Below are 134,782 nucleotides of genomic sequence, written 5' to 3' on the forward strand. Positions count from 1 at the left end.
GTTGGGAGCTCGCGAGATAACTTAAGATAGAAACCCAGCTCACTCCTCGACTGTGCCTACCGTCATTCATATTGTTCTGCTTTTGCTGAGCCAGCAGGCAAACACAAAAGACCTACTGTGCAATAGAAATTCCCATAGTGGTACAGTTTGGAGTTTATCCAAAATGTTCTGGAAAACCGTAACTGACACTGTGCTAAGGAAAACTGTGGCCTTACAATATGAGGAAAGAAAATTAAAATATAAAAAAGCAGCTAACAAGCTAACAGAAGCAATTAAGCAGATGCCAAAATAAATAGCAGAGCCGTCTTCAAAAAGTGAGCCATTTTATTTTATACATCCATACATCCATTCTCTGATCCACTTATCCTCATGAGGGTCGCGGGCATGCTGGAGCCTAGCCCAGTCATCTTCCAGCAGTCGGCAAGGTACACCCTGAACTGGTTGCCAGTCAATCGCAAAGCACACACAGACAACTTCATTTTAGTTTTAATGTATAGGGGATCACTTCTCTTTATACTTGCATGACAGTTAAGAATGTCAACCTGTTACTTCGCCTGTACTGGCAACAGTTTGATCATTATGTACATTCAATGACTTTATCTATCACCAAAATGTATTGCCCGTTAATCTACTGGTCTATGGTCTGGGTAGCTAGCTGTTGGCTAAATAGCCCGTTAGCAAGCTAACATCCATCCATTTTCAACACCATTTTTCCAGTTGAGCAGGGGTGTCAAACTCATTTTGAGGTGGGGCCCGAATACAATTTTAATCTGATATCAATTGCACAGAACTAACAATAAAATCACTTGATTCTTTGTAACCTAAGAACTAAAAATAAAAACCTCTCACAGCCTAGCTAACTAGCAAAATGAGCTTTCAATTGAAAAAAAATAAACAATTTCTCAGAGGGTGATGAATGACCTTTGGTATGGGATTAAACACAACTGACAGGCTAATAAAGCATTGTTAGCCACATGATTTTTTTTGGGGTTCTGAATTGTTTCTCACCTACAGTGGAAAAGAGAATGGAAGGAAGCTGTCAGGACATGAGAAAGTGCTGGACACTTGATATACTCGCACTAGTTGGAGTTAAGCCTTAAGTGGACTCAACATTAATGGAACAGAACAGGCACCTTGCTTTAAAAGCTTTCAAATCAATGAACATTTGCACATACTGAGCCACTTTCATCACGCTTCCTGGAAGCAACGACAGACACTCTTTATGTCATTTTATTCCAGTTTCATTCCCCATTTATGTACATCCAATGACGACAACTGATGATTTTTTTTCTACACTTACACTAAAGTCCAGCTGTCAGTGTACCCTTCAGACTCGCTACATTTAAATAAGATACACGTCTATTTACACATGTATAGATTAGATCCTGTTTCCAGTGAGTTAATAATAATAATAATAAAAACACATTGAATATTAGCTGCGATTTTTGTCACTCACCAAGGCTCTGATGGTGTCAGCTTCAAAAGGAACATTCATTATGATTTTTGCGTATACACAGTTGCTCCGCAACACAACTCGAAATTAATTACATTGAATGCTTGTGTTAATATGAAAAACAACGCACTTTCTGTACAAATGCAGGAAGAAGGACGTTAGTTGTCTAATGGAGTCAATGAAGCTCATCCGGGCATTTTTCTTGTGTGGAAATGTCAACACAAGAGAAATGTCTAGACAAGAGAGGCAGAATGTCAAGCGCTCATCACACAGACATAATGAGCACGCACGCACACAGGTACATTCAAAAGTACCGGTATTCATAGTCTGGGCAAATTTGAAGTTGAATGGATCTCTTAACTCATTCAGTACCAGCCAATTCTGGACCAAGTCTGAAAAGACGTTTAAAAACGTCTTTGGGAGTGAATGAGTTAATTGTGGAAATGATACAACAACAACAAAAAAAGCGGCAAAGCACCAAGGAGTTGTGTTTTATATTCCAATATTCAACATTTTATGTGGGGCTTTTTTTGCTATTTGAAAATGTGTCATATATCAATGTTTGTGAGGACAGTTTTGCACAATTTGAAAGGATCCTGGCAACGTTTAGCATAATCTCAAACGTGTGAAAATAAGTCATGTTTCATTGTGCAAACTATACATTTAAAAACAGTGTATTCAGCAAAAGTGTGATAGTAAGGGTTATTTTTGTCCAAAAAATGCACACTTACGTTCTGGTGTCATCGCCATATAGTAATAATGCACTTGAACTCCAGAGGGGACATTTATGATATTTTTGGCCATATTTTTACACTGTCAGTTTACGACACAGAGACATTTCCTTGCTACTTAATAAGGCAGAGATGACACACACACACACGCACACACACACACTAAAAGAAGGAGTCATGCTGCTCACTTACATTACAAGGCAGAGAGAGCATAACATGACACGTGGTTGGTCGTTTTTTTTTCTCTCCCAAAATGGGACAATTGGGAAGCCTCCTGCCATCCTTTGGTTTGTTTTTAAAACGGCATCGTGAAGTCAACCTCCGCCATAAATGTGTTTTAATTTGCTCGTGCACAGTTAAGGCCTGCTGCCTGCTCATTTCACTTGGAGGGCGATGAGGAGGAGGAAGAGAGTGGTGCACAACCTTCATCCTGTGTGACGGCGCGGCAAGAGAAAGTGCTTTTATCGTGAGATGTCATTCACTACAATCATTTCGGTTGTGTTCTCGTCACAAACACCAGGCAGTTCAAAAACACCACTGAATGTCATCACGGTCACTGAGAGGGGACGCCGGGACTTTGAATTTGCGCAGTTGCTGACCTCCCCCGTAGTAACATTTCAGTCCACAATGAAGTGTACAAAGGTGACCGGGAAGGCTCCTCGTCTCATCGGATCTCCTTCAATGTGGCCCAGCTGGAAAAGAGGCCACAAGGCGAACATAAGCACAAAACACAAACTCCACATGAGGGCAACCATTTTATGTTTAGACCAAATTTCAAATAGAATTACTGTACTACAGCACACACCTATTGGAGCTAAATAGTTCATTTCTTCTGCATATGGCTACATGTTGTTGTCAATATTCATTATTAGATGCAGTAGAACCTCCAAAGTTTGGAACTCAAACTAATTTCAGAAGAATAAAATACGGGGGAAAAAAACCCCACAAGAAATAATTTAGTGTCTTGATCGAAAGAAATACCATGGCCAGTGAGATTGCTTTTAAAATGTGACTTGTGTGGTGAACACGCAGCTATCCTGTATGGAGTGTGCATGTTTTCCCAATGCATGAGTGGATTTTCCTGCAGGACTACACCTTCCCTCTGCCCCCACGCTTCCCAAATGAACGTTAATGCGGCTGAATGGTTGTTTGTTTATGTGCCCTGCTGGCGTACCAGTGCGTATCCCGCTTCCTGCTGGAAGTCGGCTGGAATAGACAAACAAGAAGTAAGCGCGATGGAAAATGGTATGCTCGTGTGAATATATTTAATTCAGCAATAACTAAAAGACTCCAGTATCCTCATTACATGTCTGACAAGCATCTGAAACATAAGTAGTCTGACTTTATTTTCGTTGTACTATACAGGAGTTTATTTCTTGTTGTTGCACTTGTGTGACAGATGAGAATTACGCAAAACGTGTGTAAATAAGGGTTCGATGATAAATTTAGTTGGACCCTGAAATTGATTATTGTCATTTGAGCAGTACCTCGTCTCACACGTTAGGTGTTTTTCAAAATGTGAGCCAAGGTTTTGTCAAGTGAAACCTTAAACAAAGGTGTATTTAAATCAACCACTGCCGCTTGCCTTGGAAAAGTCTGTTAGCTTAACACTAACAATGCAAAATGTTATTGGGTGAACAAAGAGCATCTGTTGCAGTGTTATAGGTATGGGATATTTGAACACACATGGTGCAGCAACTCATGTACAGACTATACAATACAATAGTAACTTGTGAAACTCTGTGTTTGTGTCTGTACTGTATGTCTGGTCACAGCAGAAGTAGCACTGTGTGGCGTTGCACCATACTAACAGAATTTTCTTTCATTTCATTGAGTAAGTATGATTTCAGAGTTAAAAATGTGGTCACAGATGCTCTCATACATCTCGTACTTGTACGTCATAACAACTCTGTATTTCCGATGGGAAAAACAGTTTCAACTGTACGAGTAGCATACTGAAACTGATTAAGTTCCACTTTTGAGGTTTCACCGGACTTGAACATTTGTTGTCATGTTATCAAAAATATTTGCAACTTTCTCTATACATAATTTAAAACTGTTTCTCTCGCTCGGCCCATGGCTTCCCTTCAGTAACTTTAATGGAAATTGGACACAAAAGGATTCAGCTTCTAAAGCGCACGTGCGCGCGAGCACACACACACAAACACACACACACTGCTACGCACTACACAAAAAGGGCTTGCTGGAAGGGTTTTTGGTGAAATGATAGGCATCATTTTAATTGTAATGTTTAATTAAGGTACAGTGTGTACAATTTAGTGCCATCTAGTGTTAAACCAATAGAATGTAATGCCATTAAGCTCAAAGTGTGTGCATTTTGAAGCAAGCACAGTACGGCGAGACCACAACTGTGTAAGACTTCCACCAAATTCTTCAGCAGAGGTGCAAGCAAAATGTCATCATAAAAAACTTCTAGTATTCCCTCAAGTGACAGAGTCAGTGCATTGCATTTGTTACATATGCTGTAGTCATCATGTTGAGGAACTACGTTCGCCAAGTTTGTCTCCTTCGGGTATCCGTAGCAGAAAGATGCAGATGAAACATGGCGGCCTCCCCTAGGGGAGGCACGGCCTATGTATAGTAATATAAATCGAGATTATTTCACCTGCAATTTTTTGCACATTATTGAAATAGTGAGTTTTTGAAATCATGAACATGGAAAAATAAACACATTTTTACACACTGTCCCTTTAATGACCGTATTTTTCGGACTATCAATTGCACTTATGTTCATAGTTTGGCAGGTCCTGTGATTTATACTCAGGTGCGCCTTGTATATATATTCCAAAACTATTTGCCAACTGCCAAACAAAAGAAGAAGAATAGGTAGTCTTAATGGCAACTAAGGTGTGGCATAACACTAGTTTACAGTGTAGCTTCCGCCACAACATAAGCGTACGACAGTATTTACAGCACTAAAAGGCGCAATGATTGACCAGGATGCATTTTTTGGACTCGTGCTACTTATACTCCAAAAGGACTTAAGTCTGAAAAATACGGTATGCGTATCATATTCGTTGATGACAAGGAGATTCATTACTTCACAGGACACAAGACGGCTATTTGACTAAGATGCGAACAACAAGATTGTCCGATCATTACCTTGACAATGAAGGCAACATTGAAAAGCTCCATTTAGTCATTTCTACACCTGAAAATGACAAAGCTAGAACATTTTTGTGCACTGGCAAAGAAAATACAGAAGCACGAACAACACTAAATGCTCGGAGAGGATGTTGGAGACCTTAAGGGGGGGGGGACAGTGAGGACGGCCAAATTCAAAGGCTGCAGCTGGCGGTTCACTTTCGCACAAGGGGCTCCACTGAGGAAGCGAGAGTGGGGTAATGTGGGGGTGAGGAGGGGGATTCTGTGCGCGCTTGTGTGAGACACGGTTCAAGATGAGCTCAGAGCTTTTTGCGAACGCTACCATGGTTACCGTGGAACTGAGACCAGGGATCGTTTTGAGGGTGCATGACAATTACCGTATTTTCACAAATTGCGGCCTCGATTCTAATAGATGAATTAGTAATGAATGAATTAGTCACTGGTTGCATTAGTCACTTGAATAAATGAATACCTCAATCAAATAGACGCCTCCTCATTTCCCATTAGGAAAATGGAATATAGATGGTAAGTATTGATAAATGCTATTGTTCACAGACAGACAATTTAATTGCTGAGCCCATTTGAACGCTGTTGCCAACCCAACCAATAGCACCCACAAAAAAAATCTGTTTCTCGAATTAATAAACGTTTGAAGACAGTGCACATTATTTTTCAAAGTATCTAATGTGGAGATGCTATCTTTAACACTGATTATATTCTTGTACCGGTAAATTGACAGATGGTCAGTCAGCAAGGTTGTGTGCATCCAGGTTTACGTTCTGCACAGTTAATTGCATTTATTTATTATTTTTTTAAATTCCAAAAATACGGTTACCTCACACCTAACGGACATTCCAAGAATAATAATTTTAAAAAGAAGCATTCACAATACAATGAAAAACAAATGGAAATGCTGGACATGCACGCATTACGACAAGAGTTTTGATCATTTACACACAAAGATGTCATCTTCAAAAACTCACTTGGTCACAGTGACCTATTTCCAAAAATGTGTCTACAGTATTCAGGCTAGATTTGCACTACATGCTTCATAAGACATATTTGCAATTTTTTTGGACACAATTGGGATATGCATTGTTGTGTGTTGCTGGTACTGAAAGATACAAACATCCATATACACACACATATACACATTGGGATACTGACCCACCACTCCTGGTCCTCCTCCCCATCCACCACAATGACCTCGCCCTCCGAGAAGGTTAGTTCATCTGGGTTGTCTGCCGTACAGTTGTACATGGCCTTCACTCGCTTCGGCCTGTGCTTCTGATAATGCAGTAGAACATAGTGGGACAATTCGACAAACTAGTTAACAAGACAAGGACAAAAAAAAAAAGGATTAACTCACAGTGTAGGCCTTCCGAGAGTGGTGGGCTGCAGGCAGAGCGTGACCTATGGAGCTCTGGGGGCATCCTGGCACTTCCTTAGCTGGACCGGGAAGAGGAAATTATATCGCAAATACAACAAGGGTTGCACGCTTCCACAGCACAAACCATCAAGTCACCGGATGGAGAAACAACTGACGTGTAGCCTTTTAAATGACCGCCTGCCCACGCAGGCTTCCTTTTTTTGTGTGCGTTTGTTTTAATCAGTTTACTCACTTGGGCGCTCAATAGATGCTGTCCGATTTAGTGGTGTTCGGTTGAAACTTTTATCATTCCTGCAAAACAGAAGGAAAACAAGTGATTCACTGACGGAATTCAGAACAGGATGTGGAATGGCTACTCGGCCAAAGGTCATCTTATACTCGACTATGGACAGACACTTCATTAGATACACCTGCAATACGAGAGCTGCCAATCCACACAACTAACTCACTAACCAATCATGTAACATTCATAGGAATCCCACCGTTCTTAATTCTGTTAACTACCGTGACTAGCAGAATCAACAAACCCAAAAAATATTTACAACAACACACATGCAGTTAAATTATCTAAACAAGTACTGTACTGACCTAACACAACCAACTAACTGCAACATTTTAGGCCAATGTTATTTTTACACAATCCTACCTACCATAATTTACCGAACTACTGTAACTACCGTACTGCAATAACTGACAATAGTTTCTTGATTTTATTTTTGGCATAAACTTGTAAACTTCCCATACTATTTGTAAATATCCAATCAATCAGATTTGTGAAAAAAACTACCAAACCTACTTTAACCTAACACAAAAGTGAATGCATACACAGTATGAATGTTTATCTGAAACTCACCCTGCCGGTGACTTTTGATGACTGCTTCTCGATCCAGCAGGTCCTTGGCCCGACTTGGATTGTGAACTAAGAGAGTCGATCTTTCCTGCAGGAGAAGGACCCAAACCTGTGGCATATTGTGATACCGCCTTTATTTCGCATATCCTTTCATCCTCCATTCAATTATATTTACTTTATACATATATACGTATAATATAACTTGCATCATGCTTACCGGCTGTAGAGGTAAGCCGAATGGGCGGAGCAGGGGGGTGCATGTTGGGGGGATCCGAAGATGATCTTTGCCGACCAACCAGTTCTAAGGAAGCGGGCTTCCAGCCGCTGGACGACGAGGGCTGACTCGTCCCGCCGAGGCCTACCAACTGGACTGTGAATGAGGAAGAAGAGGAGGCTCGTCAAAAGAAGGAAGGGAAAATCTGATTACCCGTGAGTGAAATTTAGAGGCACATTAATAGGGGGAGAGGGAAGGTGAGTAATGGTGCGGCTGGGAGACGAGGTGCTCCTTGGCGGAGCTCCAAACGACCACTAACGTTATTAAAGAGGATCTGTGATGGGCATGTCACAGTGCGGTTGGCCAGTGGAGCTACAGTATGGTTTTTTTTTTAGTAGCACGTATGCAATCAGAGAGCTTTTTCTTTCAGAAATTTAATTGGTTTGCTGCAGAAGTTATAGAGCTTCCAAATGCAGACATGATGTCAGTTGTTTTTAACACAGGCAAAAAGCATTACAGTGAACCCATTTTAGCACAAGAGCATTTGCAATACGGAAAGAGCAAAGTATTTTTTTTCTGGCTTTATTCTTCCCACACACTTGAAATACATTTAAATTTATATGTACGTTTTTTTTAACATGTGTAGAGGAACATGAAAAATTGTAGCTTAAGCTTGTGAGAAAATACCGTATGTAAGGTTTTAGTGGCGGGCCTGGTGGTGGCATGACATCAGCAAGTCTGCATGTGAGTGTCTGCGTGAGAGCTGCGGCTAACAGCAACTACTTCCTGTGTGTGCTTATTGTATTCACTCTCTTCACTTAGCATGCAATAAATGGCTGAAGGGTGTTTATTCATAAAATATAGCGAGGAACATTGTACCCAGGTTCCTCGGCGGAAGTGGTGGGGCAGAGGTGGTGGCGGGCAGTCCATGCTGCGGAGGGTTGTTGTTGACGATGGTGCCGTAGGTCTCGTTGTTGACCAAATTTGGCAGATAGGAGCGCTGCTTGTCCTTGGTTTCGCGGCCATGCAAGTGGGAGTTGGTGCTCGGTGTGTAACAGCTGACCGGACGCTCTTCTCTGCGGTGGGGGCTGGGCTGTAGCACACAGAGGAAGATGGAAGTCTCAATTCAGTGCTAAACAGGCATGTTCGCCGTGTCGTACTGAAAGGAGAAAGTCCTCCAAACCCACTGGAAATACTCTCACCTTCTCATCGAGATCCTCATCACTCTCATCCAGATCTTCATGCTGCAGGCACCATTCATACTCCACATGGACGTGCGCGTTGAATTTCCCTGCCAACGCTTGGTTCAACTGAGCACACACATGTCAAAACTGAGCATGCATGTTGCAAGTGACCAGTGAGCACCTGCGGTCAAAAGCAGTAAACTCACCAGCTCTTCACACTGGAGGTGTTTGAGCCTACGAGCGATGTCCAGCGGCGTCTCCCCGGCCTCGTTAGCTGAAAGGGAAGACCGAAGAAATGCAGGATCAGTAATGGAGCAAACATTTGACCTGCTTTCCTTCCCCTCACTGACACAAAACGTTTCCCACACTGAGCCCTCTGCCTCTCTGTGGACATTATCAGTGTGTTTTGTTGACGACAAGTCACAGCAGAGGAATGATTAGTGTTGTGAGAAAGAGTCGTTATGGAGCCGAACCTCTTGGGAACTAAACCTTACAGATGTGTGTTTGCGTGAGAAAAGATCAACATGTGTAACCATGATGTCCGAATACAGCCTTTTTGTAAATAAAAACCAAAAGAAGAAGACCTCCTTGCTTACCAATGTCTATGGAGGCTTTCCCCCGTAACAGTAGCTTCAGACACTCACTGTTGTCAGTCAGACAGCAGTAGTGCAGCGCCGTGCTGCCTTTAGCCGTCTGCTTATCCAAATTTAAACTGCAAACAGACAGATATAGCAAAGAGATTAATAAAAGCAGTTGTTCTGATGAAGTAAAATACAACTTTTTGTATCCATAATCAGGTTTAGAGGCATCCGCCCTCCGGCTAATGTCAACATTCGACAGGCAGCACCTTTTAAATGTCACTCGGATAAATGGACCATTGTAACATATCACCGTTTAATAGGCTCGCCAAATGAGCCGTCTGCTCAGTGATTTTCACCGGTGTAGTTTTTGTTCACCTGTTCTGGGTGAGGAAGTCGATGATGTGAAGAGAGGTCCTGTCCACCAGCCTGACAGCCAGATGGAGGGCGGTCTCTCCTTGCTCCTAAGGGACACAATAGATTAGCATTATTTGACCTTTCTGTTTGGACAACGCAACGGAGCGAGACATAAATCAACAGCCAAAAGAGATCATGTTTCAAAATCATTCGGAAAGGATGAAGGAATGCCGTAACATTCCATAAATGTACACTGTTTCCCTGCTATAGCGCAGTGCACTGTGGCCCTGCTGCAACCAAAATTGTATTCCCTGCAATAAACGCAGGTTTACTGTCTTATATTTGAGAAGGCAGAATTTTTGACACAGCTAGCCTATACCTGAGATGTTGTGCCAATGAGTGCAAATGGGTGTACTGACATGTCCGTTGGCTAGCGGTATGGGTTCCATCAGGTCCACTCCCTCAGCGTAGACCTGAATGAGGGAGATAATGTCACGAGCTTTGACGGCGTCGCACAGCGTGTGGAGCCGCGAAGCCGAGTCGGGACATTTCTTCCTGGCGAAGCGCTTCTCGGTGTACTTGGCGATGATGAAGTCTTTCCTCGCCTGCCTGATAGGAGATGCCGAGTGTCAGCTCATCAGCGGTGTCATTCACGCATGTAACGATGGCGGCGACGAGGAGGGAGGAGAGCACTTACATGTCACTGGCGGGATTGGGTTTCACTGCTTTTTCAGCACTTAAACCTGCCTCCATGATTTCATTGAAGCCTGCATTCCCCACATTCTTGGCCAGCTGTGGAACGCGCAAGTGGAGCAGTTAGGCACCGCATTGAGCAGCGCAGCATTGATCAACATTTAAATCAGGGAGTGGCAGACAGCCTCAACAGTATCCTGCGTTTTACAACATGGGGTCATTTTATCTGGCGCACAGCCACAGGCGGTGAGTCCAAGTCAAACAATTTGTAAACCCTCCAAAACATGCAAGCTATTCAAAGTATGACGACCTCTTCGACAGCTTTCATGCTGCCCCGATTTTCCAGAATTATGTATGCGAAAGCTGGAGAAGCACAGGGAGATGAGAAATACAGACAGTAGCCTACCAAGAGCTCAGAGGTGCTAAGTACATCCAGAGTGAGTGACTGGATCCTGGAGTAATGGACTCCCAGCTCCCGGTGGATGCCGGAACATTCAATACACGTGAGGATGCCCAAGTTGGTGGAGAGCCACGTCGGGTCTGGAAAAAGAACAAGGAAATTGCATATTGGACTGCAGATATTGCATTTTCTCAAAAAGTGTCTGTACTGTCGATAACATGGCAGTAGTTCAAAGAGACACCTCCATTTCACCATCAGGATAAAGAGTGGTAAGATAATTAATTAATCAATGAACGTATATGGAAATTAATTGTACAAATATTTCATATCACTATTCAGAATAAATGAGTCCATTATTTCACAGGTTAACTAAATGAAAATTAATTTAAAAATGAATGAATGCATTTGAACTAATTAAGCTGAAAAACTATACATGCAACAAATATAATAGAGCTTTTGATAATGTAAAGAGACCATATGTAGTCCTCAAGGCATATTTTGCTCACACCTGTTTCAATATTATTTTTTAAAATGGACAATATATGTATAAATCGAGGCCTCCCACCATCAACCGTATGTGGAATAATCCTCTTTCACCTGCGTGCCCAGTATTTTAGCACATCAGAGGCGTAATAGTAGGATTTATTCATCCAATGGTGATGTCAGTGCTAGAACAACAATTGCTTTCGACACAAAGAGGCGTGGAAAGTGTGTCGCGAGTGTGAAACGGTGACATGTCCTTGAAAAAGTTTAACAGCTGCCAAACGTCTTTTTAGTCCAAACTGGATTCATATGACTGCTGAAGGACAGACACATGGTCAAATTTACTGTGGGGATTTAAATATAAATCCCTTCAAAATGATAAACCATATTATATGCTGTGTGGCGGCACAGAGCACAACTGGTTAGCAGGCCGGCCTCACAGTGCAGAAATCTAGGTGTCGATTCCAGTTCCAGCCTTCCTGTGTGGAGTTTGCATGTTCTCCCCGTGTCTGCATGGGTTTTCTCCGAGTACTTTGCTTTTCTCCCACATTGCAAAAACATGCATAGCAGGCTAACGGAACACTCTAAATTGTCCCTAGTTGCGAGTGTGAGCGCGAATGGTTGTCCGTCTATGTGTGCCCTGCGATTGGCTGGTAACCAGTCCAGCGTGTACCTCGCTTACTGCCCGAAAACAGCCGAGCTAGGCTCCCGCACGCCCGCGACCCTCATGAGGGTAAACGGATTAGAAAATGCATGGATTTTTTTTTTTTCCTGTCAATCATATCCCATTGTCATCACTTACTGGGCGCTCCACAATCGCAGCACACGTCATTTCCCGTCATCCTCTTCACTTCCGCCAGGATGGCCTTGGTCAATTCCTGCACGATGTTGTTCTCGCCAACATGCTGGTCACCTTTGAAGGCCTGGTTCAGCGCCTCCTCCTTGCTGTTCTGGAGCACTGAGATCCAACTGCAGTGAGGAGCAGGAGAGAAGACACACACGGGAAGGGATGAGGAGGAAGAGAAAGTAGGTGAGAATGAACAAAGGGTGATGGGAAAGTGGGGTAAATAGTCTCGGTGTGAACTGGAAAATTGTTTCAAGTGGGTACAAGGGGAACTTGAGTGAAGGCTCTCTTTAGGAAAAAGACTGAATGGGCTCTTACATTTGGCAGTCCTGGTCATCTTCGGCCTGAAAATGATACGTTCTGTCATCTGAAAGAAAATAAAATGAAGCAGAGCATTCTTCATTGAGTTGCTTTGGCAACATTTTAAAATGGAAATCAAAATTTGTTAAGACCTTGGATGATGTTGTCTTTCGGAAAGCTTTAAGGATCGATTTATGTTACTGTACATTGCATAGGCTTGATTATAATGCCAAAGACATTTTGAACTCTTAATAGATTTTTACACCAAAAAGACTTATTAGTAGAGACATTTTTCACCAACAACAAAACGAATCCTGATAACATTATAACTTCAGTCCGGAATTATTGCAGAATTGGATGATTTTCGGGATGAGCACCGAATTACAGCCGCTTCTTAATAAATTAGAATATTGTGAACAAATTGTTTATTTCAGTAGTTCAATTCAAAATTTGAAACTCAAAGATTCTCCCCACAAGAAATCAAATCGTTCATGATTTTGTCATTTTGATGAATACAGCCTACAGCTAGCAAAAACCAACACATTTCAGCATCTGAAAGAATTCCATTCATCCATCAAATTAAAAAGAAGGGCTGGTCTTACGAGATATGAGGTCAAAGCTCTTCTTCTCGTCAGGATTGTGCTTCACCTGACAGGTGAGCAGATTGAGTTTGGCCGGCGGTCTGTTCGCCTGCAGGACGGACAATAGAAGGTGATGTGGAGTTGACAACATTGGATATATTTGCAGGCAATGTGGACTAAATCAATCCATTTCAGTTGAAAACAAACTCCATCATCAGCGACTCATAACGCATTAATGTTGTTTGTTTATACAGTGGTGGTTTTCTTACAGTGCTGTGCGGGATGGTGAGGTATCCGTTCTTTGCTGTGCATTTCCTCTTCTGCCATACTTTCCTCAAACTGCAGCACAGGTTCATCAGCAGAGGCATAGATAAGATACATTCCATTGGATAGTTTGTACAAATGCATGTTAGGCATTTTTATACCAAGACAAACTACACCGCATTTGGTTATATTAATATTTCTTTAAAAGTGTCATAAAAAACGGCGGATGAATCAAGTATCTATCTAGAGTGGACAAAAAAAAACGACTACTTTTTTTTTTGTTTTAAAAACCCACCCATCACTTCTCTTGTAAAGATAGCCGCTGCGCTCGGTGCCGTGCTCTTTGTTGCCTTGCGGCTGATGTAAACTGTAGGTGGTGCTCTGCCGCACCTGGGATTCCTGGAAAAACACACACCAAGGAAATACTGTAGCGGGAACTTTTTATCCATCAATAATCAATATCAACATTGACAGGTGGTGATATCACTGTAGAAAGGCCCTACTCAAAAATAAAGCAAGCAGTACTGTCTGGTAGCTGGAAACTTCTCCAGGCCAGTGATGACACTAATACCATTGTATCGATAATCATATCTTAACAGCAGATGTGCACATAGCCAACAGGATCACATTTCTCCCCTCGCCCCCAAAAAATGCGCACAACCCTCCACCCAATAAAAAAAAAAAGTTTATTTCAACAAATCAAGCAATGCGACAAACAAGCAAAACACTGATAATAACAACATGAAAATAGACATAATTGTGTTTGGTTTTGATACACTTACTCTTCTAGACTTGTTTCACGAATTGTGGAGGCGGTAAGAAAGAGGAGAAAACTTCAGATAAGATCAAGATGCAATTTTTCACATTTCAACAGTTCTTTGCGCATAAGGATTAACCCAATGAGGACTTGTGTGTACTTAGAGTGGAACTTCAAAAGTGGAAGACCCCAGAGATTGCACAATTTTGAATTCGCCTATAAGGAACAATGTGACAACAAATTCACAGTAAACTTCAGAAAAAAATGAAGAGTTCCGAAAGTAATCACTTTTAGGGTATATTTTGAATAACAAAATACAGTCGAGTGTGTCTGTTACCTCCTTCTGCTCCACTTGTAGCGCCGTCTTAAGAACATCTCTTAACTGAGTCAGCTGCTTGCGCTCCTCATCTTGCACTTGTTTTATCTGGTGATGACATACAAAAATGTTGCATAGAGCAACAGACTGGAGGTTCAAGAAGTGCAAAGAAAATAATCCTCACTGTGTGTAGATCGGTGGCCAGTTTTTCAATGGAAGGCTTCAGGTTGTCTACAGCTTTGAGACCATCCTGAAAAAAACTGAACAAAAACATAACAGAATAACAAATTAAAATTGAAAAAACAGATGTTGCTACTGAAATGAAATAAAAACGAAAATGTTTTTTGAAAAACAAACTGAAACTACATGTTATGCTCACAAAACTAATGAAAATGTCCTGTAATTATAGCAAAATAGTCCTTCATCTTAATCTTCGTCTTTGTTTAATTAATTTATTCGATGAGGCTTTGGAGTTGATTTTAAATGTATTTATTCCAATACCACAGAACAGTCAACGGGGAGTTGTGGCCACCAACAGACGATTTCGCTCCGAGGCGACGAGCATTGCATGATTCCAAATAGAGCGGATGTCGTACTTGCACTGTGCATGGAAGTACTTGATGAGGTTCTGCAACAGGTCCACTCCCTTCTTGATTTTGATCTCGTTGACTTTGAGCAGATACTGCAAAAAATGGCAAAATGGATTTGCTTGGACAAAGGTTCAGCCAGAGGGAACATTTTTGTTCTAAATACATTTTCACTCCCTTTTCATCTTGTTCACTTCAAAGTCAAAGTGGTATCTTTCAAGTTCGTGAAAGTAAATCTTAAATCAAAACGGCTTAGACTTTACAATCACAAAGCATGTGTAGTGTGCATCCGAAATCCAAATGACACACCTTTTGGATTTAAATATTTGTCCAACAATGGCATTTGCACTCTTTCTGGTTAAAGTGTTATTTTTCTAAACAGCTATTACTTATGGTTGGCGCTTTCGTGGCCATTTTTTTTAAAAGTGGTAAAATAGGGGAACCATAAATTAAAATAGACCTGAAGTGGCATAATGCAAAATGACAGCAATTTGAAACACAATCATGCATCTGATACAAGTACCGGTACTAGCTTTTGCGCATTTAATTTATTTATTGCGTCAAGTGGTCTACATTTCATTAATTATGATGATGGCGACATTACTTCTCCACTATTTCCATCATTTTCTATCATAAGATTTTTTTCCCCAAATCCAACAAATGTGAGGTCGAGCACCATCCCAGAAAGAATTGCGTTCAACCTCAGAGGTTTCAAAGTACCGCCAATCAAGTGGAATTTGGCAAGCGGCGACAATTAAACAAAACTAACCTCACACATTTGCAGCTGAAAGAATCTCCTCTCCTTCTCCATCTCCTCTGCAATTTCCGCCCCGCTAATCTCGCTCCTGATCATGCCGTGCTGTCTCGCATGCTCCTTCTTCTCCTTCTCTATCTTGGTGCTGGCAAAGAGAAAGATTGCAGGGGTGAATTTGATTCGCCTCAACTCCGCCGGTGAACGCAAATAGACGGTCAACAATGGTCTTTGTGAGAAATCACTCCCTTTACTTTATTTTTATTAGTTTTAAAAGCAAACAAACAAATAAGTGGATTTATTTTGAGAGAGTATGTGGCCAATTTCTGGATGTGATTTTAAACAAAGACCAACCATGGTGCATACTCCTGCAGGCAATGAGAGAAACACACACAACGGAGGGTTGGCTCCATTTGCATGCAACATGTGGTCGATATTCTTTGGCGCATTTAACAAAAAGAATGCAGTTCTTGGATTATTCATTTTAGAAATATTGCAGCGTGTTCGATGAGTGCTCACGTAGAGATTATATGAAGTCATTCGTTTTCAGCATCTGTCTGCCCATTAAGTCCAAAAAAGATGGAAAGAGGCCATTGTGCGAACAAGCCGCTTTGTTTTTAAAGAACATTGCATCTCGTGTAAAGTGTGCATGTGACAGCGGCCCATTTTGAACAGCCTGTAAAACTCAGCAAGTGTGTGTCTTTTTTAGCTTTTCACCATTCTGTATGAATAGCGTCGACATAAAAAGGAGGGTCCAAGTCACCCTGCAATTTTCCGCTTGGTCATTACAATAAACTTTAACTGGCGATGGTAGGCTACATTAAAATAGCGTGTTGTGTGTAGCGTTAGCGTGATTGTGCTACAATCGTAGACATTCTGCTGTAGTCTGTTAATTATGCTTTTTATTGGCGACACTGTCATTTAACTTTGTTTTTAAGTGTAAAATTATCCCAAACTTTGGACATTCTCACTCTCTGACACTACCTACTGCCACTTCTCATCACCAACGCTCAACTTAATTTTGATTTTTCTTCGACTTTGACAATGCACTTATTGGAATTATTCAATTACCGGTAATTGTTTCTGCCTGAAAGCAGGGACAATTGTGTACATTTAATAATCTAATGAGGAGATTATATATCCATTTTGAGTTTCACAGTCATAACAGGCCGATACAATCTGGCCCACACTGAAAATGGCTTTGACACCTTTGCGTTTCGAGATTCAATTCAATGCTGAACTTGACATGCGGTTGGCGTGAGCTTGCCAAACTATGGCAGGGCATCACCGCGTTTTATAGTCATCATGGCTATCGCTAATTTTTGCCATGCTGTTTGGGCACAAGCCAGGACAACTGTTGTTCAGTGATGACGGAGCAGAGAATCCATTCACTTTCAGTGTTGTCAGTTCAGGAAGCGTTTTCCATTCATATCTGTATCAATTGAAAAACTATTTTCCTACATGAGAATGCCTTCTGCGTTCAGATTTTAGTCAGGAAATACAAAAAGTGAATCTCAACCCCTGAACAAACAGTATTAAAAGTGGCATGATGCTCCAGACTGGAAATTCAAAAGCGCTAGATCACGAGTGCTTTTGTTGGATGTATCCCTTCAGGCACACAAGCTGACCTGACTGATGTTGGATGAACGCCATGCAGCACCGGGCTGAATGCTTGATGTTGTTACCAAGATTGAACTTTCTAATTAAAAAGGTTTGGAGAGAGGATGTATTACCCTTTCAGTAAGGAATGCCCTTTGCAGCTTGTAAGATATATATAAAAAGCACCGTTTTTGTAGTTATTTTGCATGCACAACCACAAGGATGTGGGCTTCTCAGTGAGGAGGAAGTTATGACGACCGAGGTTATTTACAATGTTGTGGAAGTGAGAGAAAAATCACAGGGGATGTTAAAGCAAGGGAGAGTGGTTAGTCAAGACAACAAAGGCACATTTCAAAATGAACAATTCAAATTGGCTGGAATCAGCCACCTTACACTTTAGTTTCGTAGTCCTTCCAGGCTTTGTCAAAAGGTTTTTTCAGATCCTGTGCAGGGAAAAAAAAAGAAAAGGGGGGTACATGACATTTGTGGAGACTGAAAATGTGTATAATAAAACTGTACGGTAGTCACAGATAACAGTACATGTGCATCCCAGAGCAGAATGTTGAGGTGGATGGTCAACCAACAAATAAGGAAAAATCCAGAATGAAGAGTTTTAGTGCTGTATTTCTCCCACAAAAATAGCAGGTATGAACTTTTGCTGCATTTAAAAAGTAATAGTGATAATTAATCAAGGGGTATCTCATCACTGATCTGCAAATAAAGTTGCTTACCGTAGTTATTTTTTTTAATGGTTTAAAGACAAAGCAACCATGGTTGTACAGCGAGACAAAAACAGGAATGCAAGTATCCACTGAGCGGAATGCAACACGCTGAGAGCTTCCATCGTGACTAATGAGCAAAGTCAATGTGTATGTGACGATGAGAATCAACAGAACCAAATCACCTTCCACTTAGATGCAGCCCACAGCTGTCTCAGCAGGGCACTGGGAGGCCATGTGATTGTTTGAAGGACATTTAATTCCACGGGTCACGCCTACGAGAGGCAATGCTGAGTTTTTTCATTATCAAGGGCGAGCTTTAACCAACCGCTCGAAGAAAACCTTTGATTAAACAGCACCCCTGCTGTTGTGGTGCTAATTAAACACAGGCTAAGTCCGTGGTAAGTAGACAGCTTTGAGTGTCGCCCAATTCCACAGTAAACAGATTCAGTCAGAACTATGAGACTACCAAAGGGTTATTATATCCATACAAAACTGATTTTAGATTTTTTTTTCTGTAAAAAGAATGAAGCAAGCAACATGGGCTTAGAAAGTGGAATGTCATAGTTTCAGTTCCACAGGGGATGGCGATTCCACTATCGATGATTCCTTAAACTGCAGAGGAGTGGCATGCTCAACTTCTCAAACCCCGGGATCAGGTTTGGTCCACTGAACCAAATCCAAGAGCACTCTGCCACTCACCGAACCGTTCAAGGGTAGATGGCATGAGAGTGAGGAGTAGATAACAAAGAAAAGTCTGGAAAGCAAAGGTTAGAGCCCAAAGGAAGCTGCGAAAACAACCTGGAAAAGGGTAGACGGAAGGAAATGTCAGAGGCTGAGAAACGAGAAAAACAGTAATGGCTCAAAATACCACACGTGGGCATGGCTAGACAGGGAATGGCGGAATAGGCCAAGAGGCAGGGCATAATACTCCCTCTGGGAGAAGCAGATTTTAATACACTTGCTCCCATTCTGGCTGGGAGTCAGTAAAGAAGCTAGAACATCATGTCATGCCCTTAAAAATTGCTTCCATTAGCAAATCTGCCACCACCTACCAGCAATACTGGCTGCTCTTGCGCTTTCCTCAGTCACGTTACCACTTCCGTGCAGCTGACCGCACTAGTGAAGACAAGGTTTTGTACTACGGAAAGAGTTCATCTATATACAGGTACTTCAATTTACTCAAAATAGATCAAACAGGAGCACAGAGGGCAGCTGATGATCATGTTCATTGAAAAATAATAATAAAAAATCCCGGAATTGCAATTTAAGGATGATGCTAAGCGTAGTGGTTCACATATCTGACTTCCATACAGCTGCCGTGGGATCGATTCCCATTGAATTCCCTGTTCACAAGTACCCTGTGATCATTTGACAAAAAGCCAAGGGTGTAGTCTGTCTTTCATCAAAAGTCAGCTGTCTGAGTCGAGCCTCTGCCAAGACCCTGACCAAGATAAACTACCGGTACACATAAAATGGTCAGATCATTAGTATGGATTCGCACAAAATTAGAATGGCTTCACCCACACATTTTTTTTAGCGATGCTAGTCACGGCAATGAAACAAGCTCTATCGGCGAAGGTTTACGGTTATTGTATAGATTTACATCTACGAATTCATGAAACCAGCGTTACTGGTTAAATATGCTGTAAATGGTTAGAATACATACAGCTAGAGACAATCGGCAAACGTCGTTTATTTTGGCCAATGTTTTGGCCGGCCGATCAATTGGTCGGGCTCTAGTTTTTACAGTGACAATGAATAACGGTAACAATCCAACCACTGGTTATTATGGTTTAACCCACAGTATTTACTGTAATCTAAGACTACAGTACAGTTTTATGAAACACTTTTTGCAGACTCTGTGAACAGGCGACTGTTTTAATCTAAAAATCTCAAGCGGTAAGCGGGAGTGGGTGGTTCACGAGCCACTGAACCACAATGGCACAGGGCTCAGCTGGACTCTTGTGGCTCCATTCAGAACCACTAACGCCCTCTCATCTCGCGCCTTACTTGTCCAAACACGGCTGATTCGACAGTGCCCTTCTAACCACGGGATGGCTGATGCTGCCGAGAGGGTCGGCTACAAGAATGACATCACGCTGCTGTCCACGATGAAAATCCCCCGTTAGCACAACCGACTTTTAGACTCAGCACTTTCCATTTTCCATTGCCTGGGAGTGTATTATGTCTGTTTATCTTTAAGGGGTACAACAGCAGGTCCTGCAGGAACCCATCCACGGTCATTTTGTGGAAGCTGGACTCCAACTAATCCAAACAAAGTCCAGATTGTCTTGGGTGGTGAAATGAAAAGAGATGACATGGAGCATTTTTTTTCTTTGCAGGGCACAACCTAGAAAGGTTGCTAGATTAGACACGATCACGCCATTATTATTAGCATTACTGAAGACTGCAGTGGGGGAGTATTGACATGTTTGTGGAAAGCATTAACCACCAGGAAATTAATGCTGCATTCCACAAAAGTGGGAAGTCCAAAAATTTTCTGATTTGGTCTACAAAAATGGGTTGGCGTTCCGATTTGGAAGTTAATGTACTGTACTGAGGAGCAGAAATCTGACAATTCACAACAATATAGGTGTCCAAAGACATAACATAAAAGACTATATAAACTTTAAAAATGAAAGAAAAATATCAGCATTTCTCCACACATGACTGCACTTTTTTCTCCACTTAACATTTGTGAGTGGCATTCATTACACATAGTTCTTGACTTCTTTTCCTTTTCACAGACATCTCCAGTCTCTTTTTATGACGATCAAGTTGATTTGTTACTTTGTCTTTTTCTCCCCATGGCTTCAACAGCTTGTCAAGCGAGTCTGGACATGATCCTGTTTCCCCCATTTGCTGACAGGTCGGACTCGTGGGAAAGCCACGCAGAGCGATAATGGAGAAGGAGGAAGAAGACGTTGGAGGTGAGAAGAGGAGTGGGAACACTGCTGAATATTGCCTTCAGCAACTGGTTGCTGAGGAGAGTTCAACTCACATTACAGTAGTCGTGACATTAATGTTACCTGTATGTGATGAGGATACAAAAAGTTCAACCGCTCATTAACTCCATTGCATTTGTGTAATGAGAATAGTTCACATTTCTAATCAACTATGAGTGGTCAAGCATTAGGAAGGAGCGCATAGAGAGACTGTGGAATTTCGCAAAAAGGGGGAAGAGCAAAAAGGTGCAGAGAGTTGCGAGAACAATAACAGGAAGCCATGTCAGACTGTTGGAGAAAACATTGATGCGGAGACAAAATTAAACAAGGAGAGACAAAGAGTTCCGAGATAGAGAGACAGACCATGGGGACATGGTTCTACAGCCTCTGTAAAGAATGCAGCCCATGACAGAAGGGCCACAGGTTAAAATACACTAAACGATAAAGAGTTCTCCATGATCACAACCTCTTTTGTGGTTGAAATGCCTTTGAGCAAAGCACCCAACTTCAGTTTTGATGAAGATTCAGCAAAAACCTCCAAGCTTGTCATCCATCCCGTTCGTAAAAGTTTGCTTGTCAAGTGACACCAAAACAGCGCTGACTTACCCCTTTGACTCCTTTCAGGTCTCCTTTCAGTAGGCTGTCCAGAGGAAAGGTGATGATGTTGTTCATGTTCTGGAACTGGACAAGAGAGACACACCCAGAAGCTGCTGAGGTCAAATGCTTTGAGTGTTTTTGTAACCAAATTATTAGGAACACCTCTTAATATGTTTCAACACAGTTTTCAGAATCTTAAGGACAACTTTTGCAATGTTAATAAATACAAATGACTTGACTTTAATTTCATACCCTCGGATGTAGTGTCAGAGCCGTTATAAGGCGGCACGTCATCGATGCATAATTGTATTCCAAAATGTCGGGTCATGGGTATATATTTTAACACTCCTCGCATTCTGCTGTGTTGAAAGCAAAAGTATTTTATACATCAAACCCGATGCAAGACCTGATGTTGTCACACATCTGATTGTGGGAAGCTGTGCCGCTGTGTGAAAGCGCACACGCGTGTAGTAATACTATATGTTCAGAAATTAAGTTCCACTGTTTAAAAGCTTCTCTAAAAGGCTGGCTCCAATTGCAAGCTTTCACATCCAGATCCGAGTTTGACAGCATCTCATATTACTTTAATTCAAGGCATCATTGTGACTAAATGCCGTCATATCGTTGTCACCGTAATGGCATCAAGCGAGTAATTATAGAGGGTTGTACTGGATACACAAGCTGCTGTTGGAGGAGCAGGATCAGACTTGATTATATCAACCTGAAATAAGAAGTGGCAGCGGCTCATTGGCCACCGCCGTGGAAAACCGGGGCTTCACACACGCACACGCACACACACACACACACACACACACACACACGCACACACACACACACTGAAGTGCAATGTTTGTGTTGGCCTCTTGGGGATTGAGGCAATTAAAATGGAAATCCTCTCCCCAGTGGATTTTACCACCTGTGTCCACTTGTCCTCCTCCTCATTGGCTAGACTCACTAGGTTTTTGAAGAGTGCAGTGAGCTCCTTGGTGAAGACGGAGAACTTGAGAAACGCCGATCCCAAATCAGGATCGTCTCTGTACACACAATTTTCTCCAAACTTCTCCAACGCCTGAGTGTACTGCTCCTCATTCTCAACGTGAGCTGGACACAAAAACACAAACACACACATACAGATCCTGGTCAGTTTATGACAGGTCAGGGGTGATAAATAAAACAGTGTTTCCCACTATTGAGTCAATCAAATCTTATGGCAGACCACTAAACAAAAATGTTACAAAATATAGAGATAGATACTGAAATGTCACCTTAATTCACTCACACGTTTACCTAGTGTGAAAAAGGTATACTGTATTTAAAAAAGGGTGTGCGGTCATGTGGCCGCCTGCCTGGCTCTGTTTGGTCAAATGTAGTCAAACTTTACTAATGATGACATTTCATTGGTGACCGGCACCTGAGCAGGAAGGTTCAAAGAGCCCTCACCACTCCTCCCCAAAAAATCTAGCGCGCAACGCAAAAATGAATAAATGGATTCAAATGAAAGTAGTGAATGGAATGCAGATCAATGTAATGGAATAAGAGGATCGTTTCTCCTTAGCATATATACTCAAGTAAAAGTCAAAAGTCTGTTGCAGCCAAACTATTCTGGCGAGTACAATTTAACCCAAAACATTTATTGAGTAAATGTAACACAGTAAATGTAGCGCATTACGACTACCTACTTCTATTCATTTGGGACATTTTCAATGTTGCAACTAAGGGAGGGTGTAACACTACAATTTTTGACAGCCAAAGAAGTATCATTTTTTGTTGTTTTGTAACAGAAAATTAAAAAAGCAACACCATAAATTGGATGTAAAACAAAAACATAAAGATGCACAAACTAGTCAGGAGAACCATCCATTGTGTCTAAAGAGCACCCTATCCACATGCCACCTTGGATGAGAGAGGAACAGCTAATATAATCAGGACAGCAGTGGAGCTGGGGGGGGGGAGGCTAGGGGGGCTGTTGCTATGACAACCATCACTAAGCAATATGACGTGTGTGGGGGGGGGGGTATTGGTAGGTTAGCGCTTTAAACTAACAAAGAGGAGGAGCATGTAAAAATGCAGAGGTGAGCACTAAAACACACCTGCAGCAGCGCTGCCATGACTCACACAAAAACAGACGCACACACAGTGTTGATCAGAAGCAGACAGAATCCGTGTTCAGCCATCTGTCAGGTTTATGGATGAGGCTCGATAACATCATGTCTGTGACTCGGCAGATATGCATGGTCTTATTTAGCTGAAAGCCTCTGAGTCACTGAGTGAAAAAACTCATCATACAAATCTAATTTAAGACGCAAGGTCAAGTCATGGCAAGGCTTTCACCAAATATTTTTCCATATGGGCAGCGTACAAAGATTCTTGGGGGTTCACTTCCTTTTATGTTTTCACCAATGGCAACTACATTCGAGGCACAAGGAAGAAGTGACCCAGAAAATCAATTTTCTATTATAAAATAATTACTTTTTTAAATATGGTTGAGCAATTAATAGAAATGAATGGTGGTTTCAATTTTGGCGACCCACAATCAGAAAGACAGTATAAGGAGAAAAGAAAAGTTCCTGCATTGTAAAAGCATCCTTGATGCCCGTGTTTTGCGTTTTTCTGTCCTTGCTGAGCATGTGTAAAGATGTTTATTGCCCCTTGCACACACAAAGTTGAAGTAAAAATAAAAAATAAATAAGATTAAACACACAAGAACAAATAAACATATTGTATATTCATATACAACACATCCCAAGCTTTTTGCTGACAGTCAATGGAAAAACTCATTAACAGGCTAGCAAAAATTAGCATTGGATGTTACTATTTACCTTGAAAATACAAATATTCACACTGTATTAACACAACCAGACGGGCACTATAAAAGCTACTCAAGAGGCTTTCATTCTTCCTGTATTGTGAAATTAAGACCCTTACCTAGAATAAGATCAATCTGGATTCTCTTCCACTTAAAATTAAAGTGTTTATCTCGATGCATGCAATAATTTCCTTCTTTTGTGTCTGTCTGACTTCCTTTTTCTGTTGGCATCCAGGAATATACTGCTGGTTTTCATCAGACACGACGAACAAGCTGACCGGGCCCCGCAGCAAACTCGTATTCTTTTGCTCACCTTCCACAAGGCTCCCCAAGTAATCCTTCTCCCTCACTGTCTCATAATAAGTTGTGGCTCCTTGTCACCATGTTCACCATGCAGAAAAACTCAAGGTCATGTTCTCCTCCAATTTTTCTGCTCATCACCATCATCGCTACTCACACACAAGCTCACAAGGGGTTCAGGACAAGGTCATTCTGGGGGAAGGGGGTGTGGGCACTCGCAATATCGAGGCTGTCAGAGAAGCGCTATCCCCAGCATCCCCTACGGGGAACATGGGGAAATTTTCATTGTGTAAAATCATGGAGGAAAAAGAGTAGCTTTATGCAGACACTGAAATCTCATATGATGGATTTTTCTGTTGTTTTGCTGCCTTACATACAGCTAATATACTACAGTATTTGTCAAATGAATATCAATTATTATCAGGGTGCTTGTGGAAGGGCTTAATTTCATCTGCTTTGCTTCTGCCCTTTCATTTTTAAACTATACATTTTTTGTATATGTATCATGTATTTTTTCGAATTCCGAATTGTGCGACCACAGCAGCATTTTACTTGGTAGGGAACACAGACATAAGCAGCTTGCAGTCTCTGAAAAAAAGACGCAAATACTGTACATATACATATACTATAGTAAACAAACCATTTTTGACACCTGATGTTTCATAACCATCTGAACTCAAATGCAAATTAAGATATAACACCATGAACTGGTTGGCAGCCAGTGTCAGCGTGTGTATACACAAAGAACCATTCAAACTCATATTCACGCAGCGCCTCCAGTTAACTGATGGAAGAATGTTTTGAGAATGTGGGAGGAAACCGGAGTACCCAGGGAAAAATTCATGAGCAAAGTCAACTGTGAGGCAGATGTGCATCCCACTACGACATCAACGTGAGCTGTTATAGTTTAGTTTAGTTGCTGTTGTAGGAATGGTTGGTAAGGCACAATACAGCCATAACCTTTAGAATGTTGGGTGTAGTGCAATGGCACAAATGTTATTATGGTATGTTCTAACGCTATAATAGGCTGATCGTGTTTTCATAAATACTCTTCTGCATATTTATATTTGACTTAGACAACTGAGGAGACCAAAAGAAAATCGCCACACAGGGTTTCATGAAGCCAACCTGTTTGTATTATAAGCATACGAGACTCCGGGGAGATTTTTCTAAAACCAAATGCTCATGCAAGGCTCGATTGCTTAAATTGTACCAACAGCCCGGTAGCTAATAGAGTGTTTTTACTGTAAACGTCAGAATGGATTTCCCGTTTTGTTGTCACAGCTCACGATCCTGTTTGCAGTGAAAGCAAGCAACTCTGACCTGCTCCTTAAACAGGGTACACATAAAATGATTGTTAACATCGTATAATGTTAACAACCATTTTTTTTAATGTGGGAGACCCCACACATAACGAGGAAATAAAACACAATGCCATAAGACATTATGGCATTATCAAGTATCAGTATTTGGTTCTTGGACGAGTACCGTAATCTGAGACAAAATAAAGTGTTGGTGCATCCCGACCTAAAATCCATTGTTTCACTTCTAACAAGTAACTAATTCCATCTGTGAAAATGAAAAATCACTCTAAACACAGCACACATCACAGGATGCTCGCTTAGATGGCTTTAGAGACACCTGTCAATCAGGCCTCAGCTGACTGATTCAAAGGGAGGAATAATGCTCAAATTATGGCTGAATATCAATATACTGTATGTGTACACCGCTTTACTCAACTCCAACTGCCCTACTAATTACGCATATTCAAACAGGAGTGTCTGCAGGAAAAATCAGCGAAGCGATAAGTGTTCACGCAGACGGCCACAGAGACGCAATTCCGGCGATGCGTGTGAATGACTGAGTGACGTGACGTGAAAAAACAAGCGTGTGTCCGCGCCCCAGTGGCCATCTCCCAGCTGTTCCTTTGAGAGTCTGAATCAGGCAGCTGTCGCAGAGACCACAACACTGCTCGCAGTGTTCACCCGAAGACTTGCTCACCACATTGTTCAAAATGCTCTCACCCTGGCTCCCTTTCTTTCTCGCCATCAGCGGGCAGCTCTGTCAGGTCAAACAAAAGACGCTGGAAAACACTCAGCACTGGGACGGCCAATCAGCATCCTAACACGCACACACACACACGGACACACACAGATTCTGCATGCTTCCACAGTCTGAACTCAAATATGTACGTGTTCTGCCTACAGAAGCAACCCCTGTATAGAACCTCTGTGGGGAGAAAAAAAGGCACTCACTCTGGGACTGAACAGCCTGGAAAAAATGGATGACATCATGCGGTTTTAAAACTGCTTTGACCCCATATGATATGTAAATAATGTAAAATAATATTATGAATATTAATTAATGATGACTTAATCAACTCCTGTTTTCATGCCGGTGTTGTATTGAGCGAGCTGTAAGAGCCACAACTAAGGTCTTCATGGAGAGAGGTCAGTTCCACTGCAGGATGGTCCACAAACTATTTTCTAGTCACATCTACTGATTGCAGTCAAGAAGCGCACTTCACTTTGCTTCGAAACACAGTGAGTCAACAATCAATTCCACATGAGAAACTGAAGCCTGAACCATGAAGTAATCCCTTAATTGATAAACGTACCTATCCCGAACTCTGAGATAATAAAGTGTAGAGCGACACAGAGTTTTCCATTTGACTTGTAAAAAACATCCTAACCTACAAGAACATACTGCTCCCTTCCAAAATATGTAACAAGTGTGACAAATGATGAGCTTTTTCACCACTGCAGGCTGAGCAGCAGAATGTGGGGCTGTGTCCCAATGCAAGTTGACTGTAACAACCCCCCCCCCCCCAAAAAAATGATTCTTACATCTGAACCATTATTTTTTTCATCCATGTCTTGAGTGAACCATCAACAAATGGTACCCCATGATCCATGTGTTTGTTTAGCTTTGTGTCTGGTTTCATGTTTTGTTTTCTTTTCTTGTGGTTCATGTCTTGTCCTGTCTCATTTGGTTATAGTGTGCAACTCCCTGCTTTTGTTTAGCCTTTCCCGGATCATCGTTGCTGGTGTGTACCCTTGTCCGGTTTGTTTTGTGTATTGGTGAGTGTTCTATGTCCCAATGTTTTAATTGTTACTTTGAGTTTTGAGTTTTATTCGGACTTTGTGGAGTTTGTATTTCGATCATTCCCCAGTGCGATTGCTATTCTTTTTCTTAATAAATATTGCTCGGTCCATACTGCACTCATGCCTTGCTTCCCTGAATTTGGGTCCTCAGCGCTGCCTCCATCCTGGTAACACAGAAGCTGGTTCTGTTATTTTTGTGCAATCCTGCTCATGAACAGTGACCCCAAAATAACCTCTTGCCTTGCATTTTTGATGAAAGTTAAAAAAAAAAAGTAGCAAAACTCACCCAAACCAGATGTGTAGATGGCCTTGACAGATTTTTTCATCTTGTATAGAACACTGCGGTCCACATCTAAGGCCTGAAACGGACACAAATGAACACAAGAAAATGTGAGACATTCAAGTGAAAAAGATTCCGGGAAATTACAGTGATTCATGTCATCATTAATTCCCCAACTGAAGCTAATAAATGATAGCGCATTGCATTTCAGAGGAGCTGCGCATGTGTTGCTTCTTGGTACTTCACACTCTGCATGCATGTGGAGGACACAGTCGGTGTGCTGTGTACACCGACTGCAAAGTAATGCATTATTCAAGGCGGCGCTAAAAATAGACAGTACTGTATTGTATTTTATGGGATGTGTGTGTGTGTTTGTTAATGTGTGAGCAGCTACGATGACAGCAGTCAGCCATTTTAACACTCAGTACACTAGAGACAAAGATGAGGAAGTCCAGTTCATGTCACTCAATGAGCTAACCAAAGTAGGAGCAACTGTAATGTCCTCCACTTCAAACACAATATTACTGCTTCATTCTGACACTGACGAGAAAAGACAGCGCAATGACACTGAACTCTTCTTAAACCTCTCATTATGAAATTTATATCGTACAAGTCTACATCATGTGATGATGATTACATATTCCGCAAATGTAGCTGAGACAATACGCCACTGTACCTGTGACAAGTGAGCGAGTCTCTCAGGAAAAGGAGGGATTTTTGGGGTGGGGGGCAGGTGTGGGGGGGGGGGGGGGGGCTTTTGTACATTATTACGGGTGCCTGCTCTAGCGGGCATAAACTGGCTCCATATACTGGATATACTGGATATACTGTATACACACACACACACACACACACACACATATTTCAAGTGATGAATTACGAACACAGAAAGATCATGCATGGCCTTGTTTGAGTCATTTGTTAACTTTGTGAGGTAGCACATCATCAAGCCGCCAACTTAAATACAGAAGGACCGCAACTTCACGATTTAAATAGACTTTACAATGCATGATGATAGGATTTCAAATAAATGGCCTCCCTGTGTGAAGTTTGCATGTTTTCCTCATGTTTTCCTTTTATTCGACACATTCCAAAAAAAATGCTCGTTAGGCCAGGCTTGATATTGCCCATCGATGTAACCGCGCGAGAAAATGGTGGTTTGTCCATGGTGGGGTTCGACCTTGGTGCTAAAAATAGTAACATATCCCACAATGATGCAAATCGCTCTTCACACTGCTAACTGACGGCGATGTTTGTGGTTCGCAACTATACAATAGCCACAGCTTAGCTCCCGGTGATCGATCACTTTTCTTTTGGGTGGGCATAAAATCGTTGGTTTTCGGGAGTCTCCAGAAACCTTACCCGGCACACATACAATGCATGACGAAATGACACTTTGTTCGTGGGTGTCGCCTTTCAATATGTCCTCCAGTAACGCATTGTGGGAGATGCGGAAAAGTCCAAACCACTCAAATGGTGCCTGGTGATTGGTTAGCGACTAGTTTAATGTACCCCACCTCTCACGCAAAGAGAGCTGGGAAATGCTCCACCTTACCGTAATCTTAATTAGAACAAGCAAAAGAGAAAATGGGTGGAAAAAAATCCAACTATTAATTATACATACACACACTTTTTTTTTCAAAAGAACAACTGCATATAAAAGGCATGGTTTGTCTCCTTCGGCGCCTGTTAAATGACTCATTTGTGTCATGTGTCATTATCCAATTAGTTGCGTCTGCCCCAGAGAAAGACAGGGAAATTCACAGCTCAGACTTAACACAAGCCAGCGTACAAAAAAAAGGTGGTTATCACAACAGAGGCAAAGGACAGGCAGTCGGTTCTCGAGATTGGCATTGGTCTCCAGACCACTTTTTAAGGGTCTCGGTCTAGTCTCGTCTTCAGGGCTGTGCACCTAATTTGCCTGGCGAAACGATAAAATGTCAAAGTTAAACACCCACGTTCAAGACAATTATTTTTAAAGTACCTTGCTGAAAAGAAATATCAAGGTGCTTTTCATTTCAGAATTATTTTTGACTTTTTTTTAATGTTTATTTATAAAACAGCATTTAGCATGGCTTGTAGGCACAATTCTGTTTTAATAAGTATGATTGAATAATTTGTAGAAGTGAAACAACAAAATTTCCTGAGTTTTAATTGGACTATTTCAAAAAACAAAATAGCAGAATTAGTTTAGTTGCAAATATGACAAAAAACACTAGTAATTTGTTTTTTGTGTGTGTGATTTTCTTTGATGGATTATATACAGTATACACATGTGTATAATACTGTATATATAATATATATATATATATATATATATACATACATACAGTAAAGAGAGCGAGAGCGAGAGCGAGAGCGAGAGAGAGTGAGAGAGAGTCTTGGTTTTGATCATGCCTTGGTCTCGGTTGGTGTGGTCTTGACTCCAACGCTATTGTATACATTTTTCCTCGAGTAAATATACATAGTGTAATCTCTACAGTTGAACACACGACGTAGAACATGAATTTCAACCAAAAATGTTCTGGAGTGGGACGGATTTTGTTTCTTCTTTATTTTTGTGTACCAGAAGGATAACTTGACAGAGAAGTGTTATGATAACCACAGAACCAAGAAATGAATTTACTCGACACAGGAAAAAAGTACTTGTATGACTGCTAGGAACATTAAAGAGTTACCTAAAGCATTGATGAACAGTAGCGTTTGGGCTAAAACAAGAGATCAACTGAAAAACTTTTGTTGTGCCTTTGATGCAACACAACTGTAGAGGCTCTTTGCAGATTCCGTAAGCAGGCACAAACCACAAGACTTCTTGCAAGTATCATCATTGGCAAAGAAACCCATTCATCCAGAAAAAAACCCATTTAACCGTAAGAGCGGCCATTGGAGACCACTTACCTCCTAACATCAAATGTCACGTAACAGCTAAGGAAGTTCTATCCATCAGTTGGCTGATGGGCCTGCTTAACCTCTGCTTGACCGCAACAATATGCCTGTAATCGCCCTGCGAATCCATTTGACCAGTCCACGCTGTAACGCACGGCCACTCACAGAATCAGCCAGGAGATGGCAAAGCCTCTCAATGTAAAAGAGGCAAATCGCTTTCTCGTGTTTGGCACTCAGACAAGAGACAAGACCCTCTTGTTTGGAGTGCAGGCCCCACTCTAAAATTAGCTGGTTTCAACCTAGAAACTATTAGCAGGGGGATTCCACTGCCTTGGAGGCTTCCGAAAAGTGGAGGATCCGGATATCTTCCTACAGTCGAAGCGACTCGACAAAAGACACTCACTGTGGAGTCAGCATTTTCCTCGACAGCAGCTCCAAATCTGTTTGACTCAAGAAAATAATACATGACATCATCATGACTACCAACGTGATTACAATCAGGCACCATCTATTTCACGACATCTACAGGCACTATCAAAGCATGGCGTGAGTGGGCCATGGGGGGGGGGGGGGCCGTTGCCATGGAGATCCATTTATTTTTGGTACAATGTTTCCTGAGATTAAGAGTATAAAGTATGTTAAGTGACTGGGTTACTGGATGGATGTGCGTAAAAGTCAGGTCAGGCGTGGTAAGTTACTTGACCATGTAATTCAGCAAAAGCATATTCATGCCTCGTTCTAGTCAAAAGTGTCAATCTTAATGTGACCGAACGGAATTATATAGCAGGCTGCAACTAATCCAAATTACCAGAACAAACTGAAATTGATTGTAGACCTCTGCCAAGGTTTAATTTTCCAAATAATGATGACTTATTCATCAGCCGATAATGTTGCGCTTCAGTCCTGGAGATGTTGGACAACACGACTACCCTCAATCGGGCCCAGTGCAAGATGTCTGGAAGTGAAAAATATGAAAATGCATTCCCCAATCTATATCTTTCACCAAATCTGAATGGATTCGTTCTTGGCCCCTTATGTCAATTATCAACTTTTTGTGAAATTTGGTTGCACAGGTTTGGTATAACTTTGCAATGTGATTGAGGTGGCCATGACTTTTTTCTTATTGTTATTAAATTCATTCATTCGTCTTCCGGGCCGCTTGATCCTCACTAGGGTCGCGGGGGGTGCTGGAGCCTATCCCAGCTGTCTTCGGGCAGTAGGCGGGGGACACCCTGAATCGGTTGCCAGCCAATCGCAGGGCACAAAGAAACGAACAACCATTCGCACTCACACTCACACCTAGGGACAATTTAGAGTGTTCAATCAGCCTGCCACGCATGTTTTTGGAATGTGAGAGGAAACCGGAGCACCCGGAGAAAACCCACGCAGGCCTGGGGAGAACATGCAAACTCCACACAGGGAGGCCGGAGCTGGAATCGAACCCGGTACCTCTGCACTGTGAAGCCGACGTGCTAACCACTGGACTACGGGGCTGCCCTGTTATTAAATTGTCCAAACAAATTTGAAGTCTATCACACATATGTGTAAAATATTTTTGTTAATTTAATGCCCCCCCCCCCATTTTTCTTTTACAATGAAGTATCACTGACAATAGTAGCTCCAATCCAGCTGTGCTGTTTAACTGTTGCCTTCCTCGCCTTTGAAGACATTCCTGGACGATTGCATGATGGAATGACTGACAGACATTGTTTGTACCTGCGATGACAACATGTCTGCAACGCAAGATGGTATACCACTTTCTTCAAAGACCCATTCGGAATTCTGCATGCACATAAACAGAGAAACGAAAATGCAAACAGTTCAAAGGAACCTTCCTTAGTCTGATTTAACTTGGCAACTCTTGTCCTGACCTTATTTAACCCATTATGCCTGGCAGTCATGTGAGTAAACATTTTGCCGCAAGAAGTAGATGAGATCAGGCAATTAGAAGGCAGCAGTCTGGCATTTCATTATCCCATTTAATTGGTGGATGTGCGTATTGGTGAAGTCATTTTATAACGTTTAAGTCAATGAATTGCAAGATGTTTAGGGAATAAAAAAAACAACAAAAACTGCTCAAAATGTGCCAAACTCGGTCAAACTATATGCACATATTGAATGGGGAGCATCCTGAAGGACACACGAAGATGCAGTACACTGCAGGGCTGTTCTCCACCCGAGTTCTCCTAGTCAGTCAAAACAGATTTCCACAACTCCACATGTTGGCACTGAGTGTAAACACAGCAGTGTTCGTCCTGCAGAAAAGCTGTGACTCATTCTAAACATATGTCAAGTATACAGTTCCACCTCGCAGGCCCGGAATAATCCCGCGGGCAGAAAGCGGAATAGATGACACTACGCTACAGTCAGGCTGTTACAAACATGTTCTGTTCCCGGGTAAATCATTGGAAAGTCTGATGAAGGCAGCAAGAGGAAGAGACCTGACTTGATTTTCAGTGCATGTGATACAACTCAAATGTGGGGGGGGAGAGGGAGGGGGGTGATCCACAAAACATTTTTTTCTATAAGAGGAGCGAGCGAGAAAATTTATATTTGGGGTAATTTTGGAAACCTGAAATTGTTCAAAAGGAATCGCCTCAGTAGTCTGATCAAAACTGCTGGAAATATATCAGAAAGTCAGCCGCTCATGTCATTTAATAACGGACAGGTCCTGAGGATTTATAACATCATTTCTAATTGTCCTAATCATCCGCTCCAAAATGAGCGTGAAACCAGAGTACCCAGAGAAATTCCACTCAGGCACGGGGAGAACATGCAAATTCCACACAGGAAGGCCGCAGCCGGAATTGAATCCTGCACCTCTCCACTGTGAGGCCGACGCGCTAACCAGTCGACCACTCAGTGCTAGGTTTTGCACGGCGAAATGTTTCACTTACGGTTTTGTCAATGTCAACTGTCAAGGTCTTTCTGAACAACTCCAAAGTTGTTTAAATGTCCCATCTTGCTTCTGGTCGTACTTTACTGTTCCTCAACAATCTCTATCAAGAGAGTAACAGCTCCTTGCCTACCGCAAGCTGCCAAAAGTAACGCCGGGATGTCAACATCAGCTGCAGTGCAAAGAAAAAAAAACTCTCATGTTGACTGCTGACTTCGCATTTTACAAGGTTAGAGGACCTTGAGCCGGGTGGGTCATTTGTTCGTTTGGTTTTCCCAGGCGACTGAAGCGTTTCTACCCTACCTTTTCCATCATTCGGGGCATGAGTGAGTTATGATCACAAGAGCATACTTCAATCCCATCCGTTAGATGATGAAACACGAAGATGGTGAAGATCCAATGGCAACTTGTACTCTTGGAGTATTTTAAAAGGGTGGTGAAGCAGCAGGAGACTCATGAAAGTATGTTTGGCGGGACCAAATGCGATGCTTTTTTGAAAGGGGAAAACAGCTGAAGTCACCTTGGAGATTCACGTTGGCTCTTTCACATGAACATATGCATTAACACCACAGTGTCAAAGCAGCATCGGGAGCTGTTCCTGCACTCTTAAATGGAGCGTGACAGCGTTCGGGAGAGTTGCAAGGGAAATGGCGCATGCATATCTGCTGGGATATCAAGCAATTTTACAGTTAAAAGAAAAGGGAAGAGGCCGGAGTACACCGATCTTGCAACTTCTTTGCGGGATGGATTCACTGTCTCTCCAAAAAGCAATCATCTTATGACAGCTGGATGAAACTTTGTATCATTTTGTTTGTTATAATTCCATGAACCGAATTTAATTCAGACTACTCAAAGAGCCTCCCTCGAATTACGGTAAAACTTCTCCCTCGAGAGAAGAATTCTGGCTCAGATCTTGGAGTGAAAGTGCCACCAAGACATCACGTCTTATAAGGAGTCACCCTCCCATTCGCTCAAGTAAACAGCCCGAAGAGTGGCCGGGACTCGAAATCAATGGTGGAGTTCATTAATGATGAAGTGCAGCCCATCAGAGGACAATAGACGGCAACAGAGGTTGTCTCGAGGAATCTGGGAGAGGACAGACTGATGGATGAGGAGCATGTCATGTGCTTTGACCCCCCCCCCCCTCCACACACACACACACACACACACTCACACTCATACCACCACCAAGTCTCATTCAAATTGAGCGTTTGAACTTTTCTCATAAACCACTGGTTAAGATTGTGGCTTTGCACTGATTAGGTCCAGATGGTAACCTTTGCCCTTGAAAGAGGCCAGAGAGAAAGCTTCTGCAAAATGAAGGCCTTGATAGAGTTCGTCTCTCCATGATAATGGAAACTCGACAGTAAAAGTTGGGATGTTGCAGGTTAACGCCAGGGACCTGAAGCAATGTTTTTATTGAACAATAAAATATGACAATATTGTTTTTCTTTTTTATATCATCAACATTTTCTTAGATTAACATTGTGTGAAACAGAAAACTGTATTTGCTTGTCTAGAAGCAAAGCTGAATTGATGTAAGAAAAAAAAATGTTCATCTACTTTGATGTCATTTTGAGAACATTTATCACACAGACTTCAGAAGTCATAATCAACGCTCAGGACTCGAGTGTGAAACATTATTGATATTAAAGATATTTAGATTAATATACAATTTCTATTTTAAATGTCTTTACTTCGACATTGATTTATTTGGCTGATTATTTTGCTGTGCAAAGTTGGATACACTCGGCTTGAAGGCGGTTCTAGCCAGACGTCTGTGGACTCAATCACCCGAGCACTTCATTCCGGTGTGAAACGCGTAGGCCATGTCAATCTTCGGTTAGTTTAGAAATTAGCAAGACTTGTAGCTTTTTTGGGGTTCAGAGCGGACCTGGTTTGAGCAGAGAAGAGGATTGGCTCCTCCTTCTGTTCCAACAGAAAAAAAAAATTATAGAACATGGCCCGTCAATCCGGTGGTCATGCTGCTCAATGCTATCTTGAGTGACAGTTCAACAGCTGTGAATTACGCTCACGAAATACGGCAACTTCCTCCCCCCTCATTCTCCATGCCTGCTCTTTTTTGACTCGGTGCTCACAAAATCGCAATGATATTGTCCTACATTCTTTTTTATTTCTTTCTGCTGTGTGTCCGCGCTTGTGCTGCTTCATGTGGCGTAGTAAGAACACAACGATACACGTTTTTCAACTGTTTTAACAACAGTCTCCAAATTAGCCAAATCAAAATTCTTTGTGACGAACCAGCTTCTTATTCATAAAAGGACAAAGACAGTTAACAGGTGAGAACCGTTTAACTCTTACCAATGATGTTGTATAAATCAATTTTTTGTCAGCATATACATCAACACAGTGCTGGATATAGACGTGTGTGGCTGAAGCCAGACACAAACACTGTGCTAATCCTGCCAGAATCCCATTGCAATTATAGGAAGCATTAAGCTTCTTAGGAGATGTACTCAAGACTGGCCATATCTGCTCACTTGGGACCGACTGACCGTTTAGGCAAGTGTGTGAGTGCCTGTCCATCCATCTATGTGTCTCTAAGGCTATTAGATGTGGATTTCCCTGCGCATTGATAATCCACGGGTCCCAATCCTTGTTAAAACTTTCCTCTGAGCCACCTGTTCTAAGGCGGCAGCTGCTGCTCCCAGCGTGGCCACTACCGTTCCCGCCAAACATTGGAGGATGGGAGCAACTGAGCTGTAAAAAAAAAAAAAAAAAAAGCCCAGAAACAACACAAGACGACAGACCAACACATGGTCAAGATGTACGAGAGAACACTCGCCACCTCGTGTCACCACATTGGCCATAAAATTGATCACGTTAAATGATACGTTTAAGCACCCGCTAGGGGTGAACAAGAATAACAGTCATTCAGCGCAGAGAGTTATTAAGTGTGGCCAGCAGGCACGAATCAAGCTAGGAAATCCAGTGGTAGCCTGATTGTGGCTTCATTGTGGCTGCAAAATTATAATAGGCTCAACATGCTCACACAAGGACCTCATAAACTGCTCTAAGAACTCGCTTGAGTTCATAGAAAGCTACTTGCTTTTTTAACGAGCCTCATTACGTTGCTATGCCCAACCATCTGGAATCTGAAAGGCTGGTATGGCATTCACAGCCCAGTGCCATCAGTTGCCTAATTGATGCTGGGAATACCATCACTATTCCCAGAGGTATTCCACAGTAATCCGGCTACAAAATCAACAGTGAGGCATCTTGTTTGACCATTGCATAGCCGGCATAGCGCTGTCAAGCACCTTTGCTGGGGGAAATAATAGCCAGCTGGAGGACTGATGACACTCGCCTTTAGAAGTCCAGTCGACACCACCGGCAGCCACGACCCATGATGAATCACTTAACTATAAATAAATTTACCGAGGCAGTTATGGCCAAGAAATATGAACACCAAGCAGGGAAGTAGAATGGTTGAAAGATATGATTCAATTTCGCCAAAGAGAAACAATTACTGCAGTCTTTACAATTTGATTTGGGCTCGGGAAACTATTCGCTGAATTAGTCATTTGAAGGATCAGGTGGAAGATATCAGATCAGAAGATATCAGCTCGCTATCAATAGGAAACTCGGTAGCGAACCTTTCAACAGAGATGAAAAAACATGAAGCAAGTCAAGTGTCTCAAGCAATGCACTTGTCAGGCAACTATAATTTCCAGAACAGAAATTTACAGTTTGCAGCTGTGTGGAGATGGCGGCGCGATCAAAGGCTTATCATATGGACTGTCTTGAACGAATTAGTGAGGACTGTTTCACAACAAAAAGCCTGAATACTGAGCTCTCCTTTGCAAGTCTTTAGAGGTGTTCACACGGCAACTTTTACTCCGGTGTAGCACAGGCGCTGCCGTCCGTAGAGCGTTCACACGTACAAAGTTATACCGGTGTAGCCCGTGAAAACAGCTTAAACCGGAACAAATTAACCCTGCTCAGGGGGTAGTTGGAAATTTTGCTCCGGAGTAAATGTTTGAGGGGCAGTACCGATATAAAATGGGACGTGTGAACACTACAGAGGTAGACTCGGTACTCGTAAGAAGAGTTGATTACATACGGGTATTGCATAACTTGCATCCTGGGTATTTTGCACTTCTTTCCTTTCTCTCTCTCATCCTTTTACGGTGCCTATTAGACCACAGTGTTGATTTGCCTGGAGAAGTATAAACCATGGTTTTTTGATATGTCACAAACAGAGCGGGGAAAAGGAAGTACACTTTCTACATGCGCATGTTTTATTTTGTATTGCACGGCCGCAGAAACTGCCGTGTGAACGCAAGTGGGGCTGCACCAGGGTTAACACGCTTCTCTTTAGTAAGCAGCTTTCTACGTGTGAACGCTCCACAAAATTGACACCATCGCATCACCATTGCAAACGTGTGCCGTGTTTACACCCCTTTTGACTCATGTCAGATCAATTTCATATGTGCAAAGTCACAGGTAAAAGGGTTGCTGTCGCCAGCAGACACTTGAGGTCTCGGACATTTTACAGGGACACGTCAATTTGCCTTCGCGTCATACTGGCGTCCTTAAAAGTTAATACATGATAGAGCATTACATCTAAACTTTCAATCAAAATTAAAAATCTGTGTGGCATGCATGGCCCCAGCCAGGATTTCCGATGGCCTAACCCAGAATCCTGAGTGCAGTCGTGAGTGGCCTCTGCCAGAAAACAAAGAAATGTCTGCCATCGGCCTGAGGTAAAAGTGGCTGCTCTTGGGGAGGCAGATGTGTCAGGGACAGGACAAGTCTTTTGTGCATCACTTTGGGTGTTGCTCTGCCTGACAACATTCCGGAACTGGGGCAAGCCTCAGACAGATATTCCCCAAGCGAAGGTGGAAGCATTTTATCCAAGATCAATACTCCACAAGGAGGTCAACTCAAACCCTGGGGGTATTCTCAACTCCTCCTTCGAATGGAGGTTGTGCAGTCAAATCAGTTGACGTAAAAAAGCAGAGAACGCAAAAAGGCTTTGTATTTAAATGTTCGACAGCTACTGACAGAAACCGAAAATTTTTTTTGAAATGCCACTCCCACCTCGGGGCTGTTTATGCAAGACCGTTTCATAAATGAAAACAGAAAAGCTCCAATTTGGCCAACCATTTTCCAAAATGTTTAACTGTGAATATGAGTGAGTGAATGTAAAGGAGGGGGGGGGGAGGAATTAACGGCTTTGATTAAGTCAAATCTTGGTTTCATGATATTCATTGGTTTCATGATATAAACTTCCACTGGTATTACTGTGTCAGGTTATTGATTTCTTAGGTCAACCAACCACTTTAGAGGACGGTGTCAGCATGACAAAATGCATGCATGACGAGCATAGGTCTACATCATGCTAATACAGGTATAGAAAAAGCAGGCTATAGTATTTTTTTTTTTGCATGACATCATAAAATATGAAGGGACTTTGTTTCCAAATTATAATAACGTCGCACTGACACACAATCCATTCAATCTACATAACAGGATGAAACAATCACCACCGCTGCCATTTTCAGGTATTCGTCAACAATGGCTTTCATTTGTAGTTCCGCGGACAACCTCTCGTTCTTCTGACAAAATATTCCCACGTTCAAATTGATTGGGCTTCGAACAGGCCTGAGTGGAGACGGAAAAGTCAGACTTTACAGAAGCGCAAAAGGGGGTCGTGATACAAAGCCCAACATCCTCTTACTGGATTAACAGGTTTTTACCACTGTGGTTTTACAAGCACACACACACACACACACACAAGCTCTATGAAATTGCACCTAATAACCACTTGTTTAAGATCTTGAGCCTAATTTCTCATGTTGGATGCAAATTGAGGGTAAAATTAAATACTGTGAGGGGGGGAAAAAAACCTCGGAGGTTGCTTTAAATCGAGCGACCCAGTGAGTATTAAATATGAGGCATTTTATCCAACCTTGAATTTTGTATTGGACAATACATACTTTCCCAACATTACTTTGTGAATGTAATGCGTTATAATGTTAATGGTTTTGTTCCGACCGAGCAAGAAATATACTTTAACCAAGAGCAACGACCAGCACGTCAACCAATGTAAATAATGTATGTGAACAAACATAGGCAACACATACTTTGTGTCTGATTCCTTTTGTGTCAACAACTTCAGTCGTGTTACTAGATATCTATTTAGTTGAATGAATTCTAGTTTTCTGACACATTTAGGAGAGAAAAAAAAAGCATCCCAGAGATAAGACCCTGCCCTGATTGCTCCACAACTTCTATCTCCCGTGCCCATTCAAAGCAAACCGGATGTTGAACGCCATCTGGTACAACAGACTTATGCATTAATCACATAACACAACCCAATTAATCCCCTTCGTTAACAAATTGCACAGAAGAAAAACCTTTGTGGAAACCAAACAGACGCAGTGTCATCACTTAAAGGATTTGACTTCCTTGGAAATAAATCCAGAAGGTTGAAAGGAATTTGAGAGTATAGTATTATCATCTTCTATAGATTACTTCTTCAATATAAAATTAGGCGCTAAGACAGAAGACGCAATCTTTTCAAATGACGTGGCTCCTCACAACGTGATAGAACACCACTACGAGCCCATCCTCAACCGTCAGGGTAAAAAGTTGAATATACATGTTAAAGGGCTTTATTCTCACCTGCTAGACGACACAAGATATAGAGACTGCATCAAATGAGTGAAAAATACAACCAATGCAATGGTAGTCATCCAGTTACTTCGGATTCTATATCGATTCATTCTTTTTTTTATAGTGCTTGTATATAAACATAGAGACAAAATGGAAGAAGAACCCCCTCCCCACCATCACCACCCAAAAAATATATAATTGGAAAAAAATTCCGACTGTATATGGCGAGAAACCTTTGATTATCAATGATGGCAGCACAGAACGTCCCTGGAGTGAACGAGTATGCGTTGGCTGTAACGTTCCATTTTTCGGCTACAATCAATGACATCATTGCTCAATCAGCAAATCATGACATAACAGCCGATCAGCGATTTTGCATACAATGCTAAATAGCTGACGATGAGATCCGCGCGCAAATACTTCACAGAACTGTGAAAGGTTTACAAACATATACAGTACAAGGGGTGGAACTAACCACTTGTTTTAATCAATTAATATGTCAATTATTTCGTCAATTGAATCGATGAATCAGATTTAATTTGTAAATTTCCATCACCTTAATATATTCAAAAACAGGGCATCATTTCCAATTTTACAGAAAATGCAGAAAACATTTCTGATTAGCTTGGTGGTTTGGTCCACAACATTATATATTGGGTGTAAAAAGTTAATGTACCCATTTTCAATTTTTTTTTTTTTTTTACGGAAACCTAGCATACCACAATGAATGCAAGCATTCCCCAAACACTTGTGCTATTTCTTCACCACCACAGGCAGAAGCGACCGGTTACAATCAGGCCTTGTGTCGGCTGAGCCCGAGCACCGCTAGGTCAACGTCAAACAACAACAGTTGAGCAGAGTCAACAGCGACACTTTGAATCAAAGCTGCCCAATTCTATTCAAACTGGTTCAAAGACCATCAGTAATGTCTGCCCGACTTCACAAACTCAAATGACACATTTTCCTTCAAGTGAAATAGAAATAACCCCGAAAGCAGATTAATTATAAACCAACAACGGTGATGATGTTCACGGTGCACGCTCCAGCCTGAGCAGGTGTCTGCCGGTGTAAAAATACAAACGGAGGCGTGGAAGCTCAGACAGTTTAAGGTGAAGCTGTTGACACTGAGCCCAGATGCGGATTAGCCTCGGGTAAAAAAGAAAGAAGTAAAAATGTTGTCTCACGGGAATGTTTATACAGTCTGAAGGTGGGAAGCCCAGAGAATCGCGGAACTACTGAAGTCATTTCCAAATGTGACCAACAATTTCGAGGAAAGTTGCTCATAAATTCAAATCGCCTTCCAGCATGATGTCACACCTTCAGCAATCTCAGTTAGGAGAGTATTAAAGGATTAACCATGCCTTTTTTTGTCTTTTTTTGTGTGGCTTATTTGCCACACTTACTCCAAAGTGAGCAGAATCACAACAAAGAGTGTTTTGGAGAAGAAAATAATATGACAAAGTACTTCATTTGGTTTTGCTTTCTTTTTTTTTGGAGATGGTCTTTTGCTATTTCTTCCACTTTTATGACAGTTAAGAATGCTGAACTGTTAACAACGGCAATACTCCAGTGTCAACATATGTCATCGATTTTTGATTGTTTTTACATTTTACTAAGAGTTACCATTGTAACTTTTTTGCACCATTGTCACTTTTTTTCAGACCAAATATCAGCACTTACATTTGAGTACTCGTCAGTACATTTTGCTATTTTGATGAAAATGGCTTTTAATAAGACATTCTCAGTCATCATGGTACAAATTTAAAAAATAATGATAATTTGGATACCAAACCCTTCTGGATTAAAGATGAAACATACACAACAAATACAAGTGCAATTGCCTCCCATCGGTGTTCTTTATCAGAGGTTTGTCTGCGGTTTGCTTGTTTTACAGGTAAAACATTTGCAGAGAGGAAGAGACCAACTGGCCCACGTCACCTGACGTCTTACAGAGGCGAGGCAGAGACACACTAACACACATATACATACAGTACACACACCACCAGCTGCCAACCAACTCATGTGGGAAATTCTATTTTTACCACCGGGGTTGGGCGAGGCTCGAAGCCGTGGAGCACACAAAGTCGGGAAACTCTAACAAGGGAGAGGGACGCCGACAGGGAACGAAACGGAAGCCCCCACCTCCAGAAAACCTGCATGGAACCAAATAATACTGTCGTGCTAAAAGTGCTTCTCTGTGTACACACAGAGAGAATGTAATGCAACCGTAAAAAAACGGAACAGCAGCATCATATTTGCACAGTGAGGAATCTTGTTAAGTCAGTATAGAAACGTTTCCACTCAGTGTGTGTAAGCAAATCATCGAGTTATTTGAATGTTGCGTACACTCACTCATGAGGTACACTTGCCCTACCTAATGGGATCCAACACAAGAAATCTGCGTTTACGAGGATAGTCATGTGAACTTTTGATTGATACACATTCATTTGTACAACATAAGATAGGATGTCATTAATTCCATTCTCATGGATTAAACGTGGGTTGCGAAAAAAAAAGTGCATTTTAGGTTCAAATCAAGACTCCAAATTGTCCAGAGCTGTAATTGTGAGTGTGAATGGTTGTTTGTCAACATGTGCCCCGTGACTAGCTGGCAACCAGTTTAGGGTGACCCTGCCACTCACCCAAAGTCAGGGATAGGTTTGTGGAGGACTTGTTGGTCACCCTTGGAAACATGCTTTTTCAGCCAGACTAGAATAAACTGTAATAGCATATTCACTGCAGTAGATGGCAGTGGCACTCTTATTGTCAGAGTGTGTGCAGGTAGTATAAACAATGTTATTACATATTTATATTTCTTTTGGATTCATAACAATTTCATCTACAAATGATTTTTATAGTTACAGCGGAGAATTGGGTGGGTGTGAAATATGATCTTCTTCCTGCGGGTTGTAACAAAAAATAATTGACAAGCACTGCTCTACAGTTAGCCAAAGTGCTACTCTTTGAAAATGAGTGGTCTAAAAGTACCGAAACAAACTTCTCGAATGTGTTGTTGGCATGCAATATGGCAATGCATGGCATTGTGGGAAAACTAACAGCATTCACATGAGCAATGAGTATTTTAAAGTAAGCCCGAGTCAGGTTATGTGTTACGATTCCACTTAATTGGTCCCAAAACTATTTATGAAAAACATTCTTTGGCCAACTATCGTTGCCGACAATGTATATTGTGTGGTAGGATAATTACTTTATCTTCCACTAGAGGGCAGAAGGTACAAAATTAACCTGTGTATCAACTTTAGTTTGGTGATGCGTCGAGAGATTTTTTTTTCCCAATTTATTAGATGTAACCCGACTGAATAAAGGTTGGGAAACACCACTGGATGAAGATGGTGTGTTTGCGTTCCCAATCGGTGCACTCACCTCCTCCAGTGCAGCTACGGTGTTCCTGCAGTGGGGCATCCTGGTGGTAAAGTTGGAAGCGGTGGGTGACTTGTAGTCCTCATTGGTCTCCACCACAAACTCAGATACAGTGATTTGGTCAGGCATAATTAATACTCCCAATACCTTTCCCCCTTTTTCTGCCGGATAAACAGGAGAAGACGCGCTCTTTTTCAACTATGCCTCCTTCTCGTTTCTGGTATTTAAAAAAAAAGTTTATAGAAGCGGTAATAGAGTCCTTGGCGAATTCGGCTGGCAGTGAACCATGTCTGGGTATATCTTGGACAACGCTCGGTCACTAACACGGTGCTCCACGGGTAGATTTCTTAACCTCTGGCTGCCTTTCAGTTGAAATACCGCCACTCCATTCGGGTTAAATGGTTGACCCTCGATTCGATGTAGGCACTGAAGTTCCCTCCGTGAAGTCTATTGTCCTCCCTTGTCTCCAAACGTGGGACCTTAGAGGGTAAGAGGAACTCACGACAGTGAGCCTCCGGAAACAACAAGAAATCGCGTTCATTCGGAGCGCAAGACATCCACAAAGGTAGAGGAGGGGGTTCAATGGACCGACAGCAGCCAATAGGAAACAGGAACTAGCAAGCGGGAGCCAATCAAAATTGGCATGGGCGCGACTTTATGCTACCTTCAAATACCAATTTAAATGATAGTTAATATGCCAACTATGTGGACATCTCCGGAAGACGATCAAAGGGAAATTCCGCTGATCAATATCTATGTTTTTATTCTTGTGTGCTCATTCCCTTATAACGTTGTTTATGTTAATGTTTTACAATCCCAAACGTTCTATTTATGGTATTGGTTACGCCGTTTTGTTGTTGTAGTACATGAATGCCTCATTTTAGTGACATTTTGGTTTAAAATAAAAATACATTGATCGAATGGCTGAAAGCATTCATTAATTATCTTCTCTCCATCTTTTACTCTTTTACCTCATTATGTCAGAATACTGTCGCTAGACTCGAAAAATTCTTCCTAAAACTCCTAAATGTTTTATTAGATATACTGTATAGATCATTTTATCATTCGCACTGGGGATTTTTTTAACACTTTGGTTTATGGCTTGCTGCTATGATCAAATTTCCCTGACAATGTGGAACATATGTTTTAAAAATCCTAATTAAACATATAGCATTCAGTACTTCATTTCTCTCGTGAGGGGAATTAAGTTAATGTACACTTCCTGTATGTGCTGCCCTATGTATTGATTAGTGCCTGAACGTCTCACCAGAGACAAAAACAACGATGTTCATTCATTGTGATGCACACTTCTGAGAACAACGAAGAACAGGATAAACAGGATCTACTACCCTGATGCTGTAATTATTACTCATTGTGTGCTGTTATTTATTTTTTCCCCCTTGAACAAACTATGGTTACAGAAGAGCATTGCACACTGCTTGTAACTATTTACCAGACCTATTTTCTTCGCTCTGTGTACTATGCATTTTCCTTGGGTTTGGGATTAAAAAAAGATGTTTCCAACCCAAGGCAGGGCAACACATATAAATAGTGTCAGAGCAGCCTAACCGGACTTCAAATCACAAAGTGGGCAGTGTTCACACATTTTTGCAGTTCTGCAGCATATCCTGGCAAGCTACTAAATTAAGCGCTCTAGATTTGGACTAACACGAAGGCCTCAACTGCCTTGTGAAATTAAAATGCACATACACACACCCTGACAAACATCTGCGATCCAGATTCACAGTAGCTCGGTTAGAGGCCAGCAGAACGTCCAGCTTTCCATTTGTATAGGCTTCCGCGTCAAATGGCCTAAATTCGGTCATGCTTTCTTTGTCTTTTTTGTTTTGTGTGGAATACCACCCTAGATGGATTCCCATGATTAGGACGACTGATAGCAAATAGGAAAAGTGTAATCATCATAGGACAGCAAATTTAACATCTCGCAACATAGGAAAGAAAGGTTCTGGTTGCTCAGTACAGTGTATGAGACAGACTACCATACACGATTTTTACAGGTCAAAGTTTATGTCAACAAAATGAAATTGTAAAAATATAAGCAAGCTTCTCTGATCATTTTCATGCCAGTCATAAACCATTGCTCGTTATTTCCAAGGGATATTTATAAAACATCAAAGTGAAAACTCAACCAGTAATATTGAATTACTTGAAGGACTCTACTTCACATTTCTCTCAGTGAGACTACATTGAAACGTTTCCCCAATCATCACTTGCATGATGTAAATGCATTTACTTCTTCCATTTGTGGGGATGGGAATGTGTCATGGAGGAGCTAGCTTGCAAACCATAACATACATTCTACATCAAGCAAAGTCCAGTTTAAACTTGACACAATTATTGGCACCAGGTACATACAGATTGTTTAAAATAAACACACAACGCGCATGACATTCTTGGCTTGCAACACACCCACCTCGTCATGAGGTTCCTATGGGTGCAACAGAGTCTCATGCTATAGGAGTCTGAGCAAAAATTGTCAATATGTACTTATAGGTCATGGCGTTGGTACTTTAAAGTACCAACGTTGGGAACTCATTCATTCATTCATCTTCCGAGCCGCTTGATCCCCACTAGGGTCGCGGGGGATGCTGGAGCCTATCCCAGCTGTCTTCGGGCAGTAGGCGGGGGACACCCTGAATCGGTTGCCAGCCAATCGCAGGGCACACAGAAACGAACAACCATTCGCACTCACACTCACACCTAGGGACAATTTAGAGTGTTCAATCAGCCTGCCACGCATGTTTTTTGGAATGTGGGAGAAAACCCACGCAGGCCAGGGGAGAACATGCAAACTCCACACAGGGAGGCCGGAGCTGGAATCGAACCCGGTACCTCTGCACTGCGAAGCCGACGTGCTAACCTGGACTACCGGGCCGCCACGTTGGGAACTATTCCTCCATAGTATAAAGGTATACATTAGTTCCCAGTGAACAACTGACAGGGGGTTTTAATATCCTGATTATCTCATCTTAGGATAACTAAACTTACACCATGTTATTTTTGTAGTTTGTGTACTTACATTCTGACATTATTATTTTTAGTTTTTTCTAAGTACAGGTACATGCAAAATTGTCCTGTAGTCTAAGAAAAGTACTACACATCAAGCGCCCCCTCTGGTGGACATTTGAGGGCAAAACAGAAGCGCACTCAAAATTATGAAGTTTCACTCATTTAATGTCACAAACATTTTCAAACAACAAATGGGTGAAAGTGACAATGGCGGAGAGATAAAAATAAAAGAGGACATAGCGCAATTTCTTTTCTGATATTATTGGTCACAAATACAAAACGTGTGCTATTAATAAATTCAAGTCTCACATATTAAGGACCAGCGGCCACATTTCAAAGAATCGTACCGTATGAATGCCTTACTACATAAACATGATCTACCGCTTTGTGGCATATGTTGTACCAAACAACTAAACACTTGAAATACTTTGAAATAAATACAACCACTTCATTTTTTTGCCCAGCAGATTTCAATTTGAACTAAAATCCAAATCAGATTTGCTTGTGTGGTGGTCAGTGGATAGATATTAATATGCTATTAAGGTAGTATCTACTGAAAACAAACAAACAAAACTTTGATTAACGAAAAAGAGTTGCATTCGTCAGTCATGGTTGTTTCCCTTTACTAGTTTTACTTTTTGCCCGCCATCCTCACGACTTGTCTGATGCAAGTGCACAGTCAAAGGAAGCTGAGAGCACCTTGCAGATGGACTGAGCCTGCTCCTGTTTACATTAGAAAAGGAAAACAGCCAATCAAGTTTTGCCTTTTTTTATTGCACGTATACATTCATTTGCTGGCACTCACAGAGCTGCTGCACTGGTACACCCAAATGCTGCACCCCTCCTGTTCAGGGTCGGTGGTTTTGAGGGCCAGGAGGTTCTTCCCAGTGCCGAGCCCATCGTCGTAGCACAACATGCGCATGATCAGGTAAAGAGGGTGGCGGTGCAACACATCCTGGAGGAATAGCATATCAAAATAATCATTGGAGGAATAGTATATCAAAATAATTATCCTCATAATAATAATGATGATTTTTATTATTCGCTGCCCTCATCAAGTCTTTATTGCCACAAAAGAAATGTTTTTTTAGGTATAATGGGTGTAAAAATGAATCACTGAACAACAAATGGATTGAGAAGTGTAGTGATTTGCTGCCTTCTGGTGGTATCAAGAAGAAGTTACTCACCTTTTTGTCTGTCAATTTCTGCTAGATTATCACTATTCATGGTAGGGTTTGATCACTTAAACTGTAATGACAGCCGATAGAATTGAGTATATTGTATCTTCACAAAATCAATGCTCCGTTTTTACTGGCTGATTCATTTCGTTTTTTAAAAAGAAGTGAAGCACAAGAAAATAAAATTAAAAGACTGACGGATATTACTACTTGTCACTGGCAGACGAGTCTCAACAAGAACACCAACAGATGTGATTTTGGGGTATACATTACATTTAGCTGCTTTATCACAGATGTGGATTTATTGTTCCTATTTAATCAAACTGTAGTGAGCAGCCAGGAAGGATAATTTTTTACACCGTCCTCCGTCAGTGGTGAGATTAAGTCAAATTAAAAAGACAAATAAACTACTGGCTAAAACTTGAATTTCTAACACACAATATCGATGAATCGATGACTCCCTTCGCTTTGTTATAGAAACAAGAAGGACTCACATACTGGTCGAGCGAGGCCACTTTCACTCCGTGTTTCGACACAACCATGATCATTTCTTCATCTCGTGGCACAAACGGCAGCTTTCCATCTTGCTAATAAATAAATAAATAAATAAATAGGTAAGTAAGATTAAAAAATATGTACAAATAAAGTAGAATAAACATGTTAGGTACAAATATGCAGTATTTAGGCAATGACAGAATTTTTTATCACGTTGCCCTTATACACCACCACAATGGAATTGAAATAAAACAAGATATGAATGAAGGGTAGACTTTAGCTTCCAGAGGCAATTACAGTTCGGACTGTAAACCTGGCATTTGAACAAGGGTGTGGAAAGATTTCATATCCACTGCACATGAAGGGGGGCAAAATATTTGCCACAATACTACTTAGAATCAAATAAAACTTGACCAGTCATGTTTTTATAAAGGCCGGTTTGATTTCATACAACTCTTGTAATGTACAATATTGGATTAACTTTTTTTTTTTTTTTTACCTGAGCGGCATCAATGTAGTTGATGAGGTCAAGAGGTTCCTGGAGCTTCTTGCTCATGTCAAACTGCAATCCCTCAATGGCTCCCACATATTTTACCCGGAACTCTGCACATGTTTCAGATGTGTTGTTTCCTAGGGAGGTCATACATGTTGGCATCAATAAAATAATAACTGATTTAATAAAAGATCGGGATGATGTAATCCCACTTACCCGAGCTCTTGGTGGAGTCTGTGTCGAGGCTGGCGACTGTACTGGACCTGGATAGTCCCCCCAAACTGGAGTCTACAGACTATGGAAGAGACAGAGTTCAACCCCACAACATTAGGTACATTTGCATGGTACAATGAGATTCAGAGGAAGAGATGTTCTAAAAATAGTCTTCTTACATGTTGCACATCTCTTGTGCAACATGTAATAGGACTGCGTTGGGGTAGTTAATATTTGTCTGGTGGGTGGACACTCATGTAAAGTGTGTCCGGTTACCGTACCTTACTTTTGGTGCTAAAATCACTGCTCTGAGAGCTACTGCTGCTGTGGCGTTTTTTCACCTTGCGGAACATCTTTCACTTTTGCATCCTGGACCACCGCATCCCAGCCCACCTCCAACCTAAGCACCACCAAACATTTATTATGGAAGACAACAGAATACTTCCTATTTTGTTTCACAATGTGTGTTTTATTCAGTATCTTGTTTTCTTTATGGAGTGCCTCATTTTTACACTTTGTGTGCCAAAATAAATAAACGCAACTTACTATTGAGTTTAACGGTGGAACAATTTACAAAACTGTCAATTAATTAATAAAACATTGAACTAGAATCTGAAATAATTGGATTGAATTTAATGAATTTCTCGATTGCTTTCGGTGGTTGTTTTTTTAGTTACATTTAATTATCTTTTTTCATACACTTTTATTTCATGACAATCTGGCACATTGAAAAGAGCCATAAAATGAAATGTGAGAGGAATATATCTGTCAAAGTGACCCATCAAGAAGTGGTGGGCCTGGAAGTGTAATTTAAAACAATAAAATGTGTTTACAAATGACAAGATACAAATAAATAAACATTTGGAATATTAACTCATAATATTTTCATTAATTTGAATTTGCTTTGATTCTAATTAAGATTTCAGTTTGCACTTCAGGATGGATAATTACTCTTATACAAATAGTGAAAGTTTCAGTTTTAAATGGGTTTCAGTTCCTACTCCTTTTCAGATATAAAGTACACAGCGTTTCGGTGAAATATACTCTATATTGTTATGCGTTTGTTTTTGCACTACATGTTTGAATAAAGGTTTAATTAATCAATCAGTCAATCAACCAAATCAGAAAAAACTAAAACACATAAATAGGCTCATTTATTTCCGATTATTATCATCATAATTTGATTAGCCTATTGAAATGCAATTCAAATTATGATGATTTAAAGGGTAACTAAAGTCACAAACGTGTGTTCCAATAGGTTTTATGGGCCCCCGCGAATCGAAACAAAGTATTCTGATTCTTAATGTGTTGGGGAATAAGAATTAAGCAGGGGACTGTTCCTGCAGACCCAAAGTTGCCTCGTCCCTAGGTGGCCATAAAATATTTAAGAGAGTCACATATCTGTTACACCCTTGCAGTTAGCTGCAGTTTAACATATATTCACAAATTACACGTGATAGCGTGGATAAAGCTGTTATAACCAGCGTCTAAAATTAACGCAACAACCGAGTAAAACCATTGAGTACTATACTCGCCACCCACGCTCAACGTCGCTTTCGTTTCAACACTCAAGTTGACTAACTTTCACTGCGCTGAAAGATCGCCGTTATTAAAACCAATCCAGCACATGCATACCTGACAACAGTGTTGGCGCGTTAGAGTACCATTTACATAATTTGGTTAATCTGCCTGCCTGCAACAGGGCGTTTGTCGGCTCTTATTCACTCTCAGTTTAGCTTCTCTAGTAGTTTCACAGCCTCCGCCCAACGCTTCTTAAAGGAGACTTACCCAACTTTAGTCGATGACGGCGCTAAAAGTAGACTGCTGCCGCAGGTGCTGAACATCAAAGCAACGAAATTGCACGTGTCTTTACTTCTAATATATTCTTAAGTATGCGTTTGTCATTTTCCCTAAAATATTATCATTATTCTGACACGGAACTTATGTCCCGGAACGTTCGTTGTCTGCCCTCAGTCTTGCCGGTGGTGTTTTGATGCATTACCGGAAGTGTCCTGTGTGGCGAGGGAACGCCTCCTCATTCATTTTCAAAACATTGCGCTATGATTTGATTTTTACATTTGTCATTGCGCTTTGTGCTTTTCCATAGCTATGGCATCAAAACGCAAAGTGGAGATGATCGTCCCGGCGGAGGAGAGTGACCAACTTCATATTCGTCCGCTGTACGCTGATACATTCATTGATTATGTATTTAAAATGATTATATCTCAAATTATGTAAAAAAAATGTTGGCTACCGTCATTTTTATCGTTTTCTTTCCCAGTGGTGCTGGGCAGGAGGTCGGAAGGTCCTGTATTATCCTGGAGTTCAAAGGAAGAAAAATCATGGTGACTAATGATTGATTACTAATCAATGATTATGGCCTTAGCTATATATTTTTAGACAGCTAAATGGAGAGACCAAAAGAAATGTGTTTGGAGACTACCATTTGTTTTAATTTGTGTTTTCAACAGCTGGACTGTGGCATCCACCCTGGTTTAGAAGGAATGGATGCCCTCCCTTATATAGACTTGATCGACCCAGCGGAGATTGACCTGCTGCTCATCAGCCAGTAATTTTTCTTTTGTCGTTGTTTTGGTCGCAATTGAAAATAGTCCGCACGTGTATTGTGTATTGTGGGGCATGCTTTCGTTTAAATATACCAAGGATCTTGTCTTGCAGAAATCAGGCCGTGTTTGGCTCCTTCCTTCCTTCACCCCATCCTTCTTTCCTTGCTTTTCTTCCTTTCTTTTCCTCCTTCACTGTCTTCGTCCCTTCCTTCTCTCAACTTTCATCCTTCTTTCCTTGACTCCCACTCACTTGGTATTTTGTTAACATTACATTCTTTCATCTTTTCATCCGTCACCTTTCTTTCTGGATTACTTTAGATACAAAAACATATGCAAAAAAAAAATCCCAAGTGAATGCAACATAGAAAGGCTGTACTCAGCGGACATCACTTTGCAACCTTCTCTAAATCTTGACAGTGTTAATGAGTACAAGCTAAAAGTCTCAGCTAAAAAATTTTTTTAACAAATGCACAGTAAAGCAACATTGACCGAGCAATTATTTGGTCGTTTCATGTCATGCTTGATATTTAGGCAGGCACACTAGCGACCCAACTATGTACAAGCAATTTAAAAAAATAAATGTTGTGTGTTAAATGTCCCCCGTGAAGCATACATTGTGTGACTACATAATCAATTTGTTTTGATTCCAGTTTCCACCTGGATCACTGTGGGGCTCTGCCTTGGTTCCTCCAGAAGACCAGCTTCAAAGGCAGAACCTTCATGACTCACGCCACCAAGGCCATCTACCGCTGGCTTCTGTCGGACTACGTCAAAGTCAGGTAAGATACGAAACTCTTTATTGCCTTTGAATTAGAATACATTACTGTATGTTGTACTTTTTTCCCCCGTTGCAGCAACATTTCTGCAGATGATATGCTATACACCGAAACGGACCTGGAGGAGAGTATGGATAAGATTGAGACCATTAACTTCCATGAGGTCAAAGAGGTGGCGGGGATCAAGTTCTGGTGTTACCATGCCGGCCATGTGCTGGGAGCTGCCATGTTTATGATTGAAATAGCTGGAGTCAAGGTAACAGCTTTTATTTGAGTACAAAATACTTACTCGTATAGTCAGTGGAACCTCCAGAATCAAACAAAGAAAAGGACAATTGTGTTTGAAATAGCATTTTACTGAGCTTGAGTCTCACCAGATTTGTGCATGATGATGATTTGAATCCAAGTTTTGTGTGACTCTTCAGGTATTTTCTGAGGAAATATTTTATCACTTCTGTGGCATGTCTTTCTGGAAGTTTCTCTGTGCTACTTACCTACAGTGGTGGATACATTTACTGTACTACATTTAATTGACTCATTCAGTACCAGCTAATTCTACACCCAGTCTGAAAAGACGTTTAAAAACGTCTTTGGGAGTGAATGATTTTGAAGTAACTTTTTGCATTGATTTTAATTTTCACAATATTCTTAATGAAACACAACGTTTACTTTCACTTAAGTTTTTTCTTCTTAAAGAAATGCTACTTATACTCTATTATATTGAGCAAACAAAAAAATTCAAAACAATTTTTTGTGGTTGTATTTTTCTTAATGTGTTATTTTATGAACATTTCATCTATTATTGTTTCAGTTACATTCCCAACTTTATATGTTTGTTTATTTGACATTTGTCATTCTCTGATGCAAAAAGCAAAATAAATTAGAAGTTATACACCACTAACTCAGTATTATTTTTTTCACCAATTTCTTACTTTTAAGTCATTATTTGGAAGACTTCTTTTTACTGCAATCATATGTTAAAGTAACAGTACTTTTACTTACTTGTATACAGTTTTTGGCAACTCTATCCACCTCTGACTGCTGGTATTATTATTCATGGTTAACGTGATATGTTTATTTGGTTCCTTCCAAAGCTCCTCTACACGGGAGACTTCTCACGACAGGAAGACAGACACCTCATGGCGGCTGAGATCCCTAGCGTCAAACCGGATATTTTAATCATTGTACGCCCCAGCAAAATTCAACATTTCTCACAAAAAGTGTGCGTGCATTTTTCCTTGTATCTTGAGGTGATCAAAAATGTCGTTCATCGTTCTTGTGCAGGAGTCCACCTACGGCACGCACATCCATGAGAAGCGCGAAGAGCGCGAGGCTCGCTTTTGTAACACGGTCCACGATATCGTCAACAGAGAGGGCCGCTGTTTGATCCCCGTTTTCGCTTTGGGGCGAGCCCAGGAACTCCTGCTCATTCTGGGTGAGACACTCATTTTACGAGGACTTATCATAAATAGTCTCAACACATTCACCACTGAGAAAAAAAAAAATGAAATCAGTGTGAATATTGTGTAACAACATCTTAGGGCGTCGGGATGCCGTTGTGTGTGGGTGTTGGGGGCTCGAGCTTTTAGTCATGTAAACTGTATTGATACAACTTAAATTGAATAGATTTACATTTATTAGTGTGCATTGCCCAAATAATATACTGGAATAGTGAAGCCTCCAACGTCAGGCAAAACTTGCCATGTGAGAAAACATACTTGTAATATTTGTTGTTTTATTTGACAGTGGTGAACTTCTCATGACTGTACTTGAATGAGAGTTAGGAATGTTTTTTAAAAATGTCTGCAGTATCAATTGTCTTGTCATGTCTTGTTTCCTGTTGAATGCCTTTCTCCAGACGAGTACTGGCAGAACCATCCGGAGCTCCACGACATCCCTATCTACTACGCCTCGTCCTTGGCCAAGAAGTGCATGGCCGTGTACCAGACCTACGTCAACGCCATGAATGACAAAATTCGCAAGGCTATCAACATTAACAACCCCTTTGTCTTCAAGCACATCAGCAACCTCAAGGTAGAGGACAAAACTTGTCAGTGATGTACTGTGAATATATTCAAATGCCAGTTTTTTCTGGGATAACAATGTGAGACCATCTTTTTGTGTGTGTGTGTGACTTAGAACCTGCACAAAAAATGTTCTTGAGGGGATAAATAAGTGGAAAGTAACCTACTTGCATACATATGCACACCCTCAAACTAAAACTGTGTTTCGGCACCTTTATATTTTATTACAACACTCTTCTTGGGTTGGAATTGATCAGAGTGGCACATTTTCAGGTGGTACTATTTCCGTACTTTTCTTTGCAAAAATGCACAGAATCTGAAAAACAGCCCCAAAGCAAGATGTTGCCACAACATGCTTCACAGTCGGGATGGTGTTCTTCCATGTTTTTGCGCTAAAACATGGAATTATTGCCAAAAAATGCAACGTTGGTTTCACAGACACATTTTAGACACGTGTTTAAAGATTTCAATTGTGGGATGAATAAATAATTTTTTCACAGAGGAAAAAATGAAAAACTTACTCCAGTGTCTTTAATCCCAGAGCATGGACCACTTTGATGACATCGGCCCCAGTGTGGTGATGGCGTCCCCTGGCATGATGCAGAGCGGCCTTTCCAGAGAGCTTTTTGAAAGCTGGTGCACGGACAAGCGAAATGGAGTCATCATCGCTGGATATTGTGTGGAGGGAACACTGGCCAAGGTCAGCTGGCACCATTTTTCCCATATGAGCACCTGCAATTGCATCTCATTAAATTAGAACTCACGTGCAGATTCACTGAAGAGAAGAAAAATAGTTGGAAGAAGGCCTGTCCGTTGCTAAGTGTAAGTTAAATCATTAATTAATGATTCATGGTACCGGTAATTAAAAGAACCCCGTTACCTGATCAAGTGCCTGACATCATGCAGAGAGCTGTTTGTTATATTTTGGTTACATAATTTAGGAAACCCTTCTAATTTACCCATCTGGTATTTCCAACTATAGTACTGTTGTCCAAATTATCAACGCCACCAGAGAGATGGTGATAGAATGAGGTATATTACGAGCATATGAATGTGAATGCAATTTACAGTGGTGTCTGCATTTGCTGCGCAGCACATCATGTCCGAGCCGGAGGAGATCACCACTATGTCGGGACAAAAGCTGCAGCTGAAGATGTCGGTGGACTACATCTCCTTTTCGGCCCACACAGACTACCAGCAAACCAGCGAGTTCATCCGCGCTCTCAAACCCCCACACGTGGTAGGGGGAGCCAAAACGCATCACTCATACCTTTTGACTTTGCAAAAATATAAGGTAGTCTATCTACACAAAAGGGGCAAAATATGAGAAACAAAGCACATTATTTGATGTAGCTACAGCAGGGATATCGCAATGTATTAGAATATCACAATAGAGATTAAATAACACATGGGAAAATACTACACTCAGATCTTGGTCCACGGCGAGCAGAACGAGATGGCGCGCCTGAAGGCGGCGCTTATCCGAGAGTACGAGGACAACGACCAGGTTCACATCGAAGTCCACAACCCTCGCAACACAGAGTCGGTCACCCTCAACTTCAGGGGAGAGAAACTGGCCAAGGTTCTTAAACGTTGTTATGCCGTTACGTTATTAGGCTACAGATTGATTGTTTGATGAACTCTCATAGCCCTGACGTGACTGCGCTGCTGCGTTCAGGTGATGGGCTCTCTGGCGGATCAGAAGTGCGTTCAAGGTCAGAGGGTGTCCGGCATCCTGGTTAAGAAGAACTTTAACTACCACATCCTCAACCCCTCCGACCTTTCCCGTGAGTCAAGTCTTCAACAATCCACCCGTCATCCCTCCACGAAACATGTCAACATGCTACGTTATTTTATTTTTTTTGCAGTGTATACGGAGCTGTCCATGAGCACAGTGAAGCAGACGCAGGCCATCCCCTTCACAGGACCCTACTCACTGCTCGTCTGCCACCTTAGGAACCTCACGGGTGAGACATTGTGTATACAAAGCATGTTTAACCCTCGAATTTCAACACCCGATACGTTCTGACATGTTTTCCCCCTATACATATTTTACAAATGTGTCAAAATAGACCAAGAAATTGCACGTATGCAAGTATTCACCTCCTTTGCTCGACATGTTGCCGTTGCACCTTTAGCAGCAATTGCAGCATTAAAACTTAAGTTTCTTCGGGCAGTTGGCCCATTTCATAACAAATTGTGGGAAAGGGGGAAGTGCAAAAATTTGTTTCCGGATGCAGCGTATATACCACGTGGTGCAGAGCATTGAGCTTTCTCTCTGTCAGGTGATGTGGAAGAGCTCGACGGTACCGAAAAGAAAACGCTGAGGATCTTCCAAAGTATCACTCTGATCCACGAAGTCGGCATGGTTCTGCTGGAGGTGAGTGCTGGGATGCACGAACGCCAACTCCCATCGTCCAACTTCTTTGTGTTTTGCTTTCAGTGGATCGCTAATCCTCTCAACGACATGTACGCCGACGCCATCACCACTGTGGTGCTGGAGGTCCAGTCAAACCCAAAGGCTCAGAAAGGTGGGCTGTAATTGGTGGTGACAGTACTTGTGATCTCAGCACTTCAGTTTGTGCAGGTGTATGTCGTGGGTGGAACTTTGCCTACGTTGAGTGGACACTGGACGTGTTTTTGTTGTTGTCTCAATCAAAGACACAGTTTGATTGTGTGTTCAGTCATGGAAACCCAGAGTTCCATTTTGGACATGGACATCTTTCAAAGTCGACTAGAAATCATGTTACAGTGAGTAGCACGATTCCATCATATTAGCAGTTCTTGTCATTATCAGAATTGTTCAGCATCATTTTGTTTCAGGGACATGTTTGGACAGGACCACGTGGACGTCAACGATCATCAAAACATTTCGGTGACCGTCGACGGGAAGACAGTGAACATTTTCTTGGAAACACGGGTGAGACTTATATTGTGCAACATTACCCTCTGGACCTTTTCACCCTCAACAGGCGCTTGTCATAGCACCCACTTAACACTTTTCTCCTGCCCCAACCAGTCAGTGAGCTATGAGGATGAGGACACAGAGGATGATTCCTTGAGGGAACTGGTGGAGCAAGCCGTGCAGCGCCTCTATGACGCCCTCAACCCCATCACGTCACTCATGCCATCACTTAAGTGTTAAGTGATGTCATTTTTGAAGTGACACACTGAAATTGTAAGGTCTGGATAACACTGACTTGCGTCCTTGAGCTACTAGTTCACTGTCAGTATTTTTAGCATGTGCTATGTTATGTTTTCCCTGTAAGCAGTTCTATTTTATGTTCAGGTAGTTTTAAAAAATGCACTGACTTGAGACTTTTGGTGTTTTAGTGTTTGTGAATTTGTAATTGCACTAAATGTTCAGTATTTAAATTATAAACTGGCATTGGATATCAGACTTTCACGAGGTAATAGTTCATCGTCAGTACTTGTAACACGGGCTATGTTGTTTTACCTGCAAGCATTGCATTTATTTAATGTTGTTAGTCAAAATGCACTGACTCAAGACTTTTTGTGTTTTAACATTTGTGAATTTCTAATTGCACTAAATGTTGAGTATTTAAAAACAAACTGGCGTCAAAGGTCATCCTTTCTCATTGAATTTATTTTCCTTCACACCATAAGAACGCTTCGCGAATATACAATTTCAAGATAACTTAGCATGACACAGTGAACACAAAAAACATTTACTGTGCATTATCCAGATATGGATTTATTATTACTTCAATAAATGGATGACAAAGACATTTTTCTCTGTAATAAAAGGCACAATTCCAGAACTTTGCACTTCCCAACAAGAATGTTCATCAAAGTACCGGTATTATAAATAGGAACGTTTTAATAAATACAAGACATGTCTTTGTCATTCTGATCCATGAATTTGTTAAACTTCAAACATGTTTTTTTTTTCCAAATCAGGCTCTATACATACGGGCACATGCACAACCTTGGTGGCTGTAATAGAATAAAGATTTAACTGCACTTCATGTATGCCCTTAAGTAAGCATTGACTCCTGAAATACAATCGAAATTAAACATTTTTAATTTCATGTAGATAAACTATGAATAAGAATAAGCACCATCAATCACAATACAGTACTGTCAAAAAGTAACCACGGACTTCTTGCTCAGACGAGCAGTCATTTTGACATAGTAAAAATAACCCAAAGGATCAATCCAGTTATTCGCAGATGGCCACGTCACAGAAATAGAAACATGTCCAGGCAGGATGCTGATCCTCCTCGATGACGTCAAGCTTCTTCCATCCTATTCTTCGTTAGTCAGGGCAAAACTTATTACAGCCAGGTCTGCAAAACGCTTCTGTCGCAATATACACACATTAACACATTTTAGACAAGCAACACTTGTGAGGAGATATTGGTTCCGAACCGCCCCAGATTTGCGTTGCAATAAAAATTCTCTTTCCTCTCAAATTTAAGCATTAATTATCCATGTATTAATGTCCGAAGGACTATACTGTATTATCAAATTTCGAAAGTTTACGGTTCATAATATGATATAGAAAAATATGAGGTTAGACCTTGTGGGCATGAAAAATGAACATGTCAAGGTATAAATTGTTCCAGTCGGCCGCCTCAGCTCGCCGCTCCCCTCGTGGTGGCCAACAACGCCGCAGCCGTAAAGAGCAGGATGAGGACGCCCACCTCTATGGACCTGTCCTTGTTCCTCTCGCCCAAGGACTCCTGGCGTTTTCTCAGCATCTCATCCTTGCGTTGCCGGATGTCTCTGTCCCTCTGGAGCTGGTCGCCGTAATGCGAGCGAAGGAACTTGTCGAAGTCGAATATGCTCCCTCGAGGGTCCACCGCCGCGCTCCTCTTTCCCGCAGCCGCGCTCCCTTCTGCGGCGGATTTGGTGGCGGAAGGTCCGGCCCGGGCTCTGTTGGTCAAGTCGAGCTGGCTCAGGAGGCCGCGGTCGTACTTTCTCCGCAAACCCTTGTGGCCCAGCACCGCGTAGGCCTCGTTGATGTCCGAGAAGCGGACGGTGGCATCGTCGTTGCTGGCGTTCTTGTCCGGGTGGTAGAGGAAGCACAGCTTGTAGTAGGCGGTTTTGATCTGAGCTTGGGTAGCCTTTGGAGACACGCCGAGGATGTCGTAGTAACCCGTTTTGCTTCGGTAAAGAGGCTCATCTCGGTCGCCATTGACGTAAGTCCTGATAAAAGTTAAATGACTCCAAGAAGAGCCCGGACAAGTGGTGAAGAAAATCCCCAAAGCATTTCCGTGTCCCCGCCACACAGAAGCATGTGTGTGACTGATACTTTTATTATCCTTCATCCCTAAGCAATAATCAACAAAGCGTCCGTTAACATCACACGTTGTCCGATGAGTTAAGTGTCGGTTCTTTATGTCTCGATCACGGCTAAAATCCACAAATAAAACGCCACTGGATAACGTGGATGAATACATCGTACCTTCTTCGTGCTTCCTAACAGGTTTCAGTGCTGAGTAGTTGCATATTTTCTGCGATATGTTGAAAGTCCTTCTACCAAAACGAAGCATAACCTCCACCATGTTTGTGGAGTTCAACACGGAAGTGTTTTTTGTTGTGTTTTTTTTTTTGCTATTTGTGCAGCGCCCCCTATTGCTACGGATGGCAAAATTTAAGATAAAAACGGCACACTATTTTCGTTTATCCCCCAATATTTGTTCGTATTTACAAAAGAATTCTTAAAGATTAAATGAAAATGCATGTTCTTAAATGTGAAATACAACTGAACTGTACTTTATAAATGCACTGTACTAGATTAAATAAAAAAATTAAGGCACTGTATATTATGCACAGTTTGAATATTTAATTCAGTAATTATTTAACACGGCATCAGGGGACATTCTAAGTTTGGTACTCGTACTATTAATGGTACAGTAGTACGAGTACCAAACTTAGAAAATTACTGCTCTTTGAATAAATTTGTAAATCGTGTAGTGCTGTGTAAAATTCTACACATTTTCGTTGTTTTGACACGTTCATGTAGAAAAGATATTGAGTTGCGCATGCGCCCTACAACTCGAGCGTCAAGTGTGTGTGATTGGTTTATGACAATAAAACGCCATGTCCAGATTGAAAACTTTAATTTGGCCTCAAGTTATTCTTTTCGGGGATTCCATCACCCAGGTCAGCTGACTTTATGAATGGAGCTTCAGTTGTTGATTTTCGTTCGCTGCTATGCTACATGTTGTTAGCTGACTTTGTTTACTTCTTTCAGAATTCCTTTCAAGTGAACGGATGGGGTTCCGGCATCGCCGATAAATTAGCAAGGTCTGTTGCCCTCCACGTTTCTGTACTATCATAGTCGATGTACATTTAGGAGACTAATCGATGGAAATGTGTGTCCAAACAAGACCTGTCGGAATTGTTGTATTATCGTCAAATGTTTCAAGCTATGTGTTGTTATATTATTATTATTTTATGTCACGTTGTGTAAAGCGCTTTGTTACAGCTCCAGTTGTTGTGAAAACGCTATATAAATAAAGATATGTTGTGCGACCAGGAAGTGTGACGTAGTTAACAGAGGGCTGTCGGGCTACAACTCCAGATGGGGAAGGATTGTTCTTCCCCGAATAGTGCATCAGGACGAGTTGGCCAACATCTCAGCAGTTACTGTCTTCTTTGGAGCCAACGACTGCGCCCTGCAAGGTATACAACTTCTCATTCTGGTTCCTCGTTTACGACGGCACCGACATGCGACGTTGCGATCTAGTTTCCTCAGCGGGGGAGGTATACGCGCCACGACACACTGCAATAAAAGTTTATATTTTCAATGGATTTCACATTTTGTTCTGATAACGATAAGCTGTCCAATGTAATAAGCGCTGTCCCTGAAACGGTTAAATTGAACCTCCTGTGGTGGATGTGCCATTGTAGGACTCACACATTGATATTATTCCCATCTGCATGTAGATAAGAACCCTCAGCAACATGTCCCTCTTCATGAGTACTCAGAGAACCTGAAAGCAATGAGCAGCCACCTGGCAAAGGCCGGGGTCCCTGCAGGCAAGGTCATCTTCATAACCCCTCCTCCTATCCATGAGGCAGCCTGGGAGAAAGAGTGCAAGCTGAAAGGTAGTTTCACATGTACATTGGTGTCTCCACTGAAGCTCATAGAGTGTCTTTTTGCGCCCCAGGCTGTCCTCTCAATCGACTGAACTCTGTGGCGGGTCAGTACGCTCAGGCGTGTGTTCAGGCGGCTACTCAGTGCGGCGTTGACGTCTTGGACTTGTGGACGCTCATGCAGAATGACGGACAGGTTTGGTGTTATTTTAAAAAAATCCCAGCCACAATCACATGTTGAGTAAGTGAATGCATCCAACTAACATATTTGGATCTAATCTCCATAGGACTTCACAGTTTACCTTTCGGATGGTCTCCACCTGTCTGAAAAAGGCAACCAGTTTGTGATGCAGCACCTTTGGAAGCTGCTGGAGAGCAGAGTGGCTCATCTGCCCTTCATCCTGCCCTACTGGGGGGATGTGGACGCCGGGGTCCCTGAGAACAGCCTGCTGTGCGACCAATGAAGAAGATGGACAAGACGACATGAGGACTCTCATTTGGAAGAGCTTGAACAACATTACATTTTCTGTATGTAATCAAATCATTTATTGGGATGTGTGTAAGTAATGCAAGCAATGGACATGAATAAAAGCATTTCAGTGAGTAACAATTTCACATCCTTTCATTTCATGTCAGCCACATTGCGGTTTGGGCTTAAACTTAAATAGCAGGCAACAGTGGCAAGACACTGTGACCAGTTTGACACGAGCACAGAAAAGAAACGGTAACACAACTTAAAAGCACCTCACAGCTTTGCAACAGGATTTCCATTTTCCTGCTTCGCTTTTCATGAGATGGAATAACAGTCCAAGAAAGGCACAACAGTATTTTGCAGTCAGGGGTCACACAAAGCAGACTTAAAAAGGAGCCGGTCATGACACAACGCATATGGATGCAGTAATCTTCTGCATGAACACGGTTAACTATTCACAAATGGTTCTCACCTACTTCAGGTTCTCTCCGTATTGTGTACTCTTTATATAGTGACACACGATGGCACAATAGAAGTGTAATAATAGGTGCCAAGGAAGTACTGTCCCTTAAATTGACACATCTTTGCTGTTTAAAAGTTTTTTTATGACTACTAAAAAGTTAGGATTTGGAATTCATGCTTTTAACCATTAACATATGCAATCCTATACAACGTTGAAAGGGGGGGCTTAAATTACTGGCTGTTTTTCACTCCGCAGCAGGACTTGGTCCCTGTCCCCTACAAATAGCGGGGAATTACAGTAAGATGATCATTCAGTGGTTTTGCACACCAAAACGGAGCGGAAATTGTTTCAAAGTGCAACACGGCAACTTGTGGTGAGCAAATACTGTCTAAAATGTTTGAGGTACAATGACAGGAAATGACACTTCAATGGCAGGTGGTTCATCTTGATTGGAGTATAGAAAGTTCCTTGTGAATGTATTTGATATCATTGATAGGTAGCTTTAAGGTCAATGTGCTAATGTGTTAGTTACACACCAACTGGAATCAACACTCTGTCTCTTTGGCGTCAAAGCACTCCTGCCTTTTGAGGCGCCGCCTCTCCCCAGCTGATGGGCTGTGATCGCTCAGATCCTCGTAGGAGGATTTCGTAGCCGACAAGGAGGCTCCTGCGGTTGGGAACTCGTCGGGCCGGACCGCCTCCTCTCCCGGGTGAGAGTCGCTGCTGTTGTCCTCCTGGATGGTGGCCATCCGCAGCCCCCCGCTGCAGTCGACTTCCGGCGTTGGCACATAGCTCAGACCGGTGGTCAAGTTTGAAACGGTGCTGGCCGCCACCTGGCGGGGCTGCGCTAAGGGCGCGGTCGGGCCGGCGGAGGGGGAAGAGGGAGGCGGAGGAGGCTTGACGATGCGCATGAGCGCCGTCTCCAGGTTGCTCAAGATTTCTTGCTGGAAGGAGACGAAAAGGCGTTGAGTCACATGCAGGTGTCAACTGCGGGGGACCTGAGGTGGGATCCATACCGTTTTTGCTCAAATTTGTGTGACATTTTAACTTTATTTCCACCAAGCATTACAGTTTGTCTCAGACCTGGAAGCCCTTTTCTTGGTTAGGACACTCACTGAAAATGAATATAATCAGATTGATTTCTGCATATTCTTACGTAGGTCTAAATCTCTCATAAGAGAACGGCCTACTGCATCGCCTTCATTTTGTAGTGTTTCTTGTGGCTACATTGTGCCCTACAATGTGTGTGGATCTTAATTTAGTTGTGTCCAAAAAGATTGCAGCCTTATGTGGGGTGCAGAGCAAGTAATCTGATGGCGGATGTTTTCAAAGGGCCAGAGTGATGGCCCCTCAATAACGTCAACATTTCTCCATCTTCTGATCGGTTGGTCAGAGCAAACTTATGACCTAAAACTCATCTACTTGAGAACCCCCCAAAATGTGCTACATCCATTCAGACCTGATGGACAGAGCGATTTTCTGCATGAAAATGAGTGCTCAGAACATTTTAAGAAGACCTGTACTATCTCATTATTTTTGGTATTGAGTGACCTGAAACATGTAGTCATAACACAACTTGAAGTAAATCTGTTAAAAATTGGATGTGAGTAATACTAATATAGCTTCCTAGCATTGTGATGTTCGGGTAAACCTGTGCCATCATAAGTAAACCTGCAAAATACAAAATGTCTCATTTATTAAGAATGCCCCATTATGAACAGATGGTGTCAGTCCTTTGATGGCCGGTCAGAGGTTTTTGAGTCACAAGTGCACCATGGAAAATAGAACTGAGCTGTACTGCTTGGTGGAAACGCAACTTCTGATGCACATTTTTTTATTTGACAGCCAGGAGGCTCATATCCATCTCAGGTAAAAACCACAATTTATTTTCCTGTTTAAAAGTGTGTCTCACAGCAACACTGTAGCCCCCTTTACAAGCCTGGGCAAAGCCGGCAGTTCCCTGCTTTTTCCATAAAAACACAATGTGGGAGGAACTGGAGCCGGCAATTTTCCACCTTCAGAAGTTGTACAGAGCCAAAATAGCGCCTACTCGTGCTAAGCCTGGTCTGGAATGAATGGATGGACTATCATAAGGCCCCTTGCAGCTGAAGCCCGAGGGGAGCCATCTTACATTGCCACTGGTCTTGACAAATTGTTATTTATGGATTTATTTAGCTAAAAACACTGTGATAAGGGTGTGTTTTATGCTAGGAAACCCTACATGGAGTATCATAGCCTCTCAATGAATGTATTTCACTGTTTGCATGGACCATTTCGAGTATATCATCACAGTTTCGTGAATGGTAACTTCCAAGTTAGCTGGAGTGGGCAAGTGGCTTCATTTCTCCCAATAGCGAGTATGCAGCTTTGTTACTCCATTCATATATCAATCCGAGTTGTTAGGGCGCTTCACAATGCCAGGAGGCAGTGGATAGTTCAAAGCGGAGGTCAACCCCCCCAAAAAAAATGGCCAGCCCCACTTTGCTGGGTTCGTGTGAAAGAGTACATCTAAATCAATTGTAATTTAATTTCAAAACTATTATTACATTTTCAAAATTTGTTTTCATAAAAACAAACAACATTTCATTGGAACTGTTCAAAACTCTGCCATCCGGTGCAGTCGTTTTTTTGAACACTAAATTGTCTGAGGCTTGTGGGTGTCATTGCTCGTCTCTGGGGGTTCTGTTCTTGGCTGGTGACCAGTCTTTGGTGTATATTCCCTCTTGCCCAAAATCAACTCACAGTCTGTCAAACCACATTTTAAAATTCAATTTATCAGTAGACCAAACGTCTTGTGTTAAAAAGACAAATTTTGATTAATGTCCACAGTTGCGGCTCTGATGCAGTATTATTGCTGGATCTGTGTAAAAGAGGCTCAAGTGTCCTGTGAGGAATGTTACCAATCTAACACCCCTCGCCCTCCCCAAACAACAAACTAATGGCCATTGTGCAAAAAGAAACGAAAAACAAGAAGGGGTAAAAGACTCATGCTCATCGCAGATGCAAACTGAAAATGTGGACACACACTGCATCTGATTTTACAGACAACAACAGGTCTCTGTTTGAGTACTCCCGAGCCACAATCTTGCATTCTTGAGGTAATTTCTGATCGAATGGCGTACGGGATGTCCTAGCGGCGACTTTGTGGGCGATCAGCGATTACGTCAAGGAGTAAAGGAGTGCGAGTATCCCAAACGCGGGCCCACAGACCATGCATCATTATCATTATCACCATCATGGACTCGATGGCAATGCAATACCAAGCCATGGCACACACACTCACCTATGGCTGGAGCTCTACTACAAACCTCCAGCGTCTGCTGCAGTTCCAATAAGAAAAGGCCATGAGTGACAGAAAGGTCATTGAAAGACCGCACGGAGTGACAGACCCACCGCTAACTTCCAACCTTTGAACACAATTGTGAATGTGCCTCGGGACTCAAGACAAACGTTAAGGTGAAAGCCTTTCCAGTTATCGTCCAGGTTACTGCATCCTACCATCAAATGCGAAAGAAACGTTTGCAAAATCTAATGCAAGAGCTGTATCAAAAGACATTTGGGGTTGACTGACAACCGTTATAAGAACTGAGTGCTTTTTAAGTTCCTGAGGTAGGTTTAAAAGCTGAAGGAAAATAATAAGTGGGAAATAGAAATATAAGGCAGCCCGTGGATTAGTAGGATGTTTGGTTTATATGGGCATTTTGATTTTGACTGCTGGTTTTATTTGACCAAATAACTAAATTACCGGTAATCTTTCTACATAATGAAAGTACTTGAGAATCCACATATGGATCAGGATATCATCATGTCATATTGTATGACACACCCTTCTCACATAACAAACATCAATAAAACATGGGCAGTACAGGGGCAGTTGCTGTTATTATTATCGTTCCTCTTTAACCGTTCGACAAATTTTGATACAGCTCTCATATTGAATGTCCGGGGAATCTATTGAAAAGTTCGGTATGTGTTTCTTACGGTTCAACTGATAGAACTGACCGGAACCAAAGGAAAAACGTCTCCCATGCTCACCACAGATTTCTTCAAAAGGCACTTTCAAAATGCACACGGGGAACTTGTAAGCGATCATGCACTTACGTTCAGAGGGCAGTACAGCGACATAGTGTTCTCCTCATACTGCTGGTCGAGTTTCTTGTCCTGTAAGAGAACAGCAACATGACAATAAGGTTAAATATTTTTACAATTCAAAGCCACTTGGCAGAATGAAAGTTAAGTTCTTACCACGCAGTGTACGAGAATACTAAGAGGGATCCAGAAGATGAGCGAGAACACAATAACAGAGCCCACAATGTTATCTGCCAGAAACTTCCCTGAGTGGGAGACAAATAAATTAACTATGCAAAATTTTGGCGGTTCCATGTGGGTTGTGTGACATCAAGCACGTACCAAAAGTGTTGATGTCCAGTTTGTCAATGAAGTCCCAGAGACGCTCGATTACATCCTGCACCTGCTTCATGCACTTCCCCTGCAGAAACATCAGCATCACCTTAAAATCCAATCAGAAGGTGACAATGTCTCGTCTGGAGCTCACATTTCCACACTCACGTTCTCGTCACAGAAGCCCACAGTGCAAGGTTTCCCTTTACGTAGAAAAAGGAAACTGCCGTCCAATAGGAGGAAGGGGGCGCAGGTACCACCTTTTGTCCGGCAGCACATTTTGCAGGAATCCTCTGTTGCTGTATATTGGAGAGCGAAAAAAACTCAGCACTTTTTTTTTCTTGTGTAAAAAAAAGAAAACACAAGACAGCAGGTTTGTTGCTTATGCGGCATTGGATACCATTGCAGGCACAGGACTGAAGGTTCTGCACAGCCTCACAGAACGGGTTGCACTCTCCATTGCGGCACCGGCCGTTGTCCACGCAAAGCGAGTTGTCAATGGCATTTTCAGGGGGAGGACACTCACTGCTGTTGCCTGGAAGTAAAACACAGCTAGCTGTATGACGACTTTGAAATGTTTTGCTCCCTTGAAGGTCAAAAACTAGAGCTGTCAGTTTAGCGCGTTTTTATTGGCATCAATTTAAATGAATTTTAACGGGATTAAATTTTTTCTCGCGAGATTAACGCGGCACACGTCACAAGCGGATGTTACGTTGCTCTATAAATACACCAGAAACAAAACAACAAGCGCGCTGAAGAGGTCCACGCCCATGTCTGTTTTGCCAGCCACGGCAGCGCGAGACACCGAAAAGGGATACTTAGAGTTTATGAATGAAAAGTTTACTTTTAAATAGTTGCCATATTGCTTCACTGACAAGACCAAAGTTATCTGTTCTTCTCTCTCTCTCTCTGTATCATACAGGTATACGATGTATGCCACTGACGCGATTGTTACTTGTTCGCAACCATTTTGTGTGGAAGGTCGCAGTGGTCTGTGTCCATATAAATAGAGCGGGTGGAGCTTCTCTGTGTTCGTCTGACAGCGTCAGTGCGCTACGGTGGTAGCGACCTAGCGAAAGTAAAACGTCTCCCGTGTTGTCATCGAACCAAGTGTAGTCATTCGAAATGAGGTCTACACAAAACCGTAGAGAGACTTCCGCGCAAGAAGGACCAACACAATCAACACAGCCTGACTGTGTTAGGAGGAGTGAACCCCACCCCCCTTCCAGAATGGTTTGCCCCTGCAGCACGGGGAAGTGCGTGTGCTTGTTTGTACGGCCGGCAGTTTCGAATACAGCGGCACATAATGAACACTGGTGTCCGGTGTCTCGTTATTCTTCAACAAACATACAGAAACAGACTGCTGTGTTGAAAGCAAACTTGAGAAAAACGAAGTATGCAACCATGGTTTAAATCCACTATAGGCTGAGTACTAGTGTACCTTAGATGTGCACTTTATAATGTTATATTGCTCTGTTTTGATTTCATTAAAAAAGCTGTTAGAGCAGCTGTTGTGTGACAAAATATTTTTTTCACCGTTATTGATGGACAGTAATATTGTGTGAGAGATTATGTGTGAATAACTGCACCAAGTGAAAAATTGTTCACGTAAAGTTGAAAATCGAAATTGTTATTTCAGTAAATATTTGCATTTGGCACATAAAAAGCTGATTCATGATTCCATGTTGATGAGAGCATTAAAATGGGGACAAAATAGGACAAAAAATGTAAAAGGAAATTCATAAACGATAAAAATGTGTGAGTAATCACGATTAATTTTTTAGTTCATTTGAGTTAATTATGACAGTTGCATTTTTAATTAGATTAAATATTTTAATCGTTTGACAGCTCTATCAAAAACCTTAAGGTTTGGAACACTTGGCATTTGGCCACCATTTTTGTGTACCGGTAATCATTGGAGGAGATGATTGCTAGTAGTCATGCCTATGACTGAGCAGTGTTGGTTTGGTTAAGGCATTAACCAAACTAGCTTCCATATGATTGGCACTTGTGGAGTGTTGTGTTTTATTGCTTCATCTTAATAATTGAATGTATGTTACATTGATCTGCGATTGGCTGGCAATCGGTTCAGGGTGTTCCTCGCCTACTGCCTGAAGACAGCTGGGACGGCTCCAGAACCCCCGCGACCCTCGTGAGGATTAAGCGGTTCGGAAAATGAATGAATGAATGTTACATTGATAATTAGAGAAATATTGTGTGTCCTTTTCATTCAGCAGATAAGAGAGTGTTGAATGATATTTTACTGTTTTGAAAAATATAGTATAGTCTTTTTAATCTCTCAAAGTGAAATTCAACTCACTTTGCTGGATATTTTCTGTTGTTCACCACAAATGACAATGGAGATGACAGACTGAGCGGGTTGCACTCAAACAGGCATCCCTCCAATAACTACTTTTCATTTTATATTTGCATGTAGTGGGACTAGAACAGCAATCTTCCGGTTCCAGGAGACCAACTTCAAGCCCAACCGCCAACCCTTAATTCGTGAATGTTTAGACTGGTTCATTTCTGCTTGCTGATATGATTATTTATAAGGTTCCTTTCGACGTTTCATAATTCAGTTGGGAATTTGGAACAAATGATTGCTAATTGAACAGGTATCAAGAGTGACTCAATGCTGATGACGTATGTAAACAAATACGCATGCAAATGACCAGCTATATGAGTCTGGAACAAGAAAATACTGTGTCCAGTTAACTTATCGAACGATAAATTGCTATAATCATGATCATGATAGGCATACTTAGAAGTACCACTGAGCGCCTTTTTAATGGATTCATGTCAGATTCAGTTGATTGTCTGCTTGACCAGCAGGGGGCGCATAACTACCTGTGCAGGAGGCAATGCCCTTACACGTGGCACTGATTGGCTCTTGACACCTTTTTCCTGCCTGCTCAAACTTGCAGTTTCTGCAACACGGGCTGTTTCTGTCACTGTAAGAAAAAAATTCAGTGCGTGTGTTCAGAATATCCACAAAAATCCACTGTCAAATATTTAGAGTGCGAGTGGGGTGAACAGGTTTAAAAGGAATAAAGTGTCTTATTGTTTAGACTAGTATAATGTCAGATTTCATACCTGCACTGGGAACCTAATTTGAATTTGCAGCTAGACGAGCAGCAAGCGTCGTCGTTGAGGTGCAGCAAGCCGGGGTCGCACTCCTCCCCTTCCTCCACTCGGGAGTTCCCACACACGTTGCTGTTCCTTTCCTTGAAGCACATGGGAGCTTTGTAACGCAGTGACTTTCCTATGGAGATCTTGCTGCATTTGGAGAAACGCTGGAAGAGGAGACATTGAAGGTGTTAAATCTGTCTGCAAGTGGCGCAGCCATAGCAGTCCAATTAGAATAACTTTTTAGATATAACTTATAAAATCACAAGCACAAAAATGTGCATTTTGTTTTGTTGAGACTGTTTTCGTGCATTCTCAATAAATATTGAGAATAATTTTTGTAAAGACAAAGTGGAGGCCAGTTTGCTGTTAATAAATACTGGTTAAGTGAAAGGGTTCATTTCAAACCGGCTTTCACACATTGCCCTCAAGTTTTGCCACTCTGGTCAGGCGTCATCTAAGCTGAGATTTTACACCTGCTAAAGAATATTAGCCTGAGGTGTCTAGCAATACATGAAGAAGAAAAGAAGCAGCGGTATGATGTAGGTACCTTGTTGTTGACATGGTCTCCGCTCACAGCAATTGGGTACATGACAAACTTCCCCCCTTGGTCATCACTGGGAGCACAATATGGAATGTTGTCCGGATCGTGCTCGGCTCCAAAGTTATGGCCCAGCTCATGAGTGGTCACCAAATCTGCCTCCTGATGGAACAAGCATGTCCTTGTATGTTGAACAAATTCACAAGCATTTAAAACAAAGCTGAGAGCTGAACGTTTACTTCCAGAAGCTTCTTGACATTGCAAAACCACTTTCCCTGGTATGTTACATACAGCAATATACTGACTGTGTTTCTGGGATAGGAATTAAGCAGCAATATCCCCCTATTTTTATCCATCCCAGGGGGCGGCCATTTTGCCATAGACTAAAAATGACATCACAGGTGCTCAGGCAACGACCAATCATGGCTAAGCTTGCAAACGTTATTATCGGGTGACCTTCACCTTTGTCAGGATTGTTTTGCCATAATTCTTGGTGCTGGTCAAGCCGGTGTTGAGGTAACTGGGCTTCTTGGCAGACAGAGACGGATAATAAGCTAGAAAAGCAAACAAATAAATAAATAATAACAAAGAGTTTTGTATTTATCCTACTTCCACATATCCAGTACATAAAGCATATCTACACCCTTCATATTAAATAGAAACAGGCTACAGGCAGCACCAGAAGAATGCCATGTTAACCTATGTTTATAAGGCAGGCTTTTTTAAAACCGGGCCATTGACCTTACCTTTGGGGCAGAGGCCGCCCATGGCCTGAGGTTTGGAGGGGGCCACATAGGCGAGGCCCAGGGTGCCTTCGTCAAAATCCTGGTAGGTGAACAGGTGGGCCAGGCACACAGAAGATGCGTTGTCAGCTATGTCTGAGCTGAATTGCTGGAGACAATTTGAGAATGACTTAATTATTTGAGGTACTGTGGCTGAGGTTGTATTGTTTTATTTTTTCATTGCTTTCTCCCCACCGACCTCCAGGAGTTTCTTGACATCCCAAACCACCTTCCCTCGCACAGGGCTGTTCTCCATGTTGTAGTGGACCCAGCCAGTGCTAGCACGACCAGGAGGAGGTTTAGTGGGCTCTTTGTGGATGATCATCTTAGAATAGACCCAAACACACAAAAAATAAATAAAATAAAATAAAACGACATCCCACCAGCCTGGCGGGTCTATGCAAAATCCACAGAGAAAGGCAGTAGATCAGATTTGAACCCCCAACCTCAAAAACTGTAAGTCAATCGACTTGACTGACAGGAAAGTCAAAACATCACATACATTTTATGTCCTTCAAACCATAAAAAAAAAACCTTGGTGGAATGGCGGCCATAGGTTCTTCACATTAGGGTGAACGAGAAATTATTTGGTGTGGGTGAATGAATGCATATCTTTTGAGTGAGAAAAGACTGGTCACAGTACAATAAACAGTGTGCCCATTCATTCGCAACACCAGTGGAACAAACTTAATGAGCCGCACACAAAAGCTTTCAGTTCCTCTTAGAATGTATGTCTCAACGAGGAGGACTGGTCTCAACGAGGAGACCAGTCAGTCTTCCTGCAGTGACACAGCAAAAAGTGAAGTCTCTTTGGTGACACCGTAGTGTACTACACAAACCTGATGTATTTGCACCCCGTAGCCTTTGAAGTCTTCGTTCCATGTCGTATTTCGATAAATGTCATCGACTCGATCGATCAGCTCAATCTGCAGCAAGAAAAACATAACAAGGAAATATTACAACACACAAACTCTACATTTTATTAGTCAAACAAAGCTTTTGGTTTTCAGTTCCTGACCAGGTAATTGAGTGTGACGCTTTCTTGTCTGCGGCCCATGTGTTTAAAGAAGCGGTAGTCGGCGACCAGCAACAGAGGGCAGGTGTTCTTCTTGGGGTCGTGGACTTGGCGCTTTTCTCTCTGATGAATATCTGCAAAGTGAAAGGTGCAGCTTTAAAACAAACAGAAAGAGCAACCGACGTGTTCACTGCCATATTCAAGTCAAGTCACGTCAACGCTGTTCAGACAAACATCAGTACGAGGTTGGCTGGCAAGGGGATAAATACACAACAATACACCCTTAAAGTAAACAATGATGTCATGTTCAACTACTTCACTTTCAGCTTTCTCAGGGAGCTCTTCAAGACAGAGCACACAGAATGCAATACACTGAGCATCATGCTTCATATTAAGAAGTGAAACTAATTACTCGAAGGCAAGCAACAGTGGATAGGGTACTGTGAAAGAGCACCACTTTTAACGACGCACAACCACGACAGTTCTCAAATTGTGAAATGAACACTGCTCTGACAAGTGTCAATCAAGGTCAGGATACAGATGAGCAAGTGTTGGGATTTGAATCCAGCATCTCTTGACAGTAAGCGATGCACTCACTCGAGATGTGGGCATGCGCTCTGCGTCCTTGCACAATAAGCAGTGGGAAACACAGGGACAACTCTTCTCATTAGCTAGCTAGAATCTCCATCAATTTCAAAACCTCCTGCAGTACAAACTTCACCTCAACTGGGAGGACTGCATTTTCTACTAACCATCGGCAGGCAGTGTCCACATATCTACAACTGTTATTCTTATATCTTATATCTTGACTTATAGATTTATAGAGAAATATATCTTATATATTTCATCTCTTCCGAGTTTATCGACAAACACAGCTTGGAAGTTGTCAGTGAAAAGGTCTGTGTTGGTGGTCAAGTACAACTTGAAATGTTACCTTATTATAAAGGATATCTTATTCATGCTTTACATTTTCGAAGTGGCACAGTAATTTGACGTAATCATTCCTAAGCACAATAATGGATCTGCATAGATGTGTTTTTTTTTTTAAGTGACAGCACAAAGAATTTGACACCCACACCGCTTTGTCTAACCACGAGAACCTCCTCCAGCATAGACATTTGTTTCCCTCCTACGCTCCCCACACCCCCGTTCTTTTCCGAAACAATTTACATCATCTCCAAGCAACAACCATTCAAATATTTCATCTTTTTTGTACATTTCAGATGACAAATACGAAAGAGACGTACAAGCAGACACACCGTTATTCTTGTCCGTCACCTCGGGCTCGTCCCAAGCTGCCTTAGTGGCCTCAGGTAGCAGGTCCTTGATGTCAATGTAACCACACACTTTTGGAGAGGCTATGCGGCTCAGATTCCGAATGTCTTCCGAGCGATATACCAGCAACCTGCCATCATCGCCAGTGCTGTCTGTAAACCTCCATAAGGGCTGCGAAAAATGAACAAAACGGAAGAATTAAAGAATTATGGACAATATCTTAAAGACATTAAAAACTGCACTTGGGTGAATACTGCATAAATGACCAATATGGCACAGCGGATGCTCTAATTTGAAATTCTCCCAAAGAGGTACAATTTGAAACGTGACCCAAATCTTCAGCAATATACACACATTACATCACTGTAATGCATGGAATCACCCAAACCCTCAAGTATTTCAAGACTTGGATTATGTGCGCTTTGATTTGTTATTTTTACTTTTTTTTGCAAAACCGGTGATGGCAACTGAACTAAAAATCTGCGGTGAACTCTGTCAGATGGGGAAAATCATTTCCAAATGCAAACAAATGTGAGATCCACAAGCATCATGAACTGGATTTTGTTCGACCTCGGAGGTCCCATTGCATAATGAATTAATAATTGGTCCCTGTTGTCCTCCCTCTGAAGTAAGAGCAAAAGCAGGCAACAACAGAGTGATGTGAACTAATTTATTAACAATGCATAAAAGCTCACTTCATACAATATGCAAACCTGTCTCCATACCTCTACATTGTACTCTGCTTCATCACTTAGAATGTGAGCTGAAAACTCATCTCCATCAATGTGTGCCTGCACACGAGAATTCTCTTCACCTAAAAACAAAAAGAGCAGAAGATTTGGCAACGATGTTCACATAAAAAAAATAACCACAGCGTCATGATCTGATTGTAGATGGTTGTTAACACCGATAAATACAGACAAAACAATGAGACCACAAAATAAAAGTGAAAAAAAAAATCAATGGACTGAAAATGTGATGATACATATTTTGACAATACAGTATCCAAACTGGTCAACAGTTAAAGCTAAATATACAGGTGATGGAACTCACCGACCACATGCCCCGTGAAGTAGTTCTGACGCTGAAGGTTGAAGGTTTCCTCTCTTCCGAGTTTATCGACAAACACAGCTTGGAAGTTGTCAGTGAAAAGGTCTGTGTTGGTGGTCAAGTACAGCTTGAAATGTCTGGAGAGAACACACAAAGGGAGAAAAAAAAACCTAATTACAAACACCTCCCATTTCCAGATGGCACCTCTGAGGGAATGCTGGCGGGTGGGGATGGTTGGTGATGATCAGTGCCCATAAAATAGGTAAATTCCAGAGATAGGGATTCCTTCCAGGGACGGAACAGTCTGCCCGTCCTGCACGGACGCCCATTTTTGGGACGTAGGACGAGAGTTTTTTTTAAAAGGGCGGGATAAGCAAGGACACAAGTGGGTTTTCATCCACATACTGAAAATAAGGTTTGGTAGGTAGGCGTATACGCGATAAATAAGTCAACATTTGTATGTGAGACACCTGCACATTTTTCAATGTTTGGCATTGTGTAATGTTGCAAGACAAGTCATGTCATTTGTATTTTATGGATGCTGTGATTCTCTCGTGAAGTGACATCACCTTTGTTGTGAGCGCCTCTCGGAAGAGGAAAATACCTTAAAATCCCCAATACTGCCACGCATCTTTTTGGAATCTGGGAGGAAGCCGGAGTACCTGGAGAAAACTCATGCAGCCACGGGGAGAACATGCAAACTCCACACAGGAAGGCTGGAGCCGGAATTGCTGACGTGCATGCTAACCAGTCCACCATGGGCTGTATCTTACAAAAAGTCCTCTAAAAAAACAACAGGCTTTATAGAAGATTTAATTTTGGAAAAAAATGTCCCGTAATTAGGAGGACACTGGTATGTACTGTACGTTCTTAAAAAAAAAAAAACATGAAATTGGAAAACTACATTCCTGTTAGCCATTTAATTACATTTTACAGGATGCAGATACAAGCTCATTGAACACTCTAAATTGTCCCACGGTGTGAGTGCAGGTGGTTGTTCGTCTGTGTGTGCCCTGCGATTGAATAGCAACCGATTCATGGTGTCCCCTGCCTGCTGCCCAAAGACAGCTGGGATAGGCTCCAGCACCCCCGCGATCCTTGTGAGGATAAAGCAGATCGGACAATGGATGGATGGAGGATGCAGATAGAAGTATTCTGAATGTAATGCTCCTTCAATCCCAGCAGGATGCCCGTTTAGCGTGTCCCGAAGTACTACCATGACTCTGAAAAATCCTGAACAGGTGCGGGGATCAGGGTGTTGCTGTGAATCACTCCGGGGGTGGGATGTCAGCGCCCCATTGCCCGAACTCTTTCACACCCCTGGTTTGGATAACCTCCAAATCATCTCTGACCTTGAACAGTGTACGTGGTCCACATGTGAAAATGGAATTCAAATTCTACCAAACTTATTTTCTGTAAATTATTACTGTACTTTAATTAACTAAAGTATTTCTTTCAGATGCTTCAAGTACTCCAAGTATGGTTATGTACAATACAAATAAATCTCAATCTAACAAGCATATAATTAGAGATATTCCAAGCGACTTTTCCCCCCATAAAACAACACAAATCCTAAAATAAAATGACAACAGTGAGAGACAAATGATGGAGTTTGAATACTCCTTGTGCACCTCTGCAAGGCTCTGAAGCTGACCAGGCGCTCCAGGTGAGACGGGGTGTGCACGTCCCTCTTCCTCACAGAATGCAACTGAAGGTCTGACACTGGCAGAATCTCAAAATCAGCTAGAATGGAATTAAGTGCATCTGGAAGACAAGGCGAAACCAGTCAGGAATAAGTAGATAATAGCTTTTATGAATAAGAACAACAGAGCATCTTATTCCTGAGAAAAACACAGCTGTCACGCCACAAGCTCGTGCTTGTTAGCAACTACAACAAAACTAATATCTTTCAAAAAAATTGAATCAGAATTAAGGCAGGTATATGAAAAGTAAGATTAAGTCACCATTATGAGCGCCGTTATTTTTTTTTATCAACACACAATGACTAGCTTAAAAAAAGAGCAATATTTACCAATTTCTTCGTTAGCTTCGCTGTTTTCTTCAACCGTAAGTCTTGATTTAAAAGCGCCACTCGAGCTAAAGTGAGCCATGAAAACAAATAAGCACATGCTCCACATGGTGAAACAACGTTGAAAACAAATATCACAGAGACACCGACATTGTCCCAAAGTTAACCAGCCCGTCCGGGAAGCTAGCGGGCGCAAAGTGGAAGTTGACAGAGCGACAACTTCCGCTCGGAGTGTCACCACGGAATTTATCACGCAACGTCATCCAGCGAGCCTTTTTCCGCAACAAAGCGGGTCATCCGCCTACCGGGGAGCATTTTAACAGTACCGTACTCCATGTTATTTGTCACCAATCGACTGATTAGTAGAACACTGTAAACTTTTCTTTTTATTATTAGAATAATTAAAACTGCTCAACGTTTTTTCTAAATATTTGAATTTGAAAGATAGAATAATTAAAACTGCTCAACGTTTTTTCTAAATATTTGAATTTGAAAGATAGAATAATTAAAACTGCTCAACGTTTTTTTTCTAAATATTTGAATTTGAAAGATCCATGGATATTTATCTATATATCCAGTATCCACACACAGTAAATCTTCATCCGTCAAAAATACATTAGGTACACATAAACCCAACTCTGATTATATATATATATATATATATATATATATATATATATATATATATATATATATATATATATATATATATATATATATATATATATATATATATATATATATACTGTATTTGCTATTAACCAGTGTAATTTTTCTATGATCATGACATGAGGTTGGCATAGAAAAAAACCCCGTCACCAAACACCTCGGAAACAAACAAATACCGCCCCCCCCCCGCCCCCATTTTGTACACATGATTGTCTCATTATTTTCTTAAGAGTACTCTTCAGTTCATTGAAGACTAGTCAAACTGGTCCAGAAAAGTGGACGAGTTGTCTTACATGTGTTCTGACTGAATGCAAACCAGTCGATGATTTGTCTCGCTCCCATGACGGAATTTAGGACAAGGATGGTTCAGTGAGATACAGTACATTACAGAAAATACTGCTCGCACACACAGAATGGTTTATAAAATGATTTATTCATGTTAACATAGCTGTTACACAGGGATTCAAACAGTTCCACAAGGCTTTAGGGGACTACAATTGAATGAATAGCAAAACAATAGTGGTCGAAATCTCTAATGACAATCACTGGACAGACAAACAGACCACCCTCTTTTCGGATGTGTACAAACCTGCGTTGAAAAATATTAAACTTGACACTTGAACTTGTGTTACAGCATTTGTTCCCATTCCAGTGTAATATCTCAAGAGACATGCAATGACAGAATTGAATTAACCCTGGAGAACCTACGGGGTCAAATTTGGCCCCTATAAATTCTGCTACTCAAATGCTACCCTTAAATCCCAAAGGGTCAATTTTGGCCCTAATCCTAAATTAGGATTAAAGCATTAAATATTTGGAAAAACGCCCATCTTGATGTTCAATGAACATATAGCAGTCATTTAATGTAAAATTTATCATTTTCCAAAGAAGAAAAGGGTTCTTGGGTTCTCCAGGGTTAAAAGTTCCCACTGTGTCAGTCAGTCAAGCCCCCCGCTACAGCGTCCACCCTCCCGCAACAGACATGCTTTAGTGAAAGAGTGGCCTCAAAGTGAGGATTAATCCAATGGGGAACTGCTAAGTATTTGCTGCCAGCATGCGTGCACCACTGGCATTCCCTGCAGCACGAAAACTAAGTGTAATTTCAGACGCTGTAACCGTACCACTTTTTTTTTAATGCTTTTATTTTTTTTGATAGCGCAGGAAAAGGAAACTAAGAATACCACCTGGAAACGAAATCTTCCTCAGAGGATAAACTTCCAGTTGATCGATGTAACGACTGAGGGTTCTGTCTCTAACTTTAGGAAAAGAGCGTAATACCATGTCAAGCTATCAATACTTTTCTACAGCTGAAATTGCACATACTGAAAGGCCAGGACACACACAAACCAAAGGAATGGAGGGTTTTACTTTAACAGGTCATCCTAATCTGTTTTGTCCTCCCCGCACCCCCCAATTAAATTTTTTCATGATTACATAATTACTTTGTTTCAGCAATGGGTTTCATTGGAAGAATGTTGGATTGGAGCAATAAGGAATGGCAGATGTGTAAAAAGTTTTTTTGTTTTTTTTTTCTTAATCCTTTTGTTGGAGGCCAAGGACTTCTAGTTCTCAGTTTCGCCGCCATCGCCTCTTTCTCCTGCTTCGCCTTCCTCGCCAGCGGTGTCTGATGTCCATAGCTGAGGAGAGAAAAAGACAATTTGCATTTAAAAAAATATCCGACTGTGCAGCTCAAAGGAAACATTGTAACTTAAATATCTTCAGACACTATCAATTTCGAACTACATCTGTCATTTTAACAAACTCCTTAGTGCTACTTTGTTCTGGTTATGTACAAATTATCACAGTGGGCCTTCCAAAGTTGAACATCGAATACACCCATTGGGAGGAATTCGCAATGGACATGGACAAATCTCTGGACCGCCACTGACAGAGAAGGAATCAGTATTTTTTTTTTTAACCGAATAGATCCAATGATTTGGAAGAGAAACAGAGGCAGATTAAATAGCGTCAACAACTACAGCCTTCCCACCTGGTTGCCGATGTCCAAAATGTAACCAAAACTCAAGCTCAAATTGAACTCTTCAATCATTTAAGGAAACATCGATAACAGGGATTCATTAAAACTACTGCAGTCTCCAGGATCGGCAAATATCTATCCAATTGTTCATGTCAGCCAAAAGGTTGTTCGTTATAAGTGGATGTCATTTGATACTGAAACCTAAAAATACAACGTTCACTGTAGAACTGCTTCAGGGATGAGAGTGGCTCGTGATGAAAAAAGGAAGGGGCGTGGCCAGGACCACTTACAAAAGTGGCACTAAACATGCTGCAGATAAAGTGCATTTAATTTACACACGATTTGAAATCAACAGAAAAAAAAAGATTGTTCACTATTCTTTCAAGTGAAAATTTGTGCAATGTTGCTTATACTTTCCTGGTGAGCACCAACATGCAACTTCAAATTTGCTGCTCAAAATCAAAACTAAAAAAGGAAACAAACTCATTCCCTGCCATATTTAAGATTTGTTCATTACTTGTATTCATAAAGTGTGTGCGTGTAGATGTGAATAAGTGTAAATGTGATAAAAAAGTTGATTCTTACTTCATACAGTGATAGTGAAGTCCCACACTGTTAACTATATATAGGTTATGAATGTATTTTATTATATAAAGTGGATGTCTATTTACAGTATATACAACAATATACAGTTTCATGAGGTAGAATACTTTATTTTCTCTTCATTTTAAGCTTTTTAGCAAGCGCTAAAAGCTTATTGGTCCTCCCCGTCTTTATAGCCAACTCCTCTTGTTTTTACACATGCTCCAGGCTGTCAAAAAGCGCTTGAGATCGAGAAGTTACTTTTCAGTAGAAATGTCCGTTTTCGGTGTTTCACTGAGGTTGCGTGACTGTAAAGCTTTCAATCCTCTCGATCCGTATAGAATGACATCGTCACACACTGTACAAAGAGCTTTACGGTGACAAGCTTTTTCACGTAATCGGACACAAGCACAATGGTTCCTCTTTACTGTTTCCTACTGGGGACACCATCAGCTTTCTATCCAATCAGTCCCATCGAAACGCGTTTTTCAGATCCGCATCTATCTGACGCACTTTAGCTTCGTCGCGAGTCTTGATAAAATTCGGCATCTGCGAGGCGGGTTTAGGAAGGCGAACATGGATTGGGTGTGATTTGCCGATATAGCGACCAATCACAACAAGTAAGACATTGGTTTTCGCCACAAAAGGTGAGTGTATTACAAACTACAAGACAAATACTCAATTACAAAGCACCTACTTGCTACTCTGCTTTTGCCTTAAAGCACAAATGATTTCCGGATTTTAAGGTTGTGATCGCCTAATAACTGGAGACCCAAGTGACCATATCCATAGTGCTTTACAACTCCACCTATTAACAGTATTTCAAATTTTTTATGCACCACACATTGGATCAAATAAGTGCGCGAGCTCCAAGCGGGAAATGTCTCGCTTCTGGGAATGGGGGCTCACACAGTCTTTCCCTTATAAAAAGCAAATTGTGCTAGTTAAGTTAGATGCCCGTGAACGTGCCAACATACACATCTAGTCTCATTTGTTGATTCCAAAGGGAAGGATTTAACCAGTCGATCGGACCACCCGTAGTCGATAAACCCTTGAAATGAGAAGAGGACACTGACTGTCAGATTGTCTCTGAGGAGCTGCATGATGAGGGTGCTGTCTTTGTAGGACTCCTCATTTAGTTGGTCGAGCTGAGCGATGGCATCGTCAAACGCCTGCAAGTAAAACAGGGAATGCAACAATTTGAATGAAGAAGGGGCCCAAACAGTGGAGAACAGTGTGAAGTTGTGCACAAACCTTTTTAGCGAGTTCACAAGCTTTTTCTGGAGAGTTGAGGATCTCGTAATAAAAGACCGAAAAGTTAAGAGCCAGACCCAAGCGGATGGGATGTGTGGGCTCCATGTCCGCCTTACTGATTCCAAACGCTTCTTGGTAGGCCTGCTGCGAGTTATCGATGATACCTGATGAATATACATGTTTCACATTCAAGAAATGGGCCATCACTGGATAGAAGCCCAATCATTGTATCCTAGGCTTTTGAAGGGTAGACAAATCAATCGGGGCCTATTGGGTGACATGGTGAATCAGTCAATCAGAAGGAAAAACGCTGATAGATCGAATCACAGCATCACAATCACAGAGTTTGTGCGGAAAGTTGAGTCAGCAACCACCCACTACTGCTCCAACTTCTGAAATGAGGCCGTTTCATCATTTCCAGCCAGAATTGAGACATACTATGATGCGTGCAATGTTACGTATGCAAAGTTATGAAGCAGGTCCTAATAATTCAAATATGTGCAATTCATAAAAGTTAAATGCAGTGACTGAGTGCACTTACTTTTTTTGGCATCCCCGCAGGCAACTTCAGCGAGGTATCTATAGTAATCCCCCTTCATCTTGAGGTAAAAAACTTTGCTCTCTTGTTGTTTGGAGTTCTGAATTAAATACTCATCCAGCAGCGACTATTGGAAGGGGAGAAACATTTGATTAGATGTAGTGACACTAATAGACATGGTCCAAAAAAACAAATCTAATGCTCCTCAATGTGATACCTGACATCAGGTAACAAATTCTGGAATGAAGGGGGAACATTTCCAGAAACACATTTGATCATAAAACAGGCTCGATAGCCTTCACCAAGAAGAAGCAAATATCAGGTAGGTAAGAGGTCTCGAAAGGTGGTCTCTTTAAGATGAAGTACTGTAAAAGTGCACTTTTACCATTATGACGTTCTAATTTTTATTTTACTACGACATGTAAAACAAAATGTATTTTCAGAAAATAACATTAGTAATCCATTCAAACATCGATTGCGGATTTTGGCTTTGAGTCCAGGCTTCGTGGCAGTCAGCAAAAGCTACAAAATTAAGACTAAATTTACAGACGGAATTCCCGTACACATCCGTGTAATGACGAGGCGCTGAAACTGTCAAAAAATCTGAATAGTCGCCTACCTCTGGTTTGGGGTTACAAACCTTAAAGTCTAAAGTTAAGACTCACTTCAGTTTCTCGTGTACAAGTGTGTGGCATGAGAATCAAAGCAGAAGGCACCACATTTCCAAACTTGTCCTTTAGCACCGAGTCTAATATTTGTGATGAAAGCAGTTTGTGCTGCCCACAGAACTTGAGACACAAGCCTCACCCTTGGGTCGCGCTTTTCATACAGGTGCCACACTGTGTGGCCCCTGGACATGGATTGATACCATCTCAAATGTGGAAAATTGCCATTCAACTTTAATATCAGTCTTTGGAACAGTGAAGCGGCACAGGGAGGTGGGGGGGGGGGACACATGTCATGAGGTCATCTTCCTCAGGCTTAAAAAAAAAGGGTTGGTGAGGTCGTGACTTTCACACTTAATTTTTATTGTTGAAAATCAAGCTAAGCAGTCATGTTTCAGGGCTGCAGACTCGTTTTGAGGGCATAAAAATAAAACTTATTTACACCAATACAACATGTATATTGTGGGGTGAAGTGTTGTTGCACATGTTTTAAGTTACGAGGGGTATCCCGTTCGAGGAGGATATGTGCAGGAATTAACTCGAACGGTGGCTTAAAAGTACAGTGGACCACACCTTTTTGTAGGAGATGGGGACCAGGGCGGCCCGCAGATCGTGAAAACCTGCGTATAATTGACTACCATGGTAACGGCATTATCGAAATTTTAATCCCCCCCTCCCAAAATAAAAAATAAAAAAATTTGCCTAAGTGGGTCTGTGACTGCAATGAGCATTTGACCCCCCCCTCCACCGAGAGAAATTAAAAATGTCACCTCATTCCCCCTCCAAAGGCAGGCATGACAAAACAATCTGAACATGTATAAATATCACATTGCCCGAGGTGGATGACAGCTTCAACACAAAATTATAACCTGTGATTGCCCTCTGGGAAATGTCATGGGCCTTTCGACGGAGATTCAAATGGAGAAAATGTCTCCTGCGACAATTAAAGCAGAGTGCAGATTAACCATCTGCAAACTACCATAAACTTCAAACCTAATGAGGAAAAAGGAGGTTTGGATTCTAAGCCTTGGCAGGAAAAAAGTGTCCTTGTCTGAGCCAAATCCCTCCCGGCAGCCACTCCCAAGTCAGATCCACAGGCCACTCTTGGCTTGGTCAAAACATGCACACGGCTCATGTGCTGAGCATTCCTTTCCCCTGCAAGCTGCACACAAAAGACAAGAGGAGGGATGCTCCCTTCACAGTGCTTTCACACAAAGCTCCGATTTCAGTCATCAGCCCTCACAAGAGTGTGCAAACAGCGCCGCCAGATATAAAATCTAACTTGCCGTGAGCACAACTCAATTCGCATGTCCGACAAGAATTGGTCTTCAGGCATGGGAGTTTTACATTTGAATTTGATAGTAATTGAGAGACGGCAGTTAGGGACACTATGAAAAAGTGAGGAGCGGAAAAAATGTGTTTTGTGCTGAACACAATATGTGAGTTGAGAATTGAAAAAAATTGGTCCCTTACATCAAGTTTAATGCACATGTGTAAAGGTCTGGAGGTGAAGTGGGGGGCCTCAAAACACCTTTTGTAGTGTTCGACATGATTGTGCCTGCTTGGTCTCAAAAGAAAGAGCGCGGCTGTTGGTCTCAGACTGCTGAGTTTACATTTCTGTGGGAATTTTTACATTCACCTGCTAAAATTCCGACTTTCAGGACATTACATTCTCCTAAATATTTTCCCCACATGTAGCCTTGACACTGCTTTGTACAAAATGTAACGTCACAAATGAATGAACATTTTAACTGTTTTACATTCCAAACAATTAATACGACATCCCCAGAATGCAAGACTTCTGAACTGGAGGCCATGAATGCCTACGCCATGCCTACATATTTCAAGATGAATACAGATTCAACTAATCTAGCTCCAAGCACTGTTCAGGCGAGCCACCGATAGTCCGCTCTGTAACTCGTGTCCATCCTCCCTGACAGCCAGCATGGTCTAAAAGAGATTTGTTTTTGGGAGAAAGAGAAGCCCTTAAGGTTTCTGGAAACGAGTTGAGGCCTGAGGAGAGACACACCCTTCTGCAACACTCAGCAGAAGAAACACAAAAGGCTGAGTCATTAGCTGGGAACATGCTTGCTTAAAGTGAACAGCCGTTGCGTCGTCTCAGTCACCCGCGGACATTACAGGAATCTTTCAACAGAACTCGAATCCACATTCAAGGCAGGATGGAAATAATGCAAAGCACAATCCCTGCTGTTGCGATAGATTAATCAAGAAGTGAAAGCGTGCTCCGCCCCCACTCATAGTCAATCCAGGCTCGGAAGTAGTTCAGATGTAGTCCAAAATCATTTGCTTAAAAACGTGGAAAGGTTTCCTGCTGAACTAGTGGAAACTGTGCATGTCAATTATTGCACATGTCTTGTTACATTAGCTATGGGAGTACACATAAAAAAACCCCACAGATTTACCAAGAAGGTTTAAGGTCCTGCGAGTGGTGTCCCAAAAGCAGTGGAATCCCTAAAGCCCCAAAACCATCATTGTGAGTTATCAAGCAAATCTTCCATGACTTCCGCTTCACAGGCATTCAAAGGCCCATATGTACAAGTGTTCAGATATTTTGTGACGACACCTCCATCACGACAAAAAATAAAGCGTGACAACCATGAAGCCAGAATGGTTTGAACTTGTAATTAATTCACATTTTTGAAATGTAAACAATCTGGAAGTCCTACAGCATTGGAGAACAGATAGGTTGCGACTTTCTATTAAAACAAAATAAATATGACTTTATCAGTGGCCACACACAGTGATGCAATAACATTGGTTCCGAAATTATTGATTCCAGAAAGGCATAACAATGACAATACTACCTTGTACTCCCCAGCACTCTTTTATTCTGACGAGCAATGCAAGCCCCTGAGGAATTGCGTAGGAATGTTAGCAAATCCCATCGCCAAGGTAAAACGCAAGAACTACATTTCAACACTGTGTTACAATCTTTCCGTGTCAATCATTGTCTTCGTGATCAATATTTTGTTGAAAGTAAGATTACATGGTGTTAACTGAAAAAAGTGGTGACTCGTGTTCTAGGACGAGCTGCACGTTTTCTTCTTCAATCAAGTTTAAACTGGTTCAGCAATGCAGTCATTATGTACTGGTGAAGCCCTTTTTGGGAGCGTTGACACAGTTAGGTGCCTTCATATGATGAAATCAGTATGATATTCCCTGTGTCCCTAATCCATCTTTCTACCTATTCTAAGAGATGTAAGCTCTAAAATAAGAGAAGCTTTGATGTAGGTGTACTTTTTTCACAAGTGGATGGCCCTCCATCTCTTTGCTCCTCTGAAGGGTGGGGAATCAATTGGGACTCCGGTATTTTAATTTATACATTTTGCCTGCCTCTCTGCTAATAAATAAATAAATTGCAGGCCACGTACCAATACGCTATTGCAGATGTCTTGCAGCTCACACTCCACTTTCTCCCGATATTCCTTGACCAGCTGCATCTTCTTCTCGCTGGTATCGGACTTGGCTTCGATGCTGGATAGCACCCTCCATGAGGACCGCCGGGCCCCCACCACGTTCTTGTAGGCGACGGACAGCAGGTTCCTCTCCTCGTTCGTCAGGTCGTCGCCCTTCTCCGTCACCACCTTCATGCAATCGGCCATGTCGTCGTAACGCTCGGCCTGCTCTGCCAGCTTGGCCTTCTGGATAAGATTTTCTTTATCCATTGTTGTTTTGAATATTTAATTTGGGTGCGATGGATCAGACAACACGGACGGGGCGAGCGAGAGTCGTGGACTGTGAACTGGGAGTAGAACAAGGAGTGGCGTTATTTCCACTGTGGCGTGACAGGCTGACAAAACGAAACTCTCACATATGGAGAAAAAAACGACCCTATTAAAAACCATGGAAATACTGTTGGTACAATTTATCCAAACAGAAAACGACGTAAAGGTTTTTAGTGCGTCGACGTCGCCTTGCGGTATACATTTTTGTTTTAACGCGATTACGTAACGGTCATTACGTGCAATATGCCGTGTTGGTGGACTGTCTCCTTATAAAATTGTATTCTAGCACCAAAATCGGAGCTCTCAAATGGCCAAACCGAGTCACGTCGGTACCGCGGCCCGGCCGCCACAAAGCTGTGTAGAGCCGTTAGCTAGCTACAAAGCTAGCCTAGAGAAGATAAGCTAACGGGCCACTCCTATCAATGAAAATGTGTCAACGAAAGCGCAGCTCACGAAAACAGACCCCGTCCGATTTTATCACACTTGCTATCAAAAAGACGTCTTGGACGCTTGCTATATCGAACAAAAAATTACCGAAGTATCTCACCTCGAAAGGTCCGAATTCGCTTCACAAATTGGTCCGATTCGATGGATTGGGCAGAAAGGCAAAGAACAAGCAGCAGCAGCTAGAATCCAAATGAACTTGATGAAAGGAGGGCGGATTATCTAGCGCGACTCTCCAATTGTAAATCGCTATCTCTTTTGAGTGACAGGTGATTTATGCGATGCCAGCGAATACGCAATGAGCGCGGGGGTGAGAGGCGGGATATGAAAGAGTAGTTTGACGGGCCGGGACGTTGCAGCCGCTGGTAGCACGGGGTTTCCTCCAATTAGAGCAAGGGAGGTGACGTCATATTGTTGCCACGGTGATATCGGTCCAATCGTTCCCTTCTTTGGCACGACATGTGGACAGGATAGGCGGGTGTGGCAGGCTATTTTATTCAGCTTTTATTTATATCATTTCTTCCTTAAAAATGAACATTCATTAGTATGGCGAGGTCAACAAAGTCTATATTATTTTTAATATACTTATTTTAAGCAGTAAAAAAGGCTGTTAAAAAAAACGATTCAATTCGTGATACATTTACTGTCAGTCTAATACAAATCGAAAACCTTCGTGTCCTAGCTGTTGTATTGGCTTATACCCCACCTTTAGTCATAGGAACGCACACTGACAAGCCACTGAATCCATGGAAAGGAGCTGGCATTTGAAAATTTGTAAACACATTACTTTTAGATGATGTAGATGGCACCATTGTGTGCTTTTATATTGTGGTTTTCTATAGTGTTGATGGTTTACAGCTATAATCTCAATGTGATACTGGTGGCATTAAGTGGATTTAGTCAAGTAAGTCCCAGTTGAATGCGCAAGTACCAAACTCACAGCTCGCCACGGGCTCATGCTGATGTGGTCTTGATTTAAACCTATGAGTACAGAGTGAAAATTTCAAATTTCCTCTTCTCCAAGCAGTCGCTAATGGTGTAGCGGTACAATCGCCTGACTTGTATGCGGGCAGCGTGGGATCAGCTCCCACTCAGTGACGGTGTGGATCTGAGTGTGAAAGGTTGTCTGTCTCTGTATGTGACCCGTGACTGACTGGCAACCAGTTCAGGGTGTAGTCTGCTTTTCGACTGAAGTCAGCTGGGATAGGCTCCGGCAACTCCCCGCGACCCTCTTCAGGAAAAGCAGTGTTGATAACGGATGGATGGATGGATCTTCTCCAAGACAGACCGCCTTCCTACCCAATGAGACATGAACATGGATACTTTCCAGCGCACACACTGTGAAGTAGGCCAGAGGACACAGAAAAGGCAACATTTGCTCTCAACAGGAAAGAACAAAAAGGCTAACATCCTGTATGCAACCAAAATGAAACTAGGCCCCACTCTCTCTCTCTCTCTCTTTTTTTGCTTGAACAGACTCACATTTGCCTTCCAGTCAAGTAAGAACTCTATTTCGGTCACTAGAAGCGGCATCCTCAGTTATAGAGCGTCTTGTCCACAGTAGGCCAGATGGCTAGAAATAGCAATATTAATAGGATAGGAAATCCCACGGCATCAGCTCTAGATTTGAGCCACTCCTGTTGATATGAGGGAGCAGGGGCCTTTTCTAGCCCATGCAGATATCCTATGTGAACCATTTAGATTTGAATCCTGAGCATTAAAAGTAAATGAAAATCAACTGAAAAACACAACACAGATGCTGTGCATCGAACCTCAACAAACGGTCTTAACAAAATTGCACATTTACATCTGTGGTAATAAATACTGAAACCATTGATATGATTTATGATGGGGCCTCAACATTTGAGAGTACTTCACTCATACACTCCAAAGCTTCAAAACAGTGTGTAATGTCTCTCAATACTACAGCCTACAACTGAACAAGGGGGTTTGCAAGGAGAAGCTGGACATGACATGACGTTGAGCCAGATGGAGTGAAGTGTGAAAATGTTCAGGCTGAAGAGGCGATGAAATCCAGACTGCAGCGTCAGCTACTAATGCTAGCGGCTAACATTAGCCACTATCTAGTGCCCTGCGATTGGCTGGCAACCGATTCAGGGTGTCCCCCGCCTACTGCCCGAAGACAGCTGGGATAGGCTCCAGCACCCCCCGCGACCCTAGTGAGGATCAAGCGGCTCGGAAGATGAATGAATGAATGAATGAATAGTCCGAGCTCCGAGCTAGGTAGCCACCATCTGTCCCGCTGTGTGTGACATTGCTTGTTTTTGAAGCAGAAAAGGGAGAGGCTCTTATTGTTTCAAGATATTTGTATTTTTCGAATGGGAAAGGTTGTTTCAAATTGTTAACAAATGGGAAGTAGACCAACATTTGGAAATGGATTGTGTTTAAGGTTCTCATGTATGAAACATTTATGTACTCAGCGATTACCGGTACTCATTTTCCACATTACAACCGAAACTGTCAAATCATGACTGAGTAAAATGCTAAAAAGGCGTGCCATCCCTCTTAATGCATAGTGAGCGTGCGTCTGTTACATGGCATTTAAAGCCTTTGTTCTTCAGTTCAGTACGCCTTTCTCACATATAATTACAGCTAATTAAAATAAACTTACTCGGCACATTCAAACACAAGTGCAAGCACACAGACTCAGCTATAAACAATGAAGAAGAGCTCTGTCGGCTTGGAAACATTTATATTTATGAATATTCTACAACTGCTTTCGCATGAATAATACACGACACACTGTCCAAAGTATGTACTGTATGCCTTCAAGAAGAGATTGAGGACATGCTTTTCCAGCTGTCCATCAACTCGACAATGTCTCATCGGCAGTCCCATTCATGTGACATGCTGCAGAGCTGCAGCACCGGGTATCTCATAGCTGCCAAGCATCACTGCACCCGGCTGCAGCTCCTTTGTGAGGCCGCCCCCTCCCTTTTTGAGAAGAAAGAGTGAGGTCCCACAAATGCTTTTACCATTGCATTTTTTCTGCTGCAGCAGATAAACTGCAATGACAATAAATTATTGATGGGCGGTAATTACCCTCACAGCCGCACTGGCCGGCCGAGTCAGCGGCAGAACTATTGGCCTGGTCCAGTTCAATATTGAACAAAGGGGGACAGCCTTTGTGAGAGTGAGCAAGCCTAGAGTGAGCAAGTGAACAAGACTGCAGTTGAACTGGTTTTAGTCCCCAAAAGATCAGTGACAAGTTATAGATTTGGAGGTTTGAACGGCTGAAAGCGCATCGACTTTTGTGGTTCTCCTGGCCTGCATGCAAGGCCATTATTTTACTTTATTTGCTGCATTTTACTTCACTTCACTTAAGCGGCAGCGTGTCAGAGGCTTGATCATACCAAAGGGAGCACATAAGCGGGGCGCCGGTGCGCATGAGGATTAGAAATTGAATATTGCGCTCCAGTTCAAGTCTGTCACTGCACTTTGATGCTGTTAGAATAGATCAGGCCAGCTTCAATTCACAGTCAAGTCAGCCGCCACAACAATTGCTTCTGAGATCCAACTTCACAATAAAAGCAAAGTAAGACAATGTTATTCATGCACAGTATTACTTGTTTCACTTTTGTTTTGGAGTTGACCATCACAGTGCATTTCAGAGTAGCCTATGAACAACTGTTGCAGCTGGCTTGATTCAACTGGTTACCAGCTAACGGCTACATTCTCTGTGAGATGGTGAGTGAATGTGTCGCAGGAGGGCCGCTGGTGAGGCGGTTATCTCTATGTCGCTGTACTGCGGCTTCGACTGTCCGTCAAAATATGTCCGTACACGAAAGCAGGCCGCGGTGCAAAAAACTGGACCGCTGCCCTACAGAACTGTTCTAAGTAAGCTAGCTGATCACATGGTCCCGTACTTCAAGTCAGAGGTGGACAATTCATTTTTCAAACGGGCCATTTATGAAATGACAATTGAAGTCTGTAATGGGACTTACACATCTTATATTTTTTGCAGCTAACTTATTTTTACACTTGCATGACAGCTGAAAATGTTCATAAGTGAAATGTGTAAAGTATTTATCCTGCTTCTCCATTTCGCCATACACTTTCCTCACTGTTCTTTTGCGTTCCAGAAAAAAGTTAAGAATATGTTTTATATAAACAGTGCATAGCTTGATTGCACACTGGCAATTAAGAATGTTCAAATGCCACCTAAAGCACTGCTTGTACAGTTAATAAATGTGTTCATTTTGACTAATTCATTCTGTTTTACTTTGCTTGTTCGTCAAAGTGAGACTGCTTGATGTCGACTCAATATGTAGTGAATGTGCGGAGGCAGCACAGAAGTGTGAAACATCCCACAACGGATGGCGAAAGCTGTTGTGATTCAACCTTGCTGAAGCAGAGTTTGGCGATGATGTGGAGGAGGAATCAAGTGTGACACAACAGTGGGAGACTTTCTCTTTGAGTTACCACCTATGTCTCTTCCTCGTTTCATGTTCATACGCTCTTCTATGCGGACCCCACCAGATAATGGATGAGCAACATTTCTTTGGGCTTGGAAAGTGCATGTCTGAATCATGACCATTGACTAAGAGCCCAGACATATCCAACGAGCCTCCTTTCTTTCTTCTCTCTAGCCTCTCCCTTCCTCTTGCGTGTGGTAAAATGCAATGGCCCATTTGCTATCAAATATCTTCAACACTTCAGTGATTTTTCTACCGACATGTCCTCCCTTAGCATTGCAGCACAAGTGAGAGTGCTCACTGTTTGAATCTATTTGCCACACACTGACCTGGAGATGGGCATAATTGCAGTGCAACTCCGCACAACAACATTACCCGGTTGGCTTCTATGAGTCATCAGTGGGCAGTGGGACTGCAGCTATCCAATAGAAGGAACATCACTGCTTGGAAATGAAAGGCATACAGTACAGTAACTTTACAAACGTTTAACGTGAGTAACTGGAGTCCTGCAATACTTTTTACAAAGAGCTTGTCATGACTAAGGTTGGGTGTGAGTTTGAGCCTATCCCAGCCAATTTCACACCGGTTACGCCCTTGATTAGTTGCCAGCATATTGCATTAACTGAAAAACGTAAAACCTTTAGTTGATTTGCCCAACTTAAAATGTTACCAGTTTGTTGCCTTGAATTTTTGAGTTCACCCAGCATTTTCGTTTTATTCTGTATTGACCATCCACATTCACATTCGCACCTGAATTTAAAATCTTCACTGAGCCTAGTGCACGGTGTGGCATGACACAGGGACATGTCGTAAAAGGGCGTTACATTCCGTTTCAGAAGCATGTGTCGCACAACAAAATGGCTGACAAGGCAGACACTATATTTCCCAGCATGCCTCACAACCCACAACAGCCAGCATGCCTCACAACCCACAACAGGTGTGACTACATAATCCAATTGATGAAAACAGGCAGGACTGGGTAAAAAACAGGAAACAAAGGAGCAGAAGGAGAGTGAAAAGAGGAAAGAAAAGGACTGGAAAGAGCCAGTAGGAGAAGCCCATGCAATTTTTTTTTGATATTCTGCGAACAGACTTTATTTGGTACTTTTTTTCAATCCTCTGAAGCATTAATGCACTTTGGAAAAAAAGATTTTGGGGAGTTTTGCTGAAAATTTGACCTGAGATGATTCCTCTCTTGCTCTGGCGAACCTGTCACGGCATGTTTTGGGGATATTGGAGGAAGGTGGAGAAAACCTGTCAGCCAGACGTACTAACGCATCCAGCACAGCCACAGACAAATAAGCATTCACATCTATGAATAATGAACAATGGCTTTTGTCAGATAGTAAGGAAATACATTCAAATGCTGCAACTGGAAGCAGAGAATCCCTTGAATGAGGAAAGAAGCAAAAGTGAAGCAGAAGCTGAGATGGAATGACTTGTTAATCTTTACGTGCAAACAGTTGCATCTCTGGAGTGCCTGCCCTACGTCAAGTATACAGTAAATCAGTTTTTGAGAAGGAAACATTTTGGAGTTCCACCTCAATGTTACAAACCAGTAGATCTAATAACATCGGCCACACCAAAGGTGTTTCTCAGTTGGCATTTTTGTCCATTCTTATGTCTTTGTGACTTCAATCTTGAAACATCACCCGTCGCGGAGGAAGTACAGTACCAATTGGAAGTATGAATAAATCAAAGAACGAATGGAATACCTGGATGTTATTGTCAGCTACCTTAAATCAAGGATCCATCGGTTGCTACTTATGGAAAATATCCCAAGGTGCATTTTGTGTTGCTATCACGGTAATAGCTCAGTCGGTTGGGAAGTCAACAAGTACAAAGTCATTCAAATTTACAAAGTTACTTGCATTCTTAAGAAGACTGTACATGGCAAGTTCATAAGACCGTACTCTGCATTCTTCATATTGACAAACGGCCCGGGTTTGTCAGCTAATGACATGCAAAACTAGGGTGGTTGACTTTTTGTAATGAAAGAGCCACTTTGATGCGGTGTGCCTTGGCTAAAAGGCAAAGTTTCAGTGTTAGCGCAGATTAGCATGAGCTAATTGGTCACTCTAAATTGTCCCTTGGTGTGGGTTTGGGCGTGCGTGGTTGTTCGTCTCTGTGTGCCCTGCGATTGGTTGGCAACCAATTCGGGGTGTCCCCTGCCTACCGCCCGAAGACAGCTGGGATAGGCTCCAGCACCCATCGCGATACAGTTTTCCAAGTAATTTTATAATGTTCATCAGAATTGTTGACATAGACATGAGGGCCATTTGTGTTTGTCAATGTCATATATCACGCCGTTGCATAATTGAGAAGTGTAATTCAGTGGCATGGTGATGAAATGGAAGCTCGATGGGCACTCGCTTTCAGTGTGTGTATATGGGAGGAATAAGGTCATATATCAGTGTTGCCTTATAATAATAATTTACAGTACCTTATTGCTCCATGAAGTTGTTGTGTAAAACAGTGTCCTTCTTAACATGGAGGCAAATGTTAATGCTTTCAAATGCAAAAACCTCCACATAGAAATCAAAATGTGTACATTTCTATGCTCCAAGATGTTGACGCAGACAAAAAACAAACTTATTTTTTATTTTTCGTTGAAATATCAGGCTCCAAAGATTCTTGTTCAGTGTATCACTATGTCATCCAATTCCCAGTGTGGACCAGCAGGCTACAGCTCTCCCAGTCCTGGCCAGGGGGGCTTTTGGCTCCAGCGGCAGAATGTTGATGTCAGCAGGCTGCAGACTCAATTATTCACCAGTATGCCTCATTTCCGATGGATTTATTGACTGACAAGTTTGGAACATTTGTCCAGTGCTCCCCTGGTAATGCATTAACATATTCTGTAATGTTTTAGTTCTGTGTAACAGCAAAACACAGTACAGGACATATAATGATATAAGATAATAGTATAACCAAAAGGCAACTCATGATGTTGATAACAACCATCGTTTACAGAGTTGGTCTGAACTGGTTCCATGGGTTTGTGTGAGTCATCAATCCAAGCGGCTTTGCAGGGCTACACCAGCAGAAGGTCGCAGCACATGCTGCTGTCATGGCGCAGCCTGACGCAGGATTGTGGTGGCTGTTACATAATGCAAATGGGAGGGCAAATTCAACAATTCTGATCGTTCCTGCACTATCACACACCCACTAGCTTGTGTAAAATCGAGTGCGCCATCTCTTCACGGGTGTGCCTAAGTGGACGCATCGCTCCCTGTCTTTTGTGGTCTATCCTCTGGGGCACTATTTGGCACGGAAGATAAAGTTAGTAACAGTGTGTGGGGGTGGGCAGAGTGTGTCAGACTAGAGACAGCGGCAATGCGCAGCAGGTAAAAAAGAGGCCACGCTGCTGAATCATAGCCATGTGGCAGTTGAGGTGAATACATATTGCTACCACAAATACAATGCTGTTATCTCAGTTTAAACGTCACAGTACAGTTACTTTTATGGCAGTCTTGCACAATCACTGGAGACAATGGAGGAGCACTTTATGACACTGATAATGGTCAACAACACATTACTCGAGATTGTTATGTTTGTGTCTCCATGACTTCCGACAAAGAAGTGGATTGTTTATTGTGCAACTTTCTGTTTGCAACCTGGATTTTTTTTTAATGGTTATATTAAACGTTGGTGATAATGCGGCAATAAATCAACTGACTTCAGAGATGATCAAACTACCGTCTTTACCATCATTGAGTAAAACTATTTTCAACAGTGTAATCGGATTTGAACAAAGAGCACTGATGATCTCTTTTATAATGGGTATTTTCTTTATTTAGATAATAAACAGAATGGTATTAAAAAAAGACATTACGGCTATCACATTCTCATTTTAAAATTTAAGAAGCTTTCAAAAGCTGTCATTTTAAACTGATCATTGATCATGTAAAAAAAAGGAGAAGATACAGGTAAGTTAATAATAACTTAAAGACTAATATAATTTCGTAAAAATATTTTCAATTCATTTTCTATTACACGATGTACAAGTAGTTCATTCATTTTTTTAATCATGGGACTAATAAAATCATTAAAAAAAGATACATCGTGTCACCCTACCTTCATCTATCCATCCATAAATTCAGACATCTACTAAACAGTTTACCCTTTGCAGGGTTATAATAGGTTACTCTCCCTGGACAGACTGCTGATCAGCTGACAAACCTTTTCGCTATTAAGATCCTAGATCTTCATTTGTTGAGTTCATAAGTGATCCATATGTTAAGCCTTGGTGGATGTCTGTCCTCTTTTGAATATTATGTAAAGTCCACTTGCAGTAAAATCTATATTTGCTGCAGGCGACGGGTAACAACTGGTACTAATATCCATCCTGCTGTGTCTACAAAGTAGAAACACACAAAGGATATCCCTGGAGGAAGTACCACCTCATCAATGTCCTGCTTCCAAATATGGACACAGCTTCCCCTTCATTCAGTAACAGAAGTGTGCAGTATAACTTTTGACGTTGTAATGAGAGTTTGGGGGGGGCATCTTGTTAAGATCGGGTATGTAGCTCTCTTTGTAAAGTATGACAAAGAATTTCGATGAGTGACATGTTTTTTTTCTTCCTTTCATGAAAGTGCTTGTTGAAGGCCTCCTCTCCTCCTCTCCCAAGGTGACCTCACTCAGTTATAATGCAGCAGCACTCGTCAACCCATCTCCCTTCCCCTCCCTCCTTCCATGTGCCATGTATCCTCCATCTGCTGCTGTGTTCCTCTTCAAAGCCTTCTTTCTTTTTTACTCTGCACAAGCACAGGAGACCGCAAAATAGCTTTGATCCGTAACACTCGAGAATATGCTTTGTTTTTTTTGTGTATGAATTAAGTCAGATTTACATGAAATAAATGTTGCCTTTTTAACTCTGTTTTAGGAATATTACTACTTGTACTGGTCACGGAGTGAACTTGTTCAAGATAATTCATCCATGATCACGGGTGAGGTGAAATCTAACACAGCTCACTTTGGGCGAGAGGACGGGTACATCCGGGACAGGCCGTTCAATCCCAGAGCACATTTGCACACCTGAGGGCAAATGTTAGTTTCCAAATGTTCCAGAAAATACTGGCAAAAGTAACTTTTCATTGGACTGGCGACATTGAATTTGTCTTGCTAAATGTGTTACAAGTTTCACCTTCTTTAGCTACATGAATACAATATATCACACATCTTTTACCCCCTGACACTGTGAGAAATCATCTATTATTATGTATCACGTAATGAAATATTGCTATACTGTATCTCGTTAGTCCAAGCCGACCAAATACTATGTCAAAATGGCTGCTGCTGTAATGGTAAACTGTATAAAAATATTAGGAAGAGCCATCCATTCATCCATGTTCTGTACAGCTTATGCTGTTCAGAGTCATGTGATGATGCAGCCACTACTCAAACCCAGACGCTCACAGGCAGACCAATCTAACCATTTAAGGCAATCCAGCCCTAAAAGGCATACATTCAACAAACAAATACATATATCATTGTGTTCTGTTTTTGGTAAAATATCATGCACTTTTTTTTCTTTCTTCTTTTAAGTTGTAACGTGGCTGGCAGCAGTACTGTTTATACAAATATGGCAATACATAACATATTTTAGCGAGGAGAACGTTTTTTCCGGGAGGGCTTGTTGAACTATTTACTGTACACAAATCTCATTTGCGTTGGTTATCATGTTGCTTTCGAATTGGGCGTAGCGTAAAACAAATGTGAGCTTTTTGCACACTCAGACCTCGTGATTCATCTCTGGCGAAAGCTCCTTTCTTCTTGCGGCACGTCATTCTCCCACACCCTGACTTTGACTGTTGCCATGGAGACAGTGTACAAGGACAGTTGGGGGTGGGGGGGGAGAAGAAGTCGCTCAGTGCGTAACCTTTGCAGAGTGAGGTCAGACAGGGAGGATGCCAGAAGAGTGTTGTCACTGCCTGCATCGACAGACTCGTTGCTTTCGTCAGACAAAGAAGAATTAAAAAGGGCGAGTCAGCGTCTTGTCTCGGTTGTGGATTCATTTCTCACTTATGCCTTTGTGTGCATGTTTGTTTGTGTGTGTGTGCTTCTGTGAATGCGAAACAGAATCATTAGACATGATTAATTCCAATTACAAAATCAAAATGTTCGGTTCTACATAAATTTCAAATGTTAGTTCAATTAATATTCATTAATCCGTTTGAGATTTGTAATTAAATTGTGTCTTGTTTTTTAAATGTATTTTATGAATGTAGCCTTGCCTTAGGTTGTTTGAAATGTTGCTGCTGGCAACCGGTTCAGGGTGCCGCCCATCTACTGCCCGAAGACGACTGGGATAGGCTCCAACAACCCCCGCGACCCATGTGAGGGTAAAACGGATTGGAAAATGGATGGATGAATGGATATTGCAAGTCGAAATTGTAAAGAGAACGAGTAGGACTCGATATGATTATGCTAAACGATGAATAGTTTCATTGGGGTTTTTTTGTCCCCGCCCCCATGATTTAGCATATCACTGAGGAAAAAAAATGGCTTCATGATTTTCGTGAGAAAATATTCCCATTGGATTTCATTTATGAAACTGAAGCTAAGGTCAATACAACATGCCATTACTGTATTTATAATTTGATTGAAAATATGAAGAGGAAAGCACATAACAATGGTAAATATAATAAGGAAATATAATTTTAAACAATTAATCTACGTGTGGAATTTTATCTATTTATGTATCAATTTGAAAAAACGTTTTGACTCGATCTGAGTTATGTGGAGTTTGCATGTGCTCCTTGCCCCCCCCCCCCACCCTCTTCCATGTACCTTCAACATTCCAAAAAACATGCATGTAGATTCAATGTAGACTGTAAATGTCCATAGGTATAAATTTGACTGTGACTGGTTGTTTGTCTATATGTGCACTCTTATTTATTGACATCCAAACCCACCCACGAACCTCATTGCGAATAGAAAATGGATGGATGCAGGCATTCAGTGTAAATGGATGTATTTTAATACCGTTATCATGGCAGCCTGCTGTTAGAAGAACAATGACACAGTAGTAAATGCACTTACTTATTTGAAATTTCTCATTTCAAATAGTGAAGTTGACGTCATATTGAAATAATATGACTCCCCACAGTTATGCTGATGAATATGGCCAACGTCCCTCCTCCCTCTCTTGTCGTGATAGTCACGTCCTCATGGCGCCATCCCTGTGAACACATGCCCAGTGCAGTTTCCATGGTAACTGCCGGCAGGCTGCTGTTACCGGTGCAGAGGATTGTGAGGTAAATTACAGCGTTCCCACTTTTTGCGAGATACACGTTTCAAGCCACCCGCAATTGGTTAATTTCCACGAATTATCTTAATTTTTGGGAGGGATTGGATTTGCGCCACTTTTCAACCACTCTGAATTTGAACAACGTTCAGAGATTACAAATGGTCTGAGTGAAGCAGTGCGCTTGAAGCGTATTTCCAAATGCACCTCGGATAAGGGAACAGGGTTTTAGGGTTGTGGGGGGAAGATGTCAAATGAGCATTGCTTCACTTCAACTGTTCGGAAGACCATTGTTGAAATGTGCAGTTCGGTTATTTGGAGTGCATCAAAAACAAAGAACACGACCCAAATTATCATGGGCTTTGTTTTTGTAAAACAATCCCTCCATAAAAAAAAAGGACATTTCTTGACTAGTCTGAATTAAAAGGAAGAAAAACGGCAAGCAAAATCCACAGCAAAAAGCAAGGTTAAACTGCAATCGCTGAAGTGATGGTCACGAATGAAAATCCGTGCTTGAGTGAATCCGCAATAACCGAACCGCGAAATAGCAAGGGGACACTCTACACGGGGAGCATTTGTTTGCAAGAGGAGCAGATGGGGTTTTGCTACACTTCCTGTTTTTAAGCCTTGTTTCCTGTTTCCTTTCCACCATGGATCCATGCATTCATCCATCCATCCGCTTCATGCTTTCCTGACCTACGTTTTGCTTGCCAGACCTTGTTTTTTCAAATATTCAGCTCACCTTTGTCTCTACATGAATGGAGATGTTTGGCAATAGTTACATTTTGATGCTAATGTAGAAAACAACACTCACATGACATCAACTTCTTGTTCAACTATACGCCCAGATGTACATGTTCTCATTACAGTACATTGATACACACACACACAAACACACACACACACACACACACACACACAGACACACGCACACACACACACACACACACACACACGCACACTTACGCTAAACGAACGAGCAATTTCACACGGCTCAAAGGCTCTTTTTAAAATACAGCGGCACTATTGAGATCCATACTTTTCATGCAAATGTCTTCCTGTATCACAGTGTGAGTAATTCCCTGCCATCATTAATTAGACATGTGACGTTTAATAAAAGAAAAATGACGGCTGGCTGAGGCTTTTTTGCTAAGAGACCTTGTATAGAAGGAGTGCATATTTTATCTTATGCAGTCATACAAGAACGTGTGTGTGTGTGTGTGTGTGTGTGTGTGTGCGTGTGTGTGTGTGTGTGTGTGTGTGTGTGTGTGTGTGTTTGAGAGAAAGGGAGAGAGAGAGAGAGAGCAGACACGTTCATGCTCTAATGAATATTTCACCATATTGCAATTCCCGTTGGGGTAGTTTTCCCAGAGCTGCAGCAACATTTTCTGATATTCTCTTCTTTTTTGCTCACACTGTTAGGGCTCTTAATGTTTGCACATGTGTAAGGCAGCATTTGCTGCCTTCAGGTGAAGGATGTGGCAGGATTCATCATCATCACGGTGCACCTTCTCTTTATTTGCCCGTGAATAGACCCTTAAAAACGTTGGTGTGCTGTCTAAAAATAACTCCCATGCAGTTTCAAGGAGATCCAATACAAAAGCTGTGTGATTAATTATGCCTTTAGAAAGATACTACGGATCATTTTTTCATGTCACAGATGCGTTCATTTCGTAATACGATTATGATTGTGAATGTACAGTAGTTGCACCTTTCATGAAGCTCGTAAGGTATACAAAATATTTGTGCAACCTCCATGTTGAAAAAATTTGCAGTCATATGCATCCATCCATTCATTATCTGACCTGCTTATCCTCACGGGGGTCAGCTAAGGAGATCTCACATGCACACTTGTGCAACGACATTATCTCTTATATTTTTACTTCCTGTCATGCAAGCATAAAAAAAGAAATAATAATTTTGTTCAACAGGTTAACATCAAAAAGCCTGGCATTTGAACAGAGTGTGTCGACTCTGTGCGTGCGAGTGTGATTGTCATCCACTAAACGTGTTGGAACAAACTAGTCACCAAAGTTACGCAAGCTGGTTCTTTAAAAAAAAAAAAAGAAAAAAATCCGCCTTCCTAAAGTGAACCCACACTGCACTCTTGTGGCAACTAGACCACATTGTCACATTCACAGAAAATACGACACAGTACTGTATTTACTGTATTTTACTTTACTGTAGTTACTTTACTCTATGTAGCCGCTGGTATGGGTCGACCTCACAGTGCAGAGGTAACGGGTTTGATTCCTGCTCCGTCCTTCCTGTGTGGAGTTTGCATGTTCTCCCTGTGCCTGCGTGGGTCTTCTCCAGGTACTCCGGTTGCCTCCCACATTCCAAAAACATGCGTGGCAGGCTGATTGAACAATCAAAATTGTCCCTAGGTGTGAGTGCGAGCGTGGATGGTTGTTCGTCTCTGTGTGCCCTGCGATTGGCTGGCTACCAATTCGGGGTGCCCCCCGCCTACTGCCCGAAGACAGCTGGGATAGGCCCCGGCACCCCAAGCGAGCCTTGTGAGGAAAAAGCAGATCCTAAATGGATGGACGAACTTTCATCCATCCATTTAGCTTACCCGCTTATCCTCACGTCAAGATGTTCCGATGTTACGTGTGTGAGTTGTCGACGCCTGTAATCGTGTATTGTCAGTGAAAAGATCTTTATCCATTTTCTCCCATTCTGATGAGAGGCAATATTACCTCAAAAGAGGGGGAAAATGTAACTGTAGAAATTGCTCTACTAATTTTATTGTATTGGTCTGTCTGACTAAGGTTAAAAAAATTAATCAATCAATTTCAACTAGGCTGGCAGTGAATGAGTTACCACATAATTCACTTGTGATGAATGAATGATTCAAGTTTATTCATGATGTGCAGTCATAAAAAGAGAACTGAAGAAATAAAAACAAACAAAAAAATATCTACAATATAAATATCCCAAACTAAAACAACACATACTGCTCCGACGAAAACGAGTAAAAAGAAGTCACCCTTTTAGATCCTCCCTAGCCCCTCACTATTACCCAAGAAAAATGAATAATTAAAACGGCAGACCAAAATGTATATACCATATTTACATACATAGTCAAAATACATGCACATTGCCTGTAAACATTGTAAATACACTTAATAATTTAACTTGAAGGAGGCAATAATGATAATTTTATATTGTGGTTTTAGTTTGCAGCAGTGTAGAAATACAATCCATCATAGTGTGGCTGTTTTTAAGATGTATTTTTTTATTTCAGGAATTACTGAAAATATCAAATAGCCGCTATTACACACAAAATAGTTTGAGATACACAAGTTGGTTCCTTGAGAATGATTCTTTATGCAGGTGTTTCAGTCCTTGCTATTTTTTTTTGCTGAGCTTTATTTTAAAGTGAATAAGCATCACAAACTGGAGTCAACTCTGGGACTCACTGTCGCAACGAAACTCGGCTCATTCTTTTACATAACCTTTTTAGTAGTTACTTGTTTGTCTCAGGAAGGAGTTTTGTCACATAAATCACAATACAGTGACAAATGTTGATACAATGGGTTTTTTCTCAAACATACGTTTCACTGCACCTTCGTCCCCAACATCTCCATGCAGCAGCAACGGTTGGCCTGAAGACAACAGAAACTGGTGCACGCTTCTACATGTCCTCTGCTGACTGTATCAACCATAAACAAGTCAAGTCCGGCACGATGTGTGTGTGTGTGTGTAAGTGTTAAGTGTGTGTGTAAGTGTTAAGTGTGTGTGGCGACTATAACTCCACTGGTCATATAAAGACACTTGTTAAATGTCTTTCATCATGCAGAAACATTTATGTATGGGAACAGTGGTGTTAACATGTTTTACAAAGAGTATACCGGTAATTGAAAAAAAATATCACCATCATGTCCAACACATTAATCAAGTATTTCATTTCATTTCGTATACTTTATTGTCCCCAAAGGGACAACACCATAAACTCTCAGTCTGCGCAGAAAGTACAGTCTCTGATGGAGTTTGGAAAAACTCCACATGGACCCTCCAGTAGTCCAAGTAGCAGAGTAGACCATCCATCCATCCATTTCAACACCGCTTATCCTGAAGAGGGTCACGGGGAGTTGCTGGAGCCTATCCCAGCTGACTTTGGGCGGGAGGCAGATGATACCCTGAACTGGTCGCCAGCCAGTCAGAAAGCACATATAGAAACAAACGAACATTCACACACACATCCCCACCGCCACTGAGCGGGAACCTTTCCCACGCCGCCCATACACAAGTCAGGCGTACCACTACATCATCAGCAATGAGTAGGCCAAAGTTTTCATCAAAAACATTGTAATCTGATGAGCCTTATATATGGACCAATATTCTGATTTTTTTGGACATAGTGTTTGGAATGATCTCTGAAGTTCTTTATTACAGATGCAGGGGTTGTCAAGGCTCTATATAAAATAAATACCGTAAAATAAAACAACGACATCTAATGATAGTCTGAAGTCAGTTACCGTATTTGTTTCAGAGTGAAAATAACACAAATGTAACTTTTATGCTGCAAATTAGTTGAACAGGTCTTACACTCAATGAAATAAAATTTAATGATGCTTTATCAGGGTACTTTTATGTGCTGTAGGTGAAGTGACACTACAGCATGCGCACATAATGGCAGCATTGTGCAAAAGAAGGTGGGAGAGAAGCGATGGAGTAAACAGGCTGTGATTGTTGTTCCTTGCAAAGTGAGTCCTAGTGACTCGTGAGAAGAAACCAAACTTGACGGGTTAGAAAAGGGAGACCTGACGAGGTGAGAAAAGAAAGTGGCAGAGCTTGTTTCGGCAGTCCATTCATCAACGATCGCTTTCACAGTTAGGCCATTTGTGAGTCAAAGCGTGATGTATGATTAACGAAGTCATGAAGTGTTTTCAGGGACAGTAAAGATGACTGACGACCTCTTGAGCAGTCAAACCCTATATTGTCTAAACTTCAAGTGACTTTCCGTAATTTGCAAAACATCCATCTTGTACCTCCGCCTAGAGCGATGACTTACTTAATTAACTCCATCTCTTGGAATTGCCCCTATCACGTCCCAATTATCAAAACCACCAATACAATACAAAAATGCAAAATCATGACAAAATTATAAAACATTGAATAAAATACATTCTTCTTACTGGACAGACTAATTATAAAATGTGTTTGGACGGCTACAGTCATGTTTTGCAAGTCAGAGTTGACTTGCAAGTTTTGCTCTGATCAACGGATCTGCCATATATTCAACACTCAACGTTGAATATATCGGGGTTTGTGGAGGACACAACGGATGCACTTCAAACGAACTGTCATTGGTTCTTATAAATTTGTTTGTTTGCTTTTGTTTGTGTATTTTTGAGATCTGTGTTTTAATGGTGACTTACAGTAAGTTAAAATCTTTCATGGCTGATAGTGTATCTCAATAAATAGGGAGACAGGTTTGGGTCTAAATTTGGTGAACATATAATATGCTTTCTATTTTACCTGAAAGTCACCATTTTCTTGATGTAATGGTCTCTATTAACCCATATTATTTTGTATTTTTTGTTATTGTAAAGTGTCCTTGGGTGTCTTGAAAGGCGCTTATAAATAAAATGTATTATTATTATTATTATTATTATTCTCTGATGCATAACTATAGCCTACGCAGTGGCAGTGTTCATCGTGAGCGATGTCTGCCATCTTGTAGTGAACACTGGAATTACAACTTAAAACTGCACAGCCAGAGTAAACATTTTTATTTTCAGAAAATCCTTAAATCTCTCCTTTGCTTTCATTCTCGCCCCCCCTCCAAAAAAAGTCCGCCAGCTGCTCATCCCTTTCTCAAATGTATACAAGAGAACCTTTTGAATCCCACATTAGAAAGCATTCCCTCTATGAAGAAACCTCGAACAAAACCAGATTCGTTACGTGACGGTTATATCTCGGCCACTTGGGTTGAGATGGAGACACAGAATAGATTGAAGGGTAGATTTAGAGAGAAAATCGGATTGAGAAATTGAGCAGCCGAGGGAGGGAAGAGAGTACAATGGGCACAACAACAGCTGTATGTGGAGTTCAAATAATCCACCCAGATTCCAAAAACATTTTAACGCATTTAAATTTAATTGAAGACTAAACGTGTGTCTCAATGTTATTTTGTCAAAATTGTCCAAATGGATCGCTGATTGCTGGTCTGGTTGAAACTACGACTATCATAACGTCAAGTTTGCTTTTCCAAATCAAACTTTCCGTGTGACGTTTCCCTCGGTTAGTGTAAAAACTGAAGTGGCAACTTTCTCAAAGATTGGGTGTTAAAATAACAACTCGTAGCATCCACAGTTACGCAGGAATGTTGCGCGTTGTGTTTGCCGACATTCCTGTGCGAGCCGGTTGGTCCGCTTCGTTTTGAGAAACTCTCATGTAAAAAAAAAAGGATGGCGTCGCTTCTTGGTAAAGTGAATAGAGAAGCGTGAAGAAAGATGGAAAGATAGTATGTGCAAAGGGTCATATTTTTAGAGTAATTGGGTTGCAAACATTGTGGTATTTGCCCATGAAAATGTACGCGCCTGGTGGCTTACTAAGATGGTGGAGGATGAATATGAAGCCATTGAGATCACACGCAAACTTAATGATATGTTGATCACCAGTTCACTAAGACAGCCCTTTTGAGTCTCAAACATCATGAGTTTATTCGAATGAATTGCGGTTATTGTTAAATTTGGGTTCAGTTATTCTTTCATTTTTCCAGCTATGATTGGATGGCAACCGGTCGAATGGTATAAAATAGGAAAAGCACCATGCAAAAAAAAAAAAAAAGAATGGATGGATGGAAGAGTTTTCATTCCTTTTTGGACATAGGGTGAGAATCGATTGTCCGCCTCATAGTCACTGGGCACGCCAAGTGTATAGGTGAGTTGTGGGATTCTCTCATTGTAGAGATTGATACTTGAAACCACATAGGTGGGTCACTCACAGAAATCAATGCACATTGTCGGTGCTATTCCGGTGCACTTTTGAGGCCAGCGTAACGACAAGTCTTGAACGCAAACAACACGACAATGGCTTCTTTGTATTTTCTGTTTATTAAAAAATAAAGTATACAAAAAAGGTTCTCTTCAGTTTGTCTAATTGTTTGTATGTATGTCTAACTGTCTGATTTGTTTGGTCAAAAAACGGTATCGCTTCTAATCTTGAGCTGGCCTCATCTCTCTCTGTCTGACTCCTTCTCCACACTGTCTTCATTCGCCAGTCCCGTGACGTCACAACAAATAGTTGTGTCAAAGAAATATGTTAACATGCATAAAATAATAATGACAATTATTTCTACAAAACTATAAAATATGCCAATCTATCTATCTATCTATCTATCTATCTATCTATCTATCTATCTATCTATCTATCTATCTATCTATCTATCTATCTATCTATCTATCTATCTATCTATCTATCTATCTATCTATCTATCTATCTATCTATCTATCTATCTATCTATCTATCTATCTATCTATCTATCTATCTATCTATCTATCTATCTATCTATCTATCTATCTATCTATCTATCTATCTATCTATCTATCTATCTATCTATCTATCTATCTATCTATCTATCTATCTATCTATCCATCCATCCATCCAAAGAGCACATGTTTTCTCTTTAGTTAGAGTGGTTACCACATCTGCCTTGCAGTTCTGAGGCCGATTTTAGAGTGGCTTTTGACTGCAGGCACCCTTCGGCACGCCCGTGCAATAATCACGCTGTCCATTCAGGATTTTGGGTGGATTAATTCATCAAAGAAGTGCTCACATGCAGATTTAGACACATTGATGGACAATATCTGAAAGAAGCAGGCCTTTTGCAGACAGAAAAAGTCTTAGAATGATCTGAAGGTTCTGGTCAAGAAAATTGGGCACAAAAACAAATATATTATATTGTATTTTTGTTTTGGAACAAAATCTCAGACAAAAGTACGCATGACACACTTGTGTCACCATGTTTCATGTCACGATTTAGACGATGAACTACTGCCAAAATGTGGAGCATGAGACAATTCAACGAAGAACCATTAACAATACATTTAGCTCAACATGACACAGACAATTGATAAACGTCGGAAACAGCAAAGAATATCATACTTTGCTTTGATGTGCTAAAACATTTGCAACTTGTTCAACGAAACGAGAAACTGCTTTTTTGATGTGCACAAGTGACTCACTAACGTATAGACTGAAAGGGAGTTTTTAGGAATTCAATTCCGAGCCGAGAAATGTACCAACACAACTGAGAAAAACTGTAGTAATGAGAATAGAAAGCCACACCTTAGTGTGAATGAAGGTTTGTCTCTCGAAATATCTTTTCACTCCAATGCAGGAACAGGAAGCTGTTCCTGTTCCAGGAAGTAAATATACATACTTAAATAAATCAATAAATAAATATTCAGTGCTTAGGGTTTGGATACTTTAAAAATAAAATGGCTATACAGTAATAGAATAGAATAGAAATTCAAATTTGGAACATCAAATTTGAGTTGAATTACAATAAGAAAACAAACAAACAAACAAAAAACATACTGTATGTTGCGTGCAGTTTAATTCAGTTTGTCATGATATTGAACGAGTCCAAACTTTCAACTTGTACTATATGAATATGATAAAATGACAAATATGAATTGAAAATCACTTTACTTCCAAGAAACAAAAAAAAAAAAATCATCAATGCTTTACGACATGACAATCAATTTTGGTTCCTGACTTTATGTTGTGAACATAACGTAACAAGACAGTTGTTGTGAATGGCAGGCAATGTTCACAGCTCACAGGTCAAACATGATCTGTGTTGTGAAGCAAAACACACACACAAACACTCCATTAAAAATCCTATAATCCCACAACACCTAAGAGCTTCTAAACAACACGTTCATGTGTGTGTGTGTGTGTTTGTGTGTGTTTGTGTGCGCACGCATGCGTTTGTGCGTTTGGGAGAAGAATACGGGTTTGTCATGCCTTCAGTGCCTCTAACTGTTTTCAGTGTCATCAATGTGAACAGCGAGATAGCATCAAAGCACCTCAGCAAAACACTCCAAAACCTTTTGAACATAAGCTGTTTTGGATCTCAAACTTAAACAGAGAACCGATGCTAGGGATGATGTAAGAGACACAGACATGGCCATGAGACAAGAAGCAGTTACGGGGGAGAGCGGACAGTCCCACAATGTCAATAAATGGATATTTACAGTTCAGATGTGTGTATGTGTGGGTGGGGGTTGTCAAAATGTGAATAACAATCACTTTAACAAATGCTCTTTAAAGTCAACACACGATTCGAAAGACACCATTTACATGCTGATAATCATCTTCACACACAGACACACACACACACACACACACTACCGAGCTGCTTCTTTATTGTTTAGCCAACAAGCACTTCTCCGGCTGTATGTAAGTCTGCTGCAGAGCTAACGGTCCCAACCCACTTGTACATCTCAAACAGTTCAGAACATGCCAGAGAAGTGGATTTGCATGTTATTTACATCCCGGTTACAGTGCGCAGCCAGGGGGAAGGTCTTGAAAAAGCAACTGTCTTCCAGGATGAGGGAGATGAGGAAAAAGGAGAGGGGGGAGAGACAGTTGGAATTGCATCACCTTGCACCTCAAAGAGCGATATTGGGAAGATGGAAAATGAGTCATTGAAAACTGCAATGAAACACGTTTGGCTGATTTTGTGCCATGCACCTACACGATACATTATTTCAGGGGTCACCAATCTTTTTGAAAGAGTGAGCTCCAAAGGCCACCCGCTGGACATCCACTTTTAAAATAGAAAATATTATCAATAAGCAACTAGATAAATATCAATAGCCAACACTATTCCTATAAATCCCACATTTTCAAATGATCACTTCTACCACATGACTAGGAAATCACAATATCCCATCACTGGTGAACTATTTTTGGAACAGACTGTGGCTTCCTACCTACCACATCTAAAAGCTTCTGCTCTTCTGGGAAGACCTTTAAAATGTTGTTGTCTGTTTAAATTCAGCCGAAAAATGACAGCTTCAACGTACCATGCTTTGAACATAGACCAGACCCCAATTTGTTGCTAAATGCGTCATACACAAAATAAATGCTTCTACTTTCCTCCCATGAATTTTTTTTCTAATGTAATGATCTCAATTCAGTAAAGGCGATATTTTACTCTCATGTTGGAGTTAACTGTTGAGCCCATTTGGCCTCTGTTACTAACCAAAACAACAGTACCCATCAGAGAAACTGACACTATTTGTTGAATTACCCCATTTCATTTTGTGCCTCCACAAAAATTGGAGTGTTTTTTGTGCAAGTTTGACAACACAAACTATAAAACGCATAAAACTAACCCACATGAGATGTACAACAGCATGAAAGGGACACGACAGGCTTGATCGGAAGGTGTTTTTATAATAACAGAATTAAAATAAAACCACTATTCCCCAGGATGTTAAGATCTGCTATCAACTTGTATAATTTAGCCTGATGGAAAACGTTTGTAAGGCAAACAGGGATGTAGCTAGAAAAGTACCTTGGGGCACACCGTAAACGAGAGTTTCACATGAGAGCAACTGAAGAACTGGTGCAAAAAAAGAGGGAAGGAACTGAAACCATCCGGGGTTTCCTATATTGACACACACCCTATACTTAGGGAGGGGTAGGGGTGGGGGTGGGGGGGGGGGTGCTCAACCATTTAATCCTGCGACGTCCTACACGAATGTGCTCACTGAGAGCCTCAGTAGTGTTCTCTCAGGGCAGCGGTCCCCAACCTTGTCTGATCAGTGACCAGTTTCAAGTAAGGCAATGGGACCAAATAAAACGAAATAATTGTTAACGCCAACACACCATGGCTGAATGAAGTTGTCGTCATGAAGATTGTCCTTTGAAATTAGCCTTTAGTCTCAGGTGTGTTAAAAGTGTATTTGTCCCAATAATAGGGATTGAAATGGTTCCGGACCAACAATCTTTAAAATGTAACGTGTTAAATATTTACGACCTCATGTGTGTGCGGAGAACTACAAAGACACAGAGGATGCACCCAAATTTCTGAGTAAAACCTCTTTTCGTCGCCAATGATCAAAAGATGTTTTTTTTTCTCATTTAGTCTCTTGATCCAGCCCCGTACCAAATGCCCACAGATTCGTCCGCGGCTGTTGTCTGAGCGGAATGACATTGCATTGACTCAGTTTTGTCACAAGTTACCACACTGGATGGTGTTGAGTCAGCACCCAGGCGGACCCACCACCATCCGGAACAAGGCCTTGTATTCCCAGTTGTCCCACAGAACCCCACCTCCCTCCCATATATGCCGCTGTATCCATCCCTCCTGTCCCATGTCCTCAATGCAAATATAAACAAGCTCCAAGAGAAACAGGTGTCTTTCCCTGGAGATGAATAAACAGTAAAGCAGGATTCAGGACCTGGAGGTTTGGGAGAGTTTGAGTGTGTGTGTATGGGAGGGGTTGCTGATAGCATCTCCTAAGCCCCCTTTGTCTCCAACAAAGCTGTTTGTTTACACCGAATGCATTGCTTTTTATCCCCGCCTTTGGGATTTTTAATATACTATATTTATTTAGATCACATTGTGACCCCTCAATTAGCTGTTTTCATGGCATGAAAATAAACAAATGAGCTCGAGAGGCATTTTACTATTTTGCTGCCTTTCCCCCCTCCACTCACCTTGAACCCACCCCTTATTTGGTTGCATGCTAATTCACTGTGCAATTTGCAATCTTTCATGAGTCTTGGCAGATTTGCATGCTGCTTTAACTGCAGGACGATACTAATCTACAATGCAGAGTTGGGGTGCAGTATGACACCACTTCTCCTCGTAGTACAATTTACACTCATGTACACTCATGTACCCCACTTTGCACTCCAAGACACCTGTAATGACACCTGTAATGTCCCAGCGTCAAACTATTTACCTCTAAAAGGATAATGATGTCTGCTCTACGTTGGTGGTGATTGAAAATTGGTCCAAGTTAAAGTCTGGTGAAAATGAAAATTTCTTTCTCATAAAATGCACTGGAAAAAGTCCCAAAATAAATATATAGCAAGAATATGTATACAGTAAATATAGTCACTGATGGTGTAGAAATTCAGTTGATTGACTTTGGGTTCAGGGCTCACTTTCATCAAAATGTAAATGTGAGTGTGAATGGTTGTCTGTCTCCACATGTGCCCTGTGACAGGATGTTTTGTGTCTATTGTTCAGTTGGGTTAGGCCCTAACAGGATAAGCTGTATGAAAACAGATGGTTGAAAGAAATTGGAACACAACATTATAAATTAGCATTTGCCGTACTGTAGTCTCACATTGAGAATGTTTGAATTTCACAATAAAAGCAATTCAATTATAAAATAAACTGAATAAATGTATAGTTTCCGGGGAAATTACTTGAGCAAGACCTTATAGCACTATTGATATGGTGTAAGTAATTACTGGTGGTAGCAGTTCCAAAAAAATGGATGGATGGATAAAAATGTTTAGTTTAAAAGTTTCATTCAAAATTGCTAATAATCGGCTAATATAGTAGTACTGTACACTTACTGGTGTCAACTATTGAAATTGGATGGAAGACCAAATTTTTTAGGTAACATTTTGCTCCTGTAATGATGTTTATTAATCCATAACAATGACTTTAAAGATGTACCATTTAAAAACATCCATCCTTCCATTATCTGAACCGCTTTATCCTCATGAGGTTCGTGGGTGTGCTGGTGCCTATCCAAGCTGTCTTCATGCCGCAGACTGGGTACACCATGAACTGGTTGCCAGTCAATCGCAGGGCACACAGAGACAACCAACCAACCACACTCACATTCACTCCAAGGGGCAAATTAGAGTGTTCAATTAACCTACCGAGCATGCCTTTTTTGGAATGTGGGAGGATACCAGAGTACCCGGAGAAAACACACTCATGCAGGAGGAGAACATGTACATTCAAACACAAGGGAAAGCCGGGACCCGGAACCTAACCTTGACCTCTGCACTGTGAGGCGGACGTGCCCGCACCACTTTAAAACAGAACTGTCAAATCTCAGTTGATATTATTACTGCTGGTTCAATGTTATGAATTGAGTCGGGGAGCTGGCTCAGCCAATCGGGGCCATGGAAAGGGTAATTGACAGGTAGGCCCCGCCCTCTGAACACCTGTAATCCAATCCGTGTCGCCTTCACAGGTAAAACCGGCCTCGATTTCTCAGTAATGCCCCCCCCAAAAAAGCGAGTCGAGCCGACAAAACCCGTTCTACTCCGCCGGGGACACCTTGTTTGTTGCCGCTGCCCTCATCCAAACGTTCGCGGCGCCGTTTTTCTACGCTTAAAAGAAGACGGATCGGATTTTCAGTACCAACTAGAAAGTCCAGTTCGACCGACCGAGATGTCACAGGAGCATGACAAGTAAGTTGTCCTGGCCTCGCCACTCTCGAGCCCTCACAACAAACCGCCTCGCACTTACTAGCCACACTTAATTCCGATTTTTGTGGACTTTTGACATCTTTTTTTCCCCAACACATCTCCCTTCGTCTCGCCTTGGAGTTTAAACGTCTATTTTGGCTTCACTCTGACCAGCTGCTTCTCCTGCGACGTTTTTTCCCCTTATTTTATAAAGTTCCCCCTGAACGCACCACGGCTGTAAGAAATGTCTCTTTAGGATTATTTCTATTTTGTCTTGTTGCTAATGGTAAGTTTTCTGATACAGACATCTCCTGTCATGTGTCGAAAGTGATTCACCTGTCATGTTGGAGCCTGTACAGGTGCATTCTCACCTGTTGTGAGAACACAGGCGCCAGTTAGAATCATCAGAATAAAGAAAAAAAGAGGACTGTCCCGTGAGGGTGATGGGTGTTTTGTTCATTTTGGGTTGTTTGATTTTGCCCAGAGCATTCAACAGTTGGGACCTATTATGTGTTTAGTCCTAATGATGTTTGTTCAGGAATAAACTGCAGCGGGGGTGATGTCACACTAAGTGTCCTCATATTGCATGTGTAAAAAGTCATCAGCTTCTGACTGCCACATTCAAATAGCAGCGTTTTTTCTCAATGCCAAAGATGCTTAGTTCGTCATTTCAATATTTTTTTTTTCTCATGAGGGCAATAACAAGGAGACTTTTGGAATGAAACTGTACACCTGCTAGGCGTTGGCTCCACGACAACAATGTAAGCAAGCACGGGGGTCGTTTGAGATGAGCGTTGTCAACTTTTCTTTCAGTTTTTTAGTCTTAATTAATTGAAAGCAAACCACCATGTAACACATCTAAACTATTTGTTTTCGTTGTGAAAGACATTTTCTCTGGAGTTTTGTTGCCCTTCAATAACGCTTCTTATCAGGTCGCTGTTTAATCAAAGGTACAATTAGAGCTAGGATTACTAATGATCACTTTGCATGGACAATAGAGAGGGGAAAGAAGGCATTTGTTGTAGATACTATGCATAGAAACTGAGCCACACGGTCGCTTGTTGGTGGTGTTCTTCAAGATGGTTTATAGCAGTGGGGTGAGGGCCCTTTATCCTTTTGAGGGGTGGTTTCAGGTTCATACAATGATCATTCACATTATTTACTATGTATTATTAGTATTTTCAGGAGGCTAAATGTTTTTGGACTGGGCAGTACAGTGGACTAATAGTTAGTATGTTGGCCTCGTAGTCAAGTGGTCTTGGGTTGGAATCATCTACTGGTTTTCTGCAGATATCCCTGCTTATTCCCCAATTCCAGAAATGTACGTTAGGTCCCTGTTAGGTCCCTGTTAGGTCTAAATCGGAGGTATTCAAACTCTTTTTTGGTCATGTCAAATCTTATTTATGTTTTCCCAATGGGGGTTGTTAAGACTTTAGATGAGGATCTCAGCAAAGAATGACAAATTGATTGATAACCTGTTATGAAATCAGATGTCAAGTTGTTCAGTTCATTTTAGGAAGGGGTTTGTTCATCAAAGTGCTTTCTGTAGCTCAATGTGAATGAGGCAATGCACAAGTTAGTGTGAAAGGGGCAACTAGTCTGGTTCACAATAAGACGATCTGTGATGGGGTTGAAGTCAGAGTTCTCAAGTTCTTTCACATCAAATTCAAACATTAGCTGGGCTAGGCGCCCGCCCAGAGAAAATGGACAGATGGATTTTTTCTTCTCAACATTTTTCAAAGTTGTGTTCAGATCAAATGGCAGCAAGTTACCCAAGTTACACACCCCTGCTGCAAATGTTAAACTCAAGAAACTCTGCTAATAATGCCACTCAGGCCTCGTCATTACTGTTAACATAAGTAAATATATGCTGTGCAAACAGGCCTGAGCTAATAGTAAAAAGTCCAATATTTTCCAACATGTTGATGGGTGTATTTTCATCTCGATTCTGAGAACGTTAAGTTTTGAGCTTAGAGGCTCACAGTGATGACACAACAAGCCAAAGGGGCTTCTAACTCGCACGCTATATCCGAATATTCAGCAGTTGTGTTTATAAAGCAACATGGGGGAGGAGCAAGACAAAGACGCCAGGGCTCATCGAAACGTACAGTGGTTGTCATTTTCCAGTTCGTCGTCATCTTCTAAAAACAAAAGTTGTTAGAACGCAAGAATGCGGCCGGGTCGGATGCGTCACCTGCGGTAGGTGTGTGGGCCAATGAGGTGGCGGTGCCCCAGTTGTCGCACTGGACAAGCCTGTAGAGCATCTTTTCTCAAGGTGCATCGGCCGTTCCACGGCTAAGAGTTTGTTGCACAATCACAGAAGAGCCTGAAGAACTGGTCCTACAGATAAAGAACTCTTTCTCGTCCAAGTGTGACTGTTTTGAGACAAGGATGTGATTGACAAGATGTTTTATTTACATGCTTAATCCTATGGAAGATGGAGGAAAAGGATGGGCTCAATAATCCTTGAAATATTTCATCACATTTGCTGTCAATAGACATTCATAGGGAAGATGAGTCACGTCCGCATTATTCTGCTCAATACAACACTCTGATCCCATCCATCGATTTTTCTATAATGCTTGTCCTCATTGGAGTCGCAGGTAACTAAAGCCTGTCCCAGTTGACTTTGGGCCAGAGGCAGTGTGCACCCTGGACTGATTGCCATCCAATTGCAGGGCACGTACACAGACAAATAGCCTTTCACATTCATACCTATGGTGAAAAAATAAAAATGTAAAAAATATACCTCTAAAACAGTGGTTCTTAACCTTTTAGAGGTACCGAACCCAACCAGTTAATATGCACATTCACGAACCCTTCATGAGTGATAAATAAAAAAGAACATTTTATATATATGCAAATTCAAGATATAAAAAAACACACTTACAGTGTCAAAAACAGAAAAAGTAAATTAAATATATATATATATATAAACCAAGCAAACTAAATTTCCCACAGCACTGATTGGACAAGCAATGTCATGTGATCATCTGCAGCCAGTGATGGCCAAGCGGGCGTGTCATAACTAATTAACATGTTGAGTTGCGTGCCTCTTCCCCTCCATGGCAGAGGCTCTGTCGAACCCCTGAGACCGACTCACCGAACCCTTTGGGTTTGATCGAACCCAGGTTAAGAACCACTGATCTAAAATACTGTTGCATAGGTGTGCGTATCCTCTTAAAAAATTCGACTTAACTAATCATATTCAAATGAGAGTCAGCGCACACCTGTCCTCATTGAAAGCGTCTCTGTATAACCCCAAATAAAGTTGAGATATTACAGTAGGCTTTTCCTGACATTGCATGGTCCACACGAAGTTTCCACGTCAGTCTTCACAGGTGTCAGTCAAGGGAACGGAACAAAATAATTTTCAGGGCATTAAAGTACACCATTGAACACTGTGAAGACAGCCCTCATTAAATGGAGAAAATATGGCACAATAGTGACATTAACATGACCCGGGCATCACTTGACAATTGATGAAAAGAAGAAAAGGGGTCAGGGAGGTTGCCATGAGTCCAACAGCAAGATTGAAAAGAGCTGAAGGAATTTCTGTCAAGTAGTGGCTGTTTGGTAAATCTCCCGTCATTTTCATCGGTCTTGGTTGTGAGGTAAGGTGGCAAGACAGACAAAACTTAAATTTGAAATCTCCCTTACGCAAGTGGTAATATGATATGGTCTGATGAAAGTAAGATCCAACTTTTTGACCATAATTACAAAATTAAAGATTGGCACAAACACTAAGTTGATCATCAAGAGAAGAACAGAATACAGAGAGTGAAGTTTGATGATGGCATCATCACGCTTTGGGGATGATTAACTTTTTAACGAGAACTGGGGTCTTCGTCAAGGTGAGTGAATTTTGAACAGTTCCAAATACCAGTCAGTGTTGCTACAAAACCTTCAGGTTTCTGCTAGGAAGAATAAAAAGCCTACCAGAACATCTGAAATTTATTCAGGAAGAATCAATGACACTTTAAAAGGTGCCAGAGTTGTCCTGACTCCCGTTTAACATGTTTGTCGTGATTGATTCATTCTGAACAGAGCTACATACGACAAGCGGGTGTGCACACTATGCAACCACCAGTTACATATCCCCCCCACCCAAAAAAAATAGATTTAAAGTTTTTTCCGTGATACAGATTATTGGTTCGATAAAGGTGGATTTTTTTTTTTTATTGATCTTTGTCTCACCTCAACAAGGGTGTGTCATCTTTTTTTTTTGTCCACTCAATGTGCTGTATATATGCCAACCAAAAGAATCAATCAATCATGATAAACACTTTCTGTGGCATTTTTGTATTGTGGTGTGCCATGAGATGTTTCGGATGTAAAATATGTGCCTTTTATCAAGCATCATGGAAGTTGATATGTTTGATTTGCTTTAACTGGATCTGGCCATCGGGCCTTGAGTTTGACACCTGTGGTGTAGGGGGAAATAAAAGGGATTTGTGTGTCTGTGTGCACGTTATTAAAATTTGACATTTTTTGTGAGTGCACCCTGCACCCAAAGCATCCTATCAGTTTCAGTTTTACAAGAAATAGTGTGAAAAATCAAATCAAAAAAGCAGGTCACCTTTAACCTACAGTGGCGCATGATCTGCATCACCTGAAGTTGTTAGCGGTCAACAGTCTGCAATCGTAGATTGCAATCAGAGCTGTTGCGATATTTCTTTTTTTGATATTATTATGCATGCACATGCGGTCAAGGGTCGACTGCAGGTTTGTTGTTTGAAAAGTAGGTCTTCGGTCAAAAAAGGTTGGGTCCCCCTGGTCTAGGCGCATCCATGTGTTCTGATGAAGCATTGCCTTTTTTTTCTTCGCAGCAAGCGTGCCGTCCTGGTCCTGCAGAACGACCCCAACTATGGCGGCCAGCGGCGTTCCTTCACCACAGAGGATGAAGCCTGGAAGTCATTCCTGGAGAACCCCCTGACTGCAGCCACCAAGGCCATGATGAGCATTAACGGGGACGAGGACAGTGCCGCCGCTTTGGGTCTGCTCTATGACTACTATAAGGTATCCTTGGCGGGCCATTCGCAAAACGTTCTAAAAAAAATCTGCAAAAAATCCTGTTGCAAAATTTATAAAAAAAAATTTCTGCCTCCAAATTCTACAGACAACAGCCCATAATTAACTAGCTGGCCAATTTAATCTGAGGATATTAGCTAATTTAAAAAATATACAGTATTAACATATTACAACATGAGACAAAGATAATGACATTCATGATCATTCATATGATCATTCTAGCAAAATAGCAATCCATATTAGAATCATAACCCAAAATCTAGTAAAGAATGGACATTCGTAGTGAGAACATTGTCACATTTTGTAGCGATGTTCGATACCATTCTTTTTCAGACTGATACGATATGAGTATCATAGTCATAGATACTGAGTACTGATATCATTAGTAGATAACTGTATATACAAAATGTATAAAATTATTTAACATTGACAAAAGATTGTGACCAAACTACTGTAACATAGTGCCAAAAATGCTGAGGAGGACTTGCTCAAAGTTAGATTTTGTTTGCCTTAAGTATCATTGGTTTATATTGGCAGCTTCCATGAGTACAGATACCTCACAATAAGGCTGTTATCAGCACTGATAGCGATATCAAGTGTCGGGATTCGTTCATCCCTAACATTGTGCATTCATAACACATTTGCAGAGCAAATTTTGAAAATATGAAAACAACATGTCCTCACACAGGATTGAACAAAACGCATAAATGTCCATCCACCTACATTGGGATGTATTTAAAAATCCACAAGAAATCCACTGGGATTTTTTGGACATCACATGCATCGTTACTCAAAAAAATGAACATTGAAGCTATACATACAGTAATTACCCATCGAGTCCTAAAAGTGGAAATTCAAACTGAGTTGCCGAAAGAGGACATTAGTAACGATTCAGGCCCGCAACTTGTCCTGCTCCAGCTCAGGTGACACAATCACAGTGGTCTTGCACTCAATCAAAAGTGAACAGAGAGCTGGGAGGAGGATGAGGTAATCAACTTCTTGCACAGTTTCACCATAAGCAACGTACGTGGTGCAACATCTGTGAGGCAGAACGTGTACCACGTCGCATGTAACTGAAGACGGCAACCTCTCGGGATGTGATGTGGTCAGACGCTCAGCGGCTGTGTTTACCCTCCCATACAGGTGCCCCGGGAAAAAAGAACAATAACCCAGGGCAAGCCAGATGCATTGGTCTCTGATGTGGATCCCAACAAAAGGTAAGGCCTGACGTATAATGACAATGAGCTGTCGCGGGTGGACTTTTGCATTCTCCCAGTGTTGCGTGCAGTGTCTTCACTCTTTCTCCGGTACCCAGTATTTAAACTAATGCTGTCGACGGGAATCTTAAACAGTCAATTGCCCTCAATGTTTGTTTGTTTTTTTTTGAATGAGAATCGATGGAGAAATGTTTTGGTCAACTCTGGCATTAAAAAAGCAAAAATTACTAATTTCAAAGTCACTTTTATGTCTTTTTACAAGAGGCTTGTTTTCTCTGGTTTTATTTTATGGTCCATAATAGATGATTTGGGTGAAACCAACACATGCTTTATTGCTGATTCCTAAAAATGGAATAACTTCGAAACAAGATTATTTTGGTGATGAAAGAAGCAAGTCAAATCACTTTTTGGTGGTTTCTGTGGTTAGATGGTCATAAAACACAAAATGCTGTGAGCCTTTAAAGATCAATCAGATTGCTCTGAGTTGGGCCGCACTCAAGAGCTTCTCTTTTTTGTAAATGGCTAGCATTGAAAAAGTTAAGGTCTCGTCTTACTTTTGGCCCATCCTGTATATAATGATTTTTTTTTCTGCAGGAACCAGATTCAGGCAGCACATGGCATCTCTCCTCTTCCAGAGACCAGCATGGAGAACAGGATTCAAGTCCTCAAGGGGCCCTTCAACATTCTCCAGCTGGCCCAGGACAAGCGGAGTCAGTTCCCATCGCCAGGTCGGTGTTTTCGAGCACCTTTGACACATTCTCTTCTTCTGCTGTCGTTGTCTGACTGTCGTGCGGTTTCTTTCATTCAGACACGACTGTCACCGTGTCCATCGCCGCTCTGCAGAATTACCCGCACGTCAAGACCGAGGTGCCCATCCACGGTTTGACTGTGCCCAACAGCTGCGCCGAAACCGACAACCACGTGGGCGTTTTCGACCGGCCTCAGCTGCCCCACAATTCGGTACAGTTCAGCCCCAGCACTCAGTCCCGCACGCCCCCGGACTCCACCTTCTCAGAGAGTTTCAAGGATGGTTCCCAGGAGGTGAGTGGAATCCCGTTGCACTCCTCCTCTTCTTTTCCACTCTCAGATCTGGCTCATCAAACAATAGCATTTTCACCCGATCCCGTGGAGCTGACGGTGGGCTCAGCCTCCTTTAGATTTATTTGAGCATGGAAAAATAGCAGCCAGTGTTTGATTATACCATTGTCTCAGCAACACAAAGTGCTGTGCTCTTTCCTCAACAATAGCCAAAAGCCCTTCCTCTAACCTCCTCTTTTTAACCTGAAGGGGGTTTACCGCAGAAAACCCAACAAAATGTAGAGGGAAGTTGGCGCCGGAGGAAAAAAAAAAGCTTCAAAGGATGAGATTGATTGGGAAAGAAATTACCCGGTAGCATAAAAACTATGACGACAAGAGGAAGCCACGTTGCTCCGGGGTACAATTGGTGGTCAATGTTTTCAGTTATTTATTTTTTAAATCATTTTGGAGGATTAGAGCATCTAACAAAAGTCTCAAATTCACCATTTCCGGAAATTAGGATATTAGTTAAGAATGACTCATTTTTTAAAATGTCATTATTTTGTTTTTAAGATGAAATCAAGTCAAATTTGGCTTTCTGTGAAATATTTTCTTAACATTTTTGTGTGTCTTTTTACAGGTGTTTTCATTTCCGGGTGAACTGCAGTTACGTATGGGCTCCATGACGCCTGAGGACTACAATCAGTTTGACACGGTGCCGGGGTAAGTCACGCCGCTGCTGAACCCGTCACCCACCAGCTTTCAGTTTTGACACCACCCTGCCTCGCTTTCTTCGGGCACCAGACTCCCCTGTTGTTGGAATACGAGACAGCTGTTTTTCATAGGAATGTAACCATTCACTCAAGCCCCGGTTTGATTTTCAGTTTCCGATTTCAATTCAGTTTAAAAAAAAAAAAAACTTTTTTGTTTTTTTAAAATTTATTTTAACATCTGCATTTTGTCCTCCTTACAACAGTATTTTTTTTGCAACCTCACAAAATCAAACTTGAAAATGAACTCCTAATTTTTACTATTCATTCATTCATCTTCCATACCGCTTGATCCTCACTAGGGTCGCGGGGGGTGCTGGAGCCCATCCCAGCCGTCTCCGGGCAGTAGGAGGGGGACACCCTGAATCGGTTGCCAGCCAATCGCAGGGCACACATAGACGAACAACCATCCACGCTCACACTCACACCTAGGGACAATTTAGAGCAGGGGTGTCCAAACTTTTTGCCAAGGGGGCCAGATTTTATGTGGTAAAATGTCGGGGGGCTGACCTTGGCTGACATTCTTTACATTGAACAATATTGTTCAACAAATTTTAGTAAGCCAGTCTGTTTCACATTTCCATTTTTATTTTAATTTCAACAATCTTAAGAATTTCTTTTGGTTCATTTGAAACAGGTATATCAACTGCAACTGCTTATTCACTTGACTTTTTCTTAAACAGAAGTCTCCTGAGTGCAAATTGATTGATTTGAAACATAAAATGTATCACTATGACTTTTCAATAGTCACAAAACCTTTGACTCGAACAACAGGGAAATGAACAAGCAATACACATATCCACAACTGCAAGGATCATTTGAAATATGACATATCAGTCAATATAAACACGGAGTGATGTCTTGTTAACTCGTGAGTGATGCCCTCTAGTGTCTAAATGCTATTACTCATTTAGTGAATGCTATTACTCATTTAGCCACTAGAGGGAAGCAGTACTCTATGAAACATCACTCCCCAGTCTACGAGACCTCAGTCAATGCAACACGTGTTCCATTGCGCCCAACCTGCGGGCCAGACGGCACTGATTTTATGACAGGGGCCGAGGGCCGGATGAAATTCGACCGCGGGCCGGATTTGGCCCGCGGGCCGGACTTTGGACATGCCTGATTTAGAGTGTTCAATCAGCCTGCCATGCATATTTTTGGAATGTGGGAGGAAACCGGAGCACCCGGAGAAAACCCACGCAGGCCCGGGGAGAACATGCAAACTCCACACAGGGAGGCCGGAGCTGGAATCGAACCCGGTACCTCTGCACTGTGAAGCCGACGTGCTAACCACTGGACTACCAGGCCGCCCCTAATTTTTACTATTTAAACTAAATTTTTGTCGTATCAGTGTTTTGTTAGTCCCAGAACTAAACATGAAAATAAATAAATGTACAAGTGATATGACTGTTCTTTTGTGAGAAAATGTGAATATCTATTCTTTTATTTATTTGTTTCCAGCGATGCATATTTTAAGTTCAAATAATTTTTTTGTTGAATCGTTACATCCCTAGTTATCCATGATATCCACGATTCTTTGTCATTACGTTAGGTCCCGCTACAGAAAATCTATGGATGGATCACATTTCTCCTCCCATCTCTGTCTTAGGAATAATTTCGAGTACACCCTTGAAGCATCCAAGTCTCTGCGTCAGAAGACAGGCGACGGAACCATGACATATCTGAACAAGGGACAGTTTTACCCCATCACCCTGCGGGAGATTGACAACAAAGGCCTTCAGCAACCAATCACCAAAGTCAGGGTGAGAACTAACGAGTTCTAGCCCGATTTGTCCTGTGTTCATTATCACATAAAGACCCACAGTGCAGGGAGAGGCTGTACGCGAGAGTAGACTGAAGGCTGATTGTGCCTTCACAGAGTGTGGTGATGGTTGTATTCGGAGAAGAGAAGTGCAGAGAAGACCAGCTGAAACACTGGAAGTACTGGCACTCAAGGCAACACACTGCCAAGCAGAGGTGTCTCGACATCGGTACATTTATTTTATTTATTTATGGCTTTACTTTAATCGGTTGCATAATAAATAAAAGCTTGACATTTCCTGCACATCTAATGAGATCCAATGAAAAATATTTCTGCTGTCGCAGCTGACTACAAGGAGAGCTTCAACACCATCGGCAACATTGAGGAGATTTCCTACAACGCCATCTCCTTCACCTGGGACACAAACGAAGAGGCCAAAGTAAGATGACTATAAAATCAAAATGACTGTACATGCACATGCATTCTAATGTTAAACGTCAGTTCCCATGAGGGGCACGTATCGACCATCACAGCAGTAATCACAATTACACCAAAATAGGAGTAACCCAAAAAGTGGAAAGGAAAACAAAACAAAACATAAAAGCAACATTAGAGAGGAAGCCTAAGGAAAGTTGACATATAATGTAAGCAGGAAGAGAACGGCATACAGATTTAAAGTTTTGCCTGGTGGTTTGAGGCAAGTAATACATAGAATAAATACAAAAATATTGTTCAACTGTGCTTCAATAATCGCAGTAGAATTAACATATATGGAAAATTAAAGAAAATATGTGTTCAAAATATTGAAACGGTTAAATAACAAACTAATAATGGCGAGAAGGTGGAACCCAGAAAAAGAAAAATAGACAAAAGAAAACGAGGACGAGCAAAAATGAAATCTAAAAATTGAAATCTAAAATTGAAAAAAAAATGTGTGACAAACGTGCGCAGAAAGAAAAAATAAGGACAAAAAAATGTCCAAAAAAGGAAATGGACGACGTGCATGTGACATATTTCCCTTTCAGCAAAATAAACGTCATTTATAAACAGCAGCAAAAGAATGCGGAAACTCAGCGGGTGGGCTGAAGCGAGGGCTCCTTTTTCAATGGAGAGGCTGAAGGTGAAGACGCTTCCTCGTTTGCTCACCCTCCTGTGGCCCTGACGTGTTGTTGAGAGGAGAGATGAATGATATGATTTGACCTCCAAAGAGCCTGGCGGCCCACCCGTTAGTGTGCATTCACACATGCACACACAAACCAGGATGTGACTCTAACCGTCTCATGACTTCAGGACGGTGCCCGTAGGATGTTCATCCTTGTGTGTGCATTTGTGGTTGTCAGCGGCTTGTTTGAGGAAGATGATGCTCGCTTTTAGTTTGCCCTGCAACATTAATGCATGAAGTCTCACCCCTTTACTCTTTTTTTTTTTTTTTTTTAAATCTGCCCGAATGTTAGCCTGGCATTTGGATATGTTCAAAATGAATGTTCAACAATGAAGTACAATAGTTTTAAATATATACACATAAGCACAATGATTATCTTGTAAAAGTAAATAGAAAGCTGACCTCCGAGGTTGAACAATTTATTGTAGATGCTGCTTATGTATGCTAGAATTTTGTCATAAATAATGATGCGCTACACCACAATGTCAACAAAATAATGAAAAATGGACTAAGGCAATTAGTAGAAAATGACAACAACAACAAAGACGACGAAACAGGTGAGAAAGGGGACAAGTTAAAAAGGAAAAAAAATCCCAAATGTACTAAAGAAGGAAAATGGACAACGACAAAAAGCAAAGAAAAACATTCATGAATAATGGGGGGTAGGGTGGGTTAAACCAGAAAAATAATGTAAACAATGAAATGAGCACTAAAATGATAACCAAAACAAAAAAATGAATTAAACTAAGAATGCATTATAAAAAAACACTTTTGGTGAAAGGGGAAAAGTGCATCCAAGAAATGTATAGATGATATGCGCAGAAGAAAATAGTGCAAGCTAAATTTACAATTGAGGGATTTTTAAAAGTCTCACATTCATTTAAGAATATAAATACATTTTTAAAAGTTTCAGAATTTTATAATTTCGCTAAGTTGTTTATTTGTTGTTATTTCTTGAGAGGAGAACACAATGGGTTTTTTAAAAGTGATAACCATGTACAAAGTGGAGAGCAGACCTCTTTGACCCGTATGCAATAATTTTGTCAAGAATATCAATGCCCAAACATATTTGAGGGCGTGGAAATACATCTATTTCCCACAAAAAACTGATTTAAATGTGCGACCAAAATCCTTCATGCAGTTTATGCATAGTCCGGAAAATAAACAGCAATGAAAACTCAACCTACTTTATGTATTGTCGCTCTGTTTACCTAATTTGCATGCGTTTTCAAAAAATGCTTAAATATGACCAGATTGTATGATCTTTTAGCTCTTTTATCATATTCCCATATTATTTTCCTACTTTCTAGGGAAAGTTTCTTTAGGTGGGAAATGAGTGCGAGCCACTGTTGTCTGGATTTGTCCACTAGAGGGAGACACAGAACACTGAACGTTAGAAAAGACATTTGTTGCCTTCATTTAGCCATGTTGCTGGTGTAATGATCATTTCTCTCAAAATCAACAGTTACATAATTCTAATAATGTAATTTCTTCTATTTATATGGATTGGTCTGGAATGCAGTTAGCACATCTGCTTCACAAGTCTGAAGCTCGAGGTTTGAATAAGTTCCGCCTTTTCTTTGCGAAGTTCCTATGTTCCCCCCACCTCTGGCCTGGCTCGTGTGACTTTTCAAAACTGCATGTTAGGTCCATTGAGTACAGTGAACCCAACCAAAGCACTTAAAATAATGAATGTGCTTATTTATTAATTTATTATTTTTTAATGGTCAAGGCAGACCTGCCAAAATGATGCTCCAACCCCTCATGTAAAAATCAGTTCATGTCATGACGATGCCACAAGATGAGGCCATAGCAGTAATGGACACAGCTTGGGCCTGTGGACAAAGATAGCAGAAGGGGATGTTTTTCAGAGCATAACGAAGGATAGGTTCCCTCAAAAAAACAAAAAAAACAATTTTGTCTTCGATCAACTCCTGATCCCTTGAATGGGTCTTCCTCAGATCTTCATCTCAGTCAACTGCCTGAGTACGGACTTCTCCTCTCAGAAGGGTGTGAAGGGCCTTCCCCTCAACCTGCAGATTGACACATACAGCTACAACAACCGCAGCAACAAGCCCATCCACCGGGCCTTCTGCCAGATCAAGGTGTTCTGCGACAAGGGGGCCGAGAGAAAGATCCGAGACGAAGAGAGGAAGCAGTCCCGCAGGAAAGGCAAGGTGGCCGACCTCAACCCGGGCCTGTCCTGTGAGTGGCAAAGGCGACGCCTCAGAATGTTACGAGGCAACCGTGTGGCATGTTGGCGCCATAAAAAGACTTTAACCTGCTCCTCATTTTATGACCATTTTTACAGTCGTGGATGTCAAAGTGCCCATCCTGCATAAACGCAACGACGTGACCATCTTCAAGATGATGAATGATCTCGAGACTCAGCCGGTGCTCTTCATACCTGACATTCACTTTTCTACCTTCCAGCGCCATGTGAGTTGTCGCACAAAACGCACATACGCACTTTCATGCGCCATAGCGAGCCACGGATCCACCCACTCATGGGTCATGGTGACCTGCTCGGTACAGTAACAGGCAGGAACAAAGTGTGTGTTGTTGCTGATGCCATTTGCAGGAAGGAGAAAAGTACAAATTCTTCCTTGCTGTACTAAAGTCAAGTTTTCACACATCTGTACTTGAGTTTAACACATTACTACTCAAACTCAAGGCCCAGGGGCTGGACCGGGCTTGCCACATTATTTTATGTGGAAAATCGGGTATGTTAGCAACCATGATTTTTGCTGAAATCTGCACCACTTTTGTTCACTGTATTTTTTTCCATCAGCTCATTGATCGGCTATCAGAATTTAATTTTATCAAATATCAGAAATCAGCATCTGCCTCAAATTCCACATTGGTTTGGCATTTATTCTTACCCTGAGGGGGAAAAAAGGATACTTGGGGGCAGTGATGACTGCCAACAAATTTGGAAAAGTAAGATGCTCCTCATGTATAGCCTGATAAACATCGCTCGTGGTTAACTTGAAACATTATTTGTGGCAAATGCTTTGTCTTGTGCCACCCCAAAACCCGCCTGCTTCTGGCAGAGTCATGGCCTCGGTGAAACTTACATAAGGAATAAGAGCATGTCGCACGCACACTTAAGTTCTGATTTTTATTAGTGTTGGCATACAAGCCTGTCAGATGAACCATGTTCCCTGTGGACTCTCACCAGGTTGACCATGTCATACCACAAGCAAGTGTGTATGTGCATTTATATGTCATGCAGGAGATAGTGAACAAACTCTTGCCTCTAATAATATGAGACAGTGATGAATCGTTTCCGAGATTGTCTCTGTGTATAGTTAGATTAAAAAGAAACTAATATGTTGGTGGCAAACTTCAAGTGTGTGCATCTTAATAATGAAAAGATGACATCAAGATTTGCAAAATCCTCTGTGGGCCATGAAGACAAATATATGAAGACAGATGAACTGTCACATAAATATTCATAATTGTATATTATGAGAATCTGTGGGTTTAAATGTTTTTATTGTTTTTTTTTAAAATAACATTTCCTCTGAGGTTTTAGTACCCTGTTGAAATTGCTTTGATTTTCATTCTTCTTCGTGCAGAATACATTTGCAGTGAACAGGGCCAGCCCACAAATAGTGAAAAGTCACATATCACTGACGGCCATTTTATTGCATTGGATCATACACAGGGTGATTTAGAAAGAATACGCCAAAATCATCAAGCTATATTTCAAAAACGAAACACAGTGTCTTTGAAGGAAATGCACCATTTATAGAACTGACAAGTTCATTCATATTGTCAAATGATTGTCTGCTTCCAACAAGAAACACATCGCAACACACCCCCTAAAACTGAGCGACGATTTAGCAAATGGAATTGCAATCCCACTGAATGGAATCGTTCCACTTTTAAATGTACCATCCTCGAATCGTATCGAGATACGTATTAAATTCTATTTTACTGGAACGACGCACACCTTTACTCACAAGTCAAAGCAAGAAAAGTGACCTGACCACGACTGATTAAGTGAAACGTGTACGTCTGATCGCTCGTATCTCGAGGCATCACTGTAAAAGATGCGGCCGCTTTTCCTTACAGGAGCGCTTTCAAATGTGTCTGATTGGTATCAAGGAAAATGCCGCCTTTGCCCTCCATTGATTAATGTGTGTAAACTTTGAGTGCTTCCTGCAGGATAAACAATGATCCCTGCATTGGTGCCAAAAAAGAGCCCGCCTCCCCCCACTGCTAACATTTACTTTGGTTATTTTTGGTGCTGCTGCTAACTTTGAACCTGGCTATCACTTTCTGATAAACTCTTGAGCTTACTGGGTTCATCGTTCCCGGAATAGCATTCTAATCACAGAAACACCGGCAATCAATACAGTGGAAGGAAAGAAAGCCTTTACAAGCATTTTTTTTTAATGAAACATTTGCTGGCCTCCCTGCTCCCGTGTTGTGGCTTCCCTCCAGTTCTAGGAGCTCAGTCGACATTTGGACTCATATCACCTCCCTAACTGGGTCAACCCCGTGAACTTGTTGGCCATCTTTAAACCGACCAGCCCTGGCATGTAGTGCTTTCCCAAAATGCACGGGTAGCTCTGAAACCTCAATGTCAGCAACGGCCTCCTGTTCAGTCTTGTGGTGTTAATGTCCGTCTGTCTGTGTGTGTTGTAGCCTTTCACGGCGGAAGATGGAGAAGACAGGTGAGCCCCGATTTCACACTCGCTCTGTTCACATTTGGTTTCACAATTGCCACCGTGGTGACCTTTTGGCACCTTCTCGGTAAAAAGGCGCAACGGGATAAATGTTGTTATAAGAGAGGGCTTGAAGGCGTTGCATACCCACATGTGTGTTCTTCAGTGTCTTTAACTGCCTGTTAACTGGCTGTGAAGGCCTCGTAAGAACTGATTTATCTGCCTTTTTGTCTCACGCAGCTCTGGCATGAAGAGGTTACCCTTTAGCGATGATGAGTTCGGGTCACCGCCCAATAAGATGGCCAGGGCAGAAGAACCCAAGAAAGGTAGGCATACGCGTATGTGTGTGTGTGTGTGTGTGAGTGCCTGTGTGTGTGGTTTAAAACGAGTTAGAGGGGCAAGGGAGGGGTTCTTGCTGTGGGGGAAAATGTGTGAACACGAGTACACGTGCATGTCAACTTGCTCTGGTAGCTTCAAGCGCGCCCGCACACACAGACACACACATGCACACATGCTGAGGCCTTCACTCATTGGCTTCCAACAAAATACCATTTGCACACAGGCACACAACAAACAAACCTGTGCCCTTTACCCTAGATCAGAGCCAGGCTAAGTAGTATGGCTCGCGGACCAAATGCAGCCCATTCTGTTCTTTAATTGCCAATCGAGCATTTACATTAAGAGTGCTGTAATATCTGTCGCATAAATTTAACTGTGTTTCTGGAAATTGAATGCCAAAATTCAACATCGCAAAACCATCCAACTCCAAGAAGACAATTTTCTTCAAAAACAGACAAGTCCAAAAATTTCACCTAACTATAAAATGACACTGAAATGATCAGTATTTGAGCTTTCATTTTGAATTCTGTTCTTATTTAAAACAGCGATGAACTCAAATACAAATAAAACATCTGCGTGGTACACAAGCTCCCTCTGGCGGTATGTGAAATAATCACTTAATTAATTGTTCAAACTGTGCATAATGACACAGTGACTTTTGTTTTCAATTCCACATGGTAAATGTAAAAACATTCAGTTATATTCCGATTTTAAATACAATACTTTTGAATGCAATTTATATACAGTATATATAACATTTAGGCCGACTCTTTATTTCAATGTGGGTCACTATGGTAGTATTTTGGATGTATTTTGTGAGGCCGTATTTGTTACCAAAAAGTGTGAGGAGATCTTATTTTAGGAGGTGCGAGGAAATTGCTCGGGGGAAATGCAATAAAAATTACTGTATAATTTGAACGCTTCAGTACAAAGAAGAGCGTTGACATTATTGATTACCCTCATGAGGTTCCAAGAAGAAAACCTGAAAGGGTCACAAGATATTTTGTTTACCGTGCATAATTTGTTTTTCAACTTTTTCCTCAACTTATTAGGTCACTAAACATTTCCACACAAAATCCAGTAGACGCAACTAAAGGCTACTTTTTTTAAGGATTTACATTTCAAGGTCATTTTGGAGAAGCCTGACCTCAAATGTTGTTTAATCATCAATGGATTAAAAGGAATTGTGTTATTTAAAGAAAACAAAAAGTCCCACGTGGCCTTTTTTAGTTTTTGGCAAACCGCTCAGCAGTTCAACCGGTCGGCCAGCTACAGGCAATCAGGTTGTTGTGAAACAAAGCTGTCAATCATTTGCAGCGCTGTCTCTTAAAATGACGCCAAACACATTTTCACATGGCGGCTCGAGACAGGTGATGAGTTGAGACAAACAACCGCTCATAGCATTACATGACTACGTCTAAACACCTCCACCAGAAATGACTCATACAAGCACACCCTAAATTTGTCTTGAAATAGAAGCTGCCGATGGACGACGTGCAGTGTTTTCTTGTTCCAAAAAAGGTTTCTGACCAAATAAATGTAATAAACTGGGTCTTGGCAAGAATGAGAGTCTGCTATCATGTCCCTTTTGTATGTTTGCAGTCATGTATGATGATTACAGTGTGTGCATGCTCTCTGTCTGGGCCCTGAGACACTTTTCTTTCTTTCTTTTTTGTTTTTTAGTTGGAATAATGCCCGTACAGTCTGGAGTCAGTTTAAAAAAAAAGTGGAGGTATTTTGCATGGCAATGTCACTTGAGATGTCTGTGCCAGATGTATGGTTGTTTTTGCGTGTTGACATGGTATTGTAGATCTGGAAAGCCCTGATGGGTTTTAATACGAGAGATGAATTTAGATGATTTGAGCGTCTTATTGCGCAATGGAGAATCTTGACATTCATCCATCCAGCCAAGCCATTTTGTATACAACATATCTTTATTTATAGAGCGCTTTTGCAAGCCACAGTCACAGCCCAAGCCAGCTCCTCACCTCCGCTGTGGACTTGAGCAAGCAGCTCAAGTTTCCAGACCACGTCACAACAACTTTGCTTTGGCCAGACATCGTACTTACGTCAGGATCTTCAAGGCAGGTGCTATTGATAGAACTCACAGTTCCTTAGGGAGGATCGCCTAGAGGAGGCGAATGACTAGAAGCGGTCAAAGGACCAGGAGCTAGTCGAGCAATGACAAAGAGGAAACTGGAAGGCATGCTGTGAGCCCATTGAAATTGGGTGTATGGGCTTTTCTGGCCGTTCACATGGTGTCCACTCTCGTCATCGTGCAAAGAAAAGGAAGGCCATCAAGGCCACCATGGAGGCACCAGAAAGAGCCTCTAGTCTAGATAGATGATTCTGGATGAAAATGAGCCATCTGTGGGCCAATGCTCCTGGGACACAAGCCAGAGTCTGATTAACCCTGGCTGGGCCACCTGAGGGAGGTGGTATAATGGCGAAGATCACTGATGATGTGTCCCAGTGCATCCAAGGATGTATCTCACACTTGCATCCGATATAAAGTTGTTTTTCCTTAATTATCATACTGATACGAGTTCTTCCAGATCTAGAAAATCTGAGCTATATACCGTTAATATAAATGGATGACTTGATTTATATTTTTATTTACTGACTCTTATGTGCATGTAACCTTTGCCCTAATCTGTTACATGATCAAATCACGACTTATTGATAGGCTCCATTTACAGATCTTCGAGCCCTCATTCAGGACTTTCATATTAGGTGTGGTCAATATAGTTTGTTGCGTAATAGACTGCTGACCTTGTTACTTGTGCTGGGGTTTTGTTCTTGTTGTTTTGTTTTTTTGCCCTGACTCTTGATTGTTTTTGCCACAAACTTCTCTAGTCAAAAAAAGTTTGGGTCTTTTAAATAATCAGAGTATTTCATACTGACAAGAATGGAAGCGCCTTTGTGTGTTTTTGTGTTAATTTGTGAATTTATTGTTGTTTCTCTCATTCTCTCTCACACACACACACACACACACAGACACACAAACGCACACAAAAACGATTTTGAGTTCTGATATGTCACTATACACGTGAAAAGTGGCATAATAATCATTCATCTGGAAAGCTCATGTGAAGCACTTTAATATGAGGTATTACTTGACAGGTGATCTGCCTTTAATGGACCGCTTTGTGTTTGCCCACCACAGTCCTGTTGTACGTGCGCAAGGAGACGGAGGAGGTGTTCGACGCCGTCATGTTGAAAAATCCCACACTGAAAGGCCTGGTGGACGCTGTAAGTATCATTATTTAATACAAAAACTCGCCCAGGTGAACTCGGGGACCTTTCTGTTTAATCAGTGGCAGATGGAGACCTCGCCGTCTGCAGCTCTGGGACGACATACCAGTTAAATGAGCTATGATGGGACGCCCACCTGGTCCGCTCGGGTCCAGAGTGGGAAGCATTTCAGGAAACATGACACAGTTTTGTCTTTTCAGATTTCAGAGAAGTACGACTTGCCTTTGGACAAGGTTGGAAAAGTCTATAAGAAGTGCAAGAAAGGGTACGTATGAGTCACAATGAGCAAAGCTAACTGACAGGTAGTTTTTGTTTTTCATGTCATGTCTCTCACGTCACATATCGGGCATGCCCTCCTCCTGTGGGAGGTTTCGCTTTCCGACTACAGCTGAAGGATTTTTAGTGCATGGATCAAAAATCAAAAAAAATTTTCGGATCCCATTTTTGTGTGCTTGTAACAAGGATAAAATATTAAAGTAGCTCTAGCCATGAGCCATCGGCTTTAACCCTTTCGGGGACAGCGGTTACTCCAGTGGACAGCTTATCAGGTTCATGCACATTATTTGTGCATGAAAGGGTTAATATTATGCCACTGAATTGCTTTATGCACAAATTTGGTTAAAATATTCAGTTCGTCTCACATTCAGATAATGAAGAAAAATATTCAATATAAGCAATAATATTAATTTTTTTTCTTTAAATCAAGCGTAGGGAGATCAACTTTGTGCAGCTGAATGTTCGTCCCTCCTGTTTCATTGCTAGTCTTGTATAGAACATAGTAACGTCTGTACTGCATGACATTAGACAGCAAACTACGCAGCATCATGAACATTTGGAGGACGCGATTCATTGTGGTGATTTTATTTGGAAAACCAATGTCATTATATTTATATGTCAAGTTTGCTCTGATGAGTACCAACATCTCTGTTTTTCAGGATTCTGGTCCACATGGATGACAACATCATCAAGCACTACTCCAATGAAGACACCTTCCAGATCTCCATGGAGGAGATGGGTGGCATGTACAAGCTCACCCTCACGGAAATCTGATTGGACGCAGCAGGAAGCGGAAGAAGAAGAAGGAAGAGGAGGATGAAGGGTTTACACTGTACATTGATGATGGACTTGTATCATCTTACAAGGCAAAACAAAAAGAAGTGGTATTTAACAAGCCATATACTGTAGCTCTTAATGTGCCTCATTGTCAAATGATTCCAAGGAATGTCAGATTTTTTTCCCCTCCTTGTCTCCTCTATGTGTTTTGTTCAAAGCTTCAGTGGTGCTGCTATACCTCATTCTCCTATTGCAAAAAGCAGCCATGTTTCTCATTATCCTGACATATTGTGAGAAGAAAAAGCTCATCTTAATCAAGCCATAGCACTGATGATTACAACCAGTTACGATGAATAGTCACTACTGTATAGCTTGTAAAATGAGCACAAGGTTAATAAGGACGAAAGAAAAACCCTGAATATTCAATGTATTTATCACATAATTCACAGGAAAAAAATATGGCAGTATTTAGCATGTAAAAATCATCTTTGTACAATTAGGAGAGATGTTCATGCATGTTTTTTAAGAGTAGGACACGTTGTTTGAGAGTGCAATGGCTTCGATTTCTGACCAATTGAAATAATAGCCTCTCTAGTATTAAATAGAAGGCGAGAACGCATCTTCCCTTGAGAACGAGCCTTGCGTAGGTATAGTCGTTAATGAATTGGTCTAGTAAAGTTACCATACTGTTCTGCAAGTGCAATATGACATTTGGATTCAGAAAAAGAAAATACAGCATGAAAATATTGTACATATCTTTTCAGAAACATGCTTACATCTTCGGATCTTCTTTATATCGCAGTACTTACTTGTGTGTTTGTGTATATATTTATTACAAAGAGAATGGTTTTGGGGTTGTTTTTTGCTTTGTGTACTGTATTCAGATGTCTATCATGCCTAATATGTTTTTATATGGATTTATTATTGCATTGCGTGTCAAGGGAAAAGGTTTTTGTTTTTCATTTTAATGGAAGCTCTACTTTTGTTGTTGTTGTTAAACAGATTTGAATGCACAATAGCGCTCAATAAAAGCTCGCTTGTGCTGCTGTCTACCTGTCTTCAAGTCAAATGATGGATGCGTATGTATTGCAGTGTGTGTCCAAATGTGTTCAGGAGCAGATGTCTGCATGGGCATGGGATCAACACTGTGGGGACTCGGGAAGCATGCACGGGTGCTGACACCACATGGATGCCATTTCCTGTGCTGGCCCTTTAAATAATATTCTTTTCAAAAGCTCTCTCAAGCTGCGCAGTACATTGATGGAGCTACAAAAGAGAAGTCCCTCTGAAATGCCAATGAAAAAACTCATACAACAAGGTTGAACATATAGCAATGCAAATATGCCCCACAAGAGGCAGTTGGAATTCTTGGAGTTACCATATTTAAACCGCACACTGACTATTCTTCAATCAGTGTGTTTTATGTCATCATATTTAGACACAGTGGATATAACAAGTCTACGCACCACTATTCAAATGCCAGGTTCTTGTAACATTAAAAAAAAAAAAATAGCCCAAAATAAATTCTAATGTGACTGAAAACCTAAATTACTAAATAGATTTTTTAAAATAATAATAATAATAATAATACATCACATTTGTAAGCGCCTTTCACAACACTCAAGGACACTGTACAGTCAAGACCAATAGTAAAACACAGATAAATTAATAAATAAATAAAGAAAGATTTAAGGCGGGTAGGCAAGTCTGAATAGGTGGGTTTTGAGCTGGGTTTTGAATAAGGAAAGAGAGTCAATATTACGAATGTTGGGAGGAAGTGAGTTCCAGAGTTTGGGGGCAGAGCGACTGAAGGCTCTGCACCCCATTGTACTGAGACGGGCAGAGGGAAAAAGGTGGAGGGAGGATGAGGACCTGAGCGAGAGGGAATGGAGATTTGAAGAAGATCTGACAGATAGGGAGGCGCAAGGTTATGGATGGCTTTGAATGTATAGAGAAGTATTTTGAAGTTGATTCTAAGTTTGACAGGAAGCCAGTGGAGCTGTCGGAGGATGGGGGTGATATGATGGAAGGAGGGGGTTCTCGTGATGATCCGGGCTGCTGAATTCTGAACAAGTTGAAGTTTATGGAGGAATTTTTGATGGACCCCTAAGAGGAGTGAGTTGCAGTAGTCAATACGGGAAGTGACGAGACTGTGAACAAGGATAGCGGTGGTGTGCGGAGTGAGTGAGGGACGGAGGTGGTTTATATTGCGAAGGTGGAAATGAGCGGACCGGGTAATGTTATTGATGTGGGAGTGAAAGGATAGTGAACTGTCAAGGATGACACCCAGACTCTTCACCTGGGGGGAAGGAGATATAGTGGCATTATCAATTGTGAGGGAGAAACTGTCGGCTTTGTTTAGAGTGGATTTGGTACCGACGAGTAGGAGTTCAGTTTTATTGCTGTTTAGCTTGAGTAAATTGTGGGTGAACCAAGATTTGATTTCTGAGAGACAGTGAGAGAGGGACGAGGGTGGGAGAGAAGCGTCGGGTTTGCTGGAGAGATAGA

General features: G+C 41.5%; 8 protein-coding genes across 19 annotated transcripts; 3 read left to right on the forward strand and 5 right to left on the reverse strand.

Moving 5' to 3' along the window:
* Positions 1–339: 339 nt before the first annotated feature.
* On the reverse strand, positions 340–44,593 carry asap2a (ArfGAP with SH3 domain, ankyrin repeat and PH domain 2a). 4 transcript variants are annotated; one of them, XM_052086180.1, is made up of 30 exons: positions 44,021–44,593; positions 28,219–28,291; positions 22,678–22,823; positions 21,732–21,806; positions 17,852–17,901; positions 17,593–17,619; positions 15,878–16,007; positions 15,118–15,203; positions 14,706–14,781; positions 14,543–14,629; positions 13,744–13,847; positions 13,454–13,523; positions 13,206–13,293; positions 12,622–12,670; positions 12,262–12,428; positions 10,983–11,116; positions 10,581–10,675; positions 10,303–10,492; positions 9,905–9,990; positions 9,545–9,660; positions 9,155–9,222; positions 8,967–9,074; positions 8,644–8,857; positions 7,768–7,920; positions 7,554–7,659; positions 6,933–6,991; positions 6,680–6,759; positions 6,478–6,597; positions 2,784–2,876; positions 340–2,614 (listed from the first exon to the last, which is right to left on the reverse strand). In XM_052086180.1, exons 1-29 carry the CDS (start codon positions 44,144–44,146, stop codon positions 2,802–2,804), a joined length of 2,958 nt encoding a protein of 985 aa, XP_051942140.1. In that variant the 5' UTR covers positions 44,147–44,593; the 3' UTR covers positions 340–2,614; positions 2,784–2,801. The 4 variants fall into 4 exon arrangements, with proteins under 4 accessions (XP_051942140.1, XP_051942141.1, XP_051942139.1 ...); XM_052086181.1 differs by having other exon boundaries at positions 340–2,876; positions 7,554–7,638; XM_052086179.1 differs by having other exon boundaries at positions 340–2,876; positions 44,021–44,592.
* Positions 44,594–47,191: 2,598 nt separating this feature from the next.
* itgb1bp1 (integrin beta 1 binding protein 1) lies at positions 47,192–51,205 on the reverse strand. Its single transcript, XM_052086235.1, has 7 exons — positions 51,062–51,205; positions 49,708–49,826; positions 49,430–49,508; positions 49,220–49,350; positions 48,720–48,812; positions 47,853–48,002; positions 47,192–47,770 (listed from the first exon to the last, which is right to left on the reverse strand). Exons 2-7 carry the CDS (start codon positions 49,777–49,779, stop codon positions 47,699–47,701), a joined length of 597 nt encoding a protein of 198 aa, XP_051942195.1. The 5' UTR covers positions 49,780–49,826; positions 51,062–51,205; the 3' UTR covers positions 47,192–47,698.
* A 216-nt stretch (positions 51,206–51,421) lies between these two features.
* LOC127614789 (cleavage and polyadenylation specificity factor subunit 3) lies at positions 51,422–58,373 on the forward strand. Its single transcript, XM_052086200.1, has 18 exons — positions 51,422–51,606; positions 51,708–51,771; positions 51,898–51,995; positions 52,644–52,772; positions 52,848–53,025; positions 53,864–53,953; positions 54,054–54,204; positions 54,628–54,803; positions 55,335–55,493; positions 55,887–56,033; positions 56,223–56,375; positions 56,472–56,580; positions 56,662–56,760; positions 57,079–57,173; positions 57,237–57,324; positions 57,478–57,544; positions 57,617–57,713; positions 57,813–58,373. The coding sequence occupies exons 1-18, from the start codon at positions 51,536–51,538 to the stop codon at positions 57,936–57,938; spliced, it is 2,097 nt and encodes a 698-aa protein (XP_051942160.1). The 5' UTR covers positions 51,422–51,535; the 3' UTR covers positions 57,939–58,373.
* A 108-nt stretch (positions 58,374–58,481) lies between these two features.
* Positions 58,482–60,366, reverse strand: LOC127614806 (dnaJ homolog subfamily C member 30, mitochondrial-like). Its single transcript, XM_052086224.1, has 2 exons — positions 60,225–60,366; positions 58,482–60,089 (listed from the first exon to the last, which is right to left on the reverse strand). The coding sequence occupies exons 1-2, from the start codon at positions 60,322–60,324 to the stop codon at positions 59,392–59,394; spliced, it is 798 nt and encodes a 265-aa protein (XP_051942184.1). The 5' UTR covers positions 60,325–60,366; the 3' UTR covers positions 58,482–59,391.
* A 414-nt stretch (positions 60,367–60,780) lies between these two features.
* iah1 (isoamyl acetate hydrolyzing esterase 1 (putative)) lies at positions 60,781–62,471 on the forward strand. 4 transcript variants are annotated; one of them, XM_052086227.1, is made up of 6 exons: positions 60,781–60,925; positions 61,017–61,069; positions 61,302–61,528; positions 61,712–61,873; positions 61,936–62,057; positions 62,149–62,471. In XM_052086227.1, the coding sequence occupies exons 1-6, from the start codon at positions 60,863–60,865 to the stop codon at positions 62,323–62,325; spliced, it is 804 nt and encodes a 267-aa protein (XP_051942187.1). In that variant the 5' UTR covers positions 60,781–60,862; the 3' UTR covers positions 62,326–62,471. The 4 variants fall into 4 exon arrangements, with proteins under 4 accessions (XP_051942187.1, XP_051942189.1, XP_051942188.1 ...); XM_052086229.1 differs by having other exon boundaries at positions 61,302–61,447; XM_052086228.1 differs by having other exon boundaries at positions 61,347–61,528.
* adam17a (ADAM metallopeptidase domain 17a) lies at positions 62,384–77,259 on the reverse strand. 4 transcript variants are annotated; one of them, XM_052086184.1, is made up of 20 exons: positions 77,022–77,259; positions 76,621–76,753; positions 74,993–75,126; positions 74,665–74,753; positions 73,924–74,110; positions 72,668–72,798; positions 72,489–72,575; positions 71,849–71,974; positions 71,614–71,758; positions 71,330–71,421; positions 70,877–71,029; positions 70,294–70,493; positions 70,048–70,151; positions 67,598–67,732; positions 67,366–67,496; positions 67,207–67,285; positions 67,042–67,130; positions 66,898–66,957; positions 66,080–66,113; positions 62,384–63,740 (listed from the first exon to the last, which is right to left on the reverse strand). In XM_052086184.1, exons 1-20 carry the CDS (start codon positions 77,125–77,127, stop codon positions 63,364–63,366), a joined length of 2,592 nt encoding a protein of 863 aa, XP_051942144.1. In that variant the 5' UTR covers positions 77,128–77,259; the 3' UTR covers positions 62,384–63,363. The 4 variants fall into 4 exon arrangements, with proteins under 4 accessions (XP_051942144.1, XP_051942143.1, XP_051942145.1 ...); XM_052086183.1 differs by having other exon boundaries at positions 66,080–66,116; XM_052086185.1 differs by lacking the exon at positions 66,080–66,113.
* Positions 77,260–78,101: 842 nt separating this feature from the next.
* Positions 78,102–87,166, reverse strand: LOC127614810 (14-3-3 protein zeta/delta-like). The gene is made up of 6 exons (XM_052086231.1): positions 86,998–87,166; positions 86,097–86,467; positions 82,043–82,166; positions 81,502–81,665; positions 81,324–81,419; positions 78,102–79,324 (listed from the first exon to the last, which is right to left on the reverse strand). Exons 2-6 carry the CDS (start codon positions 86,388–86,390, stop codon positions 79,250–79,252), a joined length of 753 nt encoding a protein of 250 aa, XP_051942191.1. The 5' UTR covers positions 86,391–86,467; positions 86,998–87,166; the 3' UTR covers positions 78,102–79,249.
* A 24,633-nt stretch (positions 87,167–111,799) lies between these two features.
* grhl1 (grainyhead-like transcription factor 1) lies at positions 111,800–133,324 on the forward strand. 3 transcript variants are annotated; one of them, XM_052086206.1, is made up of 16 exons: positions 111,800–111,992; positions 116,819–117,008; positions 118,164–118,237; positions 118,832–118,965; positions 119,046–119,278; positions 119,895–119,977; positions 121,637–121,790; positions 121,907–122,018; positions 122,134–122,228; positions 124,913–125,123; positions 125,263–125,390; positions 127,608–127,636; positions 127,868–127,953; positions 131,133–131,218; positions 131,422–131,486; positions 132,157–133,324. In XM_052086206.1, exons 1-16 carry the CDS (start codon positions 111,973–111,975, stop codon positions 132,269–132,271), a joined length of 1,815 nt encoding a protein of 604 aa, XP_051942166.1. In that variant the 5' UTR covers positions 111,800–111,972; the 3' UTR covers positions 132,272–133,324. The 3 variants fall into 3 exon arrangements, with proteins under 3 accessions (XP_051942166.1, XP_051942165.1, XP_051942167.1); XM_052086205.1 differs by having other exon boundaries at positions 111,801–111,992; positions 124,913–125,156; XM_052086207.1 differs by lacking the exon at positions 111,800–111,992 and adding an exon at positions 112,002–112,275 and having other exon boundaries at positions 124,913–125,156.
* Positions 133,325–134,782: the final 1,458 nt, after the last annotated feature.

Source organism: Hippocampus zosterae, chromosome 14 (assembly GCF_025434085.1).
Source record: "Hippocampus zosterae strain Florida chromosome 14, ASM2543408v3, whole genome shotgun sequence".
Classification (NCBI taxonomy): Eukaryota; Metazoa; Chordata; class Actinopteri; order Syngnathiformes; family Syngnathidae; genus Hippocampus; species Hippocampus zosterae.

What these genes read in the sequence shown, in the direction of transcription:
- LOC127614810 (XM_052086231.1), bottom strand. Translation starts at nt 86,390, where the DNA reads ATGGATAAAGAAAATCTTATCCAGAAGGCCAAGCTGGCAGAGCAGGCC. An exon ending in CTGCGGGGATGCCAAAAAAA is followed by an intron (nt 81,666 to 82,042) that starts GTAAGTGCACTC and finishes TATATTCATCAG; the next exon opens with GTATCATCGATAACTCGCAG. An exon ending in CTTGTGAACTCGCTAAAAAG is followed by an intron (nt 81,420 to 81,501) that starts GTTTGTGCACAA and finishes TTTTACTTGCAG; the next exon opens with GCGTTTGACGATGCCATCGC.
- grhl1 (XM_052086205.1), top strand. Translation starts at nt 111,973, where the DNA reads ATGTCACAGGAGCATGACAA. An exon ending in AACCAATCACCAAAGTCAGG is followed by an intron (nt 121,791 to 121,906) that starts GTGAGAACTAAC and finishes GTGCCTTCACAG; the next exon opens with AGTGTGGTGATGGTTGTATT. An exon ending in GCAGAGGTGTCTCGACATCG is followed by an intron (nt 122,019 to 122,133) that starts GTACATTTATTT and finishes CTGCTGTCGCAG; the next exon opens with CTGACTACAAGGAGAGCTTC.
- LOC127614806 (XM_052086224.1), bottom strand. Translation starts at nt 60,324, where the DNA reads ATGGTGGAGGTTATGCTTCGTTTTGGTAGAAGGACTTTCAACATATCG. An exon ending in TGTTAGGAAGCACGAAGAAG is followed by an intron (nt 60,090 to 60,224) that starts GTACGATGTATT and finishes ATTATTGCTTAG; the next exon opens with GGATGAAGGATAATAAAAGT.
- LOC127614789 (XM_052086200.1), top strand. Translation starts at nt 51,536, where the DNA reads ATGGCATCAAAACGCAAAGTGGAGATGATCGTCCCGGCGGAGGAGAGT. An exon ending in AACCGGATATTTTAATCATT is followed by an intron (nt 53,954 to 54,053) that starts GTACGCCCCAGC and finishes GTTCTTGTGCAG; the next exon opens with GAGTCCACCTACGGCACGCA. An exon ending in TCGGCATGGTTCTGCTGGAG is followed by an intron (nt 57,174 to 57,236) that starts GTGAGTGCTGGG and finishes TTTTGCTTTCAG; the next exon opens with TGGATCGCTAATCCTCTCAA.
- iah1 (XM_052086227.1), top strand. Translation starts at nt 60,863, where the DNA reads ATGTCCAGATTGAAAACTTTAATTTGGCCTCAAGTTATTCTTTTCGGG. An exon ending in ATCGCCGATAAATTAGCAAG is followed by an intron (nt 61,070 to 61,301) that starts GTCTGTTGCCCT and finishes TTGTGCGACCAG; the next exon opens with GAAGTGTGACGTAGTTAACA. An exon ending in TAGTTTCCTCAGCGGGGGAG is followed by an intron (nt 61,529 to 61,711) that starts GTATACGCGCCA and finishes ATCTGCATGTAG; the next exon opens with ATAAGAACCCTCAGCAACAT.
- adam17a (XM_052086183.1), bottom strand. Translation starts at nt 77,127, where the DNA reads ATGTGGAGCATGTGCTTATTTGTTTTCATGGCTCACTTTAGCTCGAGT. An exon ending in CTTCACGGGGCATGTGGTCG is followed by an intron (nt 74,754 to 74,992) that starts GTGAGTTCCATC and finishes TTTTGTTTTTAG; the next exon opens with GTGAAGAGAATTCTCGTGTG. An exon ending in GTATTCTCGTACACTGCGTG is followed by an intron (nt 66,958 to 67,041) that starts GTAAGAACTTAA and finishes GTTCTCTTACAG; the next exon opens with GACAAGAAACTCGACCAGCA.
- itgb1bp1 (XM_052086235.1), bottom strand. Translation starts at nt 49,779, where the DNA reads ATGTTCCGCAAGGTGAAAAAACGCCACAGCAGCAGTAGCTCTCAGAGC. An exon ending in AGACTCCACCAAGAGCTCGG is followed by an intron (nt 49,351 to 49,429) that starts GTAAGTGGGATT and finishes TGACCTCCCTAG; the next exon opens with GAAACAACACATCTGAAACA. An exon ending in ACTACATTGATGCCGCTCAG is followed by an intron (nt 48,813 to 49,219) that starts GTAAAAAAAAAA and finishes TTTATTTATTAG; the next exon opens with CAAGATGGAAAGCTGCCGTT.
- asap2a (XM_052086180.1), bottom strand. Translation starts at nt 44,146, where the DNA reads ATGCCTGACCAAATCACTGTATCTGAGTTTGTGGTGGAGACCAATGAG. An exon ending in CCGTAGCTGCACTGGAGGAG is followed by an intron (nt 28,292 to 44,020) that starts GTGAGTGCACCG and finishes TGTCCGTTTCAG; the next exon opens with GCCTTAGATGTGGACCGCAG. An exon ending in TACTTCCATGCACAGTGCAA is followed by an intron (nt 14,782 to 15,117) that starts GTACGACATCCG and finishes GTTTTTGTTCAG; the next exon opens with TTTTTTTCAGGATGGTCTCA.